Below are 144179 nucleotides of genomic sequence, written 5' to 3'. Positions count from 1 at the left end.
AGGTGGCAGTGAGAGGGGGGAGATGAGGAAGTAGAGGGAGGTGGGGAAGTTGCCATTAGTGGTGTGGACTGAGAAAATTTCTGTCTCAGTTTTGGATCCAGAGCTTCTGAATGAACTCTGTTCTTTTATTGTTTTGTTCCAGGTGAGCCATTGCAGTTCAAATCTAATCCGTTTCCCCCCACCCTGTTATCATGAGTTTCAACCTGTTGTGTGGGCGCAAGGCGAGTGTTAGCTGTGCACTGACACACGCATACCCTTTTCAGAGGAGACGGTGGTCACACAAATAAAAAAAAGGAAGGTGTTATCAAGGTATAAGCCTTTGTAAAGGAGAACACCCAAAGTTCTTTGTGAGTGGAATTATATGGAGTGTTGATTGGTACCAGGGGGCCCTCCTGAGGTATATGTATAGGGTAAAGTAAGGAGGAACTGAACTAAAGGGGCAAAGGCAATACAAATAAAACAAACAAGCAAATCATTATAATGGTCATGATGAAGAAAGCAAATGTCCCTGAGCAATATGCTTCTCCGAATAGGTTTGAGATAAGCATCACTTTTGTTTCTCCATGAGAAAACCAATCAGTATTCTCTGAAACGTTTGCTGTTGAGTGAACTATTATTCAATTCTAAGTTAAACCACCACCCCCTACTTTGCAGTAAACATTGCTGTACCGTAACTTCATGATTCATTGCAACCAGTACAGGAGATATAAATCATCTTTGGCACTTACTTGACTAAGGGAAAAAATAATAATAAACTCATTCTCCATTTACTGTAATGAACATGCATGCTTGGAAGTGATTAAAAAGTATGTTAGCAGCAGCTGCTACAGATAGATTTTCAGAGATAAATTAATTAAAATGCTGGTTAGGGATGACTCTCGTGTTATTTAGGCTAATCAAGAGACCTGTTTTTTCTCAAGCCACCAAATAGGGTAACTTTGATTATTCAGTCCCTACAAGAAGTTTTGATGGGCTGAAAATGAATACATACACGTTTGTTTAAGGAGAAGAATGAGAAACATAGTAACATATGAGTGATTCTCCCATGGTGAGCAAATGTATTACTCAGTTGATAGATGCAGCAACTGCTAATCTATGTGCCTAACCCATGTATCACTGCTTGAAAGATTTTTGCAGTGCATTAAATGGGTGACTGATATTCATTCAGTTTACACATGACATAATTTAAGGCACCCACCAAAGATGTTTTTAGTATATTCCTAATTATAACATACGCCCTGACCTGGATAGCCCAGGTAAGCCTGATCTCAATTAGATCTTGGAAGCTAAGCAGGGTCGGCATTGATTAGTAATTGGATGAGAGATTTCCAACAACTAGAGTTGCAGAAGCAGGCAATGGCAAACTACCTCTGTTAGTCTCTTGCCATGAAAACCCCACCAAAGGGCACCATAAATTAGCTATGACTTAAGGGCACTCTCTACCACCAATTATAAAATATAATCACACAAACATGGTAATTCATATGTGAGTGTGGCTGTGCTGGCTGTGGTTGCAGGCAGTGTGGTGATGGCTCAATAGCAAAGCATCTACTTTGAATGCGCAAGGACTGAGGTTCAGCTCCTGGAATCTCCAGCTAAAGAACTGCAGGTAGTAGGTGACATGAAAGACTTCCACCTGAGACCCTGGAGAGCTGCTGCCAGTCAGAGCAGACAATACTCACATTGATAGACCAATGGTCTGATGCACAAAGTCAGCTTCATATGTTCAACGAACTGCATGTGTTCAAAAGCAGAATACACACAAAGCCCCTCACACACACAAAGCCCCTGACATTAAAATGGTTTCAGTAGCAAAGAGTGGGATGGATCCTACCTCTGTCCTACCACTCCACTGAGTAAAGTGTGATTAAGTATTTATACTCACTTTTCCTTTTGACTCAAGTTTAAAGCGCTCTTCCGGTTTAAGTGGCTCTGCCATTGAAGAATGGTTGGATCCACCACAGTGGAAAAGACCTGCCTAGTACCTTGGGGAGCTGCTGCTGACAGGCTGAGTACTGGACTTGATGATCCAGTGTTCTGCTTTATGCGAACACTTTTTGTGGACTTTAAGTACAGCTTTATGTATACACTTGGAAGGGTACTGAGAATGATGGTGGCAAACAGGGAGGTGCAAATGCACATATTTAATATCTCCAATAGTCCCATATGGAGCCACCCAATTGATGAGTGGTGATTCTCTTTGTGCCCTGGCATTATTAAGCACTGTGGACTGGGGAAGCTTACCTGCTGGCTCCAGCTGGGAGCCATGAATTTCAAGGTGAATTTGTTTGACTGCGATGATCAGATGTGAGGTGATCACCAGGTGTGTTCAGTTTGGCATCAAACAACCTGAACACCCGCTGAACACAAATTTGCCTCAGTTTTTTGCAAAACTGTGCATGCACAAAAAGGCTGCTGAGCCAAACCAATCAGTGGCCATGGACTTCACTAAACAAACTTAAAAAAACACCACATTTATTTATGACGGATTTATAGGATTTGGAACTGATATAAACAATTGCTTACTGAACAAAGCAAGAATGAGGGGAAAAGAACTCCATCAGGGTGTGCAAGGAATCATGCACAAAAAGCTGATTATGCTGTACTGGTAGAAACAATCGAAGCAACCTGCTGAACAGCCACAAATTGGTCAAAGAGTTGATGAACAGTTCATTGAAAAATTGACTCCCTGTTTGTTGTTGGTGAACAGGCCATGAGCTGACCTGTCAGATGTTTGAGTCCCCAGAGCTCCAACATTCCCTAACCAAAATGAAGTGTAATGTAAATGATGGAGCCATATGCATTGTCATGGAACTGTTTTGTGTTGATAGAACCCTGTAAGAGGCTGGAAGTTAAGAATTTGCTGTAATCTATACTCAAGTCTTGTGATAAAGAAGAGAGATTCTACAGTTGGAATTTTATGAATTAGACCAATGGTCATGCTCTATTTTAGTTTCATTTGCAAGCTTAAAGTTTGGCTGTAGACCCCTTGATGACCTTGGAAGTGGATGGTTAAAGCAAATTTATTTATTTTCTCTATTTATTTATTTCATTCTCTCCAATGAGGATCCAAAGCAGCTTACATTGTTCTCCTTTGCTCCATTTTATCCTCACAGCACCCCTATGAGTAGGTTTGGCTAATGGTGTGTGACTGGCCAAAGGTCATTCAAAAAGCTTTAATGGGGATTTAAACGTGGATATTCCAGGGCCATTTCCACACACGTTGAATAATGCACTTTCAATGCACTTTCACAACCCTTTTGAAGTGGATTTTTTGTTCCACACATGGAAAATCAGTTTCAAATGTTCACTAAAGAGTATTGAAAGTGGATTATCCAACGTGTGTGGAAGCAGCCCAGATCTTAGTTCAATACTCTAACCACTATACCACAATGTATCTCTAAAGAGTTCTATAATAGTGGGATCAAGAACAGATGGAACTTAAAGCCAGTTTTAAGGTTAGATTAGAAACAGACCAAGAAAGACGTCATTGGATACCTTCGTCGGAATTCAGAACTTGAGAAAATATTATTATCTTTCACAGTATGATCCTAAACTGAACTACAACCTTCTAAATCTACTGGAGGCAATAGACTTAGAAGGGTGCAGCTCTACTTATGATTGCATTTGTCAGGCTCTCATTGGGGTATGTGTGTGTGTAGCAATTTTATTAAGATTCTTTTGAATAAGAGAAAAACACACATTACACTCATTTGAATTCTTTATTATTTATTTTGTTTCTATTGGTTTCAGTGGGAAACACATTTCCTGCCGTAACTTTTCTTCACAATCTTGAGGGAATGTTTACGCATTAGACTCCTCAGCTGTGGGATCCTCCCTGCTAAATTCCAGGTAGACAGGAAAAAGCATCTTCATTTTAGTGCATATTTGTTGAGTCACTCCTCTTGATGTCCCTGCTGCTGCCTGGGAAATTGAAATCCATAATAATGGCGAGATCCAAATGTTTCGGATTGCAATAATTTCCAAAATTAAATAATAATCAGATTAGTTATGGTAACTTAAAGAATGAGTGTATTTAGTTCTTCTCCTAATATACATTCATATGTGTATAAAATCTCATTCAGTCTTTTTATATAATATAGCAATCAAATTAAGTTGAATCCCTGACTGAAAGCAGGGCAACATGTTTCCCAAAAGGAGAATGATACTCTGTGCTGAAATTTGTGAACTTTTTGAACTGTACAAACACGTTCCATGAGTAAAGTGCCCAGATATAGCAATTAGGTTGACTCAGCCATGACAAACCAAGAAGTGAAAACAATAATTGAAGATGGGTTTACATAACTCATCCACATCTAATTGTGTTTCTGGAATCTAAGATCTCATTAGCTGGGAAACCTGCTGGTTCTACACATTAGGAAGCTAAAGAACCATTGCAACGTCCTTCCTCGGGATATAGAAGGCCGAATGGAATGGGGTCTATTTTTTGCTCTTTGCTTTGAAGACACTCTGGGGACGTTGATGCCATAAATAGCAAGAGCACATCCATTTTTTGCTTCTTGATGAGCCCATTCACAAATGCTTAGTCAACTGGGCACTGCAGTGTAATAGAGAGAACACAGACCTTACTGGTGCTATTACAGATTTGGAATTTCTTTTTTTTTAAGAGTGTTTCTTTCCATTATTACTTACAATAATTATGAAAATAGAGTGTTTTGTAATTAGCATAATTAATATGATAACAAAACAAATTATCTAAACAGCCTATAACCTGACAACACATGCTCTTCTTTTGTTTTGTTCTGGTTTCTTTCATTATTGCAGTGTTTGCCTCCGTTGGTTTCACTTTTACATTTTCCTAATATGTTATAAAGAGAACACGGTGTTCCTTAAGGGGTGGGAAAGAGGGTCTTGGCTTCCTTGACTTACTGCAAGCTGTAGCCACTAGGATTATATACATATGTAAGGTATTCCAGTCCTGAAGGATTTGAAGTAGGACTTTGCCTTCCTCTCTCCTCCCAATGTCTGCCCTGCTGTGCCAAATTTCCTCTAGTTTACTATACTTTCCTGCCTGCTTGCTGCTCTCCAAACCTCAAGGGCATTTGGTGGCACAAGGAGGGCAAGGCACCTGGAGAGGCAGGCAGCAGCAGAAAGATTTTGAGGTAGATTTGCTGCTGCCTGCCTCTCCAGGTGCCTTGCCCTCCTTGTGCCACCAAATGCCCTTGACAGTACTGTCTGCCTCTTCCTAATGCTACTGTTCTTCAAGTTCAGTGGCTGAAGTCCTGTGTGTGTTATTGTTTGGAATCTTTCCTATCAGTTCTAAAATGTTAAACACGTCAGCCTTTCATTGACTCAAACAAGGGACGGCCATCTATTTGAAATTTGGCAATGGATTGTCCTTGGGGGACCCTCTGAGTTTTAGATAGAAAATCATGAAAGTATAGTCCCAAGAAGGGAGTGTGTGTCTTCCATTGAAACTAAAGGGGATATAATAATGAAATAGAATTATGAAAATGAAAACAATAATGAAAGAAACAATAATGAAACAAAACCATACAAAAGAACCCAACAATGAAACAGTTCATTTGGTAATTAATAACAAAAAAAATGAAACAAACGAAAAATCTTGTATGAACAAGTCTACTTATAAGTATTTTAAATAATTAAATTTTAAAGCATCACCAATGAAAATGGGCAAAATGAGAAAAAATTCACAATGACAACATGTACAAACAAAGAGAGAGGAAAATATTTGACACCCTAGGTAAAATCAAATTAACTCAGAATGTTTCTTGCATAAGACTCTATTGATACAGAAAAGGTTGCAGGAAGCCTTGCTAGTTCAAAGCAAAATGCAAAAGCAACAACTAAGTTCTCTACAACTCTTAATCAGGATGAATATTTAAAAGGATTGGGGTAGAAGGCGAAAAAAAAAGATGTCTCAGAAAGCATCCTGTGTTGGATATTGTTACGGAAGGTGTGAATAAAAGTTTTGCAAATCCCAAACTTGGAGATACGAGCAATTTAAACGTAAAGGTATCTTATTAACTGCATTAATTTAATCAAAAAGAGTCCAGTAGCACCTTTAAGACTAACCAATTTTATTTTATTGTAGCATAAGCTTTCGAGAATCAAGTTCTCTTCATCAGATGCCTGATCCGAACTGGTCAAATACAGAAGAGGAGGGGAGGGGAAAGAACGGGACATATATCACAAGAGGACAGGATGCAATTAGTGTGAAGGCAATCAAAACATTCCTTTGCTTGTAAATGTAAACATCTCCTTTTGGTGTGGAGTCAGTTTGCCGTGTTAGTTTGCCGCAGTGAAGGTATACAATTCCTATGTAGTATAAGCCCTCGATAACCACAGCTCTCCCTGCCAGCTGCACCTGACAAAGAGAACTGTGGTCCCCGAAAGCCCACACGCACTCAGGCTGAGATAATTGACAAACAAAGCCCACACCAGGCGTCTCTGGGCTCCCCCAGACCACGCCTCTGTAAAGGAAATCTGTTACCTGTGATAATGTGATAACCATTCATAGTCTCTATTCAGTCCCAGCTTGACAGAGTCAAATTTGCATATGAATTCCAATTCAGCAGCCTCTTTTTGATTTTGCTACTACAGACTAACATGGCTAACTCCTCTGGATCTATGCATTAATTTAGGAGATCTTACTAACTGAACTGTCCATGTAGCAGACTGTTTCATGCTAAACAGTTACCTGTGATTCATACCGTTGTATTAAAAGGATATAAATAGAAATCAGTCCCTTATATGGAGTACTAGGCATGCATTGACCATAATTCCTTGCATCTACTGTGTGGAAATGCATCAAAAATCCAAGAATACAGTCTGTGGATATAGGCAGGGATAAAATATGGCTTATGGTCTCTTTGGTACCAACTCCCTCTCACATCCTCTGCCCACATCCTCCACATCTAAGTAATGTGCCAAACTACTCTGTGTGCGCCAGAGTAACAGAAGGCTAATACCAGTTTCCATCAAGCTGTCCTTGGGCACTTGAAACATATGGTTGGCTACTGCCAGTAGACACAATGCTGAACTACTTGGGGAATTGGTCGACCAAACAATCATTCTTGTTTAAGGTTTCAGAATCTTGCCTTGGTGAATTTCTTCCCTGAATGAAAGTTGTATTGAAGAGATCATCTTCAAAGGCTGATCCAAATATAGAATGATTGCTGTTATTTCAATTCATAAAGGATTTCACGGCCAGTTTGCAATTAAAAAAACTTAGTGATAGTACAGTAAATAGAACAAACACTGATATGGAGGTCAAGAAAACAGCAATAAAACAGGAAAAAACATGAAGCTGCCTTATACTGGGTCAGACCTTTGCCCTATCAAAGTCAGCCTTGTCAACTGAGACTGCCAGCAGTCTGTCTCCAGTCTGTTCTCCTGGTCTTTCATATCACCTGCTGCCGTGCCTAATTGTTTGGGCTGGGTATTCTGGGATTGAATCTGGGATCTTCTGCATACAATGCCGAGGCTCTACTACTTATTTATTTATTTATTTATTTATTGGATTTTTAGCCCTCCCTTCCCGTGAACAGGCTCAAGGTGGGGGGAACGGGTTCAGGGCAGGGCCACTGAGCCACAGCCCATCCCCTATATTTGGGGAGGAATTATGTTTGCAGAAGGAATGTGTGTATGTGAAGGAGCCGTACCAGGCCTGCAGCAATAAATGGGGTTTCTAACCTCAGCTTGATAAATTCTCGGAAATTTGGGAGCAGTGCCTGGGGGATAGAGCAGAGTTTGGAGAAGGGAAGGTACTCAGCAGAGATGTGATGCCATACAGTCTGGCCTATGATGCGGCCATTTCTTCAGGGGAATTGATATCTGTAGTCTGGAGACGATAGTAAATCTGGGAGAACTCCAGGCCCCACCTGGAGCTTGGAAACACTAGAAACTATGACCTGGTCTGTTGCCCACAACAGCATATTGTAATTTATATTTATTTTGTGGGAGAAATCCCATTGCCAGTTGAAATGGATTTTAATGTGAAAGGAGGAAGATGTTTAATTATTAATATGGCATGGAATTATCCTCCCAGAATTTTGGCTTTCAAAGGGAGGGAGGGTGATTAAAATAAAATAAAAGCATGAGCCATTAATCATAAACAAGTGAGTGGACTTAAAAATAAAACACCCGATGGCTTTGATTCATTAGGCAGTGATGATGATGACTGGAGCAACTGTAAATAAGCCAACTTCATGCTGAAGGAATGCCAAGCAGTTGCCAAGACTCATCTGCCTGGCCCAGCCAAAGGACTCATTGATGGACAGTTTATCAGTTCAAAATGGCATAGTATGAGGCATGTGGCTTTATCTTGCAGGCCCTTTATCCCTTGTTGTACATCAAATACAATGGGTGACATGCTCCCTCCTTGGAATAGCTAGCACAAGGACTCTTCATCCATTTAAGTAGCTCTCCAAACTGTGTCACAAAGATTGTTTTTGTGCTGTCATTGATGGCTGAATACTTCAAAGGGTAACTTGGGCACTCTGGCCTTTTGTTTTTCAGAAGGATGGGATATCTAATAGCCTCTTCAGCTGTCCTCATACAAAAACCATGGACTACAATCTTAGTTGACGAGTTCTTCTCTTAGGAAACCTCTGTTAGGTAGGGGTGAGCAACTGTTCCTGCTACTGAGTCTTTCTGTGCTTGCTGATATTTTTGTCAACAGGTTCAGTTTTCTGCTGTTTTTTGTATTGTTGTTGTCATCAGCTGTTTCATTTTCATTTATAGTTCACCTTTCTCACTAGAACCCAAGGCAGATTACAAGCATGATTAAAAAAAAATCAATCAGTGAGTTGATTACAAAATATAAACATTTTCTTTGTATTATGTCCCCTTGTTGTATGTTTTTGATATGCAATTTATACTCATTAAATGTACAATGTATGACATTTATACATTTTATATATGCCTGATGCACAATGCTGATTTATTGATACACAAATTACGTTGGAAAAAATTCAATACAAAGAAATAGAAAATTGTGGGAAAATACAGATTTGTTTTCTGCAAGAGGAAAGCATGACTGAGAGATATGGGATTCAAACACAGGAACGAGAAATTCATCTCTGCTTAGTGTTATCAACTTTGGGAAGTTCCTAGTGTTTGGGGGTGGGGTGAAGCCTGAGGAGGGTGGAGTTTGAGGAGGGGAGGGAAATCATAAAGTCCACCCTCCAGAGTTGTTGTTTTCTCCAGGAGAACTAAACTCTGTAGTCTGAGTAAAATGGAGGAGAGAAGAATTATGTGAACCATGTTAGGTCTCCATTGGGGAGAAAGGTGGGTTATAAATGAAGTTAAGTAAGTAAGTAGCCCTGATCTGGATATCCCATGTGAGCTTGATCTCATCAGATATCAGAAGCTAAGCAGGGTCATCCTTGTTTAGTAATTGGATGGGAGACCTCCAATGAAGACCAGGGTTGCAGAAGCAGGCAATGGCAAACCACCTCTGTTAGTCTCTTGCCATGAAAACCCCATCAGGGGTTGCCATAAGTCAACTCTGACTTGAAGGCTCTCTCCACTCCAAGTAAACAAGTAAAGAAGGAAGGAATGAAGGTGTTCCATTCAGGTGCTCTAGTCTTTATCAGCCCATTCTTTGAAATCCATGTAGGGTGTCACTTGCACAACAGGGCTTTTCAGCCACCCTCATGATTGTGGATTAAGAACCATGAACAATAGAAAAAAGAGGGCTTTTATGTTTAACTTTGAATAAGTGAGTTTCTGAAAATGATCTATATTTGTGGCGGAGAAAATCGGAACTCCATCTGTAGTTCAGTTTAAGGGTTTCTTTTTCATTTTTCTTTTTTCACTTGTCTATGTGTTGCTAATGTGTCTTCTTTTTAGAATGTTTTTTGTCCTCTATGTTTGTTGTCTATAGTTTTTGTGTTGTTGTTTGTGGTTTAAATAAAGAAAAATTATAACTGTAAAAAATGATTGTAGAACTCTCTCCAATTGGAGCGAGGCTAGCATAATCCCTGCACCCCTTTCATATTAAATTAAAGACCTTTCCTTTCTGGAGGGCCTTCACAATAGCTTGCTATTAGACCAGAACTTACTGTGGTTTTTTCCTCATGTTTTTAAGATCGTTTTATGTTATTCGTTACTGATTTTATAATGTCCTTGTTGTTTTAGCTGCCTGAAGGACCCTTCAGTGGAAATACAGTTTAAAAATCTCCTAAATAAATCAGGTCCTTTGCCTCAAATTGGCTAGGCTTGTAAAGCTTAATATTAGAACCTTGAAAAAGGCTTGGAAACCAAAGGCTATCCAGGGTGGTTGATTCAAAACTGAAACAATAAACTCTTGTTTGTTGTTCATTGCCATCTACGAACAGGGACTCATGAACAACCACGAGCATGACCCTGTTCACGGACATGTTCGTGGTTGGATATTCACGGGGGCCAGAAGGCTCTCCTCCAGCCATCATCCAAGTTTGGTCAAGATCCCTACCACACCACTCCTAGAAACCTGACCTGAGCAGGCACCAGAAATGGTACCAATGATAAATAATAGCTTGGCCCCAGAGCCTGGCAGCTGCCCTGGAGCCTGAAGAGATAGATCCCTACTGCACCACTCCCAGAAACCCTACCTGAGCAGGCAGCAGGAAAGGTACCAATAATAATAGCTTGGCCCCAGAGCCTGATAGCAGCCCTAGAACCTGAAGGGGTAGATCCCTATCCCACCACACACAAAGAAAATTCAAGCTCCAATGCACTCTCCCTGTCTCTCTCTCAAAATGCCAACAGCAGCTTTCTCTCCCTATCCACTGTCTGCAAAGAAAGCCAGAGCTGGGAGCCCCCCCTCCCCCCAGTCTTTGCTCCCTTGTAACAAATTTGGAGCTCCACACTTGGAAGATCTGCCTCTCAAGCTAAATTGGGCATAGATTGGGGTTTCCAGGGCAACAGCAGGAGTTCAGACAGAGTTCAGACAAACCCTACCTACATTGTCAAGGGAATTGATTGCAGGTGCCAGATTGTCTGGCTTGATGAACAGCAACAAAGGAGGCTTGCAATGACCACCTGTTCATTTAGAATGGGGCCTCAGGAACAGCTTGTTCATGAACAGCAGATTGGGCTGTTTGTGGCTTTTTTTTGGTTCGTATTGCTGTTCATGCCCATCTCTAATCTCCAATGCATATGCTCCAATTCCAGAAGTAATTCTTATACTTGAATCAAAATTAAAGAGGAATGAAACACAGAAATAATCTTGAAGAATTAAGGAATGTTATGAGGGATAGATGTTTATCCCTGGGGCCTGCTGAAAGCGCTAATATAATTTATCATTCAATTAGTCAGCCAATGCTTTTAGCACTAATTAGAATGGGTCCATCTAATTCAGCTATCTAATGATAAAGTTGAATAATTCTTTCTTGGGGGCCATTTGTCTTTGGGTGAGAACAAAGCCTGTTAAAAGTGGAAACATCTGTTTTGAGCCAGAGGTTAAAAGAGGAGTATCAGGTATCATAGGCCAGATAGTTGATTTGTCCGGGATGGAGTTGCACTGCTTCTGAAGGAAAAGTTACCACATTCCTTTTGCCCTGGCGCTGATACTCTTAAAAATACTCATCATGAAAGAATTGTGTGTGGAAAAAAACCCCTCTCCTAATATTTCAGGGAAAAGTGGTTTACTGTCACATCTTGGATTACTTTTCTTCCCATGGTTGAGTCATAACTTTGTCCATCTTGTCACTTCAGCTTCAAATGACTCCCATTTGTTATGGTTTTTCCATCTGCATTAAAAAAATAGCTTATTTTGTTGTTTGGGCAAGCACTTCTTAGAATTGAAATTGTTGGTTCTTACAAAACTCCTATAGGATTAGGGTATATAAAAGGCCCTTTCCTCCATACAGACTCATAAATGTATTTCATTTAAAGGTATATTTATATACTTCTTGTGTAAATATATGCAAGGCAGATCTCAACAGAGTAAAAATGCAATAAATACTAAGAGCCAAACTAAATTTTACTTTTTCATGAGTTCACCACAGATCCAACTCTTGTTCCTTGCAGCGACACAAGGGGAAAAAAGGAGAGCCCAAATGAACTTAGAATGCTGCTATGAGTGATGGCTGCTGCCTCCCCTCACACAAAAACAATTCTGGGGGAGAGTTATTTACCCACTTTTACTGCTCAACATGTAATATTTGCTTTCATGAAGCAGGAAAAACAGTGAAAATAATCCCCTTCCAGTGCTTTTTTCACATGGGAAAATGACAGCTGGATTTAACAATATCCTATGTCATTATTCTCTGGTGAATGACTTTGAGATGTCCCCTTGCCCAGTCTCAATATACAAGACAGGATCTTTAAGACTGATGATGCGTTGGACAGAAATACAACTCTCTGTTCCAAATTTTTCCTTGGTTCAAGTTGTTCAAGAAGGAACATGGCAGAGCCTCTTATTTGGCCAAAATCACCTTTCCTAGTCTCAGAATAGCTTTAACTTCTCTGTGGTTTCAAACCATGCCTTCAGTTATTCTAGATAATCGTTATCCACAAATAAGAATTGCTGCCCATTTTTGTATTTGTGGAGCTTCAGTCTTTTAGGACCTTCCACACTATATTTTGTTCTGCCCTTTTTTCTTGGTGAAATCAAAATATTTATTCTTCTCCTGTGGTGGAAAAAACTAACCCTCCTCCTTTCTGATTTGGATCCATACATCTCTTACACAGCAGCACAGTTCTCCCTGGCAGCTAAGAAAATCCAGGCTCGAACTATGCTTAATGGTTGAAACTCCTTCACCTTTCTATAACAAAGGTGCTAATGTGTTTTAATGTACTTTTATGTGTTTTTAACATTGTAGTTTTATTGTTTATTGTTCATGTTTTACTTATGTGTTTGAATTGTTTAATTGTAATGGCCTTGGCTGCATGCAATAAACAGTATTCTGCAAAACGCATGGAAAAATGGCTTGTGGAGAAGGCAGGAGCAGAGGGCTCCCCTCCCCCACTTTCCATGGCAGCATTCTGAGCTTGTTTGGGCTCTCCTATTTTTTAAAAAAGCCATTCTCTGCTGCTGCTGTGTGGTTGTGGAGAACAAGTTTGGGTTCGCAACAAACTCATGAAAAAAATAATATCTAGTTTGGCTCTAAGAGAGCAATACTAAGCAAGTTTACTCAGAATCCTGCCAAAGTTATTTAATGGGGTTCATTCCCAGAACAGTGTTCTCAGGATGGTAATAGGCAGGGCTTTTTTTCAGCTGGAACATGGTGGAATGGAGTTCCGGAACCTCTCAGAAATGGTCGCATGGCTGGGGGCCCTGCCCCCTGATCTCCAGACAGAGGGGAGTTTAGATTGCCCGCCATGCTACTGAGTGGCACGGAGGGCAATCTAAACTCCCCTCTGTCTGGAGATCAGGAGGCAGGGCCGCCAGCCATGTGACCATTTTCTGCGAGGGCAACCCACTGAGTCCCACCACCTCTTTTCCCAGAAAAAAAGCCCTGGTAGTAGGGTTGTCAACAACCTGTAGAAAAAGTGTCCTGCCCCTTTAATAAAGTCTTACAAGGATGTTGTCAGGTTCTGACTATGTTTTATGTATCTTCAAACCAAAGAGACTCCATTTTAATCTTGTCAGTATTTTAAGTGCTTCTATTGCAGGTGGCAAGCAGTTCACTGGAACTTCACAGAGAGAAGAAGAATGTTATGTCTACAACTTTTCCAGCCTTGGGAAGCTTTCACTTTCTCACCCTCGGGCCGTTTGTTTTGAGAACTGTGGGGGAGGATGGGGCCTACAGGGGACTGCTATTCTGTACCTTTGCTTTTGCCTGTCATTTGTAACAATACTTCTGTATCAGCCAAGATCCTAGCATCTTGGATTGTGGACTATAATGGTTGTTTATATTCAGTAAATCTTTTGAAACCAATGGACTCATGTCTCATTGCAAGAGGTAGTCTGGATTACAACTTTTAGCAAGCCACAGTCTGACATTTTGTTACGAATCACACAGTCACATTTTGTTACTTCATTGATCATGTCCATGATCAATGAAGTATTGCATGGATTTTTGTATAAAGGAGTAGTCATTTACTTGGATGATGTATTAATTTATTCAGAAACAGAGGAAGAACATGTGCATTCAGTTCAACAAGTATTAACTACTCTAATGTGCAAAAAGCTGCCCATCAAATTGTCTAAATGTGAATTTCACAAAACTGAACTCAGTTATTTAGGATACTGCATTTCAAAAGATGGGCTAAAAATGGACCCAGGCAAAGTTAAAGCCATTCAAGAATGGCAAACCCCCACAAATCGTAAAGAACTGCAATCTTTTCTGGGGTTTGCCAATTTTTACAGAGAATTTATACAAGAATTTGCCCAGATATCTCTTCCCCTTACAGAACTATTAAAAACAAAAAACAAAGGGGAACAAGCCAAAAAGCCAACCGCTAAATTAATATGGACACCACAATGCCAATTAGCTTTTGATCTCTGAACCAGTGCTGCAACACCCCAATGAAAATCGCCCATTCAATGTACAGGTAGACGCCAGCGATGTGGCGATTGGGGGCGTTCTGCTCCAACGGGGAGAGGATAATAGTCTTAAACCTTATGCTTATCTATCTCGAAAATTTTCTGAATCAGAAAGAAATTGGAATGTCTGGGGAAAGGAAGCTTTTGCAGTTAAAGCAGCTCTCTCCTTTTGGAGGCATTGGCTAGAAGGAGCCCGCCATCCTTTCGAAGTTTGGACAGATCACAAAAACTTAGAAGCTTTGCGTAGCCCCCGGAGGCTAAATGCCAAACAGTTACGATGGGCAGAATACTTTTCAAAATTCAATTTCACCCTCAAATTCTTGCCCGGTAAGACGAATTTCCTCGCAAATGCACTATCGCGCATGCCCCAACTCAGAAGCCGGAGGGAGGAGACAGTGGACACTGTATTTTTGCCTACGCAACTAGGAGGTGTGGTTATGATGCGCAGTCGAGCAACGCAACCTCCTCAGTCAGATCAGGGGTGGAGACAAAAACTGAAAAGCGAAGTGGAAAAGGAGGGGGAAAATGTACCCAAAGAGAAACTAAATCAATCTGTACAAGGGGGGTGGCTTTGGGGTGATCGATTCTACGTACCAGCTAGTTTAAGAAAGGAAGTATTACAACGATGTCATGATGCCCCAACTGCAGGCCATTACGGATATTTAAAAACTCTCCATTTAGTACAAAGACAATTTTGGTGGCCGGGCTTGCGCAAAGATGTCTCTCAATATGTGGCCTCCTGCCCCATTTGCCTCAGTGCCAAGACACGGAAGAGCAAGCCCCCCGGACTTTTACAACCCCTTGAAACCCCACGCAGACCGTGGGAAATCATTTCTATGGACTTCATCACAGATCTGCCCCCCCTCCAAAAACCACACCTGTATGGATTCGTTTTCGTTTTCGCGGCCATGTCGGACGCTCTTCTTGGCAGGTCCAGGAAGAAGCGGCCGAGCTGCCTGGCCGGGCGGCTGATCTGCAAAGGTTAGCCCCCAGACTCTCAGGCAGGGAGTCTGAGTCCGGGGCGCGGCGGGAAGAGCCCTCTGACAGATCAAGGCAGGGGGTAAATTGCCCGTAAGCCCCAATGGAGGCCGGCAGACGAGTGCGGCACCCAGTGTGCTGCCGGGCCATGGAAAACGGCAAGGAACAGGATTAGGCGAAAGCCTGCAAGTAAGCGAATCCCTTCTGTTACTACAAGCGATGTGAGGAGTGGTGGGGTCTGAAGGCTAGAAGGCTCGGATTTTTCCCCCCTCGTAGAGGCTCGGAAGACTGGCAGTTCCCCCCCTAAAATGGCAGCGAAAAAACAGAGCCCTGCTCTTGGTAAGTCAGTTACGGCGGCCTTGCAGAGGGGCGAGACGCTTGAGGAACTGGTTAAAAGAGCGGTTATGGAAGCCATAAAACCCTTTGTTGACAAGCTGAATGAAACAGATCAAAGGGTGGGCTTAATTGAAAGCGATGTGAAAGCCATTAAAGAAGCAGCGGGGGGGGGGCAGAGAAGTCTGCCCGGGAAAGTGCGTCACTTATGAGAGCAACGAACAGGGAGCTGAAGCTGGTGGAAAACCAGCTGATCGGACTGCAAGTGGAGCGAACACAGACCATTTTGCGTCTCCAGAACGTTAAAGAGGAGGAAAACGAGGATTTGTGGGATCTCGCCTCGGAACTTTTAGCGACACCCGCGAGGGCAACTAAAGAAGAAGTGAAAAGCGCCATTTTGGGAGTCCATCGGGCATCTTCAAAATATGCAATGAAGCGGCAGCTGCCTCGTGAGATTGTTATTGAGTTTTCATCTAGGAGGGTCCGGGACAGTATCCTATATAATTCTTACAATGTGGAGTTGGACTTTCTGGGAAATAAAGTCAAGATATTGAAGGACGTTCCATTCTTAGTTCGGAAGAGAAGATTTAAGTACAAGAAGTTGGCAGCTCTTTTGAGGGAATGTGACATAAAGTACAAATGGCTACTCCAGGAAGGAATCGGGTTTAGTCATAAAGATCAAGCTTACAAGATTAATTCGGAAGATCAGCTAAGGGATTTTGTGGGAAAAAATCCAGAATTTGGACTAGATACCAAGCAAAAAGAAGAAGATCCGAAGCCTGAAGGGAGGGGGGAGGCAACGAGCGCTGCGGCGGTAGCTGCTCAGAGAGAATTGCGTCCGAGGCCCAGGGGAGGGAAAAAGATTTAACTTGAACTGTACTTTGTAATTTGTATGATCAACCACTCCTCTACTACTTTATTAAGCTATTTTCTTATTATGGTAGTATGAAGGGAAAGCATTGAAGTGTAGCGTTTAGTGTTTGTAGGCTACCTTCCCTTTTTCCCCACCCCTCCTTCCCCTTCTCTTTTTTCTCCCTTCTTTTCCTTCCCTTGTGCTATTGTAGTCTTTTGTAGTTACTGTTATTGTAGTTTTGTATGTTAGATATTGGAAAATAAAAAACTTTTTTTTAAAAAACAAAAAACAAAAACCACACCTGTATATTGGTCGTAGTGGATTTATTTTCAAAGCAAGCCCACTTCATTCCTTGTACCACTATACCGTCAGCAAAAAGATTAGCTGACATTTTTCTGAAACATATTGTAAAACTACATTCTTTTCCATCAAAGGTGATATCCGACCACGGCGGACTGTTTGTTGCCAACTTCTGGTGGGAGCTTCTCCAACTTACAGGCGTTGAACAAGGCTTAAGCGCCGCCCACCATCCGCAAACCGACGGACAATCGGAAAAAACTAATCAACTATTAGAACAATTCCTCCGATGCTACATCAATTTTCAACAAGATAATTGGATCGATTTGTTGCCCTTAGCAGAATTTTCCTACAACAACAGTGTGCATGTTTCTACTGGAGAAACACCCTTCAAAGTAGTTTATGGCTATGATTTTAAACCTTTTCCTTTTGAAGCTCTTCCCCCTCCAACAGCTCCTAAAGATGTCTCAGAATGGTGGGGGGAAGCGGCGCAACAATGGACTCTTATTCAAAAACATCTTGACAAAGCCAAGCAGGATTATAAAAAGTACGCTGATCGCCATCGTGTGGCCAAATGGGAATTGCATCCAGGAGATCTTGTGTATTTGTCCACAAAGAATTTAAGAGTAGCACAAACAAGCCGTAAATTAGCGTTAAAATTTCTGGGACCTTTCCCTGTTCAGAAAGTAATCAACAAGGTTACTGTAGCCCTCAATTTGCCAAAGAATTTACGCCACATACATCCCACCTTCCACATCAGTCTGCTGAAAAAGATCCCTCCAGCAAATCAATGGCACACCCGTGCACCTCCCATACCTACCTTGATTGATGATCAAATCCATTATGAAGTACAAGAAATTTTAGACTCTAAAGTCAAACATAATAAGCTGTTTTACCTCATCAGGTGGAAGGACTTTGACTCTGGGCATGATGAGTGGGTGGAGTCTGTTCATGTTCATGCTCCTAGATTGTTAAAAGCATTTCATACTTTGTACCCTCTCAAACCTGGGGGAGGAACATTTTAGAGGGGGCAGAATGTCAGGTTCTGACTATGTTTTATGTATCTTCAAACCAAAGAGACTCCATTTTAATCTTGCCTGTATTTTAAGTGCTTCTATTGCAGGTGGCAAGCAGTTCACTGGAACTTCACAGAGAGAAGAAGAATGTTATGTCTACAACTTTTCCAGCCTTGGGAAGCTTTCACTTTCTCACCCTCGGGCCATTTGTTTTGAGAACTGTGGGGGAGGATGGGGCCTACAGGGGACTGCTATTCTGTACCTTTGCTTTTGCCTGTCATTTGTAACAATACTTCTGTATCAGCCAAGATCCTAGCATCTTGGATTGTGGACTATAATGGTTGTTTATATTCAGTAAATCTTTTGAAACCAATGGACTCATGTCTCATTGCAAGAGGAAGTCTGAATTACAACTTTTAGCAAGCCACAGTCTGACAGATGTTTACCTCTGTTCCATGAAAAGATTCAACTATGTATTTTCTCATATTAAGTCTCTGTTAAAGGGACAAGACATATTTTCTCCAGGACATTGGTTACCCTAAATGTCACTGTAAAATCAGAGGAGACTAAAATAATACAAATAAGCAAGAGGCTTAAAAAAGTATTAGCATTTAAATGAAGACTCTAAAACAGCAGCAACAAACAAACCGGTGAACAGCAGATAAAATTAATCAAAACTAAAAAACAAAGTTCAGCACAGATCAGCATAAAACCAATGCAATTTTCAGCAGACCATTAATATATGGGAAAGAAGCTCCCATTAAAAACCTCCAAAGCAGCAGGCTATAAAAATATTCTGGAGAATAAAAACATCTTTGCGTGTTACCTAAAAACTTCGAAATTTGGTGCCTGCTGAGCTGCTGTGGGGACAGAGAGCAAGACCGGAGTCCAGTAGTGCCTTAAAGACCAACAAGATTTCCAGGGTATAAGCTTTCAAGAGTAAAGCTTTCTTCATGGGGCGAAAGTTACATAATCTTGGGGCTGAAGTGAAGTTGGCATCTCTGTGTGGATACAAAGAGCAGGGCACCCAAAGAGTATTTTAGACAGCACGTAGATAAAGGCAAAAAAAGGCTCTTTGCTGATGTTTCTACCTGCCGATGTAAGGCACAAGAGAAAGGCCCCTCTCTATTGTGGCACCTCAATTTGGTTGAGGGTTTTTTGTGCAAAGTGAATATATTTCTTATTCCCCCAAGACTTTTAGAAGTCTTCATCTTGCCTTCCTATTTTACAGTGGCTAGTTTTATAACCCTGTATTGGTTTATTATTTTTACAGTGCAATCCTAAGTATAGTTACATCCTTCTAAACCAATTGGCTTCAGTAGACTTAGAAGTGCATAACTCTGCTTCAGATCGTGATGTCGGTTGATTGCCAAAGGTTGTAAATAAGTATTTTAATACTGTTTTAAATCTGCTGAGCTTTGTTTGGCAATGGCTGTAAAGACTTTTTATGGTGCTGGCTTCTTAGTTTCAGCATGGGTTTGTTTATTTCATATGATTTTAATACTTGGCAGGAAGACTCAATTGAGCACTTTTGTTGATGAGGTGGGACAGCAGTTTTGAAATAAATGTGTAAGTAAAGAATGTGTTTTGATCCCTTCCAATCCTGTGATTCTATTATGCTCTGATTTGATAGCCATTTTCATAAAGACAGTGTTCTACTGGGATGGCTTTTGAATGTTCTCTGACATTTGCATGATTTGCATTTGATCAGCAATAATTTATTGCTAAATTCCTGCTGGAAGATCTAGTAGTAGTTTCCCCTGAGCTGCTTGAAAGAGAGCTCATATTTATTTATTTAGATAATGCTATGCTTTTCTTTCCAATTAGGCTTACCAAGTTGTCCATCATGACAGGTAACATCCCACCCCCATACTCCACTTCCTGCCTTCACCTGACGTAGCGGTGGGTGGAAAAAAATGAGTGGCAGTGGTGGAAATGTCAACACAAATAGTGTGCTTGAGTGCCTAGAAGTGACATCACTTAGGCTGCAATGCTCTAGGAATTCCTCAAATCTCTATGATATTTACCATAGAGATTTTGGGAATTCCTAGAGCATTGCAGATGCTGTGACATCATTTCCAGATGCTCCACTGAAAGTGGCATCACAATGTTTGGGATGGTTCTCCTCCCCATGCTCCATCCCAAAACACTTCCAAGGATTTCCAGCTGAGAACAACCTTTTCCCCAATGGTAACCTGCAATGACCCACAACTTTGTTCTTCCCTTCTCTATTTTATCATCAGAATGACACTGCATGGTAGGTTACACTGAAAGGGAGTGACTTGCCCAGAGAGTGTCTCTTGAATTAGATTTTTGTATCTTTTTAAACTCAAGTAATTCTCCTAAGCCCTGAACTGTATAGTCCAGGTGAGCTTGATCTCGTCAGATCTCAGAAACTAAGCAGGGTCAGGCTTGGTTAGTAATTGGATGGGAGACCTCCAATGAAACCAAGCTTGCAGAGGCAAGCACTGACAAACCACCTCTGTTAGTCTCTTGACATGAAAACCCCACTAGAGATCACCATAAGTTATGACTTGAGAGTCAGCCCTCCTTAACACAACATCTATTCCTTTCTCTTTTCTTTCCAAGATTACTTGGCAGCAGAAACTACAATACAGGGCCTTCATTAGGCCTTTTCTACTATCACAGTAGCATCTCAAATACAAGGAACCATATACAGGTCTCATGACCCCTAAAATCTCTACTGGGACATCAGAGGACATGAGAACTACATTTCCCATGATGCTTTGCTCCCACAACAGTGTTGAAGCAGCACCTTAGCAGCACCTTTGCTGCATGCAATTTTTAAAAGTTAAGTAAGGGGGCAGAGGGGTGTTTGTTAGGAGGGGAGGAAGTGATGGAGGCCAAATGTTGGCATAATTGTTCCCAAACAATTATTTGTTTTCAGTTATTGGGGAGAAATAAGTCTTTTTATATGAGCCCATTCTGAGCTGTGTGGCAGGAGTTCTCCCTTCAATGCTGGAAGAAGGAATGACAATTGAAACTTTAAAGTTCTTAGTGTATAGATTTACTCAGGGTGAATGGTTCAGGAACACTGTACAACCCATTCTGTCATCATAAGCAACACCAATAATTCTGTATTCTTTTTCAACCACGGTATTGTTCTTATTCATTTACTCAGTGTAAGAAAGAAGGGGATATCCTCTATCCTTCTTTAGCTAGGGGCAAAACCAATAAGAACAGCAGCAGATTATTTTTCACTGAAAGGGAAGAAAGAGCAGCATGGAACTGGAGTACCGTGCAACAGTTATCTTTGCTCTTATTTTGTGTAGGTCAGCCTGCATGCGGGTATCTAGTAACTTCAGCTGGTTTATATATTGGCTTAGGGTTGACAGCTCTCGGTAGGGAAGTTCCTGGAGATTTTGAGGGTGGAGCCTTGGTGAGGGTGAGTTGGGGAGAGGAGGGACCTCAGCTGGGCATAATGCCATAAAATCCACCTTACAAGGGAAACTGAACTCTGTTGCCTGGAGAGCAGTTGCAATTCCTGGAGATCTCCAGCTATCACCTCGAGTTTGGCAATGCTATAATGGCCAGAAGATTAATCTGAACCTACTTCTGGTTTAAGCATATCTCTAGGGTCAGGTATATCATTAGGTAAACAAAGGCAGTTGCCCAGTTCGCAGGTTTTGGGGGAAAAGGGTAGGGAGAGCAGCCTGTGGTCAGGGAACTGGTATCACAAGTCTATGTAAATGTGACCAACTTGCTAGCCCATACTGCTAGCACAATATGATAGCCTGAGTATAAGGAAGCAATTTTCCTTCTGCTGCCTTGCATTCCTGTGAACTGCTTAGCTTCTATACTGAGTTTAAGGGAATACACTCAATCTGGGAAGCAACCCACACAAATGGCCTGGGTTCACCTTAGGGAAGAGGCAATTTCCCGATTTCTTTTTCCTTATTATTACAAAATTTCAATCTGCCTGGCATTTCATTTTTCTTTCCAATTTAAGTAGCAGCATTTCCAAAATTAATAGTGGAACTGAAGCATGCAGAGTTTCCCAGAGCTTTCAGTTACTTCTGTGTTTTTGCTCTTCTACATTATGATATTCAGGTATGCATTAACAAAACACACCAAAAAAGCAACCTTGATGAGTTCATAGGCATGACTGGGTCAAGATTCTTTTTGTGTAGTGTTTTATTGATCCACACTTGCAGATGTGCTAAACTGTACATATGCAATGTCCTTTATAAAATTAGGAAATAAAAGATAGAACAATGTCAAACTCCTAACGCAATGGTTCCATTTAGAAAACAAGACATAGTAATTCAGATTTCCAAAATCTGGGGAGAAATTTAGATGTGAAAAAAATCAGTAGTATTCCTATTTTAATTTCTAAACTGAAGCTGCCGCGGATTGTTTTTTGTCCATAAATCTGTATAATATTGTTTAGATAACTGAAACCCAGGAAGAAATTTTGTTTTTCATTTCTCGAGGAAGTTACAAAGTATGTTTATGTTCCAAATGCTCTTTGAATGACATGTTCCTTGGAAAACCTTACAATCTGGCTCCCAACTCACTGGGGTTCTTGCTGAACCCTAGACAATTGGGGGTGGACAAAGCCAAATGTTGTGCACAGGGAAAAACAATGTGCTCTGCCTGACATTCTTCCAGTAGATACTGAAATAGAATACTCCAGATGGGTTCATGTGAATAACTCTTGCTCTACTTTTTGAATCTCCTTCTGCAAACTGAGAAAGGAGAGCACATCAGTCCTCAATATCCTTTTAATATATCTTTTACAGCAAGCCTGGCAGTTTTGAAAGTTAGAAACCTGGTTTTTATTCAAAAAGACATGAGCTTTTCCCCACTGCAGTGCTCTCCTGCTGCCTGTACACAAAATACTTCCACGGGCAGCAGCAGAAATGGGGAAATGTCTCCCCCCCCAGTGTTTTTGCATGGGGAGAAAGGCAGAAGTTTTCCCTCCCCTGGTGGCAGTTTTCTGAGTCTATTTGCATACTTTTTTTAAAAAAAAGAAGCCAATCCCTGAGGTGATATTTGCCAGAACAGAGCACGGGTTGGCTTTGTGCAGCACTCATAAAAGAAGTACGATGTAGAGTGATGCTGACCTCTGGCTTCAGTCTCTTGTAGCTATCAGGTAGAAGAAGAGGAACTAATTGGAGGAACATGATGGGAACAACATCTGCAAAAACATCTGCAGTGACTGCAAGCTGCTTCTGCAGCTATGCCCCTGACTCTTCCCTTGGACTTATCAAAATTGGCTCAGATCTGAGAGGCTTCAATTCACTCAGCCCCTGGTGGACTATGGCTTCCTTCTTCTCCTGTCAGGGCACTGAGGCCTGTCTCTGACTGATTTGTGCTTCAGAGATGACATTGTATGATTCATAGTGCAATTGTGGGCCTTATTATTTCTCTATCAATTATCTACGTACTTATGACCCCTCTTCTTCTAAATTTTCTGACCACATTCCATACTTAAGCTGTTCAAGGCAAACGGTTTCTGTCACAGATCAGAATATTGAATATTTTGGGTACAGAGGCAAAAAAATGCACTTCAGTTTTCTATTTTAATCCCTGTTTTTTCTGCTTGCTAATTTCCATGACAAAAGGCCAAGAGAAAAATGAATCTCATGAAAGAAAACATCAATTAAATCTTCCTCAGAAAAATGGAAAAGTGTGTGTGTGTGTTGGGGGGGGGGAATCTAATATAAGTGTCAAGTTGTTCCTTGGATACACAAGTACTTAATAACTAGAGAACATTTTGGATGGATAATGATGCTTCTCTTCTCATACGAGAGAAAATCAAAGGGTGGTGAACAGATTTTTGAAATGACAAGAAGCTAATCTGGTGGTGCTGAAATGACCTCTTCAGTACTACTACGGCCAGTTTATTTCCTCAGAGCATCTCTGAACATTTAGCAAAAACGTTCTTCAACCCGGTTTTAGCCTTTGTGGCAGTCTTATGTAATAGCAAGATAGGAGAGAGGATAAATTAGCTCTTTCTACATATTTCCTCTTTCTGAGCAGAACCCCCCCCCCCCCGCCTCGGCCGTTGTTTTTCAGCATCCCCTATCTCCCAGGAGCAGCATTGCATGGAGATTACTAGACGGCAGTGGGAGGTGGGAAAGTTCTGTTCTGGTGATTTAAATGTTTTTAAGTCTGGATCCAACCCATGGCATATTGATTCTCACGTTGCTTGAGTTTATGCTATTATTAGTATAATTATGCTGCCTGCTCTTTTAATTAGGGGGGGGGGATCACTGGTCATATGTTCCTTTCCAGCCTGTGAATCTCCATCCACTTTTCAATTACAATCACTAGGAATGAGTGAAGAACAAAATTTGAATTCAGTAGCATCTTAAAGATCAACAAGATTTCCAAACTATAAGCTTTCAAGAGTCAGGCTCCCTTTGTCAGGGATGAGCAAAAGTTTCACTTCTGGTTTCACTTCTTTTTATATTATTATGTCTAATTGTGAAGACCTGGCTCAAATACCTGCAATGAGAACTACCCAGAGTTCTGCAAATCTAGAGGAGCCTCAAGATTGCAGAAAATCTGATTAGCAAACCCATAGAGATTTCAGCAATTCTTATAGAGAAGTGAGAGGTTTTCCCAGAATTGAAATCTGAGAATCAGTGAAAGTTCTATGATTTTACCACAGAGTTTCTGGCAATTGCTAGAGAAGACTGACATGACTTTTGGGTTTTCCAAGAAGTGACATCGCACTGTCACTGATGGCCAACCCCTCATATCCCCGCCCCATACAGTCTCCTGCTGGATGTTTGCAAAATGCATGAATAAACACATGCAAAGTATAAACCTTTCCTTTCTGAAGATGGGGTTTAATGTACTGGGTCTTTAAATAGATAAGACAGGGACTTATTTTTCTTGCACTTTACTCTTCTCTGCCAGGTTGGCTGTCATATTTAGACATTTTTATTTATTTAGAAAATTTGTTACACTGATTCTTACAAAATAAAATGCAGTAAGATCATAAAAACATTACAATTAAACCATTAAAAACCCAACCTAAAAAACCTCAGAGCATAAAAGCACATAAAAAGTCAGAGCAGCCAATGTGCCATTGCTGATAGGAACTGTACTTTTTGCAGCCTCTCCAAAGTGAAGGCCGCAAACCCCAGCAATTCAGTAAATACTGAGCATGCTCCAACAGCAACAACTGGCTAGCTTCCTATGGGGTGATGAATGCTGAAAACAGAGCAGATACTAATATGTTCAAAACAGACTATAAACAAAACATTTCAGATTGCAAACAAGTGACTAATGCAAGGACTTTGAGCGAGGTACGTTCAGTTTTCAAACATGTTATTTGCAAAGACTGCAGCATCACCAGTCAGTGCCCATCTGTGGACCAGCTGCTTTCTGTGCTCTTGCCCATCAAATGGTCAGGGTTAAGTGTATGGCACATTGCTGCAAATTTTCATTTTGGAGCATTTGCTGATACATATATTAAAAACTGAATTCTGCACACAATGGAGCTGCATACAGAGTAGGGGTGAGAACATGCCAGATTTTTGAAATTTCCTGTTATTACCATGCTCTGAATAGTGACGTGGATTAGTTCCAGATATTTTAGCTCCTGCTACAAGGCCTCCCTCCACCATGTACTGTGCTCTTGTGCTGATAATCACTAGGAGATGCTTCTTTGTTAAGCAACACTTCTCAGATACTTTATACCTTTGGCACCTCTGAAAATTCCTTCTCGCTTTTATTCTTCTTTGATGGATGAGGTGACTTCCTAACATCTTAATCTTGGACAGCAAAATGTGTTTCTGTTAAGGAGTTGGGCATTGTAGCATTCATGCTTTTATGGGAGTTCTCTGTAGGAGGATCATTTAGAACATCATAAATGTCCTAGATAACAGCAAACGAAGAAATGAACAAAGGAGCTTACTTGCAAAACCTGCTGATGTGATTGATGACCATAAATGCTTGTGTAATAATGGCAAGGAAAGGACATGTGGGGTTAGAAAATTCCTAATGTAGGGATGGGCAGATCGATCTTTAAAATCTCATTTATTGGCTATACTACCCTGGGAAGCTCCCATCCATGATCACTTATTCCAATGTATTTGTATCAGGAAATTCCAGCAAAATTAAATATTTTGCTCAAATATAAAATTTGTTCTCTTTCTTACATTTTAGATTGCCCATGCTCCAAAGTCCTCAGGGCAGCATATATGGTTCTCTTCTTCTCTATTTGATCATCACAATGACTCTGTCAGATAGAGTAGTCTGAAAGACATCCAGGCTTCATGTCTGAGTACAGATTTGAACTCAGGTCTTCTCAGTCCTTGCTAACCATTGCATCACACTTATTCTATATGACGCATATGAACTTGAACTAGCTGTTGAGAACAATCAAAAGGCATACTTCCTAGTTGAGAAAATGGAAATAGGATGAATGCTTAAGTTGGTGGTGTACTGTGGCTCTACACTCCTCTTTACTATGGGACAAGTAGTTTCTTAGGAGGCAGTGCTGGTGTCCACACAATCTGACTCGACTACGACCAATGACAAAAAGCTTTGAGGATCAGCTGTGGGCTTGGATGCAGAGGCTTGGAATGAGCACCATGATAGAAATACTAGAATAACACATAGGGCCGGAACCACCATTGAGGCGGTGAGGTGGGTGCCACAGGCACTGGGGCACTGGAGGGGGTGCCAGAGGGGCTGCCAGGAGTGGAGGCATGTGCTACAGAGCTGGCGTGCCTGGCCTGCAGCTTCTGTAGCTGGCCAGCCCTACGCCACCACCACTGCTGCGGCCGCCACCACATACCCCGGGCTGGGCGCAGCAGCCGTGGGCCAGGCACGGCAGGCAGCCTCCATGCAGAGCACGGACAGCCTCCATGCGCTGCCCCAGCCACCTGCCAATCAATGGGCTGGCCTTGCTGCGTGATGATGTCATCATGTGGTGATGTCATCACGCAGTCCGGGACGCACGCACTGTGTGCACGTGCACGTCGGGGGTGGCTGTGGGCACCAGAAACCCTGGTGCTGGTGGTAATAACACATGCTCGTTTGTTTCCAGTATGATCTGGGACATCCATTGGTCTCTGCCTGATTTGATGCTTGGATAGGGCCAGCATTGTTTCCACCAGCAGCAAACAAGGTGGCACAGTCGTACATGCTATAGACTTTGGCTGGGTCCATACATGGTTAGATACTGCCATCATTCACATTTTGATTTTCATGTGTGGACAAGACTGCCCAAGAAGTGAATGCCAGGTATAGTGCAATGATTGCACAATAGGCAACAAATAAGTGGGTACAACCTTGGTAGTTTTATACTCTAGTGTCAAGCAGCAGAACTGAATCATTTTATTAATACATTTACAGTATCATCCTAATCAGAGACACCATTGTAAGTCCATTGAAGTCAAATTTTCATTGATTGAAATTGACAGAGTCATCCTAAGAAGGGTTACATACTTCTACTGAAGTCAATGGGCATAGAAAGGTGTTTAAGATGACTGTTAATCAATGGAGGTTCTAATAAAGATTCCATTGTTGACCTCCTCTCAGTCATTGCAGATGACAAAGGGTGACATTGTGCAGGCTGGAGATGGCAAAACACACACACACCAGTGCACAGTGAAGTACCACTCACGCCGATACCAATCTACAGAGCAACTTGGTCCAAGATATAAGCCAGACTTCTTAATCATTGCAATCCCCCCTATCAAAATCATTTGGAGTATCAGTTGTATGAGTACCAGGATTATCAGGAACAAATCAAGAGCACTTTGACTGTCAAATGATGAATCATGGTGGGGAGAGGTTTCTATATGATTATTAATCGATACATTCTTTTTAACTGCCTGAAACCGAGATCCTAAATTTCTGTCACACTACTGAAAGTATATTAAAGTTTCGGAGCTGTGAAGTTTCCAAGTTATCTCACAACTTGGACCCCTTCGATCAGAGGTCAAAGAATCAATGATGGAGCTTCAGGAGACGTGGACAGAAAGCCAGCATAAGACAACAGAGATTTTTGAGGAGATTAATAGGTATATCTAAGGTCTGAACAGAGGAAGAAGGGATACTGAGACAAGACTGGTAAAAATCCTATCTAAATTTCAGTTTCCAGCTAGGAGTATGTGTTATGTATTTTGGCAGGAGCTTTCTGAGGCTTTACTGGGTTTCATTTTGACGGGACAATTTATGTGTACATGGACTGATTAGACCTGCCATGATCTCACGGTTGAAAACTGTTCAAGAACACAAACACTCAGGCTTTCCAAAGCTTAGTGGAGACTACCCCTCCAACAAAGACATCAAAGATTGATTTTTTTTTAAAGAAAGAAAATATGTATGTAGTTCTCTTTATTTTGTAAAAGTGCATTTGACCCTATTATTTGACTCAGGTGTCTTCCACACGGGAATGGCATTTTATGGTTTCTCTTTGCTGGTGTGGCTGCAGATAAAGTACAGCAGCAATGGGGCTTCTACATGGCAGGTTTCCCTGATCCAATCCCCCAGAAATGACTCCCCACCAAAGGTTTTACATTTTCTAAAAAAACAATAAGCACTAGAAAATCACTATATCGATATACTGTTTTATCAATTGAGTCCAGCAGGCTCTCTGTATTTCCGGCTTTCATTTTTTTAAAAAAGTAAGTTTCTAGACTCTTCCCTTGTGAAAGTATGCCTTTCCCCTTGTATCTTCACAAGATAAAAGGCTAGAGATTTACTTATAATAATGTTCTAGTACTGATTTCTTTAAAAAATGGAAATTCCCCATGACAGGGGAAGAAAATGGCTGCTGTGGGGACAAGAAAATCTGAATTCAGGCTTTACTATGATCTTTCCCCAAATTCAGAGCAAAGCAGGTTTGAAAAAGATTGGAGGAAAGCCAGGGATAACTCCAGAGGTACACGAATGCACTATGAAGCAGGAAAAGAAGTGAGTTCCCAAAAGCATTGAACTTGGGACAGATAACTTGTGTGGAAGACCGCTGTTGGATTTTAAAGTATAAAATTTACTTTATTGGTTTTGTTTTGTCATCCTCTTAATGCATTTTTTCCTAATTGTAGGTAATTTGCAGACATGTAAAACATATATAATCTGCTGGGGTGGGGAGGGGGGAGGTTTCCCTCCATATAACTGAAAGCCAAATGCCAGACCCAAACAAACTGTGAAATTTACATATGGCATAAATAAATATTAATTTACAGTGTGAAAACATATTGTCTTATATGACAGTGTTAAATCATGCATGCACACAAAGTTGTGAAATGCCATAATATATTCAAGAACTGAACAAAGAAAGGGACCCCAGAAAAGGCTCCTCATCTGGAGTGCTATTTATTCTATGGCCAGCCCTGCCTATGACACATTTTCCAGTTTTCTCCATTTACCAGGGAAGGTTGCATTTTTTTTTGTTATTTGTCCCTGATTAGTTGCTGTTCCTATTTTGCTCTTTGGGAATGCCCTGTTACAATTTTATTAATATGTAGATTTACAACTGCTATTATTTAACTTTCATCTCTCGTTTCTGAGCTGGATGATGGTAAATGCTTCTTACCTCTAGTATGCATGTGTAAGAAAGCATGCACATGAATACTAAATCCTCATGTAGTTCACAGCCTTTAATTGTGCACAACAGAGAAGCTGAAGTATATTTTTAACTGTTGACAATATATCACAGGATGGCATTGTTATTATATTACTTTAACCTAAAGAACCAGAGCCCTCTTAGCTGTTTAATCCATTAAGGACAGGCTATTGCAAGTGAATGAATACGGTATATGATAGACCAAGAGCCACAAGGGAAGGGATGAGGAGACAGAACTGCTCAATATCCCCCTATTCAGTTTTGCTAATAGAAACTAGGCTCCCCACAGCAGTTAAAGAGGGGGAAATGTCCATTTCCCTCTTTAGAATATCAATAGCAGTATGAGCAACTTTGTTACAATTGGTGAAACTGAGATGGATTGAAGGGTTAAATGCTCTCTACAAGGCCCCAATTCAAACTGAGGCTGTGCATGCCATTTATTTTTAATAGATGGATAAAGATCTTTGTCACATCTGATTTGGCCTTCAGTTGCATGGCAGGAAACCCAATCATGGATTCTGAGCATCACATTCAGCTTGGCCTTGAAGAAAGAGGTCCATTAGACTGTACTTACATCTCAAACTTTCTCTAGTTTGCCTTTTTAGCATCTGCATTTTTTCTGCGTTTGAAGCGCTTACCTGATTTCAGGAGAAATCTGGAGACAGTGCTATAGAATGGCCAGGGAGGGAGGCCAGCAAGATTGCTCCACTCTAGGCAGTGGAGGACGAATAATTCATGGCATGAAAGCCTCATGGTCTCCCAGAGAGTAATTATAATTGCATTGCCTAGGCATTTAAATGAGGCACAGGTGTTTGCATCAGATCATGTAGAGAGACCTGACATTTATGGCTCTGAGAAGAGAGTGCCTGATGAAGTTCTGACATTATAGAAACAAAAACTGGGGGCGCTTTGGACCTCAGGGGCAGGCAGACAAAAATAAGCCCCTCTCTCTTTAGAATGACATCCGTTGTCACTGATGGACTGAACGACAATTAGGATACAAAGAAGCCTTAGCTCAGAGGATATGTTTTCCCAATCACCCACAAAAAAGTACATTAAAATGACAGCTGAAGAAATTTTGTATGGAGGGGGATTATTTATTGTTATTGAGATAATCCAGTTTTAATTCATATCAAACTGTTTTGTTTGTATCTCTTGGGGCACAATCCAGTCACTCGTCATATTTTCTCCACTCCATCCTTCATGTTTTGTTCCAAATGTTGCTTCCTGTTGCCAACCTCCTCCACATTTTTTACTTCCCTTCCTTGTGAATAGATCCAGACAAATCAATAGATCGCAGGCTGGAAATGAGGCTTGTCAGTGTTAAGGTAACCAACTAAAGGGAAGAAACAACTGTTGGCTTCCACTTTGGCAGGATGGTTCCTTATTTTGCAACTTCCCTCTCCTCCAAGCCCCCCCCCCCCCGCCCCTATTTCTCGCCTCCAGCATGTCTGGAAGCTTTGGTAACTTTGTAATGTCCCTGAAACTGGAATGCATCATAAACAGGTTTTTAAAAAAATCTCGCTGGCATAGAGATCCATCCAATAAGAGTGAATAGCTAAAGAGAATGTTTATTCTTTCTGATTTTATAACAAAAGCAGACATTCAAAAGTATTTTAAAACTTCTCACTATTGTTTCCAGACCACTTTTTTCTCTATTAATATTTTTACTGGAGGTTTTTATAAGAGTAAATATGTTGGACATTATTGTTCACTCAGTGCTATAATCTTGCAATAGTTCACAAGAAAAGTGAACATTCTCAGACACTCAAACCTTCAATCTCCCAAGGAAACAAGATGTGCAATTCCAAGTACAGTAACACCCAGTCTGCTTTTGATTATATGGGCAGGGGGTGAGGAGAAGAAATATAGAATGCCATATAACATATACTTTGGTCCTTAGATGCTATAGATACAAGAACAAAACCATCAAGTTGCAATGCAATACAATCCTGAATAGGGACGCTCTAAACCTTGTGGTTAGCTCATGAACCTGCCTTTGGCTTTGTCTGAGTTGGACCACTGAAAAGCCCTGTTGATGTTTGGGAAGATGGCCACAGCAGGGTGACTGAGACAGGGAAACTACAGGGAAACCAGCCATAGGGCAGCCCTGTTGCCTCTGTGTTGAATCAGCAGCTGCAGCAGCAGTGGTGAAACTACATAAGCCTGCCCTGGGCCGATTCCAGACGGCCCTCCCCATTCCAAAACGTCGCACGTCGTTGCGCGGAAAACGCGAAATATCGTGTTTTCCGTGCGACGACGCGCAATGTTTTGGAATGGGGAGGGCCGTCTGGAATCGGCCCTGGTGTGGAAGGCAACATAATCCAATAGCTTCCAACAGCTGCCAGCTTGATGCTTCCGGGAAGCCCACAAGCAAGGCACAAAGGCAACAACCTTCTTCTGCTTGCTCTAAACCATCAGATATTTAGGGGGAGTGGGGGACATTCCATGATCATAGAAGCACCATTTAGCTATCATTGTTATTAGTCATTGACAGACTTAGCCTCCATGACTTGGTCAAATCCCCTTTTAAAGCCATCTTAGCCTATCTCCAAATGGCAGCAAATTCCCTAATAAGCTCTGCTTTCTTTTCTCTGTCCTGAATCTTCTGTCAATCAGTTTCCCTGGTTAAACCTTGGATAAATCCAGGTTCTTGCACTACGACAAAATGGGGTGAACATTCTTTCTCTCCACTTTCTCCGCATTACTCGTTGCAATCAAATTGAAAATTAAGCCTTGGAAATGAAACATTGTCCTCTTCAACACCATTATTCTCTGACTTTCCCTCCAAATAGTAATGGAATGAGAGCCTCCGGTGTTGGCTTCCTGTCTGCTCCATGAATAAAAGTACTAAGCACAGGGTTATTGTCATTTAAGTTATTATCCAGTGCCAACTTGAAATGCATTTCATTAACTTATGATGACATAGTGCAGCTGAGTGTACTGTTACCTGAAAGACGTGTGTGTTTCAGCAAAGCAGGATACGTGATTGAATTAAGACAAATGAGAGGAGATCAGCTTCTTAACAAGAACAGATTCAAGAGTCGTGCTTACGCCAAGTGTTCATGAAGTATTGACATTTTTCCTGCTTAGAGATATATGTCTGCATAGATAATCTACCTCTCAAGATCATTATTAGTGTTCAGTATTCAAGTGTAGTAGCGTCTGAGTATCTGCATTGCATCTAGAGTTCTGTATCAAGGGCCTTTGGGTGGGCTTCTTAAACTTACAGAATTGCCAGTGTATTGGGACTAGCTTAGCACCCCACTAATGTCATGCTGGTGTGAACCCAGCAGCAGCCTATCTGGGAAATGAGTGGGATGAGGAGGCATGCAGGGGGAGAAGCTCAGTCAATATCCTAAGTCCAGGATGGGCCTCATTCTCATTATAGAGTCAAGCACCTACTGAGGATACAATGCAAGGTACAAAGTAATGGCATTGCTTAGGATACTGACTAAGGCTGCAGCCTATGACACTACAAATAATTTTATATTCACCCCCTCCAGAGCACCCATATGTCAGATGACAAGATATTCAGCAGGAAGCTTCATCTTTCTGTCTTAATGTTTGTTGCACTTTTGCACACATAGGGGCCTTTGGTGAAGGAAACACTAGAGAAAGGCAACTTTGCACTAAAGGAAAGAATTTTTACACAAGGAGAAAAACAAGTGTTATTACAACAGTGCATTGTTCAGAACCATTACAGGTTCTCTGTGCCACAAACACCAACCTGGACCCTACACTCCTGCACCTGGGGGGGGGGGTGCAAGAAAAATGCACCCAATACGTATAAGTAAGGGAGGGGGATCTGCAGTCTAACTGCTGCAAATGTCTTCCCCCTCCCCACAATATGTGCTCAAACTGCAAATTATCAGACAGCCTTGGAAGAGGCAGATTATCTAGACCCATTTTAATCCAAAATAAGGTCTGGGTTGGGGGTGGGAATAACCTTGGTCATCTTGACTGATGATCTTCACTGGGAGAATGTCAGGGGGAAGTGTACCTCTGTTGATTCTTCTAGACATCTCAGCTGCTTTTGATACCATCAGCCATGGTATCCTTCTGATGAGACTGGCTGGGCTAGGAGTAAGGGGTGCTCTGCTTCAGTAGTTCTGCTCTTAACTGGCTAAGTGATGCTGAGGAACTGATGCTTGGTCTCATGGCATGTACACTGTGAGGTCCATCTTCCTCATGCCCATTCACATTTACAAGTACTTGCTGGATGAAGTCAAGGATTCGGAGTGAGGTGCAACCAATATGCAAATGATACCCAGTTCTAGTCCTCCATGACAGCAGAATTAGTTAGGGCTAGACATAGGCATGAACCGCATTACGAACCAAAAAAACCAACGAACTGCTTGGTTGTCTGTTCACGAACCAGCAGTTCATGAGGGTCCATGGCCAACGAACCAGCGTTCGTTGGAAGCCCGGTTCATTGCATTTGCCCACGGTTCGTGAAGCCAGACAGTCACCATCAATCAATTCCCTTAGAAACGGAGCTGGGGGAATGTCTGAACTCTGTCTACACTCCTTCTGTCGCCCTGGAAACCCGAATCGAAGCCCAGCTTACCTTGATCAGCAGGTCTTCCTTCCAACCATGGAGCTGCAAATTGGTTACAATTGTTACATGGGAGAAGACACCCAGGGGGGAGGGGGAAGTGGGGTGTTCTGTAGCCATGGGCACTCCAATCTCATCCCTGCAAATCCTGATAGGCAGTTCTGAAGGCCAACCCCTGGTACACTGGGCCAATGTCAATTGGTGGCTCTAATTGTATCGAATGGGAGTTTCCTGGGGGCCTCAGATTGGAGAGGGAATAACTCCAAGATCCCTATTGCAATCTTGACCAAACTTGGATGCTTGCTGGAGGAGAGCCTGCTAAACACTCTCTGGGTATATGGGCTCTCTAAGTCCTACGGGGGCCATTCTGACACCCACGAACCACGAACCTCGAACCAGCTCATCAGTGGGAAATGTTGTTGTGGTTCGCTGGTTCGGGTTCATTGTCGGCACTGAACCATGAACCGCTGGTTCGTTAAATTTTTTTGGTTCGTGCCCATGTCTAGTTAGGACTACAGAAATGGATGCTTGGAGGAGGTAATAGGATGGATTGGGACAAATCTGCTGAAATTCAGTCCAGATGAGAATCACCTTTCAGTAAGACATGCAGTTGCTGAATATTTTTATATTCCAACCCCCTCTATCTTAACCTAAAAATCCCATTTCAAACTTCCTCACCTTTTCATGAATACACAATTCTTCATTTCCCTATTATTTTTTGTTCCTTTGCAGTGATATTTCCTGGAAAAGATTTACATATTGAATGTTATTTGCACAACAAGAAATCTTCACTGTACGTTATAAGTATTATATACCCAGGTTACTTACTTTACATTTGTGGATTGTGCTTAAATACTGTCTAACATGTAGCAATACAAATAACAACAAAACCAAATCTATAAAAACCACCTGAGAAAAGTAGAGGACGGTTGATCAATATACAAACAACTATTAAAAAGAGACAGAATGGGGAACATTTGCACATCCTTGCATGAGATTCAATAAATAATTCATTTGCGATCTATGTCATCTCTAACAATATCTGTTCAACAATTTCCCTATTTTACAAAATAGTTCTACAAATGTGCTCATTTTAAACATGTTTTTAAACATGTTTTTCTCAGAACAACCAAAGCTTTGACACCTCTTTCAGGATCTCACATAATACAATACAGAAATGCCAGTTGAAACTTGGTGGCTTATAAAGTTTAGTACTGTTTCCCTTGTGCCTGTATGAGAATGGAACAAGCAGACAAAACAATTTGTTTTATTAGAGGTTTTTTTCACAGAATTCCTCTTGGGCAACATATCCAATAAATCAGCAAGTGGTCATGGCCTGAATCCTATAATGCCTAAGCAGAAACAGACTTTAGTATAATTTCACCTGTACAAGACCTTGTGCAACACCCAGTGCTTTCCTCCCTATATATTATAGTGCCCAGAAATTGATTTCTTCCCCCCCCCCAAATTTTATTTTTGATTCTAAGATTTACAACACATCATATAGACGTTTCATATGAGTTACAATATAACTGAGAATGAATTACAGCTATCAGATCATATTATCAGAGCCAATTAAACACATTAAGTTTAAGCTAACACAACAAGCTGCAAATGAGACATGAGTAGAGATGGGCATGAACAGAAAAAAAAACCTGAACATGATGTTCATTGTTTGTTGCCATCCACAAACAGGGACTCACGAACAACCACAAACATGGCCCTGTTCACGAACATGTTCATGGTTGGCTGTTCGTTAGGGCCAGCAGGCTCTCCTCCAGCCATCATCCAAGTCAAGATCCCTACTGCACCACTCCCAGAAACCTAACCTGAGCAGGCACCAGGAAAAGTACCAATAATAAATAATAGCTTGGCCCAGAGCCTAGCAGCAGCTGTGGAACTTGAAGGGGTAGATCCCTGTTCCACCAGACACAAAGAACATTCAAGCTCAAATGCACTCTATCAAAATGCCAACAGCAACTGTCTCTCTTCCTCTCCACTGTCTACAAAGTCAGAGCTGAGAGCCCCCCTCCCCCCTGCTCTTTGCTCCCTTGTAACAAATTTGGAGCTCCACACTTGAAAGGAAGACCTGCCTATCAAGCTAAATTGGGCTTACATTGGTGTTTCCAGGGCAACAGCAGGAGTTCAGACAGAGTTCAGGCAGTCCCTGCCTCTGGTTGCCAAGGGAACTGATTGCAGGTGCCAGACTGTCTGGCTTGACGAACAGCAAGATGAACAGCAACGAAGGAGGCTTGCAACGATCATCTGTTCGTTTAGAATGGGGCCTCACGAACAGCAGATTGGGGTGTTCGTGGCTTTTTTTTTGTTCGTATTGCTGTTCGTGCCCATCTCTAGACATGAGCAGTAATATTATATTAATGATGTCAATATGCACTCCACATCTGAACATTGCACACAACAGAGAGTAACCTTAGATATCTTATACTGTTAAGATAGCTAAATTTTATGGATATAAGAGTTTCTGATAGACTGAGTTTTGGGGTAGGATATCTTCTTTTGTAATGTATTCAAGAAATGGGAGCCATTTCTCAATGAACCCAGTTGTTTTAGGGTAAATTTCAGATTGGAGAAGACCATCTGAAATCTTTTCCATTATTAGATGATCCCATATTTTCAAATACCATGTGAATATAGTCAGAGCAGATTGGAAATTGATTTCTCAAGATCTTGCTCAAGTGGACATACATATTGAATAAGTTTGACATGAAAGCAATGCCTACTGCCAACTTTTTTTAAAAAAAATTCCACTTGTGGAAGATCTCTACTGCAAGTAGAAATTTTCTCATGGTTCCATGCTATCGTATCCACTTTTCTAACAAGTTTCTAACCTTCCAAAATGATATAGAATCAGACTGTCTATGATGGTTTTGTGTATTCAGGATGTGTGAGTTTTGTCTAGTACAAACACAGAAGAATACCTTATCTTTAAATATTGTGGTGAACTGTCCTAATTAGCACAGCACATCACATGTGCTTATGAATACCCTTCACCTTTTAAAAATCACATTCAGTTCTGACCTGGAAAAGGCTGGGGGAGACCCTATGGAGTTATGCTGCAGCTGCGATACACTTGTCAAAGTCAACGAATGATATTATAACCAGATCACATATTTGTGGTGGAGTGAAAATAGCTAATTTCATTTTCAGCCATACTGAGAAGAAACAGAAAGCACATCAGGAAATCGCTGGAGCTTTCTTTAGCATGGGAAAGCAACTCAAATGTCCCACTGATCTATTTTGGTAGCCATTTACCTGCCCTGGCTTTCAGAATGAAACGTCTCAAAAGCTTAAGTTGGATTAAATCATAAACCTTTTTCATTTGCAGTCAAGTAGCTTACATGAGTTTCTATTTATGCCTTGAAAAGTATTTCAGGGATAGATGACTGAATGAATCAAGACATTTTGAGCTGTGGGGACATCTTGGGTTCATTCCCAGATTCTTTGTCTAGAGCAACAGATTGAATTTGCTGGTCCATGAAACCAGAACAACCCAAAATCTATTGTCTTGTCAAGGGCAAGGGATTCAGCTCAGCTTCTTGGTGAGATTTTTTTTTTGGCTTCCAAAAGACCATTTCCCTTCTAGAAATTAGGGACGTATGAATGTGTATAGTTCTGGTTAATCCCTTTAACTATTTTTGGCTCTGTCACTCTGTCTATTTCTTCCTTTAGAATATTGTATTTTGTTCATTTTGCTTACATCTTCTGTGCATTTTCTCCACATGTTATAAATTCTGACTATAAAAAATGCTTCCACATATGCACATCAAATAGGCAGATAATCAAAAGTCATTTTAAAGGCCATATCCTGCACAGAATGTGTACAGCTCTGAGGGAGATAAACAGATATCCCCCAGATGGTTAATTTCTAAGACTCCAAAGAGAAGATGGGAAGGACTAAATGCTCTGGAGTCCTGAGAAATGTGGGCAAAGAAGATATGAACCCAACCTAAAGAGCTGAAGGCATTACATTCTCTCCCCCACCCCTGCCTTTCTCTTGCACATATTTTCCTTAGATTGTTTGGAGACAGGTTTCCATAAGTCTAGGTATTAAATGCATATGTATCAGTAGTAGGTTTGCAATCTCAGAGAAGTAGCTGAGTATTTACCAAGTAGAAGACAGTTGTGCAGCCAGTTCAATCTGTCAGGCAGACTCATGGTGCAATCCTAAAACAGTTTGGTGTAGTAGTTAAGAATGCGGGACTCTAATCTGGAGAACTAGGTTTGATTCCCCACTCTTCCACTTGAAGCCAGGTGGATGACTTTGAGTCAGTTACAGCTTCTAGGAGCTCTCTGAGCCCCATCCACCTCACAGGGTGATTATGGTTGTGGGGATAATATTTACGTATTTTGTAAACCGCTCTGAGTGGGCATTAAGTTGTCCTGTAGGGTACTATATATATCAAATGTTGTTGTTGTTGTTGTTGTTACATTCCTGTCAGAAAGTCCCATTAAGTGGACTTGAGTATGATTACAAGTAGTCCAGCTTGGTATTGCACTGTTAGAACCCTGAACTAAGCATTTTTTCTTGAAATTTTTATTTCTGTGTGATCTCAAGTGATGATGGCACATGGTGGCACAAGGAGGGGGAGGGATGGCTCTTTTCTTCGCATGCACAGATGTGGCAGTTACTCTATCAGACATGTTTGAGCTGTCTGGATGTCATGTGAACTGCCCAATGAACACTCAGGTTCTGTGATTGCAACATGTGGTCATGAAGCAATCCAAATCAGCGGATGCTGTTGCATGTCTAGCCTCCGTACTATCCAGCCTGCCAGGTAAGATCTGTCTCTCAAGCTCTCTGTGCCCCTGCCTAGAGATGTGCACTACCCCCACCCCTAGTATTTTTTGGATTTTGGTATTGGGAAGGCCATAAATATTGATATTCATGATATTCAGGTCTCTCATACCTGTTTTGTATTTGGACCTGAGTTTTATTGGAGGGGATTTCAAAATTAACCAGGCCCATTATTCCCTATAAGGGAATCTTTCCAGCAAGCTGGAGTGGCTGGATTTTACACAAATGACATTAAAATTGCAGCAGAGTGAGGGCTGCCTGTCCACTAAACACAACACTGCACCCCCCCACCCCAAGTTTCAGGAAGATTGGTTCAAAGGGCCCAATTATATGGGCCTCTGAATAAGTACCCTCAGCTGCCCTCCATTGCTTCCTATGGGGGAAATATCCAATGCTTCTCCAGAAAGAAGCCTTATCCAAACACAAAAGAGCAACCACTGACCAAAAAGAACCAACAAAGCACAATAAAATGAATGCCAAACCAGAGAATCCCAAAAGAACCAACTGGGCAGCAGAAGCCATGCAGACATAAACATTTCACCCTGAAGCTGCAGCTGGTTGAATGAGCTTGTCCCTCCACCCTGCTTGCACATTTCCCAGACCAAAAAAGGGAGAGGGGAGGAAGGCGATTCTTACAGGCTAATATCTTCACTCATTAGGAGAAGCTCAACTGTCTGCACAATCCTGATAAATCTCTCATAGACCACATGAGAGAATAGTTGTGATTGGACAGATAGTTGAGCTCCGTTTAATGAGCAATGTAATTCGCCTGTGAGAATCTCTTTCCTCTCACCTCCTTTATTGAGAGCCAGTTTGGTGTAGTGGTTAAGAATGGCAGGACTCTAATCTGGAGAACCGGGTTTGATTCCCCACTCCTCCACTTGAAGCCAGCTGGGTAACCTTGGGTCAGTCACAGCTTCTTGGACTTCTCTCAGCTCCATCCACCTCACAGGGTGATTGTTGTGGGGATAATAATAACACACTTTGTATACTGCTCTGAGTGGGTGTTAAGTAGTCCTGATGTTGGATATATAAATTGAATGTTATTATTGTTACTATTATTGTTACTCATGTTTCCTGAGCAAAAATAATAAGTAAAACAAGCTGCTGCTAACTTTAAAATGGTGGACTAATGAATCCTGAATATTTCCAGGATTAATTGGGACTACCAATACTGGTATCTCCAAGAATCCCAGATATAATTGGGATTCCCAAATACACCTGAAAAATACTGATAAAGTATTTCCAGTATATTTTCGGACTGAATATACCAAATCACAACAACCCCTACCCGACCTGTAGAGGTAAACAGGTGACAACTAGAGGCAGGGGATTTTCCCTGGTGGCACCTTGTCTCTGGAACCCTCTCCCCTGAATGTTGCCTGGTGCCTATTTTAACAACAACAACAACAACAATAACAACAACATTCAATTTATATACTGCAGGAAAACTTAATGCAAAGTGTGTTATTATTATCCTCACAACAATTACCCTTGTGAGGTCGATGGGGATGAGAGAGCTCTGAAAGAGCTGTGACTGACCAAGGGTCACCCAGCTGGCTTCAAGTGGAGGAGTGGGGAATCAAACCTGGTTCTCCAGATTAGAAGCCTGCTGCTCTTAACCACTATATCAAACTGGCTCTCTTTTAGGCACAAGACCAAAAGATAGATAGCTTTTATACTGTTTATGTCCAATCACTTTTTTTAAATGGCTGTCTTTTATATTGTGATGTAGTTTTAATTATAAGCTGCCTCAAGCAGGACTCTGAAGAGATGGCATAGAATTAACCTAAATAAATAAATAAGATATAAACAATAATCTGTTGAAACGTATACAAAATGAATGTATGCATATAGAAGTATCTGGAAATATGCCTATGTAAACTGGCTATACTTACGAACATTTGTTACTGACTCATGGGCAAAGCAACCTTTGAAAGCAATTCTGTCTATAAGCCAGAGTCTGAATTTGCATTGAGATGAGAAGGATCTGTCATGTAAAAATGAGGAGTCTACTTAGAAGGAAGTGAAAAGTAGTCTGTGGACCAGACCAGATTTGATGTCAAGTAAGGTGGCAAAACTTCTTTATATTTTTCTGAAAAGTGTATATCTATGTACTGTGTTTTGCTGTGATAACCCATTATGATTGGTAGCGTAAGCTATTTATGATGTCATCAAGATGGCCGAAGCTAGCTTTTCATACTTTTTCTAATTTGAGCTAGTGACCAATTATAAATTTTAAAGCAGTGTTGGAAAGCTAATAAATTCTGTTACAAATAACTATTACTATTATTGTGATACAAGGCCTAAATCAAAGAAAATGTCAAATTTCTCCATATTTATATATGGTTAATAGGTAACTTTTTGCTACCGCAAAGAAACATTTTTTAATTTTGTGAGTTCAAGTGGAGGGAGGTGATTTAGTGGCGAAGATTACTGCCCCATTTACAGCAATTAGTAGAGATGGAAAAACAATGAGGGATTGTGAAGTGCTACAGGAAGATCCCTCTAAACTGGGTGAGTAGGCAACACCATGGCAAAAACATACGGTGTAGGAAGCGGTAATCGATGCCAACTGGAATAAAAAAGCCTAAATTAAAATATATGCTGATGGGGTCTGAACTGGCCTAGACTGAGATGAAAGAGATCCTAGGGCTATAGTGGATAGCTCAATCAAAATGTCTATTAATTGTTCAGCAGCAGCAACAACAACAACAAAAAGTCGAACTCTATGCCTGGGATAATTAGGAAAGGGTTCGACATTAAAATTTCCAATGTTGTAATTAGAGATGGGTACGATCTGCATTATGATGGAAAAACCCCCACAATAATGGCGATCGTGCGATCGGGACCCAGCGGATCGTGCTCAGGTACGGCCAACAATCCAGCAGTCGGGAGGGGGGGCTGGATCGGGGCTTGATCAGGACGATCGTGCTCGGATCGGGAAGCCAAACACTCAGGCGCCAGCAATCTATTCCCCTGGCAACGGAGCCAGGGGAATGCCTGAGCTGTGTTTGCCCTCCTTCTGTCGCCCTAGAAACCCAAATGGAAGCCCAGCTTGCCTTGATCATCAGGGCTTCCTTCCAACCATGGAGCAGCAAAGCAGTCACCAGCTGGGAGAAGACACCCAAGGGAGGGAGGGGGAAGGGGGTGTTCTGTAGCCATGGGCACTCCAATCTCATCCCTGCAAACCCTGATAGGCAGCTCTGACGGCCAAACACAGACAGCCAAACACAAACACATCAGCCACTGTTCCTGTATCGCTGGGAACAGCGGGGCGCCCCTCTGCTTTTGCCTCCATGATCCACGATCCACGGATCGGAAACGGGAGATGATCGGTGTGGATCGTTAAATCAGGATAGTTGCTGGCGCCGATCCACGATCAGCTTGATCGGTATTTTTTTTTTATCATGCCCACCTCTAGTTGTAATGCCCCTTTATAGATCCATAGTCTGTGGTGCTCTTTGGGTGTGGGTGAACCTGGTGGTGGGGTGTGTGTGGAAGCCTCTAGCTGGGCTTCACCTGTGGCCTTGGATGTCCTTGGCTGAGCTTCCCCTGTAGTATTGGGGCCAGAGGGTGCTGGTGCCTCTGCCTCAGCTGCTGGCTGTAAACTCTGATCAGCCAGCAGCTGCTGATCCTGATCACCGGCTTCTGTTGAGTCAAGGCTAGGGCTGTCTACACAAGGTTCCTCTTCTCCTGAGGAGTCCTGGCTTGTTACATGAGGCTTTTCTCCTCCAGAGGGGCCTTCAGACTCATCGATTCCAGACTGGACCACGACACTATCTCTTTGTCCATCCATCCACGTACCAGTTTCCAACTTGATTGCAATTTCAGCTGCCATGACTAAATATATTACAAATGCACAAATCAAAGAACCTGTTAGGTGCGTATATCAAATGAGAATACTTCTGATTATGTTGTAACCTATTTCATATGTAGTAGCTGGTACATCAGCTCATGAGCAAATGTGCCGCTGCTGCAACTACTGGTGTAACTAGCACTTATAGTAGCAGGAAGGTGAAATATAACTCCAAATTAACTTTTCTAATTCCATCTGCTTTAGGTGAATTGTGCATACTTTTCCAAATTCAAATTTTAAAAGCTAAAAGGATTTGCCAGATGCTAAGCAGGAATTCTTTTCCTTGAACACATAGCATAACTCACTTTGCAGATAATCAATAATACTTTACATTAATTTAATCACATATGGGATGCATTCCTGGAGTAATTTGATAACTATATTGCCCCACTACAACAGCCACTGCAACCTAATAAGTAGCTGGCTGCTTGCCCAAGTGGTGTACAACTCTCCCACTCCTTTCCTTCCCCTCCTTTTTTCTTTCTCCCCCCACCCCCACCATTACTCCTTATTTATGTGTATGAAATCTGAATTGTGACTAACAAAGATCAATAACAAACCACAATGGACAGGTTCACATCTTGTCACATTGTCCTATTTGGCACATACAGGTTCCACATGTGCAGTTTAGATACTATATTAGATTTCATATTTAACTGTACATACAGATTCTATAACTACACACATAGTTTGAGAGCCAAGGATGTGTAGCAATTTTCAGGGAGAAAAATAGACAGTTCTGAGCATCCACTTGGGAAAAAGAGATAAACGCTAGATGATGAAATTACTCCATTCGAGACATGAATACATAGCCAGTATATGTGTGGGACTTGGGTGCATTGTGCTTTCCTCACGGTCTCCTGCTTGACAGTCATGAACTTTGTGACTGGCTCCTATAAATCAACCAAGGGCACATATACAGCCTTTGGAGATTTTGGGGAACTGGCCTTTTTTTTAAAAAAACCCTTCCCCTCTGTTGCTTCCATTGGTTAAAAAGTATGTGGTAGCAGGTATACGGCATTGAGTTTGTTGCCGTGAGGGAAGTTTTGTGAATAACAACAACAGTGCACTTATATGCCACTCTTCTAGACAGATTACTGCCCTACTCACAGTAGTGAACGAAGTCAGTGTTATCATTATCTCCACAATACAGCTGGGGAGCTGGGGCTGAGAGGAGTGCCTTACCCAAGGCCACCTGCTGAGCTTATGGAAGTAGTGGGATTCAACCCAGCAGAGTGCCGATTCGCAGCCCAACCACTTAACCACTATGCTGCATCAGTTCTTTTGCACTGTGGTGAGCAAGAAGAAAACAGAGATCACTGGGGTAGGAGTTTTGTAAAAATAATAAAGAAGATTTATTTATGTGTTCCTGGAATTTACACACACATCTGCTTCTGCTGAAATGAATTAGGCAGGGGAATTCCACATTTAGAACCAATCACAGGATATTGATGAAAGGGGATAATGGACTGGAGCACTCACATGGGACGCATTCCAAAGGTTCAAAGAGTGAATCCCAGTGTATGCTATATTTAAATGGGGGTTAAGTATATAATGGAAAATATAAAGCTGCCTTATACAGCATCAAGATGGTACATCTAGTCAACTTTATCAGCTAGGGCAGTTGACTCCAGCATTTCAGGAAGAGAAAGATCTTTCACAACACCTGTTCCCTGAGAGACCTTATTTAAAACTAGTATTGTTGGGGAGTGACCCAGAGAACTTCTGATTGACCTCTGAGCCAAAGCCCCTATCCAAAATAAACACAAATAGTGTTTAAAGAGGTGGGACACGGCAGCTATTGGAAGCATGGTGGTGGTGGAAGGTGCTGTCAAGTCAGAGTTGACTTATGATGACTCCTGGTGGGGTTTTCATGGCAAGAGACTAACAGAGGTGGTTTGCCAGTACCTGCCTCTGCAAAGTTGGTCTTCATTGGAGGTCTCCCATCCAATTACTAACCAAGACCAACCCGGCTTAGCTTCTGAGGTCTGATGAGATCAGGCTCACCTGGACTATCCCAGTCAGGGCATTGGAAGCATAAAAGGTATAAAATTATGAATTTATTTAAGCCAGTAAAATTGCTGGCACTAATATGGCTGAGGTTTTATCCCCAATGTTCTATGGATTCTAGATATTAACGAAAAGCTGACATGACATTCTACTTTCTTGTAAGAACTATGAGGAAGGTGAGGAGGAGATGAGGAAGAAGGAGCAGGATGGCATGATTACAAATTTTTGGCCATGCCTGTTTCTTGAATCAGGAGGACAAGAGGGTTGGATGACTGGGAAGAAGAGAGGGAGACCAGAAGATAAGGAGAACTGATAGGTGGACCCAAGCTAGAAGCACTAGTGAGAGGGTACATCTCACAGAGTTAGAATCTGGGTGTTACTCAAAGTAAGGCTCAAGCCTCATGTGTGGAAGCAGGCTGGGTAAGGGAGAAGAAAAACAACAACTGAATGCATATGCAGTGGATTCATGCTGGGAGCTGGAAGAACAATTCTACCTCCTCTTCCATTAAGCAGCCTTGCACTGGCTTCTTGCTTGAGTCCCAGCTGAAACTCTTATAGGGCTTATATTTTGTAACTCTAAAATTAGCCCACAGAATGTAATTGTAGCGATTACAGTGTTGAACTTGAATCTGGGGCTCTTTGGTTAAAGTCTCTCTCTATTCTTCCATGGAAGCTCACTGTGTGACTTTTGACCCACCGCTCTTTCCCAGCCTAACCTGTCTCACAAGCTTGTTGTGTATTAATGTTGTGTATGAAATATTGTGAGCTAGTTTGGTTCCCTGTTAGGGGGGAAAAGCAGGGTAGAAATATCTAAACAAATAGACAAACTGGTGCTTTTTCCTGGCATCTTGTGTACAAGTGCCACACTGGGACTAGAAACTCAGCTATATAAATATGGGAATTTTACTTCTTTTTCCCCCTAGATGCCTTTCATGAAAAAATCAAATAAGATCCCAAATCAGGGAACACTCAAACTATCCCAGTAGTAGTTTTGCTTGCTTATTTGGATTTTCTTGCTTTACTTACAGAATGCAGAATTAGCCTTGGGGCATACATATCTAAATAGGTTTAAACATCCTATTTCACCATTATAGTCATAATAGATTATTATAGCACAATCCTAGTCATGTTAACTTGGAACACTGTTCAATGGGTTTTGCTCACATGAATGTCTGCAAAGGGCTGGCGCAATCCTAAACAGTGTTAGACCCTTCTAAATCTATTAATGTCAATGAGTTTAGAGAGGTATAACTTTGCTTTAGGATGGCACTGGAAGTCTCTAAGGGAAACCTAGCCTCCTTCTAACATTATGGGAAGCTGGAATATTAACTTGGAGGCCTTTTTAAAAATGTACATCTGTTTCTAATTTTCCTTCCTACATCCAGATTTATTATTCTTTATGAGACAGTTAATATTACATGAAAAGGGGAAGAGAGAGCACACACTGATGGTGCAGTTGTGTCCGTATGAGAATGCAGATGATGGAAATGAGGAGGCGGAGGACAGGGTAGCTTGGTGAATGAGAAAAATTAATCAAATGCCAGTTTAAACTCCTTTGCCAGTTTAAACTCCTTTGCAATGGAGCTCTTCTGAAATCCATGTTTTGCCTGAATGGCTTTATAAGTCATCTAGACATGCGGCGAGGTCTGTTTGTTCAGATATGAATACAAGAGCAATGACTGAGGGGGCTGCTCCACATTTAGAAAGCAAATTAAATATATGTTGGTTGACAAGGCACTTGATAAGGTTGTCAGGGTGTACATATGCAGAATGTATAAATGGTGCTAATTAAGTTTTAGCAGAGACAGTTTAAGCTGTCGATCTGGCTCCTCATGACATTCCCTCAGTTCATCTGCTGTCGCAGGCTTCAGTTGAGCTAGTCAATTTAATTCAGTTAGGTCCTGCCACAATGTTGCATTGGGTCCAACCATCCTTTCTGCTAGTGAAAAAGGAATGGGGGAGGTCTCCTCTAACCACTCAAAAAGGTTATGTATGCTGAGAATCATGGGACCTGCAGGCACAAAAGCCATGGGATGGCAGCTGTAATATGGAGGGAAATTGGATGAAGTTGAATGGAAGTGCTAGCTGGAAGGCTCTCATACTTCTATCATTCTGATATATGTGGAAAACGGTAATGTTCAAGAGGACATTTTTTAAAAGACATTAGTACCGTAGTAGAATGGAACAGTCCAGAAGTAGCGATGGGCATGAAATTGGAAAAAAATGAAACAAACATTTCATGTTCCGTTGTATTCCACGAATCACGAATTATGAACTTTCATGAAATTGTCCCGTTTCACGAAATGATTCTTCAGTCTCATGATTTGCCAGAACCCAGGGCACTTAAATGCTCCCCTTCATACCCAGAGATGCCAAATTCGCAGGGAGACTTCAGCAGGCTCTCCTCCACCCACCCTCACCCAACAAGCCAGCAAGAACAAATGCTCTAAATAAGAATATAAGTGAAGAAAATTAAAGGGAAAAAAAAGGTAGGCCTCAGTCAAGCTAGGCCCCAGAGTGAAACACAAATTGGCCCAATTCGTCATGAAATTTGATTCGTGCCCATGTCTATTCAGAAAGGTACCTACATAGAATTCTAATCCACTGAATGATTACCGATTGTAACCAATTTTCAGCTCCACACTTGGAATGAAGACCTGCCCATCCAGCTAAGTTGGGCTTTGATTGGGGTGTCTGGGGCGACAGAGGGAGTGCAGACAGAGTTCAGGCACTCCCTTGCGCCGTTGCCGAGGCAATTGATTGAAGGCGCCTGAGTGCCTGGCTTCCCGAGCAGCGGTCGAGCGCAACGAATGTGGCTTGTGCCGACCACCTGTTCAGCTGGAGTGGCACATCACGAACAGCCCATTTGTGAGCAACCGAGCTGCCTGTTCGTTGTTTTTTTCCATTCATAATGCTGTTCATGCTCATGTCTATTCCTGACCTTAAAGTGGCAATCAGCTTTACCCTGGGCATGTAAAAAGGGCCAAGAGAACTAAGCATTGATGTAACTCTTCCTGCCGTCCCTCTCATGATCTGCCTCGGTTCACAGAATCAGCATTGCTGTCAGATGGCCATATAGCCTCTGCTTAATAGACTGAGAAACAACTCCTTCCAAGACCAGTCACCTGCAGCTGTCCTAAACTTTTAGCCAATCAAAAGGGCAAGCCCCGCTGTAGCCTGTCTCACAGGTAATGGAAGGGGGAAATAACTTATCACTCCACCTCCATAATGCTATGTGCTAACAGGTCAGAAGGCTGGTGCCAGCCTCTGTCAAGCTTTGTCCTTGAAAGCTGCTACCAATTTACACCTGAGGCTCAAGGCTTCTTCTCTGGCTGGAGCTGATAGCAGTACTGGTTATCCTGGGGCGGGGGGGGGGGGAGTCTCAAAAGCCTGAACCAAAATGTTTAAACTAAAAAAGAAACAAACTGGGTAAGCAACTTTCTTTACAAGGAGCACTACAGGATATTGATAGTTTTTAATGAATGGTCTTTATATGGTTTTGTTTTAAACTTATTTGCTGTATGGCTCAATGGACACCACAAATAAGCCGAATGGAGCAGAATGGGTGATTCTCCCACTAAACTTTAGTCAGTTTGAAACTGTCCGAACAGGTCATTAGTAAACTGTGCAGTCTTATTTCCAGGGGCAAAAATAAAATACCATAATATACATTTTACAATTTTATCCCTCCCTCAAAATGGTAGCTGAAGTCTCACAGCATAGTTTCATAAGATCTCTGTCTCCCCTCCTCCCACAAAATCTTATTCCTTCTTCTTATATATATATATATATATCTTTCTGCAAATCTGGGGCATTCCCCATATCTGTAGAAAAATACCATATATTTTTACACGGCCACATTATCTGGATTTTTTAAATTGACATGGGGCCCAGGTTCAGAATTCAATATGTGATCATTTTTATATATATTAGATGCATCAGTGATGTATATTATCTAAATACCATATCAATGGCATATAAAAACTATGCAACATACATACACAGTACAAGGAATCATATTAAAATTAAAAGCGTAGAACTAAAATTATTATCAGGAAGGAAATTAATATAGAATGAGATAAAATAGAGAACGTTCACCTTGGCTGAATCCACACACCCGCGGAGTGTCCCGGCGTTGTGCTAAATGTTCGCTAAACACCCGGAAGTGTAGCGTCTTTCTAGCACAATTCAGAAATCTGAATCACGCTAGACGCTCCATGGGTGTGTGGATTCAGCCCTATTCTTAGCCTAATTGTGTATATATGTATAGTCGTTCATCTTATGATGTCACAATAAATACATCCTTTTCTTCTCTTGTTCTGTGTGAATGTTCCTTCCCCAGAAGTATGTTTTCACAAATTCTTGGAGTGCAGATATCACAACTCAAAACCTTTCTCCATAAACAGTTCATTCTCTCTGCATGATACTTATGCTCCTGTATAAAAAAATAAAGCAATTGTGAAAATGCAGCAGTTCAGAATGGGCTTTGCAAATCATAAGAAAGACCATGGTGAGAAGGTAATTAAAAGGTTTCTCCCTGAAAAGAAAATTCTAACTACAGATCAGTGGTTTGAAAGATATTGCGCTCAGATAATCTGCTTTAGGCAGATGTAAAGGATAACACTTCACTTTTCAGAAAGAAAGATCTGTATATGATAACTATGAAGTTCTCTCTTTCATAGTATTTTCATCTTTATTTTTCAAACAGAAATCAGTGGAAGTCAGAATTTTCACTGAATCAGATTTCTGGCCCTATCCCAGGCAAACACCCTCTGTCTTTTGTGAACAAGATGTTGCAGGCGAATGCTGAGTGGGGGAGGTGAGTGGGGAGGGGGCATGACGACAAAAACACACGGACACAGTGCTGGAGGTAAAGAAGGCCACAACTTTATTGAGATTACAGCTCAAGGAGCAAAGGTGCACATAGGGCACAGATCAGAGCATCGGCTGACCCGCCTGCCAAGCCGATTACCCACACGCCCCCTCAGACCCCTGCTGAGGGGGGGAACCATGGGATGACAGTCAGTGGGATGCCAGGTGGGTGTACACCCCTGTGTGGATCATCCCCTGTCACCTGGGTGTGAGGCGGACTGACAGCCCCCACCTGGGCATGCACCAGCCATTCATCACTCCCCAGACCCCTTATGGGGATCCCCATGATAGGGAAACTGAGTCTGAGGGCCCTGTTTCCCCCCAAACGGATCGGTGCCCAATGCCCAATACGCAGCCTACTAACCCCAAAGCTGTGACGAAAGGGAGGGCTGGGCGGGATGCCGCCATGGGCCAAGTGCTGAGGGGCGGGGGCCAGCCTTGTAGACCAGGGGCCTGTACTAGATGAGCCTGGGTGTGCTTCCCCAGCCCCTGGTCATTCCCCCACCCCCCTCCACAACATGGCAGCCACCACGCTGTCCCCCTCGCCTACCTCCCCCTCATCGCCTGCAACCTGGCTCCCAGGTGAGTCTAGGAGCCATTGTTTCTGGATTACTCTGGTCAGGCCTGATTTAGATATAGGTGTGCACTTAAGAAAGCATGTAGTTAGCTTTCCTATATCAAATCATTTCAAGAGGTATACCACAGGTCACGTTCTAGGTCCATTACCAGGTATTGTAGACAAGTAATACAATTACAGAATCTCTGCTTCCATTCGAATCCTTTATTAATAAAATATAATTATTTAGCAGTCTTAATGTCAACTTAATCAACAGAAAATCATACCATCCATTATAACTACAAATCATACAATTCTTTATAACTACAATTGCTCTCTTCAAGGAGAGGAGATTCAAGGAATCAAGGAGAAGATTCAAGGAATCTTCTTACAATAACTGTCTGTCCCGTTTTAAAGGGACTCACATTTTGGGCTAATTTATTATCTTATAACTTTAAACACCAGATAAAGTTATCCATATTTGAAACATCTTCTTAAAATATATAAAAATAGTTCATTCATGCTACCTCTTATCTTAACCAAGGCTATGTAAAATTAGAGATTACAAGTTTCTTATACATATGAATATCTCTTGGCCCCCAACCAATACATTTATCTTTGAGTAATATCATCAGCTTCTATGAAATTAGACATTCCTGCCACTCTCAGACACTCTTTGCACCTGGGATTTAGTACATTGTTTGTATATAATGATGCAAGTTAGATGACTCTTCTAATATACACAAGGCCATACAACTGTGCTACTCCTCTGTTTTGTATTCCTCCCCAAGGTTGTTCTATTCTGGGCCTCTAAATTCCCTTTGTGGCATGTCTGGTTATGGGGCCAGGCTAGTCCTGTTTCTGTGCGCAGTGGCATCAGCAATTGCTATGACTTTCTTCATCATATCCAGCAACTGTTCTCCTATAGTTCTAGCTATATCCATCACAAAGAGTTATAATTGGACCCCAAGTCCAATTGCTTGTTTAAAATAGATTGAAATATATTAGAAAGAGTTGGATAAATATAATTAATTTGTGTCATTCTGATTGTCTTGACTATGTACGTTTACGTCTGAAGGAGTTTGCAGAATTCTGTATGGTTTGCAAAGATTAGAGTAAAGAAGAAAGACAACGTTCAGAAGCATGAGAAAAGGGATCAAGCGAATAGTATAGTGGGACCATGCCAAGCTGCTCAGGGGCCACTTACACTACAGAGCCAGGTTGTTCCTCGCTGTGGCATGTGGCTGTTCTTGCATGATCCACAAGCTAAATCTACTTATTACTGGAGAAGAGGCATATATCCTCCGAATCATGGTAGATAATAATGATCTATCGCGCAAGCATGGAACCACTTTCAGTTTGCCTTCTTGGATGCATGTTGTTGGATGCATACTTCGAATTGCCAGCATTGAATACATTGCTTACTTTTTATGGATGCTCAGTCAGCAGCATCTGTTTGTGAAGTGATCACAAGAACTGACCACAAGTTTGGCTAGGTTCATGGGCAAACACAAAGGTACGAAGAGACATCTATGTCATATATCTCAACTAAAAAAAAAATCTCATTTTTTTTCTTTTAACAGTTGGAGACAGTAGCAGCAGCAAAGAAACAATGGATGGTAGCTGCAAGAAAGGAGTTTATTTATGCAAAGAACACCTCTGAATTTGATCGGAAGCATGCAGATAGCTTGGTGAACACTTGGTGTGGTGAACAGCAAAGAGGTCATACTGGTGGGTGATGGAGCATCCCTGGTTTTAAATCACTGTATCTGAACATTTAGGCCAATTGACACATTACAATGTCCTCATGTTTGTTGGAGGAACACCACAAGGTCTTTGTAGCTGGTGTGCATCAGGAGTTTTGTGCTTCTCAGATGTGATTGCGACTGTAGTCCTGATTGTGTCTGTAGCATATGGGAAGAAGCGGCTTCATCGTTCCCTTCCTCTGTATTATTTATTTATGTCATTTATAGTCCACCTTGCTCACTGAGACTCAAGGCGGATTACACAGTGTGGGATTCGCACAGTCAATATCAAGGGCATTTCCATAAACAATGTCATAGGGTAAATAAACACAAATTTACAAAGACATAGCATTTTTGCATCTTCATGGAGCAGCTATTGGCTGCATTGTGAAAATTATATATAGCCACATATGTGATTTTCACAATAGAACCAGTGGCTCCATTGGGGCAGCTGGAGGGTGTGAAAATGGCACAGAAGGGAAAGGCTGATGAGGCTTCTCTCTGTGAACTGAAGTCGTAAGCAGTTGTAAGCATGTATCTTGGATACACAAAACTTCCATTGCATGTGTGATACAATGTTGTTGGGTTGTCCCCCAACAAATACAAGAATTTTGCAATGTGAAAATTTTAATGTATTATTGATGTGTTACTAATTATTTTGCTGTTGTTCTGTTAATGAAAGATCATGTCTACTGCCTTAAGTATGGGATAAGGTGAGCCATACAGCTGAAAACAAGCAAATAAGGAAAGCTTCATGGATTGTTTAGAGTGGACATTCCCGACTGCAATATCTCATTTGCTACCATAAGGCCATGGATTTTTTTTTTAAAGTTGTCAATATCTTTTAGATACAGACTCATACAAAGAAATAACTTAGCTTCTTTGTTCTCTTAGAAAATATTTGCCCTATAAGAACATAAGGAACAATTTGTCTCATTCATGAGACCGATGACAGTTTTGAATTGGAAATTGTATTTCAGTATATTGCTTAATCATTATCTTTAAAAGGAAATGTACAAACCCCTGCAAGCCCACTTGAATAATTAAAAGCAGTAATCATCTCTGTAGTGAACTAATTAGATCTGTTTTGATATTTTAGCATTTTTCCCCACAGCATTTTTGTACAAGTCAAGTAAAATATTGTATCAAAAATTCCTCCAAACAAGGTCCGGATGAGAGGCTAGATGCCTTTGGTTTGCTTCTCTCCCAAGGATTCTCATTATCCACAAGATGAGATCGGAATCTGTGTTTAGCAAAGGCGAATGAGCAGAGTCTTTGAAAAACAGAGAGAAACAGCACGTTTTGTCCCAACAGGAACTTGATTACGTGCTCCAAGTGACTTGATTTCTACAGAATAATTGCATTTAAAAAATGAAGGTCAACTCCATGAACAAAGGGGTCACAAAGAGAGTATAGTTTACATTTGTGGAATGTAGGAAAATAACATGACTATGCTCTAAATAATGGCCTACTGTTTAAAAAATGACTTGAAGAAGGTAATTATAGTGTTGGTGATGATGGTGGTAGTGATTAAGGTTGCAGTTCTCCTGTTGGGGACAGGAGATGACTCAGTTCCCCACTCTGCCTCCTGCCACCACTCACCTGGCCAGCAGGGGGGAAAGGTGGGGGAACAGGCTTTCAGGGCGAGCTCCCAGGGCGATGCAATGATGTCACTCCTAGGAATGATGTCATCACACCACATCAGGAGTAGACATGGGCACGAACAGAAAAAAAAACTAACATGGTGTTCGTTATTCATTGCCATCCACGAACAACTAACAATGAACACTGGCAAACATGATCCTGCCACAAACATGTTGGTTGTTCGTGGGGGCCAGCAGGCTCTCCTCCAGCCATCAAGATCCCTACTGCACCATTCCCAGAAACCCTACCTGAGCAGGCAGCAGGAAAGGTACCAATAATAAAGAATAGTTTGGCCCCAGAGCCTGGCAGCAGCCCTGGAACCTGAAGAGGTAGATCCCTATCCCACCACACACAAAGAAAATTCAAGCTCCAATACATTCACCCTGTCTCTCTAACAGCAGCTGTCTCTTCCTGAAAGCCAGAGCTGGGAGCCCCCTTCCCCCCGGTCTTTTCCTCTTGTAATAAATTTGGAGCTCCAGTCCACACTTGGAAGGAAGACCTGCCTATCAACCTAAATTGGGCTTAGATTGGGGTTTCCAGGGCAACAGCAGGAGTTCAGAGTTCAGGCAATCCCTGCTTGAGTTGCCATGGGAATTGATTGTAGGTGCCCGATTGTCTGGCTTGACGAACAGCAACAAACAGCAACGGACGTGGTTTGCAATGACTACCTATTCATTTAGAATGGGGCCTCACGAACAGCTTGTTCGCGGACAGCAGATTGGGCTGTTTGTGGGTTTTTTGGGTTCGTATTGCTGTTCATGCCCACCTCTAATCAGGAGTACTCCCGCACTTCACAGCACCCTACTTGGGCTTCAAACAGACCAAATTGGACCCGTTTAAAGCCCAAATTGGCCCAGTGAGAAGTGCGTGTGTGCGCATAATCCCTATAAGTCTGAGAAGTGACATAATCACGTGAGTCTGGGAGTGGGTGCACAGGAAGAAGAAAAAGAAGATAAATGCCAGGAGGGTAGGGGACCTGGCGTCCCTAGTGGTGATAGTGGTGGGAGATCCATCTGTTGTCATTGTCTGGATGCAAGTTTGGTAGAGATGGAGAAGGAAAAGTCACCAGTGGGATTTAAATTTTTTTCCCCAAATTTTGTTTTAATGTGCATGCGATTCCATCTGTGGCAGGTACTTTCTTCTGAATTGATATCTGAAGTGATATGTGCATGCATCATGAAGCTGCCTTATATTGAATCAGATCATTGGTCTGTCAAGACTTGTCTTGTGCATTTCTTTCATTTCTAATTGCAATAATTACAAAAAGGGATGTTTCATGATTATCATAATTATCATAATTAATGTGATTATCATAATTAATATAATTCATTAATTTGAAAACAAAGTGCATTTGCCATCTGAAAAACCTATAACAACCCCACCCCTGTTTTTCTTTCCTTTTTTCTGCTTCATCTGTTGTTTCAGTCTTTCTTTTCTCTGACTTTTACTTTTCCAAGGCAGTTGATATTTTCCTAATAAAGGGTATAAGCTGTATTTCTTAGCAGAGGGAGGAGTGGGGTGAGAAAGACTCTGGGTATTCTTGATGTACTGTCCCCTGTGAGCTAGTTGGTTTAGCCCAGTAGGGTGGAGTCAATGTTTGGAGCTGAGCAGCTGAGGAAGAGGCTGGTTGCTGGGGAACTTGATAAAATTATATATGCTCTTATAACCTTGAATAAGGTAACTGGAAACCCATTGTATGTGAAAATTGGTGAGTAAAAGTGGGGATGTGTTATATTTCATTTGGTATTTTTACTTGAATCATATTATTATTGCAGGGCCATAATTTCAAAGTTGAAGCCTAAAGCCTGGGTACCAGCTCGTTCCTTTAATCAAAAGGATTGTATTAAACTACTGGCACTTGGTAGCCCAGAAAAGTTGGGCCACCCCAAGGTGTTATCAAGAAATAACCAATTACTTTACCCTCCCAAGGGAAAAGAAACAACCAAATTAACTTGCAATTGGGGTCAAAATGATCCCACACTCCAGAAAAAAGAATGGAAACCTGATAGCTCTTTCAATCATGGCATTAGCTACTAAGGAAAAAAAAACCAGGCCTCAAGAATAATTTTCTTTAGTAATGCAGGACAAAGAAGAGTAAAACTTGAAATTAGGGGTGGTGGTCAAAAATATCTCTAATTGAAAACATCAAATCCTCACTGAAAAGTAAATGGGGTAAATTTGACCACTATCACTTTTAAAGCAAGAGACAGTTAATTTTTTTTAAAAAAACAATAATTTTAAACTGTTATAATACTGAAACTGTCACCGTGTGTGAGTGTCTCACCCCTGCTACCATGTGTAAGTTGCTCGCAGTTGCCACCATGTGTGACTTGCCCACTGCTGCCACCAGGTTTGAATTGCCCACAGACAGGGGGAAAAAATAGGCACATAATAGACTCAATGGAAAGGGGCATTCCATTCCTGCCAGTTAAAGGGTTAACAAAAAGAAGAGAAATTCTTTCTGGTAGCCTTCTTGTAACCTGCCCTCGGGCTGCACCTGTTGGAGTCTTACAATTAAGAGTGCTTCCCAACTATCAAAGGGAAACACTCAGCTCAGTACCCAGCCTTGTCTTTCAGGCGGATAGAATGACCCCATTTTCCAAAACTGTGATACAGTTCAATTTGAGCTTTTCTGTTTGGCTATGAAAACAGAAGGAAAGTTTTGATAGAGCGCAACAAAGGATAATCAGCTCAGTGGACAGATGGCTAGAGGGTCATTTAAAGTACCAGGCTGAATGGCTCCTTCAAGTCTGGTAAATGTGAGGAGGTTCAGAGAATGCCTGCAAACATATCCAGGCTTCTCTTGCAGGGGGCCAGAATAACCTCATTTTCCAAAACTGCAGTACAGTTCAATTTGAGCTTTTTCATGTGGCTATGGACATAAAGGAAGCTTTGAGAGAGCACAAACCCAGGGGTTTTACCTCCTCTTACTATATGCACAACAATTCATATTGCAAACAATGGTTTCCTTTGGGGTCATTTCAACCCTCAATTCCAAAACTTGTGTAAGACACCATATCCAAAAGTGTGATATTTTTGCTCAACAAATATCTATTGTTTAAAATTTATCTCCATAATTTGTTTTCACTATTTGCTCCAGCTAATAGTGATATGGAGGTAATATGGAAATTCTATTTATACATAGAAACAGTGCTGAAATCATTTTTCAATCATTGTTGGAGTCACTAGAATCTTTAAGTACAATTATGCAAAGTACTTTCACTTTCAAGTCAAGTCTATTGGGGGCCAAAATGACCCTTTTCACAAGTTAGATGAACCTCAAACTTAAAAAAGAAAGGCAGTGGGGAGGACAGAGAGGGACTTCAAGGCATTGCAGTTCTTTGGAGAGAAAGCATAACAGGAATTTTAAATAGGTAAATCAATTTTTTTCCCAATGACTTCCAGGGTCAAAATAACCCGTTTCCTTGGAAGGGTTAAATGCATTCAAAGACACTAGTTGCTGGAAGTTTCTGTTCTCTGTTACACCCATGTGTTCAGATTCAAGTTTGGTTCCTAATTTAGCCCCATAGAACCCATACGGAAAGAGGTTACACAAACTGTTGCCTTTAGGATTACACACGTTTGAGGTATTCTAATCCTGAAAGATTGCCTTCTTCTCTTCCCAATGCCTGCCCTGCTGTGCCAAATGGCCCCTTATAGTCAGTGCTCCCTCACTTGCCTTCTGCTCTCTAAAACTTGTCCAAGCAAATCTTCCCCAAGGTCCTTCTCTGGCTATCTGTCTGTAAAATGTCTTGTCCTCCTTGCCTTGTCTGTCGGCCTCTTGCTCATGCTACTCTCCTTCAAACTCATTGCCAGATTCTCTCATTGAATGCTGCTGTCAGTGTCACCGTGTGTTTGGAATCTTTCCTATTGATTCTCCCACAGATTTTAATGTTAAATATGGATGCCTGTGATTGCCTCTCCGAGGGGAAGCACTTTATTCTATCTGTCAGAAACTCTGCAGTGTGGAAGTCCTAGGGGAATACCACAATTCTAATGAGCTTTGTCTAGTTTTGATGGAAAACACTGAAGGTACAGACCCAAGAAAAGGGGTGGAAGTCTTCCATTGAAACCAATAAAAAATAATAGCAAAATAGAATTAGGAAAATAAAACAACTATAATGAAAGAAATAATACAACAGCCCAATAATGAAACAGTTTCAATTGGAATTGATAACAAAAACAAAAGGAACCAAAACAAACTCCCATGCACAAGTCTAGTCAATATTGTCTACTCAATATTGGCTCTCCAGGGTCTGAGGCGAAGGTCCTTCTCTTCATCTACCACATTATCCTTTAAAATAGAGATGCTAGAGATTGAAATTGGAACACTCCTTGTGTCAAGGAGATGTTCTACCATGGAGCCACGGCTCCTTTATCTATGACCCGACCCAGAGTAATTGTTTTATTTCTATGCAATTTTATGCAGATTTAATCCAATGCTTGATTACAGCTTGAATGATCAATTAACTGAGATTTCTTTAATCAAGAGACATCCTGAAACATAAGGGTGGGGGGAGGTTTTGGAGAACAAGGGAAAATGAGGAGGAGTGTTATGAATTTCGTTTCTGGTGCTCATCAAGTGTTTTTAGAAAGTAGGCAGGAGTTTTACCCAGCATAGCTTCTAACAGGTTATTGGAGATCTGATTGGCTGTGTGGATGTTTAAAGAGGTTGCTGTGACAGCAGCTGCTGCCACATCATGGGGATCTTCACTGAGTGACTAAAAGATAAGTTTTGTATGTGAAAGAATATTTTTAAACAATGTGTTCATTTTAATCAGCATCCTGTTAAACAGGGCTTTTGCTTAAAATGTTGAAGAGTTAGGACTGTGCCCAACCTTACTTCCTGCCTTTTTGCAGTTAGCCTACCACCCTGTCTCAGAATTCCAAATGTGTCTATAGGTTCAGAAAGGTTGGGGACCCCTGTTCGATGTCTTTGCTTGGAAGTGCAATACTGGCACCCTTTTCGGTTAAATAAAACCACAAGATGACAAGAATCCATAAGTCAAAAGACAGAAACAGAACAGGGGGAAAATAACACTTCTAAGTTTACCTGGATAATTCAACTCTTGACACTTGATACATTATGTTTACTGTCTGTAAATTCGATCTCATTATGGCCAACAAAGCAAAGAGTAAATTACTCTGTATCTTAAATCACACTAGGAGAAGATGAAGGATTTGGAGTGCTTGAATACTTGGTAAACAATCTGCAATTTACTTAAAATAAGGGATTTGGAATTAAGCTAATTTATAATCCATCACTGTTGCCGCTATAGCGGGAAATACATTTTTAGAACAGGAGCTGCTGTGTCAGCACTAGACATGGGCACAAACAGAAAAAAAAAGTGAACATGGTGTTTGTTGTTCGTTGCCATCCACAGACAACAAACATTGACGAACATGACCTGTTCACAAACAGGTTCATTGTTTGTTGTTCGTGGGGGCCAGCAGGCTCTCCTCCAGCCATCAAGTTCTCTACCACACCACTCCCAGAAACCCTACCTGAGCAGGCAGCAGGAAATGTACTAATAATAAATAATAGCTTGGCCCCAGAGCCTGGCAGCAGCCCTGGAACCTGAAAGGGTAAATCCCTACCGCACCACACGCAAAGAAAATTCAAGCTCCAATGCACTCTCCCTCTCTCTCTCTCAAAATGCCAACAGCAACTGTCTGTCCCTCACTGTCTGCAAAACCAGAGCAGGGAGCCCCCCACCCCCCTGCTCTTTGCTTCCTTGTAACAAATTTGGAGCTCCACACTTGAATGGAAGACCTGCCTATCAAGCTAAATTGGGCTTAGATGTGGTTTCCAGGGCAACAGCAGGAGTTCAGAGGGAGTTCAGGAAGTCCCTGCCTCCGGTTGCCAAGGGAATTGATTGCAGGTGCCAGATTGTCTGGCTTGACAAACAGCAATGAACAGCGAAGAACGATGCTTGCAATGACCACCTGTTCATTTTGAATGGGGCCTCATGAACAGCTTGTTCGCGAACAGCTGATTGGGCTGTTCGTGGATTTTTTTAGTTCATATTGCTGTTTGTGCCCCTCTCTAGTCAGCACATGCCACAATTGAGACCATGGCACTACTGTCACAAAGGAGGAATCACACCAGTGAAGCCAAAGGGATGAATCCATGCTAACCTATTAAATGCAACTATCATTGTCTGCTGCAGATATGATACTGGGCTATGAAGCTGGTGTTGGGTTAAGTTAAGGATGGCTGGATCAGTCAGACAGCCCTTCCTTTCTTTGTTAGCAGAGTGCTCCTCCAGAATTTCAGCGCAGCAGCGTGGCCTAAACTAGTATTTACCATACTGTCTTAAAAATTGCTCACAGAGAGGCTCTCCCTTGAGTTAAAGAACCAATAATGGTCTATTTATTTATAGACGTACACTAACTTAAGTATAGTGGAGAGAAATAGTGACTAACTAATCTAGCTAACTAGGATGGCTTCAGATTGATAGCAGGCCATCTGCTTCATTTGTCCCAGGAGGAGATACCATGCTACTTCTCCTGATGCATGCAGAGAAGAAGGAAAGAAGGAAGGGGGTTCCCGTGGACTTCATTCTACCAATCAGAGAAACTGAATGAGTAGAGTAGGCAGAAAGGAGACTGATACTAGCCTATCTATCTGTAAAACTCTATGGTTCTTGTCTTGAAGGTTTGAACCAGAGACATCTCCAGTCCCTTTTTCTAACAGCTGGTGTGGGCATCACTGTGTTACCAGCGAAAGTGGAGATTCATGGAGGATTCAGGAATTCTATTTTTCTGTTTACATTACTTCTATGTATTTCCTGTTTCCTGGTCCATTATCAAAAATGTGTCTGCGTCTTGCCATGAAAGTTAACGGAAGTCTCCGTGTTCTAAAACTATATACCTTAGGGACACTGTGAACCTCGTGTTGGGGAGGTTCAGCATACAAGCACACCATGTTTGAATGCTGTGGCTGCTAGAAACAAGCTGTCCATCTTGCTGCAGCTGGTTATTGCAGTTGCTGAAAGGTAAGTGATGATTGTGTGTCTGTGAGTGAGACACCGAAGGATTGCTGAGCAGTGGCACTTTGGGTGGGGGGCTCATTGTGGGCATCAGAACAACCATCAAGGGGTCAACTCCCTATTTCTTTGTGCTACACTTCCTTTTGAATATTGCCGATATAGAGATTGTAAGTGCTTCTTTAGATCTCAGAAGCTAACCAGGGTCGGCCTTGGTTAGTAATTGGATGGGAGACCTTTGACAGAGACCATGTTTGCAGAGGCAGGCAACGGCAAACCATCTCTAATCATCTCTGTTAGTCTCTTCTCATTAAAACCCCGCCGGGGTCCTCATAGATCAGCTATGACTTGAAGGCACTCTCCACCACCAAGTGCTTCTTATTGTCATGACCTCCTCTGACCAGCCCAGTCACTCTGTCTATATGAACTGGCACTCACCTTCTTCCACACATACGCTCCCAGGTTGGCACAATGCCATCACTTCCGGGATGTTACACCCTTCTAATATAATCAACTTAGACTACCTTAAGATTGCACTGTTATTTTGCCTGTTTCAGCTAAGCACCAACCTGAGGTCTGCTCTCATCTTTTGGTGATCATTGTTGAAAACAGACTGCTACACTAAGTGGACCTTTTGTTCTTATGGATGTGTTGATGAACGCACTTGATAACTTATAAAGGCTTTTTCTGCAGAAATAACCACAGTGAATATTTCCAATTAGTTCTGGTCTTTTACGTCAGTAAAAAAAAATGCATGCCAAATGAAGTCTGGAATTTCCAACGTCTTAATTACTTACTGAGAAGCATCCATTTTAGGCTGCATCACCAGAGAGGTCAGGCTCATAGAAGTTTCTATTTGGAGATTAATTTATCTGATCTTAATTCTAGAGCATCCCAATGTAGACCAGTGATATAAGTCGGTTTGCCAGGAAATGATGTACAGCTTGGGAAAAAAAAGACATGTCTTCACAAGATGTAACCTTCAAAGTGTTTTCTCTGCCAAGACATTTCACTTAAATCTCGTCATCTAAATTGGTCATGCCATTTAGCAAAGCATCTTGGGTTTTAAGTCATATATAAAGGTCTTTGACATTTCATTTTATCGTACGAACAATTATTGCCGTTGTTTTTATGAAGGTGGTTGACTGCACTAAGCTCATGGCAGTCAACAAGATGCCTTTGTGATCAATCAAAGGAAGTGACTCACAGCACTCGGAGGAGGAATCAAAAATAGTATCACAGGCATTCTCTTCCTTCTTTTTATAATTTTTCACACTACTTCACAAGCAATTGTTATATTTATCCCCCCCTCAATTGTTCACAAGGCAAGTCAGAAAACTACATTATTTTCAAATGGTCAGATGTGTTTATTTTACTCCCCAGACCTCAAAATAAATGTAGGTACTCCTGTGGGAAAGTGGTGTGAGATTATTCCGCTGCTAAGAAAAAAATGGGGTACTCAATGCAGTTAAAAGGCAATAGATTCAGACTGGACAAAAGGAAATACTTCTTCACTCCATGAATAATTAAACCATGGAATTCACTGCCAGTGGATGTCATTCGCCACTAACTGAGGGCCAAGCTACACATGACGAATGACACTTGAACGGCAAGTGGATTGAGTGGAGGGCAAGTGAACAGGGAGAAATACACTTGCTGTTCAAGTGTCATTCGTCATGTGTAGCTTGGCCCTGAGGGCCAAGCTACAAGTGACAAATGACACTTGAATGGAAAGTGTATTTCTCCCTGTTCACTTGCCCTCCACTCAATCCACTTGCCAGGCAAGTGTCTTTCGTCATGTGTAGCTTGGCCCATAGATGCCTTAAAAAGGGATTTAGACTTATTCAGGGCAGAGGGATTCATCAATGGGAACAATCCCTAACTAAAGAGAACCTCCACATCCAGAGACATTACACCTCTGAACGCCAGTGCTAGGAGCTGCTATGCCCGGTTCGTTGGCCCTGCACAGTGTGAAGCAGGATGCTGATTTATTTGGCCTACTGCTCTGATCCGACAGGACACTTATTATGTTCTTATGCTATGTAATTTCTTTGCAGGCAGTGCCCTAAGACAATAAGAAATGCTTACTGTTTGTTGTCTGCTCAGAATTGTTCTAAATTTGTTTTTACAGAACTTACTGGCTGTATTAGGAGAACAGGCTTTTACTCCTGAGAAGACTAGTACTAGCAGGCAATTGCTCTTCTGGAGATCTGGAGGAAGGTGATTTGGGACGGTAGAATTTGGGGAGGGGTGGAATTCAGTGAGGTCTTGATCCCATACAGTCCACCTTCTAAAGCTGTAGTCTGGAGATCAGTTGTAATACCACGACAACTCCAAGTTCAACCTTGAGGTTGATGCATTGATGATAACAGGCACAGCAGCTTTAATGGGGAATTAGGGCCAAGCTACAAGTGACGAATGACACTTGAACGGCAAGTGGATTGAGTGGAGGGCAAGTGAACAGGAAGAAATACACTTGCCGTTCAAGTGTCATTCGTCACTTGTAGCTTGGCCCTCAGATTCATGGAGGATAGGTCGATCAGGGGTTACACTAGGCATGGTGACTAAAGGGAACCTTCACATTCAGAGGCAGTATATAACAGTACCAGGAGGCAACATCAGGGGAAGACCTTGGCTTCTATGTCTTGTTGTTGACCCTCCAGAATAACTGGTTAGCCACTGAGTGAGACAGGATGTTGGACTAAATGGACCACCACTGGTCTGATGCAGCAGGGCTCTTTTTATGTTCTTAAGATAACCTTCCTTGGTGTATCTATGGTGTGATGGTGGTATGGGCTACCCTTAAGGAGCTTAATTTAAGAAATAGCTGAACGTCAAAATAGCTGTTCTTATTCAACATGCATGTTTTGAACATTAAGCATTCATTAAAAATGAACACAGAAACGCTTGGGCTTGGAGAAAGTGATGAACATTTCTCTCTTAGGCATGAGGAAATGACAGATGTTTCACTGGGTTTTTTTTAACTCCCAACTAGAAATACAACCACCTCTTTAGGGGACAGGCTGTGGCTCTGTGGTAGAGCATCTGCTTCACACTCAGAAGGTCCTAGGATCAATCTCCGATGTCTCCAGTTAAGCATTAAGTAGTAGGAGATGTGAAAGACCTCCACCTGAAATCCTGGAGAGCTGCTGCCAGCTTGAGCAGACAATACTGACCTAGGTGGACCAATAGTCTGATTCAGTGTAAGGCAACTTTGTGTGTTTGTTCAGCCCCACCTAGCAAAGCTGACTATGGTTCTTTCAGGGGGTGATGATGATCCCAGTGGGACTGGTGCAATGAGAAGCCCTGCCATGACTGTGGTGGTGGTGGGCAGGGGTCATGATGACAAGACAGGATGGACAAGTTTGCTGAAGCTGCATCAAGGCTTGCCTTCCCTTAACATTCATTGAAATAATTTTTGCCATACATGGCTAATGGCTAATGGAAGACATAAATCATTTTAATGGGATTTCCTTTGATGGATCATACCAGAATCCTTCAGTGCAAAATGTTATCTCTTGAAATAGCCAGCCATGACTGGTTCAAACAAGATGTCCAAACCTTTCAAGTAGCAATAGTGGAAAAAAATATGTTTCAGCTTTTCAAAGTTTGCATAAGGCTTTCCATGGTTTGCATAGAAACTGCCTAGTTTTTACCCAGTAATCTGGGATGAGAGGATAACAAAATTCGATTCCCGTTTTGTTCCATAATTTTGGTTTGCAGTTTGTTCCATTTCTCCAGAATTCTAGATTGAATAATAGAATTTTTAAAATTAATTATGGAATTGGATGATAGTTTGCAACGCCATTCAGTTCCTTCAGTTCAAGTGAAAACCCTCCTCCATATGAGGGAAGCACATGCAAGCGCTGATAAAACTCCGCAGCAAATCATTTCATACACAAGATTGCATCAAGATTCTTTTTGTGCAGTTTTATCAGTGTGCATCTGCAATGGGTCATATGGGTAGAATGCTGCACAACAGTAATATGATGCAGTCATCTATACAATCACATCAAGACTGATACTTAATGAGCAGTAATATATTACGAATTGTACAAGGGAGGAGATCAACTGAGAGAATGGACAGCAACGCCAAGCTGCCTGTGCTCTGTCCAAATTCAGAAATGAAAGGAAGATTCCAAATGCATCAGTTCAATTTGGGAACAATGATCTAGAACTCCAAAATCTAGGGAGAAATTCAGACAGGGAGAACTTTTTTTTTTTTTTTGGAATACAAAGTTTTTGAGCTATGCTACAGGCAACTTCTCAGGAAAGCTGCCTTTTCCATCTAAGGATGCACAAACACATGCTAGTTCAGCTTATTTTCTGTTTATTGCACAATCAGGAGCTGGTGTAGTGTTGCTTGTCAGATTATGTCTTATGCAACCAGGGTAACAAAAACAGTCTATCTTTCAAAAACTGCCTCTTGGAGGGTGGCTGTTTTTATACCCGTCACAAACATCACAAAAAATTGTATATACTGTGAAATATGATTTTAAACTTGGTTGTAATCCGCCCTGAGCCTGCTGATGCGGGGAGGGCGGAATATAAATCGAATAAAATAAATAAATAAATCCTGAGCCTGTTCCCTGAGTTCCTTTTCACATATTTAAACAATACAGACCAATGCAGCTGACAGCACTTCACACAGCCTGATGGAAGTCCCAGTTTCCTCCTCTCTCATAGACCTGTCATTCTTTCCAAAAGTTCCACTTTACATCAAGTCTCAGATCTATTCAGATAACAAATTCATAACACACATTTTTCTAGAACAACGTGTACCTTCTGTGAGACAGAAATTCAGCAAGCGCTTGGAGTATTGGTGTTTCTAACCCCAGCTATTGTAGACAAAGGAGTAGTGATGCTTTCCTTTCCGCTAACCACCCCCATGAATACAGATAATTTTCAATTACTGGTTGATGTGGGTAAGCAAAACTTCACCAAACACTTCCACTGACTAGTGTGAAACAAACTCTCTTTCCCCGCACTTCTATTAGTGCCTGAGGTAAAACTCTTAAGACAACTCAAGTGGCTTGTCAGAGGAACTGGAATCTGTGACAGGAATCAAAGCTGTCACGCTCTGCTGAATCAGCTCAAAAACAGCACCAATTACGTTTGGAGATGCTTCTATTTTTGCGAAGGCGGTGTTGGAAAACCAGAAGTCTGCTTGCAGCCTATATGACCACACTGACGATGTGTTCACGGTTCAGAAACAGGTCATTCATGCCTATTCCTGACTTGCTGGGGATATATGACAGGGTAAAATGGCATGAAAAGTCAGCTACTTTTTAAATGTACATGCAAGCTTTGCACCTGTAAGGCATTCCTTAGTATGCACTGTTCATTATAACTGTGCACGCTCAGAATGTACTTAATTGAACTGTAGTCCAACTGGCAGTGTGCGAATCAATTAGTGGTCTAATCTGTGATAAATACTCTCAGGTCTGGAAGTCAGGCATGCAAAATGGGCAAGGCCAGAATACTAGAGAGACAAGCAACTCAACTGTTTTAACTTCCATACACCCCCTCCCTGCATGATGAGACAATCAAAGAAACCATTCAGGGACAGTTGAGCCCAATAGTCCCAATGGCACTGCCAGTAACATCAGGGCCACCAGTTTGGGTCCCCATTGGAGACAAAGGTGGACTACCAACCAACCAACCAACTGACCGACCAACCAACCAACTCAGCTTGCTCCTGGTTTTCAGTGACCCTTGTGGGCAGCGGTGCACCAGGAACTTCCTTGGTAAATTCAGGAGCTAGTCTACACCTGAAAACACCTTTTAAAAATGCACCATGTTCTCTGTAAATTGAGCAGGTGGAAGAGAGCAACAAGTAACCAGTCTGGGAATGTTCATGCAGTATACTTTACAACAATTTAGAATGCTCAACAAAGAGCAAACTGAGTGTTGCTGCTCACAATTTGGAATCAAATTGTGATTCAAGCACAAGAGTGAACCACACATCACAGATTATATTTTATTTTATGGATTAATCTAGTGGGACTCCCACAGCTTTTAAAACTGGATTCATATTAAGGAACATTCCAAACACCACCAGACATTTCTTTCATTTCAGGATGCAGCGCTTGCTTCTAGTTAATTCCAGGAAATGGTAAAAGAGCTCCCTCTAGTGAAATTCAAAGAGTTGGCAATGCTTTCATTTATTTTTCTATATTCATTCTTCCCTAGTGTCATTTTAGACATGTTAATTTTATAAACTGTTTTATAAAGATCTTGCATATTTGTTTTTCCATCATTCACCTGGGCTTTGTTTGCAATTATAGTTTGTGTCAAGTTATTTTCCCCTTACTGTATAATTACTCATGCTATTAATTATTATTAATAACCATTTCCAGAACATTTACAGTCACTAAGCTCTATGCAGAAATCAAAATAAAGACATGGAATCTGCCCATAAGCTTATGATTTGAAAGATACAGGAAGGCAGAATGGTGGAGGCACAGGTAACTCTAGATATTTTTATTAACCATTTTGGTTCCCTCCTTTTTGCTCTTGGTCAGATATTTATTTTATTTACCTCATTTATACCACACCTTTCTCCCAATGGGGACCCAAAATGGCTTATTCCATTTTGTCCTCACAACAACCCTGTAAGGCAGGTTAGACTGAGAACGTGTGACTAGCCCAAGGTCACCCAACAAGCTTTTATGGCAGGGTGTGGATTCTAACCTGGGTCTTCCAAATCCTAGTCTTACTTTCTAATCATTACACCAATGTTGACAATGCTGCACAAATAACATTGAAAATGCATATTCATATGGGAGCACTGAGTGAGGGGAAGCTGAAAACAATGCAAAAAAAATCACAGATCTGATTCACAAAAGCAAATTACGATGTCAGGCCAAAACAGCATGGACAAGAAATTTAAAATAATCCAGACAATTCATAGGCACCCAGACAGCCAGCCCTGTTCATAGAAATCCTTGTTGGGTATAAAGAAATCACTGCTCCCTCCATTTCTTTGAAGACCCACCTGGAAATAAGGTAGCTCCACCTAGTGGCTGACTACAGTTTTAAGTCACTGGTGAATCTTGGCAAAGTTACAAGAGAGAAGCAATAGAATTTCACACCTTGAAACTGGTAAGAAAATGAGAATGAAAAAGCAGGCCTATATTCCTGTCTTTTGGCATATGCGTCTTTGTCTACACTTTCTGTAACATCTTCTCTAACATCTGAGATTGTACAAAACACTTAGAGGGCCTTGAGTTAAGCTGGCAGCAACAAGACACTGTCTTTGCATCTTTTACTGATTAAGGCAGGATTGACAGTCAGTGGTAGCTCAGGGTGTAGCACAGAGAAACACCAATTAATTATGCAAAGTGGTAGCCCTTTACCTGATCTCCTCATTATGATCACTAGCCTGGTCCTTTCAGAGTTTGATATAATTTAACACTACGTGTATCAATCTTTGGTATAAATAAATGATAGGAAAGTCAGTGAAAATGGGTCATTTAGTGAAAGCACTTTTTGTTCCTGAGAGGTACTTGTGAGCATCAGATATTAACACATCACGAAGCTCATTTTTGACATTTATACCTAGCCCATGGCAAATATAATCTATTTCTAGGTTTTTTTTTAAAAGGTGTAATGCGGTCATTACCAAAAAGTCAGCTGGCTTCCAGGTTTACAAGCTAAGGTCAAGTTTGAGGTATTTCTCACCAGGCTCCTAAAAAACATTAAGAGCAGATTTCTGATAAACCATGACTATGTCCTCCCAACACAGGGAAAAATAATACTATGTAACAAGACTTGAATAATCCTATGTTGTCACATGATAAATATTTATTTTATTTTATTTTATTTTATTTTATTTATTTTCGATTTTTATTCCACCCTCCCCACATTTCCAGCAGGCTCAGGGTGGATATACAAAATACATAAAGGTTAAAATATATAAAACAGTTGTTATAATTAATATCTCATTAGACAACACAAGCTGATCAGAAAATAAAATTTACTCATATTTAAATATTGTGCTTTGTGTGCATGTATGCGTTTGTGCATGCACGTGCAAGCTTGAGGGAGAGGAGTGAAGTGGCATATGTTTGATTGTCCTGGGGCTTTATTAATGAGCAACATTTCATTATAAGCTAATTGAAACCTCTAGGCGGCTATTATTACTTGGAAATGAAGATGCCAGATATGAAAATGGTAAGTGAGCAGAAAGCATAATAATAGTAATTATTTCATTGGGAAACAGAAAGAAAGGACCTGGAAGGAACCACAGATTGTGATATTTTCAGGATATATAAATGAGAAACACTTAACTCAAGAATATTGCTGAATAGGGGTGTGCAGTCTGGATACAGGATTCAGAGAAAAAGCTGGAACTTTGCCAATCGGACTAAATCTGGCTTTCCCAAATCAAATCAGAGAATCCAGGATCCAATTCAGGAACCAGACCCCTGGATAAATCCAAGTAAATCTGGGAAATGTTGCTTCAGCCTCTGGCCTCTGGATTCTCCCACTTTTTTCCAAGAGGGGAGGGAAGAGAGAGGAGGGAGGCAGAGGCGGGAGGGAGCAAGACAGGGAGGAAGGAATGCATGGCTAATCCATGCAGGATTGTTTTCCCCATAGGTTGAATAAATCTGGGATTCTCTGATCTGTCTTAAACAGATCAGATCATTTTCCCCAGATGTCAAAAATCCTGGATTTTGGGGGGGATCCATGAAACCTGGATCCAGATTTCCCAGATATTATTTTTTGGTGCATGCTCCTATTATTGAATGCTTTGACCCACCTAATTTAGAATGTATCTCCGCATCTTTGCTTTGGAAGTGACTGTGTGGCATGAGGAACTGTTTTTCTTCTCAAAATGCAAAGCAAGATTCTGTCCACCCACACAACATCATTCAGGGAGAGCATCCTGCAGAGCAGGCAACATGACAAGGTGGGCTAAGATTCCCAGAAAAAAGGTGAAGCAGTTCTGAGAAATCTGTAAGAAAGTGTGTAATGCTGAGCTGACGACAAATCAACCTGCGGAGAGCTTGGCCATCACTAACTACAATGAAGTATATGATTGCATTGGTAAAGCCAAACAGAAGATGGTATATCACACCTCAACTAACACACCCTTTCTATTAGTCTCAAATTTCTCCCATCTTTACTGTTTCATCCTCTGCCTGCAGTGATCTATGGATAGCTTATTGGGATGACTCTGTTGTGGATTGCTATTGGGAATCAGTTTCATTTTTCCTTTCCAAAGGCTTCAGCTTTCAGGAACCCAGAATGTCTGTTTTCTCTGCAATGAACCTTTCTATCAATCATCTACAGATGTTGTAGGCATTCCCATCTTCTGAGATAAGTAGAGTAAGCAGTACAGACAAGACTTCTGTGTTGTGGTTCCAAGATGGTGGAATGCCTTCCACTTACTAGCTTAACCACTTGCAAGATTTTCTGAACTTTAGCACCCGTTGGAGACTTTTACTTATTCCCCAGGCTCCTTGTTGATCAGCTGATTTCTCCTTGCCCTTCCTTTTCCATGACTATATGGTTTCTTGCTTATCTTTTGATTCCCCCCCCCAACATGAGTATTACTGTACCATCTGTAGTAATTGTGGGATTCCGAGATCACTGCTGATTTGCTATTGAATGATTGCCAGTCTTTTTAATCAGTTACATCATGTTTTTGGGAGGGGGATTGTGATATATTTTAACCTAGAAAATTGCCTAAAGGTCAGTTTGCAAACAGGAGATATATAAACAGGATGAGGAAAAGGAGGATGGACCCTATATTCTATTCCTCATGTTGTCATGAACTGGAAGAAAGAGTTTTTCTCCAGCAGACAGAGCACGATCCATCAAGATCAAAACTCCGTCTATTGGAAAAGGAATCCTCACTTAGCAGAAGGGATCTATAGAATCTAACCTAACAACAACAATAACAAGCTAAATTAAGAACCACTCTAAAACATCTGAAGGTTGACGCTACTGGCCACGTGCTAGCCTGAGAGCCAAATGAGATGTGATGACATCCATGGATATGACTGATGGCCGACGTCACTGCCATTTAAAAGTGATTTAAAAATGTAGCCAGGGGTACAGCCCAGTGGGCTGAGGTGCTCCTGTCTCCTCTGCATATTTTGAAGTGCCAAAACAGCCATGGGGTGGGAGCTTAAATGGCAGCTTTCTTGTTCCCTGTCCTAAAGCAAACTCCTCTATAATAGTTATATTTTGCATATAAATTGCAAAATATTGAATATGATAGTATTATTTTACTGTTTTTTTTAACTTTGCGCACTTGTGGTGTTTAAAAATGTAATCAATAATTCTTGTCACTCTCCACCAGGATTAAGGATCCCACCACACGATTTTGCACTCTAGGATATCAGAAATGAAAAATCAATTCTTTGAGTCAAAGCTCTGATCAATTAAAGGCAAAGCAAATTCACATCCAAGAAAACACCATGTATCCATTTCAAAGATAAAACAAGGGAGAAGATTTTTTTTTGAAGGGAAAAAAACATTGTAAAATTGGTGATGCATGAAACCTAAAACCCTGCAAAGCCAATCGGGCAAGAAAAATGTTTCTGGTGTGTTGGAATTTGATTTCTTTTGATGCATTCTTGCACTGAATGTTGATGAAAGATGAGAACCACCTCTGTGTGGGGGAAATGAAAATTTAATTCAAAGACCCTCGCATGAGTTTGCTCCATTCATTATTATCATCTTCTATTAACAGCTGTAATTAGTCAATGTCAGCCTATCCAATGTTACTGAATTGTCTGAGACTAATTAAGCACAAAGATTTCTTGTGCTCTTTTTTAAAAAACGAGAACAAGCCAGTTAGCATGAAAATTTATACCAACTGTTCTTTCAAAATACTGTCAGCAAGGCTTGGATTTACCTAGAGTGGTGATTTTTCATACTTTCTACCCTAACCCTTTCCATGTTCATTGTTTGCCACGTAGGGATGTTACCAAATTTTAAGAAGTCACTGTTTTGATTTAAAAATTCCATTTTCTACAGGGGTTGCTGCAAAACTCACAGAGAACTCCCAAGCAGGTCTTCTTAGAATCCTACTCAACGGGGCTTTATCCAGGAAAGTGTTCTTTATATCACACTGTAAATCACCTTTCCTGCAAACACATTAATGAGATTTGATAGAATTAATTACAGTTAAAATTGATGGTTGTTATGGAACAAAAATGACATAACAGCAGAAAGATGCTACCTGTCTGGGAATACCTACAACAAAATTGTGGCAAAAGGAAAAGGACTTACATGTGAAAGCAAAAAGAACTGAAAAAGGAAATTTTCATAGAATCATAGAGTTGGAAGGGGCCATACAGACCATCTAGTCCAACCCCCTGCCCAGTGCATGATCAGCCCAAAGCATCCCTGACAAGTATTCATCCAGCCTCTTATTGAAAACTGCCAGTGACGGGGAGCTCACCACCTCCCTAGGCAGCTGATTCCACTTGTGATCTACTCTGACCGTGAAAAAGTTTTTCCTAATATCCAGCCGGTACCTTTGTGCATGTAATTTAAGCCCATTGCTTCGGGTCCTACCCTCTGCTGCCAACTGGAACAGCTCCTTGCCCTCCTCCAAATGACAGCCTTTCAAATATTTAAAGAGAGCAATCATGTCCCCCCTCAACCTCCTCTTCTCCGAACTAAACATTCCCAAGGCCCTCAGCCTTACCTCATAGGGCTCAGTCTCCAGACCCCTGATCATTCTTGTCTTTCTCCTCTGCACCCTCTCGATTTTGGCCACATCCTTTTTGAAGTGAGGCCTCCAGAACTGCACACAATACTCCAGGTGTGGCCTGACCAAGGCAGTATAGAGAGGGGCTATGACCTCCTGCGATTTTGACGCTATGGCCCCTTTGATACAACCCAAGATTAAATTAGCCTTTTTTGCCACCGCATCACACTGACTGCTCATATTTAGTTTACAGTCCACTCTTACCCCAAGATCCCTTTCACATATACTACTGCCCAGAAGTGTATCCCCCATCCATTGGGGGATTTCACATTGATTGATTGACTTGAAAGAGCTAGTTTGGTGTAGTTGTTAAGATTAGTGGGACTCTAATCTGGAGAACCGAGTTTAATTCCCCACTCCTTGGCTTGAAGCCAACTGGGTGGCCCTGAGTCAGTCACAGCTCTCTCAAAGCTCTCTCAGCCCCACTCACCTCACAGGGTGATTGTCGTGGGGATAATAATAGCATACTTTGTAAACCACTCTGAGTGAGTGTTAAGTTGTCCTGAAGGATGGTATATAAATTGATTGTTATTATAAATAATAATTATTATTATACATGTTCATAATCCCTGTCTGGCTGAAATTGCTCTATGAAGAAGAACTAAGAAAGGAAAATGGTGCTGAAATGGCAATAGTCTAGGTGGCCGAAGACTGTGAATAGTCATGAATGCTCTGAACTGTGAACTGTGAGCAGTCATGAACAGTCATGAATCCCAAATGTTCTTAGAAATAAGCTGCCTTGTCATACATACCAGCCCTCTTCAAAGGACTGCCTTTATCTTGAAACCAAAGTGGGCTCAGCCCTAAATAAAAGTGATTTTTGTTCTGACTACACATATCATGATCACCCTCTTCCACTTTGTTCCCCCCTTGTTAGAGATTATAGGATTTCCTCCAATCAATTCCTTTGCTGTCCAAGAATCTAGTATCTGTAGCAGGCCCCCATGTGGATCAATAGACCCAGAGAATGTGGCCAGGTTCAGATGGGGGGGGGTATTCTTCCGTAGACCTGGGAGATCCCTCCCCCATGAAAAATGTCCAAGCTGAAAAAAGAGGGGGTTTAAATATGCCCCCTGAGAGGAACTTTGCACTTGCACAGAGAACATAAACTAACCATGAGTGGATAGGGGAGGAGGAACCAGCAGAAACTGCACAACCAGATATAGCTGGGGTGTTGGCTCAGGAACCACTTCCTGTTCTCTGGCAGGCCGGTAGGGAAGAGGAGATGGAGCTACTGGAGCCACCACTCCCCGCCATGTGTGCCAGCCAGGTGGGTAGGTAGAAGACGTGTGAGAAGGAGTTGCCACAACCACCCCCACTGCTGTGTGACCCAGACAGGTGGAGGCAGCTGCAGCTACACTGCAGTCACTGGCCCATCAAGTGATGGAGGAAGGATGGGATTACCCTCTGGCGAGTCTTGTGGGTCTGATTGTTTAACTGTAATTCTAAAATATCTTTAAAAATTATGGAATTGCCATAATTTGCCATGGTGTTTGGTTCTTTCAGATGATTTGTATCTTTCCCCATCACGTTATTGATGTGCATACATACATTGTTAAAAAAAAAAGAAATCCTAATACCGTTATACATATCCTCTGTTATACTAATGCACATAAAGTTCCTGTGCATTAGTAAAACAAACAAACAAAGAATGAGGATACAGCTGCATGTATAGTCTGTACAAGGACTGTTCATTTTACAGAATTTTATCAATGTACACATCTGCATTGGTGGTACAGGAGGAACATTTCCAAATGAATAGAAAGAATGGAAATCTACAGCAAGCAGCACGTGCACAGTGCCATGTATACACATTTGGAAATGAATAGCAAAACTGTGGAGGATTTTGAATGCCTCAGTCTTGCTTCAGAAACAAAGTCCAGGTAATACAAAAATTTTGAGAAGCATCTCAACTTCTTGGAGCCTTCTAATTGGATGTTTTTGTTACTTGGTGTAGCTCCAGGCAATAGTTGCCTTCACTGTGTTGAAACATCATCCCAGAGCACCAGATAACTATCTTTTGTGTGGCAGATCTGAGATTTTTCTGTTGAGGTGCTCTGTGTAATGCTTTAAAATGTGCATATGCTTTTGCCAACAGAAGACGGTGCTGACAAAAATACTGTAATTTCCATTTTGTATTCCAAAGTCCTGGAATCTGACCTCTGACATGTAATTGATAAATCTTCTCCAGTTTTTCCCTTCCCAGGATGCATTGTCACGTACAACAGAAATCGGCCATCATTCTACTTGCTTGGGTGTCACGGTTCTCGGCTCACTTGATTGTAATGAATTTGCAGTCACATCTCTCTTCAATGGGTTCATCTCTTAGAAATTCATCTTTCTAATTTCCTCTGTTCTGAAGCACCACTGAGTTATGAAGAGTTTAAGTGTCCATCAATTAATGTCAAAACACAATGAAATACCCACCAAACTACATTTGACATCCACTAGAATACCAAATGAATTTACTAATGGTCTGCCCCTGTATTATGAGAATACCAGAAATTCATAGAGATGGGGACAGAGGCTCATTTCATAAAATATGGATGGGCCATTTATTAGGATTTTCAGTTCTTGCAAGAAAGAGCATAATGATTAGTATGACTATTAGCATCTGATGCCGAGTACTCACATTCAGTAATCACGCTGTGAATTATGTGGGAACTGCATATACCAGCTTTTTACATGCCACTGTTGTTTGCAAGGCACATTGATCTGAATACCCATTCTTTAATAACATTAGCATTCAATTTATATACTACCCTTCAGTACAACATAAAGCTCACACTCAGAACGGTTTACAAGTGTGTTATTATTATCCTCACAACAATCACCCTGTGAGGTAGGTGGGGCTGAGAGAGCTCTGAGAGAGCTGTGACTGACCAAAATCACCCAGCTGGCTTCAAAAGAAGGAATGGAGAATCAAACCTGGCTCTCCAGATTAGAGTCCTGCTGCTCTTAACCACTGGCTTTCTCAGGGTCTCACCACATGAGACAAAATACACTCGAATTAGACAGGTAATTTGAGTGTATTTTGTAATTCGAGTGTATTGGACTGTAATTCGAGTGTATTTTGTCTCATGTGGTTTGACCCTTAGTTATTTGTAAAGTGCAGCAGTGAAGAACATTACATAAATTTCAGTGCAGCATCCAGAAAACAACATACTGTCAACAATTTATTTCTTACATTTATATCTCACTTTCCTTCTATCTTAAGCTTTTATAGGATTTCCAAGTGGTATCCTATCTAGCCAATGACAAGGCCCAGGTATACTTCAGCAAAGTTTCTGTAGCATGTGTTCAACAAACATGAACAGCTATAGAATAAAAGGATGTCACCACACAGTTGGTGGGCAGACAGCACATCATGTAATGACTTGGCCATAGCTCTAGGCAGAGAATCTTTCAATAGATCCCAGTAACTGCACAACTGCCAATAAACAGGCAGTAAGCAGACTATTTAAGGGATGTTTCCTATTATGCAGGCATCTAAAGGGGCTATCTGTGATCTGTTTACTATAATGACCTAACTTAACCATGACCTTGGTGGAGAAACTGAATTCCCCAATTGCACAAGGACAAAAGCAGTTGCAAGAAATAAAGACATGAAGCCAATCTCCTATGGCAACTCCACAGTCCCAAAGATGTCTGACTCAGTGCTGGAGTCGGGCAATGAACATTGGGGATGAGATGAACTGATCCAATGCTCAATTCACAGGTAAAGTACAGCTATTGAAGAGGGCATTCTCATCTAGTGAACATGTTTCATGTGAAGTTTTCAGTATGCCTGGCTGACACACATCTTGTCCAATGAAACTGACTAAACCAGTTTGCAATAAATGTATGTTTTTCATGTATTGTTTTTAGCCTGTCTTTACTTCCACTTATGCATTGGGTTGCCTACATAGCTGATAATGTTAGTACCAGTTCTATCAGTCTTCTTCAGTGAGACAAATAAGTTTGTTGCTCTGGCTGCCCTATGCAACAGGCAGCTGGAGCTAAGATGTGCAGATCTTCCTGTGAAATTGCACTAACCTTGTCAAAACTCTTTGTAGTTCCCTCAAAGCTATTCAGATGGTTCACCTAACAAGGCGTCTCCATATTAGCTTTGAATTTCAGCCTCGGCAAGACCGCTGTCAAAGGAATTACTTGGTTTGGTTGAAACTTTTTGGCTGCTATTGAATTTTCTCAAATGTTTCATTAGAAGAGGAACTCCTCAATTTACTTTGGATTTTGTCTTATGCAAAGTTTCAATGGCAAGCCCTATTGTATGTGATTCCTAGGATCATTTTAGAGACATCAAGGAGAAAGGATTGTATTCCTCTAATATTCCGCAATTTCCTTCTAGACTGTATTCCACTGCCCTCCAATTCCACTTTAGTTTGGCAAAATATGCAAAATTAATCTCTGCTGCTCTACCCTCTCCATTATTGCTGCTCCAAAATTAGCTGTGGAACTAGATCATGCACAATTTGCCATAGCTTTCAGCCTCTTCAATATATTTATTTCTCCCTTCTTTGCTAACAATGCACACAAATGTATTGGTAAAATGACAAAAAGTAGTATTGATGTGAATATATGTATGATGCATCAAAATCCATTTTTTGCAGTATTTTATTGCACATATGAATCTGTGAATTGGCAACATGCTAGCTAAAAACCCTCTTGGTATAACTATATGTACAGTCACTCACATGAAGACAACTTTTTGTGTTTTTTTTTAAACATTCCAATATCACAGTAGATGGAAAGGTATACATGAAAAGTGAAACTTGCCACAAATGCACATGTATAGCAAAAACATTAAGAATATATATATATATATAATTTGCATGCTGCCTTTCCAGGGGAGCTGCCTGAGGTGACTTACAAACAGAATAATGAAGAAATCTAAATATATTGCTTTCCACTTTTAATGCAAACTAAATCTGGATATAAAAGTTGGACAATGAAAAAAGCAGACAGGAAGAAAGCTGATTCATTTGAAATGTGGTGCTGGAGGAGAGTTGTATGGCCAAATAAGTCAAATCAAGCCTGAACTCTCCCTGTATGTTGGACAGACAACTGCAAGGGAAAACTTTGATTAATATATAGACTGGTGCTGGCAGTTCATCATCATCATCATCATCATCATTAACCACTACACCAAACTGGACAATCTGGAATCTCACTTGAAAATACAATCACACTAAGAAAAGTTGAAGGCTGTAGGGAAAGAGAAAGACCCAGCATGAGGTAGATAGACAGTCAAGGACGCCATGGCCTTCAGTTTGCGAGATCTGAGCAAAGCTGTTAATGATAGGATGTTCTGGAGGTCAATTCATAGGATTGCCCTAAATTGAAAATGACTTGAAAGATATGGGTTTTGTAGATTCATTTGTATCATGTACCTATATTTAATTAGGGGGTTATATCCTATCACTTCAATCAGCTAAGTGTGGATCCTTCATTTATCCCCAGGAGGAAAACTTCTTCCACCTTCAGCAGAACAACAACAACAACAACAACATTCGATTTATATACTGCTCTTCAGGACAACTTAATGCCCACTCAGAGCAGTTTACAAAGTATGTCATTATTATCCCCACAACAAAACACCCTGTGAGATGGGTGGGGCTGAGAGAGCTCTAAGAGAGCTGTGACTGACCCAGGGTCACCCAGCTGGTTTCAAGTGGAGGAGTGGGGAATCAAACCCGGCTCTCCAGATTAGAGTCCCACGCTCTTAACCACTACACCAAACTGGCTCTCCAGTTTGGTGTCTTCTTCCAGGGAGTCTTCTTCCAGACTTAGCAGAGCAGAATGGTAGAATACAACCCACTGTATTAGTAAATATGATGGATTCAGCTACCTCCCCCCCACCAGTCTTACCCAATTCATTTCCTTACTGCAGCCCACATGGCTAACATCCAGCTAGGTCCAATGATACCGGCATAGTCTTTATAGTGGTCAAATGGGACATTTCTCCTCTCTTTTTTCAACAGTGGAAAACTAGTTGGATCCAACTGTATGCCATTTCTATGTATAATAATTGTATAGTGTCTAATGCTGATTTTTAACATAGAGATAATGTTGAAAAATGCATACAGTTAACAGGAAAATTCAGTGGGAGGAACCGAAAATGACACAAAACCCAAGAATCATGGCTAAAATATGTTCAAGGGAAACGTGAAACTAAAATGAGAAGTGAAATGAGAAATTTGAACTATTTTCTACTGCACTATAGCTTGTCATCTTGATAAGCATTTTGGAAAAGAGAAGAAAATTTATTTTCATGCAGTCACAAAATTGATCTGGGGATTGTCCACATTTGGGGCCAGTGTTAGCACACCTTGAAACAAGACAGCTGCAAGGACCCAGGGCTTCTTGCAGGGCCCACTGTTGCTGACCCCGACACACTAGGGTTCTTATACGGTAGGAAATTCTTTTTCTGAAATTCACTTTTTAATGTATAGCTATTGATTGCTCTTACTCTCCTTTTTCTCTTTTAAGAGCAAGATTTTTCTTTCATTTCTCTTTCATTTCTTTTTGAAGAGAAATCACGATGCTCTTTTGTCACTGCAGCCCTTGCAATTGTTTTATGTTTTATACCCCAGAGTGGAGCTCTAGCAGAAAGATAGGAAGGCATGGGAAGAACTGCCTGCCTCTGAGTATCTACAGAGGGAAATTCTAAAATTTTGCAGAATCTCCCTTCCTGCCCTTCCTCTCTTCCGATACTGCTTTGATCAAAAGGGAATTAATTAGAAACAGAGATGGGCATGGACAGCAATATGAACATGAACAGTCCAATCTGCTGTTCGCGAACAAGCTGTTCGTGAGGCCCCATTCTAAATGAACAAGTGGTTGTTCCAAGCCTCGTTTGTTGCTGTTCATTGCTGTTCGTCAAGCCAGACAGTGTGGCACCTGCAATCAATTCCCTTGGCAACTTAGGCAGGGATTGTCTGAACTCTGTCTGAACTCCTGCTGTTGCCTTGCAAACCCCAGTCTAAGCCCAATTTAGCTTGAGCGGCTGGTCTTCCTTTCAAGTGTGGCACTCCAAATTTGTTACAAGGGAGCAAAGAGCAGAGGGGAGGGGGGCTCCCAGCTCTGGCTTAGTTTGCAGACAGTGGAGAAAGAGAGAGTTGCTGTTGGCATTTTGATAGAGTGCATTGGAGCTTGAATTTTCTTTGAGTGTGGGGGGATAGGGATCTACCCCTTCAAGTTCCAGGGCTGCTGCCAGGCTCTGGGGCCAAGCTTTTATTTATTATTGGTACCTTTCCTGGTGCCTGCTCAGGTCAGGTTTCTGGGATTGGTGCAGTAGGCATCTTGACTTGGATGATGGCTGGAGGAGAGCCTGTTGGCCCCCAGGAACAGCCAACCACAAACATATTCGTGAACAGGGCCATGTTCATGGTTGTTCATGAGTCCCTGTTCGTGGATGGCAACGAACAATGAACATCATGTTCTTTTTTTTTTCTGTTCGTGCCCATCTCTAATTAGAAACTGACTTCAAATTCCTAAAAAGAAGAAAAGTATTGTTGTATTTCATGGAGAAGCACCTGAGCTGAGGCAAGAGCACATGGTGAAGAGCTGCTGCTAGAAGGTAAGGGGTTGTTGTCTTTCTGCCTTTTGCCCTTTGCCTTTCCTAGCTACTGTGTGAGAAGCTGAGGGTGAGTGGGTTCTGTGTAGCTTGCTAAAGAGTAGTTCTGGTTAAGTTATGTGTGGGGCTGTTGGGGGCTGAGTGAATTGCTGTTGTTTGCTGCTGGTTGCTGTTGCTCTTGGTTACAAGCCCCGCCCCCTAGTGTCCTGGGGCCCTGCTGGGCTAGGCAGGAAGTGACCTTTTGAAACAAAAGACTCCTCCTTGCCAGAGGCATGAGCTGAAGGGCGAGAGCTAAAGGGCTCTTGGCCTGTGGCTCTTAGCTTGGGGATCTGCCTGGGGGACCTGAAACTCTGCTGGTATACTGGTTCTGCTGGTACTCTAGGTTTATATTTGGAAGGCAATCATGTCTACTGAAGCCCCCTTCACAGTCACCTGCATGGAGTGTGCCATGTTTGTTTTCCTCCCAGAAGAGAAGACGGAGTTCACTTGCCAGAAGTGTAAGCTGGTCAGAGTTTTGGAAGAAAAGGTTCAGAGCCTGGAGGAGAGGATCACCACCCTTCAGGAGATCAAGGAGGGAGAGGATTTTATTGACAACAGCCTGGGGGCTCTGCACAGCCAAGAAGAGGAAGGTCAAGGAGGAGGAGAAAGAGTCGATCTCCCTTCTGAGCCTCCTCTCAGATCTACGGTACAAACCCAAAGATGTCAACGAAGAAGATGCTCTGATCCACTTGAGCTCAAGAATCGTTTTGAAGTGCTAGAGATGGTGACAGAGATGAGAGTGGAAGGAGAACCGCAAAGATCTGGAAGAGGGTGCACAGAAGACATGGGACCACATGGAAGTGGAAAAAAAATGGAAGGTGGTAGTCGTCGGGGACTCTTTGCTCAGGGGTATGGAATGCCATGTCTCTGGGCCAGATCCCCTATTCCGAGAGATGTGTTGCTTGCCTGGGGCCAGAATTCAGGATATTACCAACTGGCTGCCGAAACTCATCAAGCCTGCTGATAACTACCCGTTTGTGCTGATTCATGTGGGAACGAACGACATGGCTGCGAATACTGTTGCAAGAATTAAAGAGGATTATGAAGCTCTTGGAAGGCAGTTGAAGACATTGGGGGCTCAGGTGGTATTCTCTTCTATCCTTCCAGTCACAGGAAGAGGAGCACGCAGGGAGCGGACCATACTTGAGGTGAATCGCTGGCTGAGCTGGTGGTGCCGGCAGAAGCGCTTTGGGTTCTGGAACCATGGGATAGGTTTTCTTAGAGAAGGCCTTCTAGCACATGATGGGCTTCACCTCTCAAGGGCAGGGAAGAAAACGTTTGGAATGAACCTGGAGAACTTCATCAGGAGAGCTTTAAACTGATGCCGCAAAGGGAAGGGGACGATCGACATGGCGACTCCAATGACGAAGTGAACACAGTGGGGACCCACCTGGGTAGGAAAGGTCAAACAAAGGTACAAGGCTACAAGTGTCTATATACCAATGCCCAAAGTATGGGCAATAAGAAAGAAGAGCTTGAGCTTCTATTGCAAACAGAGGGCTACGATATAGTAGGAATTACTGAGACTTGGTGGGATGGTTCCCATGACTGGAATGTGCTAGTGGATGGGTATGAGTTGTTCAAGAAAAAACGGAAGGGTAGAAGAGGAGGTGGAGTGGCGTTGTATGTGAGGAGAGGGCTTGATTGTCAAGAAGTTATGGAGAATGGGGCGGACAGCCCGGTGGAAAGCATATGGGTAGAAATACGGGGAGGAAGGACAAAGGGTATTATTGTTGGAGCCTGCTACAGACCACCTGACCAGCGAGAAGAAATGGATACTGCCCTCTTTGAACAGATTGGTAGAGTATCCAGACATCAGAACCTTGTAATTATGGGTGACTTCAACTTCCCTGATGTGTGCTGGGAGACAGACTCAGCAAAGTGTCATGAATCACGCAATTTCCTGACCTGCCTGGCCGATAACTTCCTTTTTCAAAAGGTGGAGGAAGCTACAAGGGGCTCGGCCATACTAGACTTGATATTAACCAACAGGGAAGAATTGGTAGATGAGATGAAGGTGGCAGGGAGAGGGGGAAGTGACCATGTCCTCCTTGAATTCCAGTTGCTGTGGGGGGCCAAGGAAGTTCATAGCCAGACTCGTAGGTTAGATTTTCGTAGGGCCAACTTCGATGAACTCAGAGGCTTGATAAGAGTCATTCCATGGGGGAGTGTGCTGGAAGGGAAAGGAGCGAGTGAAGGGTGGGCCCTTCTCAAACGCGAGCTTTTGCAAGCTCAAGCCCTCACTATCCCAGCAAGACGGAAACATAGTAAGGGCTCCAAGAAACCGATGTGGATGTACAGAGAGCTCCAGAATAAGCTAAGGGAGAAAAAGGAAATGCTCAGGAAATGGAGAGAAGGACAGACCTCTAAATAGGAGTATATGAGGGTTACTAGGTACTGCAGATCAGCCATCAGAGAGGCCAAAGCTCAGTACGAGCTGGGTCTGGCCAGGAGGGCTCGCTACAATAAGAAAAACTTCTACAGATATGTGAGAAGCAAACGCAAGGTAAAAAAGGCAATTGGACCGCTGTTGGGAGTAGATGGAGAAACTCTGATGCAGGACAGAGAAAAAGCAGACAGGCTTAATGACTTTTTTGCCTCTGTTTTCTCCCTGAAGAACTCGGGCACATCTAGAGATAGTAGAAAATGTGGCAGGACACCTGAGTGGCTAATTGACATTGACAGAGAGGTTGTGGAGAGGCATCTGGCTGCACTGGATGAATTCAGATCCCCTGGGCCGGATGGGGTGCACCCAGGAGTGCTGAAAGAACTTTCTAGAGAACTTGCAGAACCCCTGTCCATCATCTTCAAGGCCTCCTGGAGGACTGGGGATTTGCCACAAGACTGGAGAAGAGCAAATGTTATCCCGATCTTTAAGAAAGGGAAGAAGGATGACCCGGGAAACTACAGGCCGGTCAGTCTGACTTCTGTTGCTGGGAAGATATTAGAACAGATTTTAAAGGGATCAATCTGTAAGCATCTGAAGGACCGCTCAGTGATCTGGGGAAGTCAGCATGGTTTTGTTCCTAACAGATCTTGCCAGACCAACCTGGTTTCCTTCTTTGATCGAGTGACCAGCTGACTGGATCGGGGGAACTCTGTTGACGTGATTTATCTGGATTTCAGTAAAGCTTTTGATAAGGTCCCCCATGACATTCTGATGGGCAAACTGGAAGACTGTGGAGTGGACTATAGGACAGTTCAGTGGATAGGGAACTGGTTAGAGGACCGCACTCAAAGAGTGGTGGTCAACGGCATTTCATCAGATTGGAGGGAGGTGTCCAGTGGGGTGCCGCAGGGCTCGGTTTTGGGCCCGGTACTTTTCAATATTTTTATCAATGATTTGGATGAAGGAGTGGAAGGGCTGCTCATTAAATTTGCTGACGATACCAAATTGGGAGGAGTAGCAAACACCCAAGAAGATAGAATAAAAATTCAACAAGACCTGAATACTCTGGAGAAGCGGGCAGCTGTGAATAGGATGCAATTCAACAAAGACAAGTGCACAGTATTACATCTGGGCCACAAAAATGGGAAGCACAAATACTGGATGGGGGATACACTTCTGGGCAGTAGTATATGTGAACGGGATCTTGGGGTAAGAGTGGACTGTAAACTAAATATGAGCAGTCAGTGTGATGCAGTGGAAAAAGGCTAATTCAATCTTGGGTTGTGTCAAAGGGGCCATAGCGCCGAAATTGCAGGAGGTCATAGCCCCTCTCTATACTGCCTTGGTCAGGCCACACCTGGAGTATTGTGTGCAGTTCTGGAGGCCTCACTTCAAAAAGGATGTGGGCAAAATCAAGAGGGTGCAGAGGAGAAAGACAAGAATGATCAGGGATCTGGAGACTGAGCCCTATGAGGTAAGGCTGAGGGCCTTGGGAATGTTTAGTTTGGAGAAGAGGAGGTTGAGGGGGGACATGATTGCTCTCTTTAAATATTTGAAAGGCTGTCATTTGGAAGAGGGCAAGGAGCTGTTCCAGTTGGCAGCAGAGGGTAGGACCCGAAGCAATGGGCTTAAATTACATGCACAAAGGTACCAGCTGGATATTAGGAAAAACTTTTTCACGGTCAGAGTAGTTCACAAGTGGAATCAGCTGCCTAGGGAGGTGGTGAGCTCCCCCTCACTGGCAGTTTTCGAGGCTGGATGAATACTTGTCAGAGATGCTTTAGGCTGATTGTGCACTGGGCAGGGGGTTGGACTAGATGGTCTGTATGGCCCCTTCCAACTCTATGATTCTATGAGAAACTAGGCAGTGGACTCAGGAGTTTTCTATTAACCATCCAACCACACACACACCTGTGCACCTCCCCTGCCCCTTGTCCATGAACCCTTCTGTCCCCATTCACTTGCAAGCACTTCCCCATCTATCCTTGCAGCGTTCCTTGTGGGATGTAGGTGTTCACAGCAGTCACAGTCCTGGCAATCACAGCAGCAGCACTATTGGCTACACGCACCAGCCAGTGCTGTTGGTGAAAGGTAATAAATGTGGTGCAGAGAGCTGTGATCACAGGCAGTGAAAAGGCATGTGAGTGGGGGGAAGATGTATAATCATGTGGGGGACACTCCGGTGGGTGAATGCAGAGGGAGGCATGAAAGAGGACTGGTGTGAGCAGAAAGGAATTCCTGGGTACTGTCTGCCCAGGGTCTCTCAAAAACCTGGAACCAGCTCTGCCAGCATTCCTATGTGAATAGCAACAGTTAGCAAATATTGGACATTCTCTGCAATGCATATATTTTTGTAGTTGGAATGCTACATGTGAATATGATTGTTCAAATAACCTAAATATTTGCGGGAGGATTTAAAAAAAAAAACTCAAAAGGGGCATTTCGTCCCCGAGTGTAAAGTAGGGTTTTTTTTTTCAATATTCATATTTTCTTTGTTGTTAGCTGTCACTAGGTGGCGCTTACATACCACACAGTCAAACTGGGCAATGAAAGCGGTCAGCAGGGGACAGCAGCAGAACATAAATCTAGCTGAAATGCCAAGGAAAATGTTCTGACTAACTTTATGAAGGAAAGAAAATGGAAGCTTGCCATTATTACACTGCCTCTGGAACAGAAAGATGGTTTTCAGAAAAGGTTCTTATATATGTCACAAAATGAGCATTCTTCTCTTTGGCTCAATAATTGTGCCATAATGCTGCTCAGAACCTGCACAGGACAATTTGGGACAAAATGCACCAAGAAATAAGGGGCCCAAAGTGGGACATAAACTTTTCTATAACCAAGGAAATGAAGGCATGCTTTTCAAGAGCTATGAATCTGAAGGAGTCTTTTGGAAGATCTAGGGTTTTGTAGATGTACTCTCCTGGCTTTGTTAACTTTGGTCTGATTATCCTACTGGATGAGGCATGTTTTGAAATCTTCAAAAAGAAATTTGAAATTGGGAATTTTAAGAGTATTCCCAAGGATCCGGAACGCACCTGCTATAAGGAGGCTGCATGCACTCCTCCTGTCACAGAGCTTCCAATTACATTAAAGATAGCAGAGACTCAGAGCCAAACTACAAGTGACGAATGACACAGGTTGGACACTTGTCAGCTTCCCTCAAGTTTTGAGGGGAAATGTAGGCAGCTTGGCAGAATGTTGGACAAGTGACAGTTGACAAGTCCATTGGACAGCAGTTGGAGAGCCAAGCTGCAAGACCAGGATGCCTAGATTTCCCATCAAAACTTGAGGGAAGCTGACAAGTGTCCAACCTGTGTCATTTGTCACTTGTAGCTTGGCCCTCAGTTACCTCCAGTGAAGACTTAGGTCTAGGTATCAGGGACAACCATGAGAGACACTGGATCTTGAAAGAGTTGTCATTTTTTTAAGGAGCCAAATGAACTGTCTATTCAGATTGGTGCAGCAGCATACTTTGGGGTGGGCAGCAATTCAACCCTTCCCTCCCTGTAAGGTCTTGTTGATCACAACCTCATTTCCCCCTTTCTGAGCTTCTAGTATTTATCTGGGGGGTATTTATTTATTTGCCTTGCTTTTCTGCCCTCTTCTGGGCCACCAAGGTGACTAGCAGATTAAAAACATGCATAATGAAAACACGCCTCAAAAACCATTAAAACCAAACAAAAACACATAATCAAAACAATTAAGATCAAGCTAAAATACACATGCAAAAAAGAATTAAAACATGGGGGCGGAAGGAGGGATTTCTGAACGAAGGCCAGACAAAACAAAAGATCTTTACCCACTGGTGGAAGAGGGCAACAGAGGGGAACAAGTGAGGGCCAAGCTACACGTGACGAATGACACTTGAACGGCAAGTGGATTGAGTGGAGGGCAAGTGAACAGGGAGAAATACACTTGCCGTTCAAGTGTCATTCGTCATGTGTAGCTTGGCCCTCTGTCTCTGGTTGAGGCACCCAAACAAGTGAGTTTGGGTGCCTCTACCAGGAAGGCCCTCTAATTCCTGCCAATCTCCTGATACCTGTTTGAAGCAGTCCACCAAGTTAAAAAAAATACAATAAAATAAAAGCAATAACATAAGTATTATGATTAATAAAACAAGCTATCAAAGAAGATGATACTAATTAAAGAACCCTTAAACTAGAAGGAGGCCATAAAATAGCTTTAAAAGATGAAACCCTATTTGTTAAAACCTGAGGAAAAGTTTAGCCTGGTTGCCCGAAGGGTAGTAAGGTAGGCACCAGATGAGTAAGGTAGGCACTAGAAAAAATATACCATGATGTATCCATTAATGCCTTGATTTACTGCTGAAACTCTGTTGTTTAATTACCTTTTTGCAGTTAGGAGATTTAAAAAGGTGAGGGGAGCAACCTCATGTACACTGCTGCTCAGTTTTCTTTGTGATGGGTAATGATTTATGACCATTTCAAAGCCATTCAGTTTTCATGCTGCTATTGCATTGTACAGCTTTCTCTGCCTATGCATAAGCCACTTCTTATCAGACTGACATTCATTAGATCCCTCCTACCATCCCGTTTGTCATAATCCAGCTGTAAATTCACATTATCAGTAATGTTAAGGGGAGGTACCCTATCCATTTTCTTCACTAGGTGTGTGATGGGCTTTTCATTAGCTGAACATCATGGTGGCTCAAATATGAAACCCCAGCGCTAAAGGTGCTGTGACTCAGCTTTCCTGCATGCTTGACTTGTTCCCGAATTTCTCAGCAGTCAATCTACAAGCATTGGAATCAGATTGGGAATGGTTCTTCCACACCTCTTTCCTTCCCCTGCATTTTTACAGGTGTGGAATGTGGTTATTTCCCCCCATCTAGCTTTAAATAATTAGGATATTCAAGTGAGGGTGCTGCTGTTGTCATTAGTGGCATAATTGATGGTGTCACAGCACCCCCCTTATTTTTTGCAAATGCTGTATTGACGTAACAATATAAGCTGTGAATTTTAACTAATGATCGAAAACGAACACTCTGCTTGTCTTTGCTTGGGGAAGCCTAAAAGCGGAGCAGCTCAACCGCCCTCTAAACCTTCCCTCAATCCAAAATGGAGAGCCTCACCTGGGCTGACCCAGAGCGAGGAGGCAGAAGCCAGTACCAGCAGGAAAAACTGACCTCTGGGGGGAACGGAGCCTGGAACAGAAGGGGCCAGGGCTTTTTTCCAGCTGGAACATGGTGGAATGGAGTTCCAGAACCTCTTGAAAATGGTCACATGGCTGGTGGCCCCACCCCCTGATCTCCAGACAGAGGGGAGTTTAGATTGCCCTCCGCACAGAGAGCAATCTAAACTCCGCTCTGTCTGGAGATAAGGGGGCAGGGCCACCAGCCATGTGACCATTTTCTCCAAGGGTAACCCTCTGAGTTCCACCATCTCTTTTCCCAGAAAAAAAAGAAAAAAAGGGGGCTGTCCCTTCCAAACCATGCCACTTTTTCCGGCACACAAAATGGCCACCTGTTCCCTTGGGCCACCAGGTCTTTTGCAATTGTTTAAAACCATCACTTTCATATCATTATATTGTAATAATAGATGTACAGGTTCTCTGAATTTCCAGCTTCCATTTTTTTTAAAAAAAGAGTAAATCTCTAGCCTTTTCCATTGTGGAAATATGCTTTTTTCTTTCTATGTCTTCAACGGAAACTGCTAGAAACTTACTTTTTCAAAAAAATGAAAGCTGAGAACCTGCTGCTTCTATTATTAGTGATATATTTAAATAGCGATATGAAAGTGACTTAGAAAAAAGGACTGAAAACAAAACTGGGGGGTAGAGGAACGCAGGGTGAGTGGTTTGACAATTGCAAATGTCCAATCAATAAAAAAGTGGGTTGGAGGTGGGTGGAAGTTGATGGGAGAAACAAAACCAAAAGAAACATTGCACATGAAGAACAAAGGTGACTCAGAATCCACTTCAAAATAAGATACGGGAGAAAGTAGCCTCAACCCTCCCCCCCCCCCAAAAGACGTGAAAACGAAAGGTAATAAAAATATGTGCGGAAATTAGGGAATAAACTGAAGCAGAATGGGGCCAGAACCAAAGAAAAAGTTCTGTACAGAAAACCCCTCAGTACATGCAGAAGGCCCCATATTCAATCTACTTAAAATGATCAGGTAGTAGATGATGTGAAAGACCTCTACCTGAGAACCTGGAAACCACTGCTAGTCACAGTTGACATTACTGACCTTTATAGATTAATATTCTGACTTGTATTGAGTCAGCATCATGTGAGTAGATTATGTTATTTCACCAGTCATTGGATATGGCAGAGTAGATGGGAAAATCTAGGAGGTAAGTGATTAAGATATCCCATCCTATTGATTATATTGACTTGTTCTGTGTGATTTGCCTTGAGTCCCAGTGAGAAAGGTAGATATAAATAAATAAATAAAAATGATAGCACAGCATCCAATTATCTCTGGATCCATTTCATATTTCTAAAATACCAAAATGTCAGATTTTGCAAGTTATATTTGGATGTCAAGATTTGACACCAAATTAATTAATTGATATTCAGGACTGAAAATTGACATCACTGTGGGTTTTCACCAGTTAAGGAGAATATTTCCTGATTGATTGATTGAATGAGTGGATGTAGGGAATATAAAATCTAGTAAATTCTATTGAAAAACTTATCTATCAAAAGTTGATATCTCTGGCATGTTGTCTGTCAGATAATGTCAGATTTACAGTGAAATCCTGAGCAGAGTTACTCCAGTCTAAGCCCATTGATTTAAAAGAGCTTAGACTGGAGTCACTCTGCTTAGGATTTCATTGGTAGAGTGCCAGATGTCAAGTACCATCAGATGTTGACTGCAAAATCTTGGGATATTAAATGTGAGTAGCAAACTTCTAATAAGACAGTCTTTGAGTATTGGGAGAATGGTTGTTGTGGGTTTTCCGGGCTGTATTGCCGTGGTCTTGGCATTGTAGTTCCTGACGTTTCGCCAGCAGCTGTGGCTGGCATCTTCAGAGGTGTAGCACCAAAAGACAGAGATCTCTCAGTGTCACAGTGTGGAAAAGGTGTTCCAATGGGACAACGGATTCTATGAACAGATGGATGGGGTGGCCATGGGGAGCCCACTCAGCTCAGTTATAGCAAACTTCTACATGGAACATTTTGAAAAAACAGCTCTAGAATCAGCACCCCACAAGCCTAGTGTATGGTTCCGGTTTGTGGATGATACATTTATCATTTGGAGCCATGGGGAGGAAGAATTGATGGGGTTTTTGAATCATCTCAACAACATCCACCTGAACATACAATTCACAATGGAGAAAGAAATCGAGGGAAAACTCCCATTCCTGGATACCTTGGTCATCCGCAAAGCAAACTTTCAGTTAGGTCACAAGGTCTACAGGAAACCAACTCACACTGATCGGTACTTACACAAAAACTCCAATCACCACCCCCGACAGAAAAGAGGCATAATGAAAACATTAATGGATCGTGCAAGACGGATATGTGAGCCGCACTTTCTCAATGAGGAAATTAATCATCTAAACCACGCACTTCAGGCAAATGGCTACTCCAGAAATGAAATCCGAAGAGCAATCAAACCCAGGATGAATCAAACAACCAAGGAGAAACAGTCTCCTACAGGAAAAGTGTTTTTGCCATATATCAAAGGAATTACTGATCAGATGGGAAAGCTTATGAAAAAGCATAACCTTCAAGCAGTATTCAGACCCACCCGAAAAATACAACAGATGCTACGATCAGCAAAAGACAGTAGAGACCCCCTCACCTCTGCAGGAGTATACCGTATACCCTGCAGCTGTGGACAAGTTTACATCGGGACCACAAAGCGTAGCATCCAGACAAGAATAAAAGAACATGAAAGACACTGCAGACTTGGACAACCTGAAAAATCAGCAGTGGCTGAACATAGCCTAACACAAACAGGGCACAGTATCTTATTCCAGGACACCAAAATACGGACAACACTTCCAACTACTTTGTCAGACTGCACAGGGAAGCCATTGAAATTCACAAGCATAAGCAAAACTTCAACAGGAAAGAAGAAACCTTAAGAATGAACAGAGCATGGTTTCCAGTTCTGAAAAACACCAGGCTAACAAAACATTCTATCCCTGACAATAGCCCTGCAGAGAAGATTAGCACATCAAGTACCAATCCATATGCAAAAGAACCTCCTCAGGACACAGTGAAGCCTCCCGCCATTAGCATTCCACACCCTGGGAAACTCTTACAGGATGACTCAGCTCAACCCCACCCCTCCTGAGTAGATACAAATGACCTACACCTTTTCCACACTGTGACACTGAGAGATCTCTGTCTTTTGGTGCTACACCTCTGAAGATGCCAGCCACAGCTGCTGGCGAAACGTCAGGAACTACAATGCCAAGACCACGGCAATACAGCCCGGAAAACCCACAACAACCATCGTTCTCCGGCCGTGAAAGCCTTCGACAATATATTGGGAGAATATTTGCTACCTAAATTAGCCGAGTTCAATTTTTGTGAATTTGTTGTTGCAGGAAGGGGCAAATTTGGGTTAGCTGCATTCAACATAGGAACAGGAATGGTTCAACCATTAGTGTCTCTTATTAAGGCTATCATGAACCACTTTCCTGGAAAACTGTTAAACCAAAATGTATGTATATAGGTGCAAAGTACTGGGATGCTCTCCTGCATGGTAGGAAAAGGTAACATTCCACAATGAAAGCACTTCTAGGAAAAAATACATTTGGACATCTGCAACTTGTTTGTTTTTTCTTTTGTAAGAGAGCAGAAAAGTGTAGCAGAGTGCTACATCACATATGCCTGAGACCAATGTCCTATGAGTGGTGAAAGACAAATGATGCAGGAAGACAGTCTTGGTGTTGGACAGCGCCCCCCCCCCCCCCCGCCAGTACAAGTGTTCTAAACAGGAACTAAGCATTTTAAATCTCAGAAAGTGATAATCTGTCCATTCTGATGAATGAGATCTTAGATTAGTTCACTAGAGATATCAAAGTTATAATTCCCTGGGGGTGGGGAGAAGGATAAGTATTAAACTACTTATTTAGACTAGTTTAATTTTAGTTCTAGTTTAGTTTAATGACTGGTGGTGGTAGTAGAGAGTGCCGTCAAGTCATAGCTGATTTATGGCAACCCCTGGTGTGGTTTTCATGGCAAGAGACTAACAGCAGTGGTTTGCTGTTGCCTGCCTCTGAAACCCTGGTCTTCTCTGGACTGGTGTCCCATCCAATTACTAAGTGCTTAGCTTCTGAGATCTGATGAGATCGGGCTTGCCTGGGCTATTCATGTCAGGACAGTTTAATGTCTATTAAACCATTTATTTAATTTGTAGTTTTGATATGGCTTGACTATTACTATGTGTTTTACGTATGCAGTGTAGTTGGTTAAAGTATTGAACTGCCTGTTCATTCAGGATCTGGGATGCCTAGGTTCAAATCTCCACTCTGTCATGAAGCCACTGGGTGACCTTAGGCCAGTCACACATACAGCTCCTAGGGCTGAGGTTAAACAGGGGAAGGGAGAGCCACATGGCTTCTTTGAACTCATTGCTGAATGGATACTAAACAGATGTACAGTGAAATGATTCCTCACACTAAAAAGAGCCATGATTATTAGCTAGGATGATTAAAGCTGTACTACATTTTCAGATACAGTATGCTTTCAGGTGGGCAGTCATGTTGGTCTGTAGTAGAGATGGGCACGAACAGCAATACAAACAAAAAAAAAGCCACGAAAAGTCCAATTTGTTGTTCGCAAACAAGCTGTTCGTGAGGCCCCATTCTAAATGAACAGGTGGTTATTGCAAGCCTCATTCATTGTTGTTCGTTGCTGTTCGTGAAGCTAGACAGTCTGGCACCTGCAATCAATTCCCTTGGCAACTTGAGAGGCAGCTCTTCCTTCCAAGTGTGGAGCTCCAAATTTGTTACAAGGGAGCAAAGAGCAGAGGGGAGGGGAGCTCCCAGCCCTGGCTTAGTTTGCAGACAATGGAGAGGGAGAGAGTTGCTGTTGGCATTTTGATAGAGAGAGTACATTGGAGCTTGAATTTTCTTTGAGTGTGGTGGGACCCCTTCAAGTTCCAGGGCTGCTGCCAGGCTCTGGGCCAAGCTATTATTTATTATTGGTACCTTTCCTGCTGCCTGCTCAGGTAAGGTTTCCGGGAGTGGTGCGGTAGGGATCTACCCCTTCAAGTTCCAGAGCTGCTGCCAGGCTCTGGGACCAAGCTATTATTTATTATTGGTATCTTTCCTGCTGCCTGCTCAGGTCAGGTTTCTGGGAGTGGTGCACTAGGGATCTTGACCAAACTTGGATGATGGCTGGAGGAGAGCCTGCTGGCCCCCACAAACAGCCAACCATGAACATGTTAGTGAACAGGGCCATGTTCATGGTTGTTCGTGAGTCCCTCTTTGTGGATGGCAACGAACAATGAACATCATATTCACATTTTTTTCCATTTGTGCTCATCTCTAGTCTATAGTAGAAGAGCAAGAGTCAGGTTTCAGTTGCACTTTAAAGGCCAACTAGATTTTCAGAGTATAAGCTTTTGAGAATCAAAGCTTCCTTTGTCAGGTAGATGAGTTTTGGGAGGGTAACAACAGGGAGAGGCTTGGTCGTCAGTGCTGTTGCTGTGGACCTTCTGAAGCATCTGTTTGAACGCTGTGGAGATGCTGGACTCGATGAACCATTGTCAAATCCATCAGACTCTTCTTTTGTTAATGCTCCTTTGTGCAGCAAACTACCACTTGCAGAAGCAATCAAACTGAGAAAACCCATCCCATCACCAACCAACTAGCACATTCTCCTCTGCTTCTGAGTTTCTGGCTACTTTGCCATGCTGTGCAACTTTTCACTGCTCTGGGTTGTCCTAAATTAGCACATGCATGCTTTCAATAATGCCAAAGGTCTTGTACCTTATGCAAAAGCTCTTAACAATTGTGTTTGTATGAGCCAGTGTGAAGTTTTCCTTAGACCTGCTAGAATCCTTCCAGAGTCAAGAAGCTTACTGGGTGATCTTGAACCAGTCACACAGGTATTGATTTCAAACTCATATCTCTTTCATATGGATTTCAGTGGCCTCAACTGGAGTAACTCTGGGATTGCTCTGTTAGTGATAAAAACGGGTATGAGTTTGTTAGTGTACTTTGAGCCTCAGACTACACACGCCTCTGGCTTTTCACTAAAGTTTCTTTGTCATCTGAATTACAACTTGACCTGACCCAGTCTCTCTGGTGAGAAAGAACAAGACTGCATGATGAAGTCAGATGTTAAACGTCTTTCCTTAATGTAATTTGTATCAGTTGCCCCATTCCCCACTCTCCAGAACACAAGTTAGCTTTTATGTTGAAAGGGAAATGATGTGCCTTTCAAGACCAGCGCATGAATAAAAATCAAGCCGTCACTCTGTCTTGCTCCCTGCAAAGGGAAATTACTTAAAACAGCAAGGAAAAAAAAACAGTTTAATCTTTGCATGCCACAAGTTAATGTCTGTGAACATCTAGGCTAGAAGAGGGAGGGGACATGGTAGCGTGTGTTCTTGAATAATGAATCTGACATTCAGGCTATAAAAAAGTAATCCTGCAAGCTTGACGTGATGACCTATGTACATTGTATTTATTCTTCCTGGATGTTCTTCTTGGCTAACACCTTAGGGAAGACAAGGAGCACATGTTGTATATGTGCATACTCCATCCTTGATGACTAGGCCTTGAAGACAGTAATCCTGGTTAATCATTTTGTAGCCCTCACCACTTTCCATTGTTCTAACCAGTGAAGATAACCATAGCAATGATTGGCTTGCTCGCTACTAGAGATGGGCACGAATCACAAAAAACCCGAACCATGACGTTGGTGCTTCATGGGTTTTCATGAATTAGGAACCACAAACTGGCACGAACTGGAGCAAGTTCACAAACCAGTTCATGTTTTGTGGTTCAGGGGGTTTAAATGCCTCTTTCTGGCCACTTAGCAGTGGCAGGAAAATGAGCATTTGACAGTTTAAAGGGCCCTTTTCTGCCTTGCAAGGGGCAGGTCCCTTTGATCTATCAGCTGGCAGGCGGGGGAATCCCCCCCACCGCCTGCCGGCTGATAGTTTAAAGGGACCTGCCCCTTACAAGCGGGAGGGCCCTTTAAACGGCCCAAACCCCAGCCCCTAGCCCCAGTCCCACACTTACCTTGCCCAGCTGCCCTGAGGGCCCGTGGCATCCTCCCCCTCTTCCTGCGAGGGGTGGGAAGGCTGTATGAGTCCTCTGCTGCTGCTGCGCATGCCCGCAGAGCAGTGGAGGAGGCCAAAATGGCCTTCCCACCCCTCATATGGCTGCCATGGCTATTTGAGGTGTGGGAAGGCCATTTTCGACCTTCTCTGTCACCGTGCAGGCCCACACAGTGGTGGAAGAGGCCAAAAACAGCCTTCCCACCCCTCGCAGTAGGAGGGGGTGGATGCCAGGGGGCCACAGGGCAGCTGGACAAGGTAAGTGTGGGGCTGGGGCTGGGGCTGGGGGGTAGGGGTGGGGTGGACCATTTAAAGGGCCCTGCCACTTGCAAGCAGCAGGTCCCTTTAAACTTTCAGCTGGCAGGGCGAGGGGGAATCCCCCCTGCTGCCTGCCGGCTGATAGTTTAAAGGGACCTGCCGCTTGCAAGTGGCAGGAAAAGTTTATATGGCCATTTCCCTGAGGAAATGGCCATTTAAACTGCCCCTTTAATACAAACCAAATAAACCAGTAGACGAGTTCATGGAAGTTCATGGAAACAAGCTTCCACAAACCACTGGTTCGTGGGTTCTTTTGGTTCATATTTGGGTTCATGCCCATCTCTACTCGCTACACCTCTCTTTGACACACATCTAAGGTGTTAAGCATGAACAGCTCCTGCATTGAACATATGGTCAAGTATAAAGAGGCTTTCTCTGACCCCTCTGCAACTTTTTGTAGATGCCAGAAGTAAATACAAAGCAATTGGAAGGTGATACAGCCATGTATAGGTTTGATATATATACTTAGCAAATAATATTAGGAATGCTTGAATGCCTGCCAATGTGGCTCATGTCTGCTTGCTACTTACAAACAGGGACCTGATCTTTTGAAGATCAGTTAGATCAGTGTTCAGCAGGTTGCTTCACTATATTTCTTCACTGTATTCCTTCCTAACTGCTCAGTATAGCACAACTTCCTTTCACACACATGCATTTTCACATGTGTGCATTCTCACACAGTGCAATTGATTACCCCCTTCCCATCCTTGCTGTGTAACTGCTCTGTTCAGTATATGCTATGGTAACATCAAAACTTAACTATTGTAATGCACTATACATAGGTCTCCCATCTAAGTTAACTAGGAGGCTCAAATTGGTGCAAAATGCTGCGGCTTGACTATTATCAGGAGTGAGCAGGAGCTTGAACATTACTCCTGTCCCACAGTCACCCCATTGGCTACCTATCACTTACCATGCTCAGTTCAAGGTTTTGGTTATCACGGCCTTGATCCAGCATACCGATGGGACTGCCTCCCTCCCTCTGTCCCTCTACAGCAGCTTTGCTCATCTGAACGGGGTCTCTTGCAGGTGCCAGCCTGTACATGGGTGAAATCAACAGCAGCCTGTACATGGACTTTCTCTGTGGTGGCCCCTACCCTATGGAACGGCCTGCCTGAGGAGGTCAGGAGAGACCCCACGCTCCTGGCTTTCCGCAAACAATGCAAAACCAAATTATTCAAAAAGGCTCTTTCCTCAGCTAGAAGGGCCATATTGTAGGAAAGGGGTTCCAGATGTTTTGCTAATGAGTTAGGAACCACAGACTTCACTATTATGTTGCCTTGCATATTATCTGTTACTTTACATATGTACTCCCATATACTACCTGTGCTTCATGTTGTTTGATGTAAGTCCTAGAATTGATTATGTTCTGTTTTAGCAATTCTTCAACTCCATTTTGGATCGTTGCTAATGCTATGCCTTTGTAAACTTGTATTTATTTACCCTATGGTGTTGTTTATGGAAATGCCCTTGACACTGTATGGAAATGCTTGCCCTTGTCCTTGCTACTGATCGTACTAATCTTACACTATGTAATCTGCCTTGAATGTCAGTGAGAAAGGCGGACTATAAATGACATAAATAAACAAATAAATAAATGGACAATCAGATCACTCACAAATCATATAAATCAGTCAAAACTAAATGCTGCTTCACTAAAATCCTACCCTTCAGCATTCATCTAAATAGACCTCAGTGATATTAATGAACGCTAATCAGTCTGAATCAGTAGCATTTTGTGCATGCAGTTTTGTGAAAACCTGACACAAACCAGTCTAGCTATTCAGCTTGATCAAGTGATCGACTCACATCTGATCGACACCTTCTAAAGTGGTAAATTTGACTGCCAACCATGGAGTGAAATTCACAGTATCCCTAAATAATATTCAAATGAGGCTGTCTAGATTTGGTGAACTGGAAATATGGCAAACACAGTAGTGGTTTCATTCAATTTTCTGACTCCCAAGTTGTGCAGGCCTGTCTTCAGTTTTTTAAAATACTCTTTCACATATTTTCCTATAAGGATGTGAATTCTTGGTAACCTCTGACTGTTGGTGTGAATGTCTGATTTCACACCAAGTGCTGGAATAGAATTGCATCTTTCAGAGGCTGTCAGCTGAAATGCAAAGAGCTGGGGAAATAATGCCCAGAAGGTAGGAGCTATATATAACTTACTGGCTTAGTCTTTTTTTTTAAGTGAGTAGGTTTAGAATGGCAGTAAAGACCTAAAAGAGAGAAAAAGAGGCAGTGAGAGCATCATGGAAAAGGGGTTAACAGAGACCTTCATCTTTAAAAGACACCAAGAGTTTAGCTAAAAGTCAAAGAAGTAAGGAGTGTTTGTATATCTTGAGGTCATGAAGAATCCTTCAGGGTGGGGAAAATCATAAAACATAGAAACTTAGAGCTGGAAGGGTCCTCCAAGGGTCATCTAGTCCAGCCCCCTGCACAACAGAGGAAATCCACAGCTATCGCCCCCGCTCCCTCAGTGACCCCTGCTTTATGCCCAGTTGAAGGCAAAAAATTCCTTCCTGACCCCAAAGTGGTGATCAACATTACCCTGGTCATATAAGGAAGGGCCATGAGAGCCAAGCACTGGCTCATTCCTTCCTGTACTTCCTCTCTCGATCTGTGTACATTCATAATTTCTCAGGGAAACAGTTGCTTCTGAATGTCTGTCCTCTGACTCAGAAGCATTTTGTTGTAAGAAATTCTAAAGCAAAGGGAAAATATTGAATTGCCTTTCGACACACAGTGGAGGAAAAATCACACAACACACTCGCAGCATGCTAGAATTGTGGGTTAGTGAACTTTTTGTCATGTGTCCAACCATGTCCACTATGGGCACACGTACAATATTATGAGTGACCTTGAGGGCTTTTTTTTTTTAAAGTCAGCTGTTATGTTATTCCTCCCACAGTGCTCCCTGCTCAAATTGCAACACTGCTGACTAATACACACTCAGATGCTGGATTTATGCCCGCATGGCATCGGCAAGGCAATCAGCTTCACAGTGCAATCATAAGCAGAGTTATACCCTTCAAAATCCATTGAAGTCAAAAGGCTTAGAGGGTCTATTTTGGCCCTGGAGAGAAAGTGAATGCTTGCTGCATTTGAGAGAGCGAACCCCACACCTCCCTCTTCCCTTGGCTGTATCTCCTTCCGACCAGCAACCACCAAACTGATTTTTCAGGCTTTCCTTTCACCAGTAGTTTGGCTCTGATAAGCCTCTGAACACATGCAGAATGCGAGTGGGAACATCTGAGTTCATGACGAAGAATCTTGGCATAGCTTTTTCTTAACCAAAGATTTGTATTGTACTCAACAAAATGCAAGGAAGGGAATATCAGCATAAAGGCTAGGCAGGCTAAGAAAAGATAAAGAGAAACATTGTAACTAAATTAACTTGAGATTCTCTGATGTTACTCAACTCTGGGATGGGTGTGCATCTTCCCAGAGTTAGGAAACAGAGACAGGATGTTCCCATCCCCTTTGTTAATTTAATTTAATTTAATTTAATTTATTATATTTATATTCCGCCCTCCCCGCTTTCGCAGGCTCAGGGCGGATAACAAATACAAACATGTTTAAAAACTTTTAAAAACATTAAATAATACATTTAAAAACATTTAAAAACATTAAATATAACAATTCATGCTGCACAGTGGTTCATACATGCCTCTGTGTTTGCATAGGGGTGATGGTTTAACCCCCCTTCATGGGGGGGGGGCGGGCACTGCCCGGCGTTAGCCATATGCCTGGCGGAATAGCTCTGTCTTACAGGCCCGGCGAAATGCAAGCAAATCTTGCCGGGCCCTTGTCTCGCAAGACAGAGCATTCCACCAGGTCGGGGCCAGGACTGAAAAGGCCTTGGCCCTGGTCGACGCCAGGCGGGCCTCCCTAGGGCCAGGGACACTTAAAAGATGTTTTCCGCCAGAGCGGAGAGTCCTCCGGGGCTCATATGGTGAGAGACGGTCCCTCAGATACGTCGGTCCCAGTCCGCGTAGGGCTTTGTAGGTTAACACCAAAACCTTGAACCTGATTCGGTACTCCACTGGCAGCCAATGCAGCTGGCGTAGCACCGGTGTAATATGCTCCCACACCGGTGCTCCAGCAATGACCCGCGCTGCTGCATTCTGTACCAGCTGTAACCGCCGGATCAGGCCCATGGGAAGCCCAGCGTAGAGCGCATTACAGTAATCCAACCTAGAGGTGACCATTGCTTGGACCACTGTAGTCATGTCACGGGGAGACAAATAAGGGGCAAGCTGCCTGGCCTGCCGAAGATAATAAAAGGAAGACCTGGCAACTGCAGTGATCTGGTCCTCCATCTTCAAGGAGGAATCCAGAATCACCCCCAGGCTCCTAACCCTCGGGGCCAGTGTAAGTGCTGCCCCATCAAGTGTAGGAAGCTGGGGTCCCAAAGCCATCTCCCCACGACCCACATACAGGACCTCCGTCTTCGTGGGATTCAATTTCAGCCGACTTTGTCTCAACCAACCAGCCACAGCCTCAAAAGCACGCTCCAGGGCATCAGGGGCCGATCCAGGCTGCCCGTCCAACAACAGATAAAGCTGGGTGTCATCCGCGTATTGGTGACACCCAAGCCCGAAACTCCGCACCAGCTGGGCGAGGGGGCGCATATAGATATTAAATAATAATGGAGAGAGTATCGCTCCCTGTGGCACACCACAAACCAGTGGCCTACGAGATGACACCCTCTCCCCGAGCGCCACCCTCTGTCCCTGATCATGGAGAAAGGAGACCAGCCACTGCAGTGCTGTCCCCTGAATCCCCACATCGGCAAGGCGGTGGGTCAAAAGCTCATGATCGACTGTATCAAACGCTGCTGACAGATCCAGCAAAATCAGCAGTGCTGATCCGCCCTGATCCAGATGTCTGCGGAGATCGTCTGTGAGGGCGACCAACAATGTCTCGACCCCATGTCCCGGGCGGAAACCAGACTGGAAGGGGTCTAGGGCTGAGGTCTCCTTCCTGGTCATCATGTTCCTGGTCATCATGACAAACACAGAGGCAAAGGACATACAGGGTTTTTAAAACTGTGCCCTCATTCATCCTGAGTTGGGGAAACTTCCGTTGTGGGTCCTCCATGCCAGCCTGTCCCCCATGCACATTTTTGTACAGCTTTAGCTTTATTGGCAGCATGGTTGCATGGTTAGCATTGCGTTCTTAACCACACAGGCATTATTTAAGCTAAAAGATCATAGATTGCAGGCCTTGCAGAAAATTTCTGGTAAAAAAGATGGACAAGTTTAATACTTCATTCTGAGGATTATTCTGAAATGCCACTGTGTGTGGGGACCTTAGTGAGTGATTACACACGCACTAAACATGTGTTTAATGAAGGGAAATCCCAACCGAACTCTCATTTTTCATGTGACCACATTCACCTTCAAAATGGTTTGTATGTGGGGTGGGAATGGGCTCACAATGCGTAGGAAGGAAGGAGAGGCTTCATCCATCCTTACTTTCTACCCAGCATGCTTTTGCAGATGCAAAAGAGGTGCCAGAGATCCCACTGCCAGAGATACATGTCTCCTGGGCAGACACATGGCGGGGGGGGGGAAGTGTGTATGGTTCTGATTACAAAATCTTAAAAAAGATAATTGCAGAGATGGAAAAAGAGAGATGATTAAGGAAAGGCTAAAGAGTTTGTGTCTTTTCATTCAGAAAACAAACAAATAATGGGTGACATGACAGCAGTTTATGCACATGGTACAGAAAGTGGAGAGAAATAACTTTTTCTCTTTCTCTTAGAATACTAGAACTCAATGAAGTCGGTTGGCAATAAATTTAGGACAGACAAAAGGATTTTTTTCCTCCGCTCAATGAGTAATTAAATTGTACAAGCCATTGCCAGAAGACATAGTGATGGCCATAAACATAGATGGCTTTAGAAGAGTATTAGCCAAATCCCATCAATGGTTCTAAAGAGAATCTCCACATTCACAGGCTAGTACTATGAAATAACCTCAAAGGAAGACCTCTGTGCCATTTGTTGTGGCCATCCAAAGCAACTTTTTGGCCATTTTATGAAACAAGTTGTTGGACTAGATGAACTGCTGGCCTGATCCTAACATGCCTCCAGAGGCAGGCAATGGCAAACCACCTCTGTTGGTCTCTTGCCTTGAAAACCCCTGCCGGGAGGGAAGAAATCACCATGTGTCAGCTATGACTTGATGACATTTTTCACCACCACCATCATGTCCCTATTCTCACATCAAGGATCGTTAACTGATGTCACCCCCAAGTCTGCATTGCAGAAGGTTCTTCCACTCCTAGATGTATACTATAGAAATTGGCCTCGTATGTTACCATTCCATTTAGCCAGGTTAAGCAGCTCATCAGGCAGAAGAGCCATTTAAGTAGGTGGAAGGCTTCTTAGGTATTAGGAAAGTTTCAAACATTGCTGAGCAGAGGGGAGGGACATAGGCCATTTATTTTGAAATAGCTGTTCCCTCAGGGAAGTAATTGGCCTTCTTCATTAGATGCAACAAACAAGATGCCTTGATAGTGCAAGAGATGATGAACCACTCTGTGACATAGTGGCTCAGCTGTCAGATGAGGATCTGGGAGACCCAGGTATGAATCCTCACACTGCCATGAAAGCTTACTGGGAGTGATTTCACACACGTTGTATAATGCACTTTCAATGTACTTTATCAATCGTTTGAGGTGGATTTTTTGTTCTGCACACAAAAAAATCCATTCCAAATGATCTGTGCAGAATCAGCCTGGGTGAACTTGGGCCAATCACACCCTCTCAACCTAACGGTGTTGTTTTGAGGATACAATGGAGCCTCTTTGGGTCCCCATTGACAAGAGAGGTGGGGTATAAATGACATGAATAAACAGGGGTCATTTTGTAGAAAAAGAGCTGGAGGAACTCATCAGCATAACTCATTAGCATAACTCATTAGCATATGCCACATCCCTTGACATCACTGGAATTGTGCCATTAGCATAACTGATTTGCATATGCCACACTCCCTGACATCACCTATCCTGGCTGTTTTGGACCCAATCCTGGCCATTCAGGGTCAAAATTGGGCCCAAAATGGCAAAAGGGGGCTGAAAATGGCCAAAAGGGGGCCCAAAATGGTCAGGATTGGGACACCTCATCAGAGGCCTTGTCAGAGGCCTGACCCGGGCTGTTTTGGCCCCAATCAAGGCCAAAACAGGCTCAAAATGGCTGAGAGTCAAGTGGGCGGGGCCACCAGTCATGTGACCTCTTTGGGGAACTGCTGGAACTGCGTTCCTGTGTGTTGCCCCTCAAAATGAGCCCTGTGAATAAATAACAATAAATAAATAAGTCTGTCCCTTCTCTTTCTACCAGTGCCCCCTTCACCATCCTTCTGAAGTAACCAAGACTCTAGTCTTGCTTCCTTGATGGAGTTGAAGGATACTGGATAAACGAGCATTGCACAAGTAGCAGTGGCTACTCCTCCTGTTCTTGTCATTTTGCATCTGGTTGTTTGCATGTAGTTCTGGGTGGAAAATGTGGGGATTTTATGTAAGTCAGTTCTATAAAAATCATTGAAACAGAGAAGAACAAACAGGTCCTCAAAGATTAGAATAGTTACTTTCTTTTCTTTTTGAAAAAAAGAGTCATCAGCCCAGATGGTTATATTTCAGAGGGCTTTTGGTGCAGGGTAAATTGTTTCAGCAGATTTAGTTGCGGGCTTTGTGTGTGCGCTGTTTTTAATTTTACTAACAGACTACTGTGTTGTTCTGTGTCCTTTTAGCTACCTTGAGACTAAAGAGATAATTACTGTAAATAAATAAATAATGATAAGATTTATAAATGTTCATTTTAAATTAATTTAAGCTGTCCATCAAAATAGCCCCTCCTTGCAATGCTGAATACCTGGAAGTTATAAAGATAGAAAAGCACATTCTTGGCCAGTTTTAAAGGAACAGAATAATATTGGGTTGTGCAGGGGACAGAGGTGACACAGCTTTCTATGTTATAATAAATAAAATACATTGCCCTGTAAACTCACCTGACTTTAGAATGTCCCCTTTTTATGAATGGCAATTCTCCCGAGCTTTTAACAATAGCCTGCAACACAGAGCCAAAGTATGGCCTTTCTGGATCAGAGCAAGAGTTCGCCTAATCTATCACTTTGATTTTAAGAGCAGTATATCAGATGTTCCTAGCAGAGCACTCTGGAGGAGGCAGCCATTGCCTGGTGTTTGTTTCATAGCCCCTAGAACTCCAAAATATGTGGAAATTGCATATGAGAGTCATGGATCAGAGCCTTTGATATCCTCTATGAATTTGTCCCATTCTAAAAAAAAATCAGAAATCCATCAAGTGATTGCAAGCTGGCGAGATTGACAGTGCAGTCCCAAGCAGAGTGACTCTGTTTTAAAGCCATTGAAGTTCATGGACGTAGAAGTCTCTTTAGGATTGCGTTGTAAGACTAAGCTCTGGCTGATGAATTTTCTGCATGGCAAGCAACTGTAAAAGCCAACAAAAAGTGGGAACACTGGGTTGGATCCAGATCCAGACTAAATTTTCCAGTGGCAAATTTTCTGCCTTCCACTGCAAATATTTGATATGTACAAAATGCTACTTCTGGGGCACAGGGACTCTGAGGAATATCATAAGGGGGCTCTGCAGTGAAGGGTAGGGATCAGAGGGTGGGGAGATCAGAGGAAATTGACAAATCAGTCTGGGTACAACCAACTATCAGGTTTGCTTTAAAACCATTATAAGAAAACTCAAACTCCACTGGGAAAATCTGCCCATAAGGCCCTATCAATTCATTAAGAGTCAGTGTGGTATAGTGGTTATAATGTCAGACTAGGATCTGGGAGACCCAGATTCAAAGCCCTATTCTGCCATGAAAGCTTGCTGAGTGACCTTGGTCCAGTGGTGCACTCTCAAGTTGACCAACCTCACAGAGTTGTTGTGAGTATAAGATGGGTAATCCACTTTGGGTTCCTATAGAGAAGAAAGGTGGGAAATGATAATGTAAATAAACAAACAAATTTTAAAAAGAGCTGTCATGGTTTACTGATGACAATATTTGCATTTATGAATTTAGATAAAGATTTTAGCAGGTATTTTCTGTTCACTGTCTTCCTTCCCCGCCCTAACTGACTTTATTGAATCAATTTTGTATCATTTTCCTTGATTAAATTCTCAGTAAATTGAGGCATGCTATCCAGTGACCTTATCAGCTAACCCAGATTTGCTTCTGTGTGTATTATGTCAGATTTGTTCGATATTTCTTTTTTGAGCATTCCACTTGACTGCTGAGCTCTTGAACTCATTAGAGATCTGTGTGAATTCCAGAAAAAAGTTTCCTTTAAGAACACACAAAACACTGGGGCCTTGATCACCTGTGACAGATGAAGGTTTATTTTATTTATTTATGTTATTTATTGTCCACTTTAATGAAGGCCAGACAGTAGCTTGGCAGCCATGTATAACAGGAACACAATTTTTTAGAACATATCCATACAAATGCTATAGTACCATCCTAAATTGCCATTTTTTCATTATTCATTGCTGCCTAAGCAAGGTTGGAGTAAATTATTGAGCATTGGAGGAGGATTCTTTATGGATGAAACACACAGATAAAGTACTCAAAATAAAAACTCTAATCTTCATGTGATTACATCTGAATCACGATTCTTTTTGCGCAACATTTTACTGATGCACACATGCATAGGTAATGCTCTACAAATATATATAAAATAGGAAGAGGGAAACTGAACAATGCAACATTAGCAAAGCATTCGTTCCAGTTTGGAAATAAGACCAGGTGATTCAGAATTCCAAAATCTGGTGAGAAATATGAATGAATGGAATTTTAGAAGCTTTACTTGTACGATCAGAAGAATGCTACACTACATAGCTTGTTGTAGCTTCCTTTAAAAATGTCAGCTAGCTTGGTCCTGTGAGTCAGCCATCTTAAAACTAGTGAAAGGAAGGAGAGATTATCTTGTTTGGAGCCAGGATTAGCATTCCTTTTACTGCACACTTCACATCCTTATTATTAGCAATGAGGGTTTTATGCTCATAGCTAGACCAGCCAGGTCATAATGGGTTATAAATTGTTGGCGAGTCAAGTGCTCTTTCTGCAGTCTATGGTACATGCTCAGTCCCATTAAGAATAATGACGCGAATAACCATAAGCTATTAATTTTGATGCTCTCTCTTTCTGTCTCTCACACATACTTTTTATCACATCACCTTAAGAGCAGCATATGCACGCACCACATTACAGACACCGGGAAGTTTCTACCCATCACTCCCTCCATGAATTAATTAAAACAGGAGTGTGTCGTTAGAGTTTGCCTAACAGCCCGATACTCACAACCCTAAAACAAGCCTATTTGGTTAACAAATGTGGGAGGAAAGCATGCATGAATTACTACATAATTCAGACATGTTTAAAAACTTTCTGTGGAGGTGCTAGAAGGTCTTTATTTCTGTTAGAAGAACACAAGGCCCATCACACTGTAATCCATTCTAAATTGATAGACAACCTACCAAAAAGGTGCCATTTTGGGTAGCATTAATAGAGCTATCACAATGTTTCTTCTTTCTCTCTCAAGTAAAATGCAAGATAATAATAACTACTAATCTATGTCATCCCAACTCAGATGTCATATATGAAGGTGTCTTCCTTCCAGTTTATTGTAGTAGTTAAGAGCGGCAGCCGTCTAATCTGGAAAACTGGGTTTGATTCCCCACTCCTCTGCTTGAAGACAGCTGGGTGACCTTGGATCAGTCACAGCTCTCTCAGAGCTCTCCCAGGGCCAAGCTACACATGACGAATGACACTTGAACAGCAAGTGTATTTCTCCCTGTTCACTTGCCCTCCACTCAATCCACTTGCCGTTCAAGTGTCATTCGTCATGTGTAGCTTGGCCCTCAGCCTCACCCACTTCACACAGTGATTATTGTGAGGATAATAATAACACACTTTGTAAACAGCTCTGAGTGGGTGTTAAGTTTTCATAAAGGGTGGTGTATAAATCAGATGTTGTTGTTTGTTATACCAAAATGGACCACTCGTCCATTTCTCACACCATTGAACACTCTAACTAGCAGCAATAGTATGTCATGGTCTTGGGGAGAGAAGGGCTCCTTTCCTCCTACAACCTGAAATCCTTTACCAGAGATGGCAGGTACTGCACCTTGGATTACCTGCCTATAAAGCAGGCCCAGTGAAAGCCAAGGCTGACTATGGAGATCTCCAGGAGAATATCTCTAAATTGGGTGAGTGGGCAACAGTGTGGCAAATGTAGTTTAATGTACATAAGTGTAAGGTCATGTACACTGGAACAAAAAAACCCAGCTTTAATTATATACTGATAGAATCTGAACTTGGTGAAACTGAGAGGAAAAGAGACCTTGGGTTCATAGTGGATAACTTAATGAAAATGTCAACTCATTGAGCAGTAGCAGTGAAAAAGACAAGCTGGGGATTATAAGGAAAGGGATTAAATATAAAAGTACCAGTATTGTAATGTCCTTCTATAGATAGGTTCCCCAGTTACCAGCCGGTGGTGGGCAATCTCCCAGGGATTTGCCCCATTGCCCACCGATCGGCAACCTGGGAAATCACACACTGGGTGCACTCTCAGCTGGGTGTGACGACATCACTTCCTGAAGTGATGTCATCACACCAGCCATGATTGTGCTCCCACACTTTGCTGGAGCCAATTTTGGCCTCAAGCATGAGAGCGCATCTGTGGCTAGTGTGATTATGTCACTTTGCGGAATGATGTCATTGTATGTTTCCAGGAGCACACCGTGTGAAGGACGAGTGAGAGGAGATTGAAAGAGGTCAGTTCAAGGTCCCCCCCCTCCAGCTGGGAGGGTATAGGGTCCTGGGAACCCTATCTATAGATCCATGAGTGTGGCCTCATTTGAAATACTGCTGCTGTTATTATATTTTTAATTTTTTGAGCTGCTTTCTTTGTCTGCTGCTTCTTGCTTTTTTTCCCCTTTGTTTTTTCCATATTTTTTTCCAGCTCTTGATGAATGTTTTTGTTCACTACCATGAAGATATTAATCAAAATGTGAGTAGAAAATACTTTATGTAAAATAAAGTTTCCGAGCAGTTCTTAAGAGTTTCAGGACACGGTATACTTTTGCAAATCACTCCCATGTTTAAAAAGAGCCAGGGTCAAACTGAACATGACACTCAAGTGCTAGGCTTGGAATTTCAGGTATGCTGTTTGATCCTAAAAAGCTCCCACCTCCAACTGATATAGATCATCATGATACTGGAGAAGAAGAGGTTCAACTGTGGTATAGCTGGATAAAAATGCCTCCCACTCAGCTGCTAGAGTGTTCTTAGGGTATCCAAATCATGCTGATTTTATTCCCTTGGTAGCCCTGGAAGGCAATATTTCTCCACTTTATTACTAGTTCCTTTCTATTGGATTGGGCAGTAGAATTTGGAAGTTGGGAGGAAACTAAAACAGACTGCATCTAAAGCACATTCCAAATTCAGTGCAGAAAATATGCACCTTTCTGTCTAGAGACGGTGGTGTTAGTATAGTAGCTAAGAAAAGAAAAGAGCTGGGATTTTGACAATTCAGATCTCACCTATGCTCACTTGGTAGCCCTAGGGAAGAAACCTTTGCAACATCCTCTGTCCCTTATCTGTAATAGGGGTCTAATAGTGCCAGCAGGCCTAGCAGAGGTATTACAAGAATTATTGTGAAGACAGTGATTTGATCATACAAATCCACCTGTACTCTGCATTATAAAATTCCTTGGGGAGATTTTGCTCGTGTACTGTCTACACACATACTATACTATACTATACTATACTATACTATACTATACTATACTATACTGTGCATGTGCATGTGCATGTGCATGTGCATGTGCATGTGCATGTGCATGTGCATGTGCATGTGCATGTGCATGTGCATGTGCATGTGCATGTGCATGAGAGCCAGTTTGGTGTAGTGGTTAAGAGCATGGGACTCTAATCTGGAGAACCGGGTTTGATTCCTCACTCCTCCACTTGAAGCCAGCTGGGTGACCTTGGGTCAGTCACAGCTCTTTCAGAGCTCTCTTAGCCCAACCCACCTCACAGGGTGTTTTGTTGTGGGGATAATAATGACATACTTTGTAAACCACTCTGAGTGGGTGTTAAATCATCCTGAAGGGTGGTATATAAATCAAATGTTGTTGTTGTTGCATGTGCATGTGTATGTGCATGTACACACACACATACACACACACACACTAGCCCCCACACTGAGTTCTCTGCAGGGTAGCTTGGATTATATATATATTATCCCAGCCACCCTCCAGAGAGCTCAGCATAGGGGCTTGTTCTCATTGGAAGAGCCTCTGCTTTGCTAGCAGAAGGTCTCAAGTTCAATCCTTGGTGTCTCCGGTTAAAAGAACTGGGTAGTACATGATGTGGAGGACGTCTGCCTGAAACCCTGGAGAGCTGCTGCCAGTCTGAGTAGACAATACTGGCCTCCATGGACCTATATTCTGATTCCGTAGCAGGCAGCTTCATGTGTGTTCAAGCTCCTGGTAGCTTACATGCTTCTCCCTCCCTCCTGATAACAACCCTGTGAATTCATGTCCCTTTCAGCTTCCCTTTCAACCACAGGTTTGGTGCTAAAAAAGAAAAATCCAGCAATAGTAAACACAGATAAGCTTTGTGTAAATGTATGCTAATGATGTGATTTTAAAGACACCCTTTAAAACACTGCTGTAGTATAATGGTTGAGTGGCTGGGCTGTGAATCAGCACTCTGACAGTTCAAATCCCACTACTGCCATGAGCTCAGCAGGTGCTCTTGAGTAAGCCACTCCTCTCAGCCCCAGCTCCCCAACTGTATTGTGGGGATAATAGTAACTTTGATTTTGTTCACTGCTCTGAGTGGGGGCATTAATCTGTTTAGAATAGTGGTATATAAAGTGCAGTTATTATTATTAAGCATTGCCAACTTTGGTAGAAATAAGAGATATGAAGAGGATCATGTCTCACATTTTTTTAAGCCACCAATGAGCTTGGGCAACTTGAATGGGCCCTGTGCCCTTTTATCTTCATATCCACCCAGTTTAGTCTGAGGGCCAAGCTACACATGACGAATGACACTTGAACGGCAAGTGGATTGAGTGGAGGGCAAGTGAACAGGGAGAAATACACTTGCCATTCAAGTGTCATTCGTCATGTGTAGCTTGGCCCTGAGACAAATGGCAACTGACACTGTTAAGATTAATGGCTGAACCCAAGGACTTGAGTCCTGCGGCACTTTAGAGACGGGCAAGATTTCCAGGGTGTATGCTTTCAAGAGTCAGAGTTCCCTTCTTCAGACTCCTGAAAGCTTATATCCTGAAAATCTTGTTGGTCTCTAAGGTGCCACTGAACTCAAATCCTGTTGTTTTGCTGCAGACCCAACACGGCTACCCATCTAAACTATGGTTGAACTAAACTTCACTTCACCAAAAGAGATTGACTTCCCATTACACTCGTTCCTATAAAGCTCCGTACAAACATTCTAGGTATGCTTAATGGAGGGGGAAGTCTCATGGAAGCTTGTCCAGGTGTTCTAAACCTGCATAGGATCAATGCACAGGAGATGACTACACACCCTAGCCCTGTCTCTAACCACAACAGACCTTGTGTATGCAGTAGTGGTTGGGCATCTGCCAAGGCTCATGATCCACTGCTGATCACACACGCTGTGCTCCCACCAAGATTGGGAGATTGCCCCAGAGGCTGCTGCTACATTGCTGGAGCCACAGAGACAATCACACATCTTGTGCAGGAGGGACCAGAAGATGAGTTTTTTTTGTCACTTCTTTTAGCCTTGCTGGCACTGATGTGAATTGAAAGGAGAGTGGAAGGATAGCACTCTGCTCTCACTTTCTTTGTATGCATGCATGCAGGAGGGGACAGTGTGCTGAGTGGGCCACTAGAAGGCATGTTGTACCTGGTGCTGGCCCTGCATATGCATACCTGAATGTACATAGGATCCTGTGCGTGCAAACTGGAAGACATTCTGGCAGCATACACATCTTGGGCAAGGCACATCTTAGAAACTGAGTTTTGTTTTGCTCCTCTGATACACCTGAAATTCTCATTTCTTTGAGTACACATGACATTTACCAGTATCAGATTTTTAATTGGGAGACTGTTTGTAGGTATGTGTACGCAAGTGAGATGAAGAGCAAGCGAGGGTGGGAGGGAAAACAGGAGAAGCAGAAGCACGTTATCATCTCCACCAGGAAATGAAGACTTCCTTTTCCGTATCTCTAAAGGAAAAGGCAATGGCTATATTTTTACTCCTTCCTGACTTTCTAATGCGGTGGAAGAAAAAGAAAAAGAGAGATCATTCTGAGTCCCATATGCAGACACTCTTCCTCTCTGGGCTCATTTGTTGTTCTTCAGGGAAGCTAAGACTGAGCCTTTTGCTTACTTTTTTTCATCCTTGCGGCCAGACTCAGCCCGTCTCCTCATTATTTCAAGCCAAATGGAAAGCCTCTTGATTCAGAAAACATCTTGCATCCTCCAAACACTTCAAATTGGTGATCAAAACCCAAGCTTGTTGCATTAGCAAGACAGTTCTCTGGCATTTGGATTTCTCAGCTTTCACTGAGGCTCTCTTAAAAGTAGAAAGTCTTTTTGAATTTTAGTATCTTTTTATCCTGTTCTTCCTCCAGTGCACTCAAGGCAGCATACATGGCTCTCTCCCCTTCTCCACTTTATTCTCACAACAGCCCTCTGTGGTATGTAAGGTTGAAAGTGGACCAAGAACACCCAGAATGTTTCATGGCAAGCAGAATGGGTCTCCCAGATCTTACTCCAATGCTCCAATTACTATTCCATACTGGTATAGTTTGAGAGTATCAATTACTTTTCTTTCCACTCTTCCATGGAACTCAGAGCAGTATATGTGGTTCTTTCTTTCAGTTTATCCTTACAAAAACCCTGTGAGTTAGGTCAGGCTGAAATAAAATAATTGACTCAAGGTCACCAAATAAGCTTCATGGCTGAGTGAGAATTAGATTCTGGTAGGGATGAGGCAGAATTTTGAAAGGTGACTGGTTCTATTCAGACATCCTAATTTCAATTGAGTCTTTCTCATGTGAGAGGTCAGCTCATGGATCTTTGTGTGCCAGCTACATTTTCCTACTGCTGATTTTTTGCTCTCTCAATATTATTTTGGTTACCTATATATGGCAAATTAGGAAACAAAAGAAAACCATGAATATGACCATATTGGCTCATCCACTAGATTCTGGTGTTTCCCAGTCCCTATTGCAACATTTGTCCTCACCTGGATAGCCTAGACAAACCTGATCTTGTTTGATTCAGAACCTAAGCAGGTTCACCTTCAGTTAGTAATTGGGTGGGAGACTTCCAAAAAAGACCAGGGTTGCCATGCAAAGGCAGTCTAGTCTAGAGATAGGCATGAACCAAAATACGAACCAAAGTTCGTGACGAACCAGGCCAGTTTGTGGTTCGTGAACCGGTGGTTCATCAGAGCCCATTTTTGATGAACCACCATGAACTTTAGGCTGGTTTGTTTGGTTCATTTTTTAGTTTGTTACTGCAGACAGCCTGGCGCTGATCAATCAGTTTCCTAGGCAACAGGGGATGGACTTTTTGCAGACCTTCTGCTGACCTGGAAGTGACCTTCTGCTGACCCAGAAGTGATGATTTTCTGACCTGGATGTGACTTCACGAACCAAATGAACTGTTTCGTGAACTGAAGCAGGTTTGTGAAAGTTCATGGTTTGTGGTTCGTGAAATGCGATGAACCACGAACCTCATGGTTCATTTTTTTTCTGGTTCATGCCCATCTCTAGTCTAGTCCCTTGCTTTAAAAACCCCAGCAGGGTTTGCCATAAGTCAGCTATAACTTGACGGCATTTTCCAACACCATCCCAACAATTCCCAGCCCTAATCCAACAATTACATCATACTGGCTAGGTGATCATCCAATACCAACTTTGGAGGTTCTACTAGGGTCACCAACTCTGGCTTTATGAAATTCTTGGAGATATGGGGGTAGTGCCTGGGGAGGGCAGAGATTGGGGAGAGCAGGGAGCACTACAAGAAAGTGATGCCACAGAGTACTCCATCCCCAAAGCTGCCATTTCCTCCTGAGGAACTGATCTATAATCTGGAGATCAATTGTAATTCCAGAAGAACTCCACTGGAAGTTGGCAAGTCTAGCTTCCATTTACACAGCATTACGGACTTCAAGGGTCTCAGTGTGAAGTGGGAGAGTGGATCTTTAGAGCCCACAACTGCATCTGTGCCCAAGTGAAGGAAATTGGAAGGATGTGCACACACGGTTTGTGAATAATATATGTTTCTGGTCAGTGAACTGTAACAGAAGAAGGCCAGAGGAGGGAATGAGCAAACATAGGACTCAGATGCAGTGGCATGATTTGGAGGGAAATACATCAGGAGCTGTGTTCTCTTAGGAATTTTGGCAACAGTTTATGGATGGCTGCTAGGGGACTGATCTCTCACAGACGTCAGCAATGTGCATGACTAAATATCTGGGGAATAGAAGGCTGAGGAAGATTCCCTATGGATAAAAGCTTTCAGAGCTTACAAATAATTTGAATTTGAAAAGAAAAGGATGAACAAATGACTCACCCTTAGATTGTGTCTTGGCTGGGTAGGGCCCTTCTTTACTGCATAGTAATTAATTTAGCCCTGGATGGAAGTCTATTTATGCGTACAATGTATGTTATTTAGACATATATACAAATGGGGGACTTGTTAGGAACTTGCAGGGGAAGGGGAGATCCCAGCCTCCCACATTCCCACTTTGTCATGATCTCACTAGGGGTACTTCCAGATGGAGGTATAAAAATGCGCCCCTACTACAGCTGGAGCAGCAAGTGGTGTGGAAGCAGGAGGGATTGCCATCCACACACTCCGTCCCCACACTGTTTGTTATCACCATCTCCCCAAGCCCCTCTCTCTCCTCCTTTGCTTCTGTTGCGTTAAGTGCAGAAATGGTGATGTAATGGGAATGGAGACACCCCCTTCAGCGGGGATGCTGAAAATTCCACTTAGGGCCAAGCTACACATGACGAATGACACTTGAACAGCAAGTGTATTTCTCCCTGTTCACTTGCCCTCCACTCAATCCACTTGCCGTTCAAGTGTCATTCGTCATGTGTAGCTTGGCCCTCTGACTGTCAAACTTACTGCATTCAACAATGGTGATCAAATGAGAGCCAATCACTCAGGGCCAAGCTACACATGACGAATGACACTTGAACGGCAAGTGGATTGAGTGGAGGGCAAGTGAACAGGGAGAAATACACTTGCTGTTCAAGTGTCATTCGTCACTTGTAGATTGGCCCACAGTCTGTTCAGTTCATGCTGAGCAGCCACCAATGCCTGATGAACTTGGGATTTCCCCAAACTGTGTATGTGCAAAGATATTGCCAGTTCAAACCGATCCCTGGCCAAGAACATCAGCAAGGGCTATTTAGGCAAACAGTGAAGGGTAGGATTTTATTGAACAGCAGCATCCCTTTATGATTGATTTATACGATTTGAGACTGATCTAATCATCTTTTTAAGCGAGTGCCTGCTGAGCAGAGCAGTTACACAGCAAGGATGGGAGAGTAATAGAACTCAGTTGGGCTGAGAACATGCATGTACACAGGCAATTTCACTGTACTGCATGGTTAGTATGGAATACAGTGCAACAATCTGTCAAACACCAACAAGACTAATGAACTATTGAACCAACCAAGGGCTATCACATGGAATGGAGTTGTTTTCTGTTGTTCTGGAGGATCAGAGCAGAACAAATGCATTAAAATTAAACCCAAAGAGCTTTTGGCTAAATATAAGGAAGAACTTCCTGTTCCACTGAGGAACTTGAGAGCGGTTCCTCAATGGAACAGGCTTCCTCAGGACGTGGTGGGCTCTCCTTTGGAGATTTTTAAGTAGAGCCTAGATAGACATCTGTCAGCTATGATGATTTCTATGATGCTGTATGAGCTTGGGTAGATTATGCGAGGGAGGGCAGGAAGAGAATGAGCTCAGCTTTCGTGGACCCATCTTATATGCCCAGGGTAATGCTGATTGTTACTTCGGGGTCAGGAAGGAATTTTCCTCCAGGACAGATTGGCCTGGGATCCTGGAAGGTTTTTGCCTTCCTCTGGGCATTGAGCAGAGGCCACTGGGGGAGTGGGTAGGTGTCCTGCATTGCTCAGAGACTTGGACTAAACACTTGGGGGTCTCTTCCAGCTTTGTGATTTTATTCTAAACATTGAAAAATCAGTTTTTTGTTGGCAACCAGTGAATAGGTTGTTATTTCTAGGGTTGCCAGGCCCCCTTACCCTCCTGTTGAGAGTGAGAGAGTCCCATCTGGATATCGTGGCGTGATGATGTCACTTCCGGGAGAGATGTCATTGCACAGGCCCTGGGAGTGCTCCCGGGTTTCACACTAGGCCAATTTGGACCCCCAAATGGGCTGAATTGGCCTGGTATGAAGCCAGAGAATACTCCCAGGGCCTGCGGGATGATGTCACTCCTGGGAGTGACATTGCACTGTGCCAAGAGGCCTGTTCTCGTGCCTTTTCCCCTGCTGGCCAGGTGACTGGTGGCGGGGAGAAGAGGCTGGGAGTGAGGGACCCCCTGCCCCCACCGGGGGACTGGCAACCCTCTTTTGAGCCCAACTGGTGGATGTTTGAGTAGCTCTATCCTTGCAGCCCAGCAATTTCCTTTCCCATCCCTTTCCACTTCCCAGTTAACATGGAGTATAAAGACACTCTGTGACTTAGCCAGGAAATGCAAAAAAAGTCCTTTACTAGGCTGAAAAGTGAGGAAATGCATATTCACTACACATGGATGTACACTCCCAGCACCCTGCAGTTCCTCCTTTTAGCCAAAAGAAGGTTTTGATACACCTCAAAGAGGAAAGCCCACAGAATAAGCATTACAAAACTTCCTTTAAATTCAGGGGCATGCTATTGCCATTTGGAGAAAAAAAATATGGGGAAGTATCCTGGGTAGCCTTTCGTTACAGATGGTTGAATGCTCCCTAATTTAATATCTTTTTTGTATTTGTTATAGTTTTGGCAAGCATTTTGGTTCTCAGGTGTTCATTAATGGTTCTGTATACACTGTGCACAATGCTTTTAGTACAGCATGTAAACATACAAGGCATATCTTTGACATATATGTAGAATGGTTTTTAATGGCACAAAAATAACAATAAAAATGTGTCTTGCAGGGAAAAATCAGTGCAAGGTAACAGGAAATAGTGAAAAGAGAAAGAGTCACAGGCTCAGTTTGCATGAGCAAAAAGCAACAGTTGAAACAGGGTCCCAATATCATAAATTAAACGTCACCATTTGGAATATGGAGATAATATTTATTTATTTATTTATTTAATTCATTTAATTTTTGCACTGCTTCTCTTCAGTTAAGATTTGAAAGCGGTTCACAACAATTGCAATCATTAAAAAGACTACAAAAATATAATATTCAATAAAATCACAACAAAATAGCCTAATTAAACACTACTCTAGTCCCAACATGAGCCTATAAAACCCTGCAAATAATAAAAAAATTGCAATTAGATAAAAATGCACAGCACTTTGCTCTGCCTCACAAAAGAATATTAGACAGTAAAGGCCAGTTTGGTAAGAGTGGCAGGACTCTAATCTGGAGAACCAGGTTTGATTCCCCACTTCTCCGCTTGAAGCCAGCTGAGTGACCTTGGGTCAGTCACAGCTCTTTCAGCCCCACCCACCTTACAGGGTGATGGTTGTGAGGATAATAATAACATGCTTTGTAAATCAGTCTGAGTGGATGTTGTCTTGAAAAGCAGTATATAAATTGAATGTTGTTGTTGGTTGTTGTGGGTTTTCCCACGGTTTTCACAATGGTCTGAATACTGCTTGAAGGTTATGCTTTTTCATAAGCTTTCCCATCTGATCAGTAATTCCTTTGATATATGGCAAAAACACTTTTCCTGTAGGAGACTGTTTTTCCTTGGTTGTTTGATTCATCCTGGGTTTGATTGCTCTTCGGATTTCATTTCTGGAGTAGCCATTTGCCTGAAGTGCATGGTTTAGATGATTAATTTCCTCATTGAGAAAGTGCGGCTCACATATCCGTCTTGCACGATCCACTAATGTTTTCATTATGCCTCTTTTCTGTCGGGGGTGGTGATTGGAGTTTTTGTGTAAGTACCGATCAGTGTGAGTTGGTTTCCTGTAGACCTTGTGACCTAACTGAAAGTTTGCTTTGCGGATGACCAAGGTATCCAGGAATGGGAGTTTTCCCTCGATTTCTTTCTCCATTGTGAATTGTATGTTCAGGTGGATGTTGTTGAGATGATTCAAAAACCCCATCAGACCCACCCGAAAAATACAACAGATGCTATGATCAGCAAAAGACAGTAGAGACCCCCTCACCTCTGCAGGAGTATACCGTATACCCTGCAGCTGTGGACAAGTTTACATCGGGACCACAAAGCGTAGCATCCAGACAAGAATAAAAGAACATGAACGACACTGCAGACTTGGACAACCTGAAAAATCAGCAGTGGCTGAACATAGCCTAACGCAAACAGGGCACAGTATCTTATTCCAGGACACCAAAATACTGGACAACACTTCCAACTACTTTGTCAGACTGCACAGGGAAGCCATTGAAATTCACAAGCATAAGCAAAACTTCAACAGGAAAGAAGAAACCTTAAGAATGAACAGAGCATGGTTTCCAGTTCTGAAAAACACCAGGCTAACAAAACATTCTATCCCCGACAATAGCCCTGCAGAGAAGATTAGCACATCAAGTACCAATCCATATGCAAAAGAACCTCCTCAGGATACAGTGAAGCCTCCCGCCATTAGCATTCCACACCCTGGGAAACTCTTACAGAATGACTCAGCTCAACCCCACCCCTCCTGAGTAGATACAAATGACCTACATCTTTTCCACACTGTGACACTGAGAGATCTCTGTCTTTTGGTGCTACACCTCTGAAGATGCCAGCCACAGCTGCTGGCGAAACGTCAGGAACTACAATGCCAAGACCACGGCAATACAGCCCGGAAAACCCACAACAACCATCGTTCTCTGGCCGTGAAAGCCTTCGACAATACATTAAATGCTTATTATTAAATAAATAGCAATTGAACTTTTTTTGCATTAAAGATTATTTTGAAACTAAATTTGCAGATTAATTAAGGGTGTATGCATGTGTGAATGTGTGTGTGTGTGTGTGTGTGTGTGTGTGAGAGAGAGAGAGAGAGAGAGAAAGAGAGAGAGAGGCTAGCACATGTTTTGCAGAGAAACTTTTGCTCTCAAAGAGAAATTCAGCTCCACACACAGCACCTCAGGGGGTGGAGTTGGCATTCATATGTAGAATACAAGGGTGTTAATTGGTTTGACTTGGCTTTTTCAGTGTGATTTTTAAAAAAAAACATTCCATATGCTAATTAAAAGTGTGTCTTTGCCTATTAAGCCCTAGAGAAGACACTTGTTTTTTCCTCTTTTTAAAATTCTTTCAATAGAAAGAGAAATCTTTCAACTACATGCACATATTTTTGAATCCAAAGGAAATCTCTGAGGAAACAATTTTCCTCTTTGCAAATCAAAAAGGAAAGTAGTGATTTGTTGTTGTTGTTGTTAAGAAAATGAATTCATTATTATCTTTAAGAGTATAATTGCACTCATTTATCTTATTTATAAAAAACGAGCCTCATAACGTTTTTTTTTTAAATTAGAGGCATCAACAGAGAAGCGGGCAACTAAGTTTCAGTTTCAAATGAAAGGGGAGGGGGGAATCCTCGCTTTCTCAGATGGTGGTAAAATATTTGGCACTCTAGTTCATTTGGATACAACGGTCTTCCATGGATTTGTAGGAAACTTAAAGGCCATAAAAGGGGGGGGGGGTATATGAAGGATTAGCAGAGCAGTATTTAAGGAAGTAATCCTGTAAACAATGAGTCTATCTACACCAGACATCTTCCATGAAGATGCTCAAGTGACTTACTTTCTGTGTGGGCTTATATTCAAGCGCCAGTTTGGTGCAGTGGTTAAGAGTGGCAGGACTCTAATCTGGAGAACCAGGTTTGATTCCTCACTCCTCTGCTTGAAGCCAGCTGGGTGACCTTGGGTCAGTCACAGCTCTTCCAGAGCTCTCTCAGTCCCACCCACTTCACAGGGTGATTGTTGTGAAGATAATAACAACATACTTTGTAAACCACTCTGAGTGGGCGTTAAATTGTCTTGAAGGGTGGTATATACATTGAATGTTATTATTATTATTATTGTTATTATTATTATAAGTGTATTCTGTTTCCCTAACAGTACATGTATATCTACAATGGGGGAATAAGTGTAATATCTTTCACTTGAGTGTTCCTGTTTAAGAAGTCTTGTGTAGAGAGACTTTGAGGCTGGAATATAACCTTCACAACTGCAAGGCAAAACCTTCTGGTCAGTAGGGTTTATTATATGCTGATTTAGTGCTGGATTTGGCATTGACAGAAAATTAATGCCCCCCCCCCCTCCATATAGGGTTGAATCCAACCATATTTTTTGCTGGTGAAAAAAGAAGGAAGCATCCTCCTTGTGTCATGTCTGTGCCTCATCCATGCCATGCTTGATGCTGACCTGTTGTTCTGAACTAATGTTTCATGCTATAACGTGATGTCATATTGCCACTGCCATAACTGATTTGCTTTCACAGGCTTATTGAAGTTGCAGGTGTCTTATCTAATGGACTGTAGAAGCTCTCAGTGCTTTTGACCTTGTACACTGCTCACTCCTATGTGCTGCTATGTTTCAACTTTGATCTCCTGCTTTCTCAGTGTCTAGACTTGATAGGGCAAATAAGAGTGGTTCTCAAGATGGGTTCGCACCAAAAGTCCTGTTTTGCTGATGGGAGGGGGAAGGAGTAAATGTGTGAGTTAAGAGGAGGGGTTTTCCCACGTGTTGCCATTCCTATCAACCTGTTTCTTACCGCTTAGATGCTTACCTTACTTCTGAGTAATTCTATGGACATATCTGTGGAAATGATCTGATTCCTGAATAAAACCTGTAACCAAGATCTGGATTCTTTCTGTGATGGTACAGGGGTCTATCTGCCATAGCTTGTCGTCCATAGCCTGACACCTTGACCACTCAAAATGCTATGCTGAGAACCATGGAGGCTGTGTGTGCAAGAGCCATGCGGAATGGGAGCTGTGGTGTGGAAGGGAATCCTATGAGACAGAGTGGAATATGGTGAGATAGAGTGGAAAAACTGACTCGTTCCAACCCATATGCTTGAACCTCAGCTTTGTGGGCAGGTAGAGGTTGGGCTCAAAAATGGAGAAAGTGTTTACATACCACTTGCCCCATCCTACTTGCCCCATCTTGGGTGATGTTGTGTGGCCAAATCTCATTGGTTGTGTGGCATGCAGTGACTGATTTTTTTAAAAAAAAATAGGAACAATGCAGCACCTGATTGTACTGAAAATGTGCTCCAGCGAAGAGTAAGCTTTGAGTCTGGTAGCACCTAAAAGACCAACAAGCATTTTTAGTGTGTAAGCTTTTAAGAGTCTTGCTCCCTTCTCTACAACCCGTTAAGTGTCCTTTTATTAAAATATCTCTACATACTGAAAGTTTCTTCAGAGACAGTATTGTATAGTGCTAGAGAGATGGACTAAGGTCTAAGAGACCTGTATTTGAATCCCCAACTACCATAAAGCTAGGGTTGCCAGGTTCCCTTACCCTCCTGGTCAGGGGTGGAGGGACCAGCACATACTTTTCTGCTGGTCCCATCATGCTCATTGTGTGTGCGCTTTGCACTCATGCGCCCCCATGCCCCCATGCCACCGCACCCATGCAATGACATCACTTCCAGGAACTGACATCAGCACATAGGTGCAAGAGTGCTTGCATGCTTCACACCAGGCTGATTTGGGCCCAAATCAGCCCGCTGCAAAGCTCAGGAGTGCTCTTGGGGTAGCAAAATGACATTACTCCTGGGAAGTGACATCGTTGTGCTGCCCTGGGGCCCATTCCTACACCTTTCCCCTCACCAGCGAGGGTGGTGGTGGAAAAGGGCAGAGGTGGAAGTGGAGAATCACCTGCCCCTACTGGGGGAATGGGATCCCTACATAAAGCTTGCTGAATGTCATCAAACCAGTCACACTCTCAGCCTCACTTACCTCACATGGTGAGTGAAGAGACAGTCATCCACATTGAGCTCTTTGGAGGGAGGGTAGGAAGAACTAAACGGATGGGAAGGGAAGTTAAACAAACAATAGATTTAGAAAGGCTTCAGATGTGAAAGAACTAAAGATGTGAAAGATATCACAGTTATTCAGTGCAGGAGTGCCATCCACTGCAGTGTTTATACTGTCACATTTTCAGAACTCAGCAATAGTCCCACACTGTGGATTTCTTCTTTGAGGTTAACATTTCCAACAAAATGTTTTGGAGTTCAGCCTGGAAAAGGGGATCAGCTACTGTGTCCTAAATAAACCCCTCTGCCTTTAGCTTTAGCCTCTCTCTTTTTAATGGAAGAAAACCAGACAGTCTGAGTAAATACTGGACTGCAGGCAACACTAAGACCCCTGAGGCCATCTTTCTGGATGTGACCAATCTGACTTGTCAGTTCCTATTACAATGGAAGGGTCTTGACTCTGACTCAGCACGAGAATGCCATCTAACTTTCATAGATAACAGACAGAGTTTGTTTTGATTAGACTGTCCGTATGTTCAATTGGATCACTAAATGGCACACTAACACGTTTGGCTACCGGTGGAGATTGTGCCATGGCTAGACCAGAAGGGGCTATGTTGTATTTTCAACAGCCTCCTCCTCATCCCTCAGGAGACAGGCAGATGCCTGTTCCAGGCTCTTCTTCCATATGACATGGAAGAAAAGCCACAAGGATGTGATCTGTATCCACATGGCATCCACCCGTGCCTCATTTTTTTAAGTAAACAAGACCATTTGCAAGGGGAGGTAAGAGGAATTCTAGCCAAGGCAGCATCTTTTTTTGTTTGAACTAGTAGAAGCCAGCTCTTCAGGGGGGATGACAAACAAAACACAGGCCAAGATTTCAAAGTGGACACGCACAATCTCATATTATAGATATTCTAATATGGAAAAAAGCCCTGCAGTTTCTCCTTTTCTATAGCTATGAATATAAAAATACTACAGAAAATAAAGATACTTTCTGATAAGTCCAGCAGAGGTTCTTGGAAAATACGTTTTCACACTGGTATTGATTTGCCAAAATAACAACAACAAACCTAAATATGTGAGAGGCACTTTGATCTATAGAGAGTCTGGCGTGCATCAGCTCTGTTTTAATGGGAGTTACACCTATATGACAGTTTGAGTCATGAGACACTCTCTGATTGCCACAATATGTGAACTTGTATCAATAATTCAGTCAACTTTGAATGTTGCAACCATTGTTTTACTTAAAAGCCTTTATCTGTTGGCCGTTTGAAAGTGTACAAATGACAACAATTGTCCACCTGCCTCCTTTTATGTGGATACATTGCAATTATTCTTTATTAGAGTCTTTGCGCATGAGGACCTCAGTATCATGCACTGTGGAATGGGAAGCATGGGCTAGACCTTTGCACTGTTGAGTACATGCACAGTGAATGTGAATAGAAATGTTCTACTAATTAGCACAAATACACTAATGGTATACAATTATAGAACATGGGATTCTGTCCTTTTTTTTCATCCAGTGGAGGCATTTCCTTTTTCTGACAAAGGATTGTGGAGAAAGATTGGGCACAAGTGCATGTAGCTATTGTTTTTCTTGGGGTTTAATCCATCCTAAATTATGGTCCTTGAATCCTCTTGAATTTCAGTGGAAAAACTAAGCATGAAATGGGATTCCTAGGTGCTTAACTCTGGTTGGATTCTGTCCATTCCATCTTAAAGTTTGCAGTTGTCTGCTTGTTTTAAATATACTTTTGGTGGATATGTAGATATAAGTTATTGCAACTTGCAAAAAAATAAGTTCTGTCTACATCCAGCATTGTATGATCTTCCTGTATGTACAGGAGGGGGATCCATAAAGACTTGCAGGGGGTTATCTCTCTCTGCCATGAAGTTCATTAAGGGAATCTTGGAGCCAGTCAATTTCTTTCAGTCGGGTTGTTGTGGAGATTTAACTAGGGAAAAGTAGCATATGAACTGTTCCTGAACTCTCAATTGATATACAAGACTGCCCAACATCTTTCAGTCTCATTCTGAATGGAAAACATTCAGACACTGTAAATCTTCAATATATCTAAAGCGTCATTGGACTACAATCAAAGTTTCATCTGTACAAAACCTTCCTATTCTTTAGATCAAGGTACAAATGTTGTCTTTGTTCTTCTTTTCCTGTCCCCTTTTGATTTACATCTGAACGCAGGAAAAAAAAATCCTCTTAGTTCATAACAATAAAACCGGCAAGTAAAGCTACTGTTTCAATGCTCACAGTTTCTACCAGGAAAAAAAGTTATTTCTTCCCCTGCCAGATATATCAAAGAAACAAACCGTTTCTGAAAAAAAGAGAGGAGAGAATTGTCGAAATGTTCCTTGAGTGAGATCCAGCTTTGAGAAGAGTGATTAATCTTTCTTCATCACCAGCCCAAAGTGATGGAATAGGCGACTCAGTGTGCCTTGGACATTGGGGGAAGCTGTATTTCTCTCTGTCTGTGTAACTTCCTTGATAGCAAGCTGCTTCTCTTCGTATAAGGCAGGAACGCCTTCTAACTCCTCCTCTGTCTCTGTGTCTCTTGGGAGATTTTTCTTTCTTTTTTTCCCCCTTATGGCCTCTAAAGGGAAGGATGAATTTCTCAGAGCACTCGCTGTGAAGGCCTCCTCCACAGACTCACTTGCAGCTTCGCTGCCAGACTATCTGGCTGTAGTATTTGAAGGGAAAGTGACTCTTTAGACTAGGACTCTTTCCTTCTAATCCAAGATATTGCCATGAATGGATTCTACCTGAATAAACTGTAAGTTCTATCTTTTTTACAATCTGATTGCCTGAGGATTAATTCCTGCACGTTGGAGAAAATGTTTCTGCCTAAGTAACTGCTACCAAACAAAATATAACTATTTCTAACAAAAAAAAACCCCAGGTTTAATTGGAAGCTCAGGGCCAAGCTACACATGATGAATGACACTTGAACGGCAAGTGGATTGAGTGGAGGGCAAGTGAACAGGGAGAAATACACTTGCTGTTCAAGTGTCATTCGTCATGTGTAGCTTGGCCATCAGAAGCATCAGTTGTCCAAGGGACCAGACCACCATTACAGGTAAAAGAGAGAAATATGCGGCTTCATTGTATGCTGTTACAAAGTGTTGGAAAATTGACTGCAAAGTCATAGAAGAAAACTTTATTCAAATTATTTGTGCAGACCTGTGTTAAAACACGCACATGCAACAGATGGAGAGTAGCGAGGGGAAAATAATCACACACAGACTCATGCCAATACACACTTGTAATTAGGATGAAAAATACAAGCAGCTCAGCTTTCATCCCAAGACTGCCATGATTATGTTAATGCCCACCTCTTCTTACTGAACTGTAACCCACTGGCTTGGAGAGCCAGTGGCTTAGATCCAGCCAGCTTTTTCTCTTAATTTCACCTAATCCCCTTCCATACTATAGTTGTCAATCCACACAGCTATTTTCCAGATAGGTACTATGATGCCCAGTGCAGGGTTTTTGTTTTTTTTTGTGGTGCTCAAAGAAGATCCTTCCTCCTTCCCTCCAGCCAGTGGAAAAGTCAGTTGGATCCAACCCACTGTGCTGTAGTGATCTGAAAGCTTTTACTGGGAGATCTAGGTTCATCACTTTCTTATCCTTGGGAATTCTTGGGGCAGTCAATTTAACCAACCATCACAGAGTTGCTGTGAGAATAAAATAGAGGCAGGGAAAACCATGAACTCCATCCAGAAGTCTTTGGAGGAAGGGCAGGGTAAACTGTAAGTGGTAGACCATGTTATGAGATGTGAGCTTTTTAGGAATGCCAAGTGATTCTCTACGGCTGCCCTCTCCAGTACCTCACACTTTATCTATTGGGCCATTTTTCTGGATCCAGGTAAAACATACCCTCACACATATTACAAGTCACCGATAAGTTTTATGGCTCAGGGATGAGTTGAACTTGGTTGCCCCAAAGAAAAGTCCACAAGGCATGAAAGAGCCCCCCCCCCCGGACTCAAACTAACAAGCAAGAGTGGTGAAAGATGGGTAATAGAAACCAAAAGGACAAGAGTCAAAACCAGAATTTATATGCACTATTGGTTAATAATATAAAGTCAATAGTATACTATTGACCGATACCAAATAAAAGTCCAGCACTCTAGCCTTTATATCAAAATAGGTTTTTTTTTGTTTTGTGGTCTGAACTGCCTAGTTTCTGTGAGCATTTGAAATTTTTAATTTAACTTTTTTTTTTAGCCATTTTTAAACCCCATTTGAGCTTGAAGCCCCGGCCAAATGACCCCCTGCCAGGCCCCGCTCCAGAGTCACACAAAGATTGGGATGGTGGTCAATAGAGATCGGCACAAAATGGAACACGAACCAAAAAGAACCACGAACTGGGCCGGTTCATGATTCATGAACCAGCAGTTCATGGAAGCTCATTTTCTGTGAACTTCTACGAACTGGTTCATTTGGTTCATTTGGTTCATTACGAACTGGTCTACTGGTTCATTTGGTTCATGTTAAACTGATATGCCCCTTTCTGAGCCACTGCAAAGCAGCATGGAAAGGGGCATTTAAACCCACAGATCTGTGCTGGTTATATACCGAATTAAATAAATCTGAATTTGAATCTAAACCCACAGATCAGCTGCTTGTTGGGGAGATCCCCAACAAGCAGCTGATCATTTAAACAGCAGGGCTTGGCTGCCCAGCCAGGAGTTCTTGGCTGGCCAGCCAAGCCCCACCCACAGTTTAAATGGCCCTTTCCTCTGTTCCCGGCTGGCCAGCCAAGCCTCGCTGTTTAAATGGCCCTGTCCCCGCTGCTCCGAGCGGGGCTTGGCTGCTCGGCCAGGAGTTCCCAGCCGGCCAGCCAAGCGTGACCCACAGTTTAAATGGCCATTTCCCCGCCACTTGTAGCGGTCATTTAAACAGCCCCGCTGTTTAAATGATCAGCTGCTTGTTGGGGATCTCTCTGACAAGCAGCTGATCTGTGGGTTTAAATGCCCCTTTCCATGCTGCCACAAAGTGGCATGGAAAGGGGCATTTAAACCCCATGAACAATGAACCATGAACCATGAACAGGTCTGCAAACTTGCCCCAGTTCATGGAAGTCTGTGGTTTGTAAAAATGTACAAACCACAAACCGCACAGTTCATTTTTTTCACTCTTCGTGCCCACCTCTAGTGGTCAAATATAGCTACATGTTGTTGGTAAATAAAGATAATTTATCAATGATTCCTAAACTGCTCATATAGGAAATCCTAACCAGTCAGAGATCATATAGTGAATGTGATGTCATGATACTATATAACCAATAAGATCTCGCCACACATTGACATCACTGAAGACAATTGGAGCCCAGAGAGAGCACAATGCTTACTGAATAAGCACCTACATTCATCTCCTTTTGTAGAAGTCCTTCCCAAAGTTCAGGAGGTCTTATCTTTTGACTTCGTTTAAAATATTTGGGGGGGAAATCAGCTCAGCCTTCTCAGCATTACTGATGGACTAAAAGAGAAGCAGTGGCTCTGAATTCACATGACATTTGTGTGCAAGCCACACATTGTCTGAGCCAGGTCATAACAAATGGAGCTGCTGACTGTGTGACCTGATGTCATTGAAACAGCTTGTATTTTAGGTGTCACAGGATGATAAGTAAAGTCTATCTATAGTGTGAGATCTGCATTGATTGCTTCACACGGGCAAGTCATGCTGCCGTTAATAATAACATTCAATTTATATACTGCCCTTCAGAACAACTTAATGCCCACTCAGAACATTTTACAAAGTATGTCATTATTATCCCCACAACAAAACACCCTGTGAGGTGGGTAGGGCTGAGAGAGCTCCTAGAAGCTGCGACTGACCAAAGGTCACCCAGCTGGCTTCAAATGGAGGAGTGGGGAATCAAACCCAGTTCTCCAGATTAGAGTCCCGCACTCTTAACCACTACACCAAACTGTCTCTCACCAGATGTTGCAGTCATCAAGTGATGAGCTGACATTTGTGAGCTGATCCATCTCTCTCTCTCTCTCTTTTTTTTTTGGTCCTATGGTGTTAAATCACCATGGAGGCAACAGGAAAATAATGAGGAACTATGGATTTTGCAAAAAAAAAAAAAAAAGTTTTCTCCTCCCAAGTGAGCAGAACTAAGAAAGGATAATCAATAAATGATGTGAACACAGAGAAAAATCTGATTTTAATGAGGTACTTTGTTTTCTGAAAGTACCTTGTTTTCTTCTCATTTCTTTGATTACAGTCGCTTCTCTGTTCTCAGCTCCTGCCCGCTTCAAGGACCACTTGAAACGGGTTGTCGTGTACAGCAATTGATTTCTGTTTTCAGTTCAGCCTAATTTTGCAGTAACCCACCAAAGTTAAAGTCTGCTCATAATGAAGTTAACAGTGATGACTACAATAAAGAATGATCCCTTCAGAATGGGAATATAAATTAGCTACCCATCAAAACAACAGTGTCCTATAAAAGTTAAAAATACAATAATGAATTGTGGAGGAAAGGAGAGCAGAATGAAAAGGAAGATCTATCCTTGCTCTAAATATCACTCTGTTGAGCTCTTGGCTTCAAGAAGTAGATCAGGTAACGTGAGCACCTCAGTTGGCTGAGTTTGGGTGCTGTTAAGGATGACAGAATGAAAGGGCGGGGAGAGCAAATTAATCCATTGGACAAAATCCACCAGGGTTTTTAAAAATTTATTTGAAACACTTGTATCCTGCTCTTCCAAACAAAACTGAGAGTAGCTAACTACATAAATGAATAACAATAATTTCACTTCAACATATAGATAATAATAAAAAAACTAAGAATCAGCTTACAATAACAAACAAAACCATCACTTTCACAAGCCTCAGCAATAAACAGATTTTGCCATTCATACAAACAACACGACACACATGAAGCTGCTTTATACTGAGTCAGACCACTCATCTATCAAGGTCAGTATTGTCAACTCTGACTGGCAGTGGCTTTCCATGATATCAAGCGGAGGTCTTACTACCAGATTCTTTTAACTAACCGGAAATGCCAGAGACTGAATAAGGGAACTTCAGCATGCAAAGCAGATATGCTACCGCTCAACCATGGCTTCATACTACCATTTCCAGTATCCATTCATCACTCAAAAACTGTCAGCAGAAGGCTGTCTGAAATAGCCAAGTCTTTAAGGATTTTCTGAAGGCTAAGGGGTAGGACTTTATTACTTAACGAAGGATCTTCCATAAAGGGAGGGAGAATCTATGTATGGACAGGAGAGGTTTCTGTGGTTTCCCAGTGCAGAAACCATCTGCTGGCTTAATTTCACTTCAGCATAGTCACCATCCACCAATGCATTTACGATAATAAGCACCAAATAAGGATTTTTTGTTTTTTGGTCATCCAACTCGGCTGTTGTAAAAAGTATCTGATTAGACCCAGAAACCACACAGGACTGGTCAATGACCATCACCATTCTTACACAAAAGAATATAACTAGGGTTACCAGGGACCTGGAGTCCCTCAACGGGGAATTCCCAGGTCCCCAAACTCTCCTGGTGGGGGGAGTACTTACCCTTCCTTCCCCCACTCCCAGCTCATGTGATGACATCACTTCTGGGAATGATGTCATCACACAGGATCAAAGGGCACCCTGGGTCAAAGGGAGCCCTTGTCCTCACCGCTGCCACCCGCTCTCCCTGCTGCCGCTGCCACCTGCTCTCACGACTGTGGCCCGCTCTTATTTTGTGCAAAGAGGGCGTGGCAGCAAGAGCAGGCAGCAGCGTCAACGGCAAGGGCAGGCAGCAGTGAGAGCTGGTGGCGGCGGCGAGAGCAGGCAGCAGTGGCAAGAGTGGCCTGCTCTTGCCACCGCTGCCACCGCCCACTCTCGCCACTCTTGCCACCTGCTCTCATGGTACGGGAGCATGCCCCCCTACCCAGGGGTGCACTGTGCTGCCTGGGGAGGGGGCGTCCCAGGGAGCACGCCCTCCCCACCAGTCAGGTAAATGGGCATGGGGGAGGGAAAGAGTGGGATTGGGGGATCCCCTGCCCCGGGCAGGGGAATGGCAACTCTAAATATAACTCATAGCTCACTGACATGCCTGGTGACAGCCCTAGTCACAATAGTTGTTCTAGTCAGCAATAATAGTGACAGTCCTCATCAAAACAATTTAGCAGGCCAAACTCACAATGCCATTTATAATTAAGGGCCTCAATGGCTATTTTGCTGTCTTAATCCTCTTTTTTAAAAAGCTCTTTCTACACTAGCAAATAAAATGTTTGTGAATGAAGGGCACGATTCAACAAAGAGTTAAGCACTGTTAAGACTTATTGATCCCAAGAGGGGATTTAAGCACATGCTTAATTATCCTTTTAAAATCAATACAACTTAACAATGCTCCACTTTGACCAGACTGTATCCATATATATATGTATCTCTTTTCCCTCTTAATTATAGAAGGTTTCCATTCAAAATGGTCTCACCACATAGCTGATGTCTAATTAGGAGATTCCATCATTCAAAGGTAATTTCCAGCACCATCATCTTCAATTCATCTTCTTGCTTTTGTACTACGATAGAAATTTTTATTACACAAGAGGAGCCTCGTTGGATCAGACCAATGGTTCATCTAGTTCAGTGCCTGTTTCCCGAAGAGGCCAACCAGATACTCCATAAGGCATGCAGGTCAATACGTCACCCAGTTAGTGTCCCCCTAAACTGGCATCCAGAGACACACTGACTCTGAGCATGGAGATATCATCCATCCATGAGGGCTTAACTGTATCTTGTGATGGCTGCCTACAATTTTGAGGGAATTGTTTGCATTGTAGTAAAACCTTCCCTCTCCTTCCTCTGAGGTATTCTAAGGTTGTGTATTTAAGGCTTGAATTCGGCTGTTGTATCATGGGTTCAGGATGGTGAAGAATTTTTTTTTAAAGACATTTGGACTCTCAAGGAAGGATTACAAACAGAAAAGCAATCATGATTTATTTTTCTTCTTAGAACTGGTTTAAATAGTTACAGGCACAGTGAACAGGCTACAGAACAATGTAACATTACATTAAAGCCTTGGCTGAGATAAATGTGTTGTTCTCAAATGAGTTACATTGTCAGAAAGTTTTATATACAATTTTTAACAAAATTTCTCATAAAGCCCTTAAATGTCATTTCAGTACTGAAAGATATTTTTCCTGTCAAATATTTTCCTCTTATTTTTCATGAAATCCACTTCAAGATATTTGACTCTGTCAGACCCCTCAGTCTTGACACACTGTTTATAACCAGTCCTTCCCTTCTAAAGAATAGACTTAACCAAATTAGACTCGACTGTGATTTTTATTTTTTGTAAGCCACTTGGGGGGGCAATCATACCAAAGAGTAGGCCAGAAATATTTGCATAAAATAAAAAATACACTACCACAATCTATGTAAATACTACTGTAAAATAGTCATGTGTTTTATGCTCATAAAACGCTCATTATAAAACACTCATGAAACTCAAATAGAGCTTCAAAATGATCAAAGCAATGAAATGGCAAAGCCTGAATTACTGGACAGATTTAAGCAGCTTAAAAATGACTATCACTGTTAAAAAAGAATAATGATAAAATTTGATCCTGTTTCACTTTAAGAACACAAATAATACCATAAGCACCAGGTTGATAGCAAAATGTAACACTTCTCATCAAAGCATATAGCATGACTTAAAATAAGATTTTCATTATCTCCAAAGAGCTAAAGCCTTCTGAGTTGTAATTCTGAATGCTCGTTCTTGGGTTCCTTATTACATAATAGATACAAACACATTCAAATAGTGAATATGCTTGTTTGTTAGGGAGCTCGTATGTTGTAGTGCAAGATTCAGTATGTTCTAGAGCGGAACTACAAGTGACAAAAGGCACAGGTTGGACACTTGTCAGCTTCCCTCAAGTTTTGATGGGAAATGTAGGCAGCTTGGTGGAATGTTGGACAAGTGACAGTTGAAAAGTCCATTGGACAGCAGTCAGAGAGCGAAGCTGCGAGACCAGGATGCCTACATTTGCCATCAAAACTTGAGGGAAGCTGACAAGTGTCCAACCTGTGCCTTTTGTCACTTGTAGTTCCGCTCCTAGTGATTACATTCAGATGAGAAAAATCCAAAGTTCAAATTCCCCATTCATTCTTGCAGCTCTCTAGGCGAGTTTGTGGTGTTGTGGATAGAGTGCTGGACAAAGATCTGGGAGACCCAGGTTCAAATTCTCGCTCATCCCTGGAAGCTTCCTGGGTGACCTTGGACCCATTACACACACTCAATGACAGGGTTGTTATGAGGATAAAATGCAGAATTACATAAGCCACTGATGTTCCCATTGGAAAGAAAGGTGCAGTACAAATGATGCAAATAAATAAACCAGTATTTCTCTCAGCCTAATCTACTTACAGGGCTGTTTTGAAGATAATATAGAGGACAGAGAATGTTGTATGTTGACCTTATTTCCTTAAAGGGAGAATAAAAATGTAACAGAACTTTATCAACATGATCATTAATCAGCTTCATCTAGCTGAAACTGTATTGGGAGGAAGTCTACAAACCATTGGAGGCTGATTTCGTGGAAGCATGTTCCTTCTTATGGTGAATATTCTTTCAAGTTATATTGAAATATTCAGATGGAAAAATATCACATTTGGGTTGCAAAGTATATGAGGATGTACAGGAAAGACCCCTGAACAAGCCATGACAAGAATCCCAGCTTTCCTGGGAAAAATACTCATATTAAAATTTCACATTCATTTATCCATGCAAATCATTCCAAGAATATTTTGTTGGAAGAATATTTACTTGGATGAGCAGATGTTATTTATTTTAATCTTTCATCGTTCCAAAATTTTACCCTCTGCTGTGTTTCTGCCTTCACTCTGAGAATGTTTAAAATTAATTCTAGAACTAAAGCATGTGAAGTTTGTCACATGTGTCAGCCCTTTAATTTCCAGTCTGAGAAGATTTTCCTGAAAGTAACCTCCATTAACTAAAATTGAACTTACTTCTGAGTAGATCTGCTTTGGATTCCTTCTTTCATTCATTTGTATATTGCTATGGTATATTGCCTCCTTGTTCAAAAGTGGTAGTGGAGATTTCTTGCTGAAAAGCGAAACTAACAACAACAAAAAAAAGAAAAAGAAAAAGAAAACAAGACCAGGTAATCCAGAGCTAAAAAAAATCCATGGAGAAATTCAAATGAGAAAAATTTCAGAGGCATTCCTAAGGAAAATGTTCTAAAGGCCTGAATAGCCCTTGATAATCTTCTTGGCTGTTTAAACATGTCATGTTCTGTTCAGTCCCATTGATGTTTTTTAGAGAAGTTTCACTGAGACCACATGCAAAAGGTCAATGACATTATTATCAATGACTTCAACCAAAGGGCTGTGACTAGAGATGAGCACAAACAGCAATATGATCTAAAAAAACCCATGAACAGCCCGATCAGCAGTTCGGGAACACGCTGTTCATGAGGCCCCATTCTAAATGAACAGGTGGTCATTGCAAGTCTTGTTCGTTGCTGTTCGTTGATGTTCATCAAGCCAGACAGTCTGGCACCTGCAATCAATTCCCTTGGCAACCAGAGGCAGGGACTGCCTGAATTCTGTCTGAATTCCTGCTGTTGCCCTGGAAACCCCAATCTAAGCCCAATTTAGCTTGATAGGCAGGTCTTCCTTTCAAGTGTGGAGCTCTAAATTTGTTACAAGGAAGCAAAGAGCAGGGGGGAGGGGGGCTCCCATCTCTGGTTTTGCAGACAGTGGAGAGGGACAGACAGTTGTTGTTGGCATTTTGAGAGAGAGACAGGGAAAGTGCATTGGAGCTTGAATTTTCTTTGTGTGTGGTGGGATAGGGATCTACCTCTTCAAATTCCAGGGCTGCTGCCAGGCTCTGGGCCAAGCTATTATTTATTACTGGTACCTTTCCTGCTGCCTGCTCAGGTAAGTTTTCTGGGAGTGGTGTGGTAGGGATCTACCCCTTCTCAGGTTCCAGGGTTGCTGCCAGGCTCTGGGGCCAAGCTATTATTTATTATTGGTACCTTTCCTGGTGCCTGCTCAGGTAGGATTTCTGGGAGTGGTGTGGTAGGGATCTTGATGGCTGGAGGAGAGCCTGCTGGCCCCCACGAACAACGAACAATGAACAATGAACATGTTCATGAACAGGTAATGTTTGTCAATGTTCGTTGTTCATGGACGGCAACGAACAACGAACACCATGTTCATTTTTTTCTGTTCGTGCCCATGTCTAGCTGTGACTCATTTACCAACCAACCAACCAACCAACCAACCAACCAACCAACCAACCAACCAACCAACCAACCAACCAACCAACCAACCAACTAACCAACGGCATAAGAATGGATAAAGTGAAATATGACATACAGTGTTAGAATTACAATTAAATAAATAAATATACCATCAGAATATCTTTTATATATCAGAACACATCTTAATAGCACATTGCAGAAATATAGCCATCTTCTCAGTTCTATCCAGACAGGAGTCATTCAAAATGAAGTAAATCTTAATGGAGTCAGAGAGTCCTGTCATATTTTCCAGAATTTATATAAAGGAACTGATAAGTAAACTTAAAATAGTCCCCCTTCAACACTGAAACTGGGATGGACAAAACAAATCTCAGGGGATTCCAAGGTCAAGAGGGAATCTTATCATTTAGCATTGCCTTTGACGTTACCTTTAAAACTCCAAATTCATGTATCTTTAGTTGCCTCCCACATCCTAAATTATGACAATATGCATTCTTTCCCCTATGGCTAGCTATCAAACTTGGTGCCAATGCAATTCTATTTCATAATTACATCACAGCTAGAATACAACGCTTTACATTAATGCAATAGACCAAATCAGTTCCTGATACCCTGAGTCTAGGAACTGACGGCTGAGACTGAAGTGTTCAATTTCCAAGCCTTCTCAAAATGCACATGCATATGCCAACATATGGTAAAAACTAGAGATTCTTGAGCATCCACCAGCTGGACACACAATCTGGTTGTCGATCATGAGCAGGGGGCTGATTTTTCGACAGGCAGTTTGAGCATGTTTGGTGGGTTGCTTTCCATGTATTCAAACATTACAGTACATCTGGACACATTTCTCGCCTGGAAATTCTCACATTGCCTGTCTCCACTGTATGCTGCTCAGCAGCCAAATGTTCAGAAATAGCAAGCAACCCTCTCAGTTTTTCTTATATACTGTATTTTTTAAAAAAATCTAAGTCTGTGTTATTGATGTCCTTTCATGTATGCATGTTTTTGCACAGCCTTTTGGGAGTCACCCCCTTCCCCAAAACACAATTTCATTACCTGATTCATCCATCCATGACCCTGGGGAAGAATCAATTTCACCTACTTAGCAGAAGCAAAAGTTCCTTTAAGGCAGAAGGCAATTCCATTCCACCATGGCAAGGAAATAATACTCCATTATCACAGCTGCTGTGCAGCCACATAGCTGTTTAACATGCTGCTCAAGTCAGCTAGTGGGGAAGTGAGGAGCCTTGGCTCATGTATATTTGTGGCTGTATATTCACCTGTCAAACATTTTCACTGCAAAGTTCTCAGCATCCCTGCTATTAGTGCCTGTATTTTGGGAACTCTATCTAAACCAGGGATCCCCAACTAAAAAAAAAAAAAACAGAAAGGGAATACATTAAAGAAGGGGAGAAAAGGGGAACAAACAAGATAAATATATAACTGTGCACTACTAGGATTATTAAAATACAGAGTACAAAAATCATAATTTTAAACATATTAAAATATTGATTAGAGTAGTAATTAAACCTATTTGGTGTATATATTTCCAATTAAACAACACATGCAGAATTCAAACCTATTTCTGCTTGTTATTTTAGTAATAATAAAAGAGAAAGAAAAGACAGTTATCAACAGTGACAATGCTTTTCAGTATATGTAGCTGGTTGTCATACCCTTTAAGAATATTAAAATAAGTACTATTGGGAAATTCTACCTTTGTTTCTATTCCTTATCTTAAAGAATGAGACAAAAAATCCTTATTTCCCCTCTATTTATCATTACCTTTTACTTATACTTTACTTACAATAACATTGTTAACTTTTTGATCTGCAACCTTTTTGAGCCTGCAGGGACTTTTGGAATTCTGACACAGCGTGGCAGGCACAGCTACTGAATGGCTGCTGGAAGAGGAGGAACCAACCACCAAATGGCTGCCACAGCTTACTTTCAGTCACACAGTGAAGATCCTTGTGCTGTGGGGGCAGCTGCTGCCAAAGCAACATTTTAAAAAATGTGCACAGCCGATCAAATCTGCAATGGCCAATGCTGTGCAAAAACTCCACCTGGCCCAACCAATTTCTTCAAAAACACCAGGCAGTCCCCAGGAAAGGTGTCGGTTGGCAGCATGGTGCCTGGGGCACTATATTGGGGATCCCTTATCTAGACATTAATGTCTTGTGCTCTAGGATCTACACATGATTAGATATTGACTGTGTACAGCACATACAATAATGCAATACCTAACCATATATGGATGCAATCAAATGTGTATATTTAACTGAAAGGATCCCCGTCTTAGTCCCTGGAAAAAATCAAAATTTTCTCTCACTCTTTGTGTTTGAGGAATGCCTTTTCCATATTGTATGAATGTGAGTTGACATTCTTTAGGACCCTTTCCTCAGTTAAATCACTGTGTTGAGAATGATGTAAGTTTTATTTAATATGCCTGCATGAAAATGCATATGCACGAACATGCAATGCACACTCTGTTGGTTCACGTACTGCATTACTGCAGAAGTATACTTTGAACAGTTGATAACATGGAGGATGGTTATGGTTATCTTTAATTGAAAGAATAAAAACCCTCTTGGTTTTTAAAGTCAGTGAAGGGCACTGCTGGATAAATGAATGAACTTCATAGCAGGCAGAAACCCTTCAACAATCGGATTTGGTTTCGTTTTCTCAGCCATGTCAGACGCTCCTCTCCGCAGGTCTGGGAGGAAGCGCCTGAGCAGCCTGACCGGGCGGCTGATCTGCGAAGATTAGCCCCCAGGACTCCCAGTGAGGGAGGCTGGGTCCAGAGCACTGTGGGAAGAGCCCCCTGAAACTGATGCAGGGGGTAAATTGCCCATTTGCTCCTATGGAGGCCAGCAGACGTGCGTGGCACCTCGAGTGCTGCCGGGCCATGGAAAACGGCAAAGAGCAGAACTAGGCGAAAGCCTGTAAGTAAGCGAATCCCTTCTGTTATTACAAGCGTATGTGAAGGATTGGTGGGAACTGAAGCTAAGAAGGCTCGGGTTTCTTCCCCCTCACTGAGTTTCAGAACTTGGTCGGAGGTCTCCCCCCCCTAAAATGGCGACGAAAAAGCAGAGTCCCGCTTTGGGCAAGTCAATCTCGGCTGCCCTGCAGGGAAAAGGAGAGTCTCTTGAGGACTTAGTGAAGAGGTCGGTTATCGAAGCCATAAAGCCCTTTGTTGACAAGTTAAACGAAATGGATCAAAGGGTGGGCTTAATTGAGAGCGAAGTGAAAACCATTAAGGAAGTAGCGGGGGGGACAGAGAAGTCTGCTCGGGAAAATGCGTCACTCGTGAGGGCAACGAACAAAGAATTAAAGCTGGTGGAGAACCAGCTGATTGGGCTACAAGTGGAACGAACACAGACAATTTTGCGCCTCCAGAACGTAGAAGAGGAGGAAAATGAGGATTTAAAGGATCTTGCCTCGGAATTATTGGCGACACCCGCGAGGGCAACTAAAGAAGAGGTAAAAAGTGCCATTTTGGAGGTCCGTCGGGCTTCTTCAAAATATGCAACGAAGCGTCAGCTGCCTCGCGAGATCATCATTGATTTTTCATCTAAGAGGATCCGGGACACTATCCTATATAACTCATACAATGCGGATCTGGACTTTTTGGGGAACAAGGTCAAGATACTGAAGGACATTCCATTTTTAGTTCTGAAAAGAAGATTTAAGTATAAAAGGTTTGCAGCTCTTCTGAGGGAACGTGGAATAAAGTATAAATGGCTATTTCCGGAAGGTATCTGGTTTAGTTACAAAGATCAAGCTTACAAGATAATATCAGAAGATCAGCTAAGGGACTTTGAGGGCAAAAATCAAGAATTTCAGCAAGAGGCCAAGCAAGAAGAAAAGGACTCGAAGTCTGAAGGGGTAGGGAAGGAGGGAACGAGCACGGCGGTTGCAGCTGTTCAGAGAGAACTGCGTCCGAGGCCCAGGGGGGGGGAGGAAGATTTAATTTGGATTGTAATCTGTATTTTGCAAGGTCAACCATTCCATCAGTATTTTACAAAGTTTTAATACTAAACAATGGCAGTATGAAGGGAAAGCATTATTTGTAGTGTAGTGTTGTTATATGGTGTTGTTGTTTTTTCTTTCCTTCCCTCTGCCCCCCTTCCTTCCCTTTGTATTGTTAGTTATTGTAAGCAATTAAAAATAAAAAAATATATAATAATAAAAAAAAGAAACCCTTCAACAATCTGCGACAGAGTGTATGGGTGTGTGTATGTGTGTATGGGGGGGCGGGCTTAGGCAGTGATACACCAGACATTGGGAAGTTCAGGCTTTCTCGATCATACAGTAATGGTTTCAGAAAATACAGGACTGTTAATAGTGAAATTAAACTGCTCATTTGAGGAATAATGTGAAACATTATTCCTCAAATGGGAATCGGTGATCTGGGGTCGTCACCAGCGCAGATCCACGATCAGCTTGATCGGTATTTTTTTTTGGATCGTGCCCATGTCTAATCATAATCATAAAAGGAGATAACTATTTTACTTTGATCTATGAGGGAAAGGAAGAAGTAGAATCAACACACAGGTTGTGTGTTTGGTCATTGTGTCACTGACTCTGATAAAGAATTTCTGGTCATCTCCTCAGTGAAGCATAGTATTCTAAGAATTATCTTAATTTTGTTGAAAAGTGCCACAAACTTTTAATCTATACTTCAGAATTTACTGGACCAAAGTTTTCTTGGAAGGAATGTCGAATCTCTACCATAAGTTCTGAATGGCTCAGGAAGGAAATTCCCACGGAAACCTGATAAATTGGAAAACTTTGGGTACAGTTCTTTGCCAGGTCTTCAAAAAATCCTTTGATAAGCCTCAGTAAGCTTTTCAACAAGGGTGGGTGTTTGAGAAGAGAACTCATGGAGAAGTCTGCTCACAAGCTGATAGCTTTTGGTCATGAATCTCTATTTTTTTTTTAAAAAAGTTCTGAAGAGTCAGAAAATGAGAAAGAGAGGGAAGGAAAGGAGCCAAGCCTCTCATTCACACAACCACACATGTTCAAATAAGGAAATACAGAGACCAAACAAGATTAGCCTGGATCAATATTGAGACCTGACTATGGGCACAGTTAGTCCATAACTGAGATAGCACCAATATGAATGCAATCTGTACATCACATGGACTTAATAAAAATGATAATAATAATATTTGATTTATATATCGCCCTTCAGGACAACTTAACACCCGGTCAAAGTGGTTTACAAAGTATGTTGTTATTATTCCCACAACAATCACCCTGTGAGGTGGGTGGGGCTGAGGGAGCTCTGGAAGAGCTGTGATTGACCCAAGGTCACCCAGCTGGCTTCAAGTGGAGGAGTGGAGAATCAAACCCGTGTAGGAGAATTAATACTTAATACTTAATTAGCATAAATTGCACTTTGGAATTAATGAGAACACACACACACTCCAATATAGCTCTGTAAGAATACTTTATTACCTAAAGGATAAAAATAGGGTTACATTGGCTGACTACATCTTGCTAGTAGAAGGTAAACATTAGACTGAGAACACACTTTGAGACAAAGAGTAATAAAACTTCAGTATATATCTTCACTTAATTGTCCCCCCAATAAACAGGTTGTCCAATAGAGAATCCTAATTCTATTTCATTAAGGTTAGAGACTCCCCTTTCCCAGGTGGGAATCCTTACTTGAGGCCTAAGTGGTTACATGCAAATAAGTTTACTAACTAAGCAACACAGTTTAACTCTTTCATTACTGAAATGAAAACACTTGCTAAATTCCAACAACCCAGTTTACCGGATTAGAGTCCTGCTGCTTGTCGTAACCACTACACCAAACTGGCTCTCATGACTTCTTGTTCATGACAGCTAGTAAAGTCTATCTTAACTTAGAAGATGAAAGGAGCTCATTTTTCAACAGGTCTCACTTCTGATAGTCTTAATGTGCAGGACTGGAACAGTGGCCATCCTACATCTTGCAACTGCAAATTTCATAAGCTAATCATGGGAGGAGACTTGATTCAATGGCAGAGTATCTGCTTTTCATACAGAAGGTTCAGTCCTCTGGTGTCTCCAGTTAACAGGCTCAAGCAGTCAGTGATTGAAAATACTTCTTTCCAGGGTGCTGGAGAGATGCTGCTAATCAGAGTAGACAATACTGCACAGTGGTTAAGTGGTTTGGCTGAGAATCAGCACTCTGCTGGTTCGAATCCCACTACTACCGTAAGCTCAATAGGTGGCTTTGGACAAGCCAGTCCTCTCAGGCCCATCTCTCTGGGTGAGGCACTAATGTGTCTAGAAGAGCAGTTTATAAGTGCAGTTGTTATTATTGTTGTTGTTATTACTGACCTTGATAGAGCAATGAGCTGACTAAGTTTTGTGCATTCAGTCTTTAAGTGGAGAAATAGTTCTTGTCTTTCCATAACTGAGGGCCAAGCTACACATGACGAATGACACTTGAACAGCAAGTGTATTTTTCCCTGTTCACTTGCCCTCCACTCAATCCACTTGCCGTTCAAGTGTCATTCGTCATGTGTAGCTTGGCCCTGAGATACCATCTAAGAAAGTAAGTACAGGGGTGGATCTATCCACCCTGTAAGTAAATTTTCTCCAGCCTAAGAAGCCTCCCTCTAATTCAACTGGCTCTTCCAAGAGCTACTTGAGTTGGAGGAAGGCTCCATAGAGTGGAAGAAGGATTTGAACTTGAACCTAAAAGCAATGTGAGGTTTAAGTATTACAATAAGCAAACAAATGTTGCTCAGTGGAGTAGTGTAGTATAGGGGTAGCTACCCTTTTCACTTCTGAGGCTGGGAGAAAATTGAGGACTCCAATGTTGATAATAAGTGGTGGGCAGGCAGACTGGGGATATGCTATTCATAATGATATCATTGGAGCAGCATCATGTGTCCAGATAAACTTTATCCTGATTTCAGTTTCAAAAAAGAAGTTTGAGAAAAAGGTCTTCTGAAGATAGCAAATAATATATTAGCTTGGAGATCCAAAGACCTCTCAGAACAGTTTACAAGATATTTAAACATCATTTAAAATATTCCTCCAGAGAAAATAATAAGGCTGAATTTTTTCCTCTGTAGAAATATGACACATAATCATGTTACTTTTATGAGAACTTTTAGTTGTCTATAGTTTAGATATCTACAGGAAGAAAAATCTTTTCAGGTGAATCATTTTTATAAGTTTTTTTTTAATCTTCAATGTCAAAAGCAAGTCTTAGCTAGAGAACAAGGCCATTGTGTTAAACAGATATATAGCATCTCCTGTAAGGTTCAAAACTCTGGCAGGCTCAGGATTTTCTTTTCAAGACTGCACAATCTTAAAAGGGGTGTGTTTTTTTTGGTCTTTTATTTAAATCCAAATGTTCAGGTGTCAGACTCTCTCTAGGACTCCTGCAGTTTATGAAGGTTAAAAAACCTACCATTTAGAGAGTATTTTAATGTCAGTTTCTTCTTCTAAAGCCAAAATTGGAGTCTAACATGTAGGGTGTAACTAAACAACAGAGGCTTGGTTCAGACATAACACAAAACCATGGTTTCTTTTTAACCCTCATTTTAGATGGTTATTCAATTCGATGATTATTCAATTCCCAATTTATTGCAACAGATTTCATGCTCTTTGCCCTGACTTGCTTGCAGAGAGCCAGTTGGCACTCTAATCTACCTTGTAGCAAGGGCAAAGCCATGGAAAAAGCCAGGATTAAGCCAAGGATATCTGCATTGGTATGTCAGGTGAAAGACAAGGCTACTTGTGGTTAAGCAACTTCATGTTTGCAGAGCTGGGGAGATAAATCATTCCTACAAAGGCAGAGGTACACTCTCTAAAGTTTACTGCAATGGCAGGATTGCAAGATAGTATCAGGTAGGTAGCCATCTCGGTCTGTAGTAGATCACAAGGATTTGAGTCTAGTGGTACCTTAGAAACCAAGAAGATTTCTAGAGTGTAAGTGTTCGAGGGCCAGAGTTCCCTTCTTCAGATACAAGTGGGAGTAGAGAACCCTGAGCCCAAAGACTCAGATCTTGTAGGATAGCAAGAAGCATTAATTTTACCTACCTACCAACTTGTTCTGACTTGGATGGCCCAGGTGAGTCAGACCTCATAAAGCTAAGCAGAGTTGGCCTTGGTTAGTAATTGGATGGGAGACCTCCAATGAAGACCAGAGGCAGGCAATGACAAACCACCTTTGTTAGTCTTTTGCCATGAAAACCCCACCAGGGGTTGCCATAAGTCAGGTATGACTTGAGGGCACTCTCCACCACCACACTTACCTACCTACACGTCATTTATTTATTTATAATATTTTATGCCTACTTTCCACCTAGGTGGTGAACATTAAAACATTCTAAGATTTCAACATTAAAACAGCTTTTAAAATAAAGTATGTATTAAATAAAAAATTCAATAAAAGTGTATAAAGATAAACATAACAACACAACCAGGGCAAACAACAGTTACTGGGGCTATGCCAAGCAAAATAAGTGGAAGACAATGATAGATGGAGACAGATAAATCTCTCTGCAGAGGGAGTTTCAAACTTTTGGTGCCATGACTGAGAAAACCCACTTTTTGGATTGCCATTTGTCTAGCGTCAGATGTCAGGGATGCTCAAAGCAGGCCTCTGAAGATGACCAGCAGGGATGGGTAGGTTCATATGGGAGAAGGTAGACCTTCTGGTACACTGTTCTCAAGCCATATAGTGCTTTAAAGGTCAATACCAGCACCTTGAATTGAGTCCAGAAGCAAATTGAGAAGCAGTGTAGATGAATCAAGACTCGAGTGCTATGGTCCCTACTCCAGTCAACATTCTTGCCACAGCATTCTGTACTAACTGTATCTTCTGGACAGTCTTTAAGCACAGCATCACATACTGCATAATGTAGTTATCTAATCCGGATATTTGTAAAACATGCACCACAGTGGCAAGAACTTCCCCACCCATGGAGGACCATTGTTGGCTTACCAGCCAAAGCTGTTGAAAGGCAGACCTGGACACCACTGTCACCTGTTTATCCAACAGGAGGCCAGTGTCCAGAAGCACCCATGAGCTATGAATCTCCTCCTTTAAGAGAAGTGCAAATCGATCCAGATCCCAATTCCTGGGTATAACCTTCCTCCCTACCAGTAGCACATTACCAGGTCCCCTGGGGTACTCCAAACTGGGGGAGGAGGTCATGAGGGGAACATGCGGGGGTCTTCATTTTCTTGTCACGTCCGAAATGATGTCCTTCCTGGCACGTCAAGGAAGTTCTTTGGAGCATGCAGGAGTGAGCTCCAGAGCTACCAGGCCTGCTCCCTGTACCTTCTTCCCCCTGCTGGCCAGGTAAGCAGAAGGCAGATGCTGGGAGCAGGGAATCCCCTCCCCGTACCAGGGGAATGGTATCCCTAAGCACATCCCTTTTGCCAGGAATCAGATTAGTTTCAGTTTGTTAACATAGGGCCAAGCTACAAGTGACGAATGACACTTGAATGGCAAGTGGATTGAGTGGAGGGCAAGTGAACAGGGAGAAATACACTTGCTGTTCAAGTGTCATTCGTCACTTGTAGCTTGGCCCATAGTTTCAGTTTGTTAACCCTCATCTATCTGAAAGCTGCCCCTAGGCACCTTGTTGCATTCTTAACACCAGGCATTAGAATGAGGGCCAAGCTACACATGACGAATGACACTTGAACAGCAAGTGTATTTCTCCCTGTTCACTTGCCCTCCACTCAATCCACTTGCCGTTCAAGTGTCATTCGTCATGTGTAGCTTGGCCCTAAGAAGGCAGCACAGTTTTCAACAGGAGCAGAGTTTAAAAACTCAGGCCAGGCCTCCTTAGTATTGCCAGGTCCCACAAGGCAAGAACAGGGGGAGAAAGTTGTGGCGGCCAGGGGGCAGCAGTATTCTCCTGTATGTGGAGTTGGCATGCTCGCTTGCCTGGTTGATTATGTCATTTCCAGTGTGACTTTGAAGCGATGGGTTGCGCCAGGGCAGATTCTGTAAAAACTGGCCCAGAGCATACATTTTGCTTCCGGGTCTCTCTAGAAACCCATGTCAGCCAGGGACATGGGTGCTTGTGGCGGCAGGGGGGGGATGAGGCTGGGGGGGGGCGGTCTCCCACCATAGCTGGGTACCAGGGCAACCCTGGGCCTTCCTGACCATCAGCCATTAATCAGTCTATTTTAAAAGGAAGAGAGAAGCTAACAGTTGTTTCTGGGGCAGCTTCCTCACTCTCCCTCCCTGCTCCTGTGCCACTCCAAAATAACCCTGAAATTCTAGATCAATTTTTGTAACACAAAAGCCATTTCCCTGTGTCGAAATATTATTGGGGTGGGGTTCCCCTGTTTTTTCTGCTCCATGTGGAGTATTCTGTGCTCATGGAGCAGGGAAACGGTTTGAGGGGGGGAGTGAGGAGCCCCTCCACCCCCAGTTGAGGCATTCTGAGTCCATTTGGCCTTTATTTTTTTAACTGACATTTACTTTTTAACTGCTTGACCCAGCTCTTTAAAAACCTGCACATTTAGCTTGACCCTAACTTAAATGCAGAGAAGAAGCACAACAAGAAGCAATTTAAGCATTCAATAAACTCTGAACAGCAGAAAGCATTTTTACAGCTCCCCCTAGAGTTCAAACAGACTAAGCACACTCTATACGGATTTTACTTCGATTGAACTGCTCACGCGTAGTTGCTTCTCTATCACTTCGAATTATGGTTTCAGATTTTGGCTTGATATATTCCAACTAACCCCAATCGCTGGAGTGTCCTGCATTTGAACAATTGCTCTAAACGTTTCATTAAACTGTGGTTTTATGTGATGTGTGAACCAAGTCTTTGGAAGACTGGCCTGAAAACTTAGCTGTTCAAGGTTGCCATTGTACCAGAGATGCTCATTTCTCTTGGGCTGGGCAATGCCACTTTATGGCAGTGGGCAGTGCAAATGTAAAGAGTTTCCACTGGAACTAATGTAATAAATAGCCTCTCCCTTTGACCACATCATCTCCGTAGCAGAAAAATACCAAACCATGTTTTGGAGTCAGGGGCTATATACATCAATAAAAGTTCCCCTGCTGCACTGGAGTGGGAAATTTTTCTGCACTTCCTGATTAGTATTTTCACTGATTAGGTAGCAGATAATCCTCTGATTAAAGTGCTCTTGGCTATTTCGGAGTGTCACATAAATATACATGAATGCATTAGGAAGGAAACCTGTAAACAGACAACAAAACCTAGATCTGGTAACGTGTTCCACTTTATTGTTGGTTGAAGGATGCCAGACTTCAAAATTTTAAATGGTTGGGGCTTTGAGTTGGGTTCACATTAGCCTTGATTTATGTCTCCCATAGGGATAATTTAAGAAGCGGGAGAGGCTGCCTGCAACCACTAGGCAACTGGGGACCCGGGATTGCTGTGGGCTGAAGACCTTTGGCTGCTTTTCTCCTATGCTTTGAGGGTTCATTATTGAATTATTGAAAAAAGGACTTCAGATTTTGCACATACTCTTCTTGTAGAGCCATGGTGCTATCCTGTAGGTAGGGGAGGCTACTTTTAATGCCAACATTTGCTGATAAAAGTAAGAACGTTAGGACTAAAATCTGGGGCCAATGTTCAACTTTTTACTATTTTCAGTTTTTTTCCTATTTGGGGGGCTGTGGAGGCATTTCAAACTGGTTTAATAGGCATATTAATACAAATAATTAATTAAAGGGGGTATAAAGGTCACTATATTCTATTTCAAGTCATCTGTCAAACACTGACATATGCTGAGTGCTGCTGCTTGTCAGTTGTTCAGCATTTAACATGCAGCGGTCCATGCTGACTCATCAAAATTTATGCAACAATAAATTGATTTGTCTTTAAACTCCCTTACAATAGATCAGAGGCTACGCATCTGGCATTTCAAGAAGTTAATAATGGATTCCATGCAAGGAAAA

Source organism: Eublepharis macularius, chromosome 14, assembly GCF_028583425.1.
Source record: "Eublepharis macularius isolate TG4126 chromosome 14, MPM_Emac_v1.0, whole genome shotgun sequence".
Lineage (NCBI taxonomy): Eukaryota > Metazoa > Chordata > Lepidosauria > Squamata > Eublepharidae > Eublepharis > Eublepharis macularius.
The sequence above is the reverse complement of the archived record's forward strand: the minus strand, read 5'-3'. Positions refer to the sequence as shown.